Source organism: Heterodontus francisci, chromosome X (genome assembly GCF_036365525.1).
Source record: "Heterodontus francisci isolate sHetFra1 chromosome X, sHetFra1.hap1, whole genome shotgun sequence".
NCBI classification, from domain to species: Eukaryota; Metazoa; Chordata; class Chondrichthyes; order Heterodontiformes; family Heterodontidae; genus Heterodontus; species Heterodontus francisci.
This window is the reverse complement of record NC_090421.1, coordinates 30532019-30676197: the sequence shown is the minus strand read 5'-3', so window position 1 is coordinate 30676197 and position 144179 is coordinate 30532019.

The window sequence follows — 144179 nt, the reverse complement described above, 5'->3', positions numbered from 1 at the left end:
TCACTCTCTGACACACTCTGACAGTCGCTGACACTCTCAGAAGCTCTCAGACACTCTCAGACATTCTCTATCACTCTCTGATACTCACTGACACTCTCAGACACTCTCTGTCACTCTCAGACACTCTCTATCACTCTCTGACACTCTCTGACACTCTCAGACAGTCTCTATCACTCTCTGAAACTCTCTATAAATCTCTGACACTCTCAGACACTCTCTATCACTCTCTGACACTCTCTATCACTCTCTATCATTCTCTGGCACTCTCTAACACTCTCTGGCACTCTTTATCACTCTCTGCCACTCTCTGACACTCTCAGACACTCTCGATCACTCCCTATCACTCTCTGACACTCTCTGACACTCTCAGACACTCTCTATCACTTCCTATCACTCTCTGACACTCTCTGAAATTCTCTGACACACTCACACACTCTCTGACACTCTCTATCACTTTCTGACACTCTCTGACACACTCAGACACTCTCTGACACTCTCGATCACTCTCTGACACTCTCTGAAACTCTCTGACGCTCTCTTACACACTCTGACACACTCTATCGCTCTCTGACACTCTCTGACACTCTCTGACACAATCTGACACTCTCTGACACTCTCAGACACACTCGATCACTCTCTGACACACTCTGACACAATCTGACTATCTCTGACACTCTCTATCACTCTCTGACTCTGACTGACACTCTCAGAAACTCTCTGTCACTCTCAGACCCTCTCAGACACTCTCGATCACTCTCTGACACGTTCTATCACTCTCTGACACTCTCTGACTCACTCTGAAACACTCTGACACTCTCTATCACTCTCTATCACTCTCTGACACAATTCGACACTCTCCATCACTCTCTGACACTCTCAGACAATCTCTATCACTCTATGACTCTCTCTGACATTGTCTATCACTCTCTGACACACTCTGACACTCTCTGACACTCCCAGACACTCTCTATCACTCTCTATCACTCTCTGACACACTCTGACAGACTATGACAATCTCAGACACTCTCTATCACTCTCTGACACTCAATGACACTCTCTGACACTCTCTGCCACTCTCAGACACTCTCTATCACTCTCTGTCACTCTCTATAACTCTCTGACACACTCTGACACTCTCTATCACTCTCACACACTCTGACACTCTCTATCACGCTCTGACACTATCTGACACTCTCTGTCACTCTCTATCACTTTCTATCACTCTCTGACACTCTCTGACACTCTCAGACACTCTCAGACATTCTCTATCACTCTCTGACACCCTCAGACACTCTCTATTACTCTCTGACACTCTCTGACTCTCTCAGACACTCGCTGAAACTCTCTATCACGGTCTATCACTCTCTGACACTCTGTGACACACTGACAGTCTCTGACACTCTCAGACACTGTCTATCACTCTCTTTCACTCCCTGACACTCTCTGACAATCTCTGACACTCTCAGACACTCTCCGACACTCTCTAAACAATCTCTGACACTCACTGACACTCTCAGACACGCTCTGTCACTCTCTGACACTCTCAGACACTCTCTATCACTCTCTGACACTCTCAGACACTCTCCATCTCTCTCTATCACTCTCTGACACTCGCAGAAACTCTCAGACACTCTCTATCACTCTCTGACACTCTCAGACACTCTCTATCACTCTCTGACACTCTCAGACACTCTCTATCACTCTCAGACACTCTCAGACACTCTCAGACACTCTCTGACACTCTCTGACACTCTCTGACACTCTCAGACACTCTCTATCACTCTCTGAATCTCTCTAACACTCTCTGACACTCTCTGACTCACTCTGACACTCTCTATCACTCTCTGACACTCTATATAACTCTCTATCACTCACTGACACACTCTGGCACACTCCGGCAATCTCTGTCACTCTCTGACACTCTATATAACTCTCTATCACTCACTGACACACTCTGGCACACTCTGGCAATCTCTGTCACTCTCAGACACTCTCTATCACTCTCTGACACTCACTGACACTCTCAGACACTCTCTGTCACTTTCAGACACTCTCAGACACTCTCCATAACTCTCTGACTCTCTCTATCACTCTCTGACACACTCTGACACTCTCTGACACTCTCTGACGCTCTCTGACTCTTTCAGACACTCTGTATCACTCCCTATCACTCTCTGACACTCTCAGACAATCTCTGACACTCTCAGACACTCTCTATCACTTCCTATCACTCTCTGACACTCTCTGAAATTCTCTGACACACTCACACTTTCTCCGACACTCTCTATCACTCTCTGACACTCTCTGACACACTCAGACATTCTCTGACACTCTCGATCACTCTCTGACACTCTCTGAAACTCGCTGACGCTCTCTTACACACTCTGACACCCTCTATCGCTCTCTGACACTCTCTGACACAATATGACACTCTCTGACACTCTCAGACACACTCGATCACTCTCTGACACACTCTGACACAATCTGACTATCTCTGACACTCTCTATCACTCTCTGACTCTGACTGACACTCTCAGACACTCTCTGTCACTCTCAGACCCTCTCAGACACTCTCTATCACTCTCTGACACTCTCTATCACTCTCTGACACAATTCGACACTCTCCATCACTCTCTGACACTCTCAGACAATCTCTATCACTCTATGACTCTCTCTGACATTGTCTATCACTCTCTGACACACTCTGACAGTCTCTGACACTCCCAGACACTCTCTTTTACTACCAGTGCCACGTGATAGTCAGAGTAAAAATGAAAGAATAGTCAGGATGAATGCGTGGCTTGAGAGATGGTGCAGGAAGGAGGGGTTCAGATTTCTGGGACATTGGGACCGGTTCTGGGGGAGGTGGGACTATTACAAATTGGACGGTCTACACCTGGGCCGGACTGGAACCAATGTCCTTGGAGGTGCTTTTGCTAACGCTGTTGGGGAGGGTTTAAACTAATGTGGCAGGGGGATGGGAACCAATTGAGGTCAGTTGACAGTGAGGAGGTAGTAACAAAAGCCTGTAAGGAACTAGATAATGAAGTCAGTGTGACTAAGGGGAAGAGCAGGCAAGGAGCAGATGATGAATATAAAGGGACTGGTGGTCTGAGGTGCATTTGTTTTAATGCAAGAAGTGTAGTAGGTAAGGCAGATGAACTTAGGGCTTGGATTAGTACCTGGGAGTATGATGTTACTGCTATTACTGAGACTTGGTTGAGGGAAGGGGATGATTGGCAACTAAATATCCCAGGATATCGATGCTTCAGGCGGGATAGAGAGGGAGGTAAAAGGGGTGGAGGAGTTGCATTACTGGTCAAAGAGGATATCACAGCTGTGCTGAAGGAGGGCACTATGGAGGACTCGAGCAGTGAGGCAATATGGACAGAACTCAGAAATAGGAAGGGTGCGGTAACAATGTTGGGGCTGTACTACAGGCCTCCCAACAGCGAGCGTGAGATAGAGGTACAAATATGTAAACAGATTATGGAAAGATGTAGGAGCAACAGGGTGGTGGTGATAGGAGATTTTAATTTTCCCAACATTGACTGGGATTCGCTTAGTGTTAGAGGTCCAGATGGAGCAGAATTTGTAAGGAGCATCCAGGAGGGTTTTCTAGAGCAGTATGTAAATAGTCCAACTCGGGAAGGGGCCATACTGGACCTGGTGTTGGGGAATGAGCCCGGCCAGGTTGTTGAAGTTTCAGTAGGGGACTACTTTGGGAATAGTGATCACAATTCCGTAAGCTTTAAAATACTCATGGACAAAGACGAGAGTGGTCCAAAAGGGAGAGTGCTAAATTGGGGGAAGGCCAACTACACCAAAATTCGGCAGGAGCTGGGAAATGTAGATTGGGAGCAGCTGTTTGAAGGTAAATCCACATGTGATATGTGGGAGGCTTTTAAAGAGAGGTTGATTAGCGTGCAGGAGAGACATGTTCCTGTGAAAATGAGGGATAGAAATGGCAAGATTAGGGAACCATGGATGACAGGTGAAATTGTGAGACTAGCTAAGAGGAAAAAGGAAGCATACATAAGGTCTAGGCGGCTGATGAAAGACGAAGCTTTGAAAGAATATCGGGAATGTAGGACCAATCTGAAACGAGGAATTAAGAGGGCTAAAAGGGGTCATGAAATATCTTTAGCAAACAGGGTTAAGGAAAATCCCAAAGCCTTTTATTCAAATATAAGGAGAAAGAGGGTAACTAGAGAAAGGATTGGCCCACTAAAGGACAAAGGAGGAATGTTATGCTTGGACTCAGAGAAAATGGGTGAGATTCTAAACGAGTACTTTGCATCGGTATTCACCGAGGAGAGGGACATGACGGATGTTGAGGTTAGGAACAGATGTTTGATTACTCTAGGTCAAGTCGGCATAAGGAGGGAGGAAGTGTTGGGTATTCTAAAGGGCATTAAGGTGGACAAGTCCCCAGGTCCGGATGGGATCTATCCCAGGTTACTGAGGGAAGCGAGAGAGGAAATAGCTGGGGCCTTAACAGATATCTTTGCAGCATCCTTAAACACGGGTGAGGTCCCGGAGGACTGGAGAATTGCTAATGTTGTCCCCTTGTTTAAGAAGGGTAGCAGGGATAATCCAGGTAATTATAGACCGGTGAGCCTGACGTCAGTGGTAGGGAAGCTGCTGGAGAAGATACTGAGGGATAGGATCTATTCCCATTTGGAAGAAAATGGGCTCATCAGTGATAGGCAACATGGTTTTGTGCAGGGAAGGTTATGTCTTACCAACTTAATAGAATTCTTTGAGGAAGTGACAAAGTTGATTGATGAAGGAAGGGCTGTCGATGTCATATACATGGACTTCAGTAAGGCGTTTGATAAGGTTCCCCATGGCAGGCTGATGGAGAAAGTGAAGGCGCTTGGGGTCCAAGGTGTACTAGCTAGATGGATAAAGAACTGGCTGGGCAACAGGAGACAGAGAGTAGCAGTAGAAGGGAGTTTCTCAAAATGGAGACGTGTGACCAGTGGTGTTCCACAGGGATCCGTGCTGGGACCACTGTTGTTTGTGATATACATTAATGATTTGGAGGAAAGTATAGGTGGACTGATTAGCAAATTTGCAGACGACACTAAGATTGGTGGAGTAGCAGATAGTGAAGGGGACTGTCAGAGAATACAGCAGAATATAGATAGATTGGAGAGTTGGGCAGAGAAATGGCAGATGGAGTTCAATCAGGGCAAATGCGAGGTGATGCATTTTGGAAGATCCAATTCAAGAGTGAACTATACAGTAAATGGAAAAGTCCTGGGGAAAATTGATGTCCAGAGAGATTTGGGTGTTCAGGTCCACTGTTCCCTGAAGGTGGCAACGCAGGTAAATAGAGTGGTCAAGAAGGCATACGGCATGCTTTCCTTCATCGGACGGGGCATTGAGTACAAGAGTTGGCAGGTCATGTTACAGTTGTATAGGACTTTGGTTCGGCCACATTTGGAATACTGCGTACAGTTCTGGTCGCCACATTATCAAAAGGATGTGGATGCTTTGGAGAGGGTGCAGAGGAGGTTCACCAGGATGTTGCCTGGTATGGAGGGCGCTAGCTATGAAGAGAGGTTGAGCAGATTAGGATTATTTTCATTAGAAAGACGGAGGTTGAGGGGGGACCTGATTGAGGTGTACAAAATCATGAGAGGTATAGACAGGGTGGATAGCAAGAGGCTTTTTCCCAGAGTGGGGGTTTCAATTACTAGAGGACACGAGTTCAAAGTGAAAGGGGAAAAGTTTAGGGGGGATATGCGTGGAAAGTTCTTTACGCAGAGGGTGGTGGGCACCTGGAACGCATTGCCAGCGGAGGTGGTAGATGCGGGCACGATGGAGTCTTTTAAGATCTATCCAGACAGAAACATGAATGGGCAGGAAGAAAAGAGATACAGAACCTTAGAAAATAGGCGACATGTTTAGAGAGAGGATCTGGATTGGCGCAGGCTTGGAGGGCCGAAGGGCCTGTTCCTGTGCTGTAATTATCTTTGTTCTTTGTTCTTTGTTCTATCACTCTCTGACACACTCTGACAGACTATGACAATCTCAGACACTCTCAGACACTCTCTATCACTCTCTGACACTCAATGACACTCTCAGACACTCTCTGACACTCCCAGACACTCTCTATCACTCTCTGACACACTCTGACAGACTATGACAATCTCAGACACTCTCAGACACTCTCTATCACTCTCTGACACTCAATGACACTCTCAGACACTCTCTGCCACTCTCAGACACTCTCTATAACTCTCTGACACACTCTGACACTCTCTATCACTCTCACACACTCTGACACTCTCTATCACGCTCTGACACTATCTGACACTCTCTGTCACTCTCTATCACTTTCTATCACTCTCTGACACTCTCTGACACTCTCAGACACTCTCAGACATTCTCTATCACTCTCTGACACCCTCAGACACTCTCTATTACTCTCTGACACTCTCTGACTCTCTCAGACACTCGCTGAAACTCTCTATCAGGGTCTATCACTCTCTGACACTCTGTGACACACTGACAGTCTCTGCCACTCTCAGACACTCTCTATCACTCTCTATCACTCTCCATAACTCTCTGACACACTCTGACACTCTCTATCACTCTCACACACTCTGACACTCTCGATCAAGCTCTGACACTATCTGACACTCTCTGTCACTCTCTATCACTTTCTATCACTCTCTGACACTCTCTGGCACTCTAAGACACTCTCAGACATTCTCTATCACTCTCTGACACCCTCAGACACTCTCTATTACTCTCTGACACTCTCTGACTCTCTCAGACACTCGCTGAAACTCTCTATCACGGTCTATCACTCTCTGACACTCTCTGACACACTGACAGTCTCTGACACTCTCAGACACTCTCTATCACTCTCTTTCACTCCCTGACACTCTCTGACAACCTCTGACACTCTCAGACACTCTCAGACACGCTCTGTCACTCTCTATCACTCTCTGACACTCTCTGACACTCTCAGACACTCTCTATCACTCGCTGACACTCGCAGAAACTCTCAGACACTCTCTATCACTCTCTGACACTCTCAGACACTCTCTATCACTCTCTGACACTCTCAGACACTCTCTATCACTCTCTTTCACTCCCTGACACTCTCTAAACCATCTCTGACACTCACTGACACTCTCAGACACGCTCTGTCACTCTCTATCACTCTCTGACACTCTCTGACACTCTCAGACACTCTATATCACTCGCTGACACTCGTAGAAACTCTCAGACACTCTCTATCACTCTCTGACACTCTCAGACACACTCTATCACTCTCTGACACTCTCAGACACTCTCTATCACTCTCTATCACTCTTTGACACTCGCACAATCTCTCAGACACTCTCTATCACTCTCTGACACTCTCAGACACGCTCTATCACTCTTTGGCACTCTCAGACACTCTCAGACACTCTCTGAATCTCTCTGTCACTCTCTGACACTCTCTGACACTCTCAGACACTCTCTATCACTCTCTGAATCTCTCTAACACCCTCTGACACTCTCTGACTCACTCTGACACTCTCTATCACTCTCTGACACTCTCAGACACTCTCTATCACTCTCTGACACTCTCTATCACTCTCTGACACTCTCAGACACTCTCAGACACTCTCTGACACTCTCAGACACTCTCTATCACTCTCTGAATCTCTCTAAAACTCTCTGACACTCTCTGACTCACTCTGACACTCTCTATCACTCTCTGACACTCTCTATAACTCTCTATCACTCACTGACACACTCTGGCACACTCTGGCAATCTCTGACACTCTCAGACACTCTCTATCACTCTCTGAATCTCTCTAACGCTCTCTGACACTCTCTGACTCACTCTGACACTCTCTATCACTCTCTGACACTCTCTATAACTCTCTATCACTCACTGACACACTCTGGCACACTCTGGCAATCTCTGACACTCTCAGACACTCTCTATCACTCTCTGAATCTCTCTAACACTCTCTGACACTCTCTGACTCACTCTGACACTCTCTATCACTCTCTGACACTCTCTATAACTCTCTATCACTCACTGACACACTCTGGCACACTCTGGCAATCTCTGACACTCTCAGACACTCTCTATCACTCTCTGACACTCACTGACACTCTCAGGCACTCTCTGTCACTTTCAGACACTCTCAGACACTCTCCATAACTCTCTGACTCTCTCTATCACTCTCTGACACACTCTGACACTCTCTGACACTCTCTGACGCTCTCTGACTCTTTCAGACACTCTGTATCACTCCCTATCACTCTCTGACACTCTCAGACAATCTCTGACACTCTCAGACACTCTCTATCACTTCCTATCACTCTCTGAAACTCTCTGAAATTCTCTGACACACTCACACTTTCTCTGACACTCTCTATCACTCTCTGACACTCTCTGACACACTCAGACACTCTCTGACACTCTCTGACACACTGACAGTCTCTGACACTCTCAGACACTCTCTATCACTCTCTTTCACTCCCTGACACTCTCTGACAACCTCTGACACTCTCAGACACTCTCAGACACGCTCTGTCACTCTCTATCACTCTCTGACACTCTCTGACACTCTCAGACACTCTCTATCACTCGCTGACACTCGCAGAAACTCTCAGACACTCTCTATCACTCTCTGACACTCTCAGACACTCTCTATCACTCTCTGACACTCTCAGACACTCTCTATCACTCTCTTTCACTCCCTGACACTCTCTAAACCATCTCTGACACTCACTGACACTCTCAGACACGCTCTGTCACTCTCTATCACTCTCTGACACTCTCTGACACTCTCAGACACTCTATATCACTCGCTGACACTCGTAGAAACTCTCAGACACTCTCTATCACTCTCTGACACTCTCAGACACACTCTATCACTCTCTGACACTCTCAGACACTCTCTATCACTCTCTATCACTCTTTGACACTCGCACAATCTCTCAGACACTCTCTATCACTCTCTGACACTCTCAGACACGCTCTATCACTCTTTGGCACTCTCAGACACTCTCAGACACTCTCTGAATCTCTCTGTCACTCTCTGACACTCTCTGACACTCTCAGACACTCTCTATCACTCTCTGAATCTCTCTAACACCCTCTGACACTCTCTGACTCACTCTGACACTCTCTATCACTCTCTGACACTCTCAGACACTCTCTATCACTCTCTGACACTCTCTATCACTCTCTGACACTCTCAGACACTCTCAGACACTCTCTGACACTCTCAGACACTCTCTATCACTCTCTGAATCTCTCTAAAACTCTCTGACACTCTCTGACTCACTCTGACACTCTCTATCACTCTCTGACACTCTCTATAACTCTCTATCACTCACTGACACACTCTGGCACACTCTGGCAATCTCTGACACTCTCAGACACTCTCTATCACTCTCTGAATCTCTCTAACGCTCTCTGACACTCTCTGACTCACTCTGACACTCTCTATCACTCTCTGACACTCTCTATAACTCTCTATCACTCACTGACACACTCTGGCACACTCTGGCAATCTCTGACACTCTCAGACACTCTCTATCACTCTCTGAATCTCTCTAACACTCTCTGACACTCACTGACACTCTCAGGCACTCTCTGTCACTTTCAGACACTCTCAGACACTCTCCATAACTCTCTGACTCTCTCTATCACTCTCTGACACACTCTGACACTCTCTGACACTCTCTGACGCTCTCTGACTCTTTCAGACACTCTGTATCACTCCCTATCACTCTCTGACACTCTCAGACAATCTCTGACACTCTCAGACACTCTCTATCACTTCCTATCACTCTCTGAAACTCTCTGAAATTCTCTGACACACTCACACTTTCTCTGACACTCTCTATCACTCTCTGACACTCTCTGACACACTCAGACACTCTCTGACACTCTTGATCACTCTCTGACACTCTCTGAAACTCTCTGACGCTCTCTTACACACTCTGACACCCTCTATCGCTCTCTGACACAATCTGACACTCTCTGACACTTTCAGACACACTCGATCACTCTCTGACACACTCTGACACAATCTGACTATCTCTGACACTCTCTATCACTCTCTGACTCTGACTGACACTCTCAGACACTCTCTGTCACTCTCAGACCCTCTCAGACACTCTCTATCACTCTCTGACACTCTCTATCACTCTCTGACACAATTCGACACACTCCATCACTCTCTGACACTCTCAGACAATCTCTATCACTCTATGACTCTCTCTGACATTGTCTATCACTCTCTGACACACTCTGACAGTCTCTGACACTCCCAGACACTCTCTATCACTCTCTGACACACTCTGACAGACTATGACAATCTCAGACACTCTCAGACACTCTCTATCACTCTCTGACACTCAATGACACTCTCAGACACTCTCTGACACTCCCAGACACTCTCTATCACTCTCTATCACTCTCTGACACACTCTGACACTCTCTATCACTCTCACACACTCTGACACTCTCTATCACGCTCTGACACTATCTGACACTCTCTGACACTCTCTATCACTTTCTATCACTCTCTGACACTCTCTGGCACTCTCAGACAGTCTCAGACATTCTCTATCACTCTCTGACACCCTCAGACACTCTCTATTACTCTCTGACACTCTCTGACTCTCTCAGACACTCGCTGAAACTCTCTATCACGGTCTATCACTCTCTGACACTCTCTGACACACTGACAGTCTCTGACACTCTCAGACACTCTCTATCACTCTCTTTCACTCCCTGACACTCTCTGACAATCTCTGACACTCTCAGACACTCTCAGACACTCTCTAAACAATCTCTGACACTCACTGACACTCTCAGACACGCTCTGTCACTCTCTATCACTCTCTGACACTCTCTGACACTCTCAGACACTCTCTATCACTCGCTGACACTCGCAGAAACTCTCAGACACTCTCTATCACTCTCTGACACTCTCAGACACTCTCTATCACTCTCTGATACTCTCAGACACTCTCTATCACTCTCTATCACTCTCTGACACTCGCACAATCTCTCAGACACTCTCTATCACTCTCTGACACTCTCAGACACGCTCTGTCACTCTCTGGCACTCTCAGACACTCTCAGACACTCTCTGAATCTCTCTGTCACTCTCTGACACTCTCTGACACTCTCAGACACTCTCTATCACTCTCTGAATCTCTCTAACACTCTCTGACACTCTCTGACTCACTCTGACACTCTCTGTCACTCTCTGACACTCTCGATAACTCTCTATCACTCACTGACACACTCTGGCACACTCTGGCAATCTCTGACACTCTCAGACACTCTCTATCACTCTCTGACACTCACTGACACTCTCAGACACTCCATGTCACTTTCAGAAGCTCTCAGACACTCTCCATAACTCTCTGACTCTCTCTATCACTCTCTGACACTCTCTGACACTCTCTGACGCTCTCTGACTCTTACAGACACTCTGTATCACTCTCTATCACTCTCTGACACTCTCTGACACTCACTATCATTCTCTGTCACTCTCTATCACTCTCTGACACACTGTGACAGTCGCTGACACTCTCAGAAGCTCTCAGACACTCTCAGTCACTATCTATCACTCTCTGACACTCACTGACACTCTCAGACACTCTCTGTCACTCTCAGATACTCTCTATCACTCTCTGACACTCTCAGACAGTCTCTATCACTCTCAGACACTCTATATCACTCCCTATCACTCTCTGACACACTCTGACACTCTCAGACACTCTCTATCACTCTCTGAGACTCACTGAAACGCTCAGACACACTCTGTCACTCTCAGACACTCTCAGACACTCTCTCTCACTCGCTGGCACTCTCTGAAACTCTCTGACACACTCACACTCTCTCTTACACTCTCTAACACTCTCTGACACACTCTGACACACTCTGACACTCTATATCACTCTCTATCACTCTCTGACACTCTCTGACACACTCTGACACACTCTATCGCTCTCTGACACTTTCAGACACAATATGACACTCTCTGACACTCTCAGACACTCTCTATCACTCTCTATCACTCTCTGACACTCGCACAATCTCTAAGACACTCTCTATCACTCTCTGACACTCTCAGACACGCTCTGTCACTCTCTGGCACTCTCAGACACTCTCAGACACTCTCTGAATCTCTCTGTCACTCTCTGACACTCTCTGACACTCTCAGACACTCTCTATCACTCTCTGAATCTCTCTAACACTCTCTGACACTCTCTGACTCACTCTGACACTCTCTGTCACTCTCTGACACTCTCGATAACTCTCTATCACTCACTGACACACTCTGGCACACTCTGGCAATCTCTGACACTCTCAGACACTCTCTATCACTCTCTGACACTCACTGACACTCTCAGACACTCCATGTCACTTTCAGAAGCTCTCAGACACTCTCCATAACTCTCTGACTCTCTCTATCACTCTCTGACACTCTCTGACACTCTCTGACGCTCTCTGACTCTTACAGACACTCTGTATCACTCTCTATCACTCTCTGACACTCTCTGACACTCACTATCATTCTCTGACACTCTCTATCATCGCGGATACTCTCAGACTCTCTATATCAATCTCTGACACTCTCTGAAACTCTCAGGCACTCTCTATCACTCTCTGTCACTCTCTATCACTCTCTGACACACTGTGACAGTCGCTGACACTCTCAGAAGCTCTCAGACACTCTCAGTCACTCTCTATCACTCTCTGCCACTCACTGACACTCTCAGACACTCTCTGTCACTCTCAGATACTCTCTATCACTCTCTGACACTCTCAGACAGTCTCTATCACTCTCAGACACTCTATATCACTCCCCATCACTCTCTGACACACTCTGACACGCTCAGACACTCTCTATCACTCTCTGAGACTCACTGAAACGCTCAGACACACTCTGTCACTCTCAGACACTCTCAGACACTCTCTCTCACTCGCTGGCACTCTCTGAAACTCTCTGACACACTCACACACTCTCTTACACTCTCTAACACTCTCTGACACACTCTGACACACTCTGACACTCTATATCACTCTCTATCACTCTCTGACATTCTCTGACACACTCTGACACACTCTATCGCTCTCTGACACTCTCAGACACAATATGACACTCTCTGACACTCTCAGACACACTCTATCACTCTCTATCTCTCTCTGACACACTCTGACACAATCTGACAATCTCTGACTCTCTCTATCACTCTCTGACACTGACTGACACTCTCAGACACTCTCTGTCACTCTCAGACACTCTCAGACACACTCTATCACTTTCTATCACTCTCTGACACTCTCTGGCACACTCTGAAACTCTCTGACACTCTCTATCACTCTCTATCACTCTCTGAAACAATTTGACACTCTCTATCACTATCTGACATTCTCAGACAATCTCTATCACTCGATGACACTCTCTGACACTTTCTATCACTCTCTGACTAACTCTGACACACTCGGACACCCCCAGACACTCTCCATCACTCTCTATCACTCTCTGACACACTCTGAAAGTCTCTGACACTCTCAGACACTCTCAGACACTCTCTATCACTCTCTGACACTCAATGACACTCTCAGACACTCTCTGTCACTCTCAGACACTCTCTAGCACTCTCTGTCACTCTCTATCACTCTCTGTCACTCTCTGACACACTCTGAAAGTCTCTGACACTCTCAGACACTCTCAGTCACTCTCTATCACTCTCTGACACTCAATGACACTCTCAGACACTCTCTAGCACTCTCTATCACTCTCTATCACTCTCTGTCACTCTCTGACACACCCTGACACACTCTGAAACTCTCTATCACTCTCAGACACTCTCAGTCACTCTTTATCACTCTCTATCACTCTCTGACACACTCTGACACTCTCTATCACTCTCACACACTCTGACACTCTCTATCACTCTCTGACACACTCTGACACACTCTATCACTCTCTATCACTTTCTATCACTCTCTGACTCTCTCTGACACTCTCAGAAACTCTCAGACATTCTCTATCACTCTCTGACACCCTCAGACACTCTCTGACACTCTCATACATTCTCATACACTCTCGATCACTCTCTGACACTCTCTGACACTCTCTGACACTCTCTGTCACTCTCTATCGCTTTCTGACACTCTCAGACACTCTCTATCACTCTCTGACACTCTCTATCACTCTTTGACACTCTCAGAAACTCTCTATCACTCTCTGACACTCTCTCACACTCTCTGACATTCTCTTTCATCCTCTGACACTGTCAGACACTCTCTATCGCCCTCTGACACTCTCTGACAATCTCTGACACTCTCAGACACTCTCTGACACTCGCTATCTCTCTCGATCACTCTCTGATACTCTCTGATACTCTCTGACACTCTCTGACACTCTCTGACCCATTCAGACACTCTCTATCACTCTCTATCACTCTCTGACACTCTCTGACACTCTCTATCACTCTCTGACACTCTCTGAAACAATTTGACACTCTCTGTCACGATCTGACACTCTCAGACAATCTCTATCACTCTATGACACTCTCTGACATTGTCTATCACTCTCTGACTAACTCTGACACTCTCTGACACCCCCAGACACTCTCTATCACTCTCTATATTTCTCTGACACACTCTGAAAGTCTCTGACACTCTCAGCCACTCTCAGACACTCTCTATCACTCTCTGACACTCAATGACACTCTCATACACTCTCTGTCAATCTCAGACACTCTCTGTCACTCTCTATCACTCTCTATCACTGTCTGACACTCTCTATCACTCTCTGACACTCTCTATCACTCTCTATCACTCTCCATCACTCTCTGACACACTCTGAAACTCTCTATTACTCTCTGACACTCTCACACACTCTGACACTCTCTATCACTCTCTGACACTCTCTGACACACTCTATCACTCTCAGACACTCTCTGACACTCTCAGAAACTCTCTCTCACTCTCTGACACTCTCTGACAATCCCTGACACTCTGAGACACTCTCTGACACACGCTATCTTTCTCTATCAATCTCTGATACTCTCTGACACTCTCTGACACTCTCTGACTCTTTCAGACACTCTCTATCACTCTCTATCACTCTCTGACACTCTCTGACACTCTCTATCACTCTCTGACACTCTCTGACACACTCTGACACTCTCTATCACTTGCACACACTCTGACACTCTCTATAACTCTCTGAAACTATTTGACACTCTCAATCACTATCTGACACTCTCAGACAATCTCTATCACTCTATGACACTCTCTGACATTGTGTTTAACTCTCTGACTAACTCTGACACTCTCTGACACCCCCAGACACTCTCTATCAGTCTCTATCACTCTCTGACACACTCTGAAAGGCTCTGACACTCTCAGACACTCTCTTTCACTCTCTATCACTCTCTGACACTCAATGAAACTCTCAGACACTCTCTGTCACTCTCAGACACTCTCTATCACTCTATATCACTCTCTGACACTCTCAGACACTCTCTATCACTCTCTGACACTCTCTATCACTCTCCATCACTCACTGACACACTCTGACACACTCTGAAACTCTCTATCACTCTCTGACACTCTCAGTCACTCTCTATCACTCTCTGACACAATCTGACACTCTCTGTCACTCTCACACACTCTGACACTCTATATCACTCTCTGACACACTCTGACACACTCTATCACTATCCATCACATTCTATCACTCTCTGACACTCTCTGACACTCTCAGACACTCTCAGACATCCTCTATCACTCTCTGACACCCTCAGACACTCTCTGACACTCACAGACACTCTGTATCACTCTCTGACACTCTCTGACACTCTCAGACATTCTCAGAAACTCTCTATCACTCTCTGACACTCTCTGACACTCTCTGTCACTCTCTATCGCTTTCTGAGACTCTCAGACACTCTCTATCGCCCTCTGACACTCTCTGACAATCTCTGACACTCTCAGACACTCTCTGACACTCTCAGAAACTCTCTATCACTTTCTGACACTCTCTCACACTCTCTGACATTCTCTTTCATCCTCTGACACTGTCAGACACTCTCTATCGCCCTCTGACACTCTCTGACAATCTCTGACACTCTCAGACACTCTCTGACACTCACTATCCCTCTCCATCACTCTATGATACTCTCTGACACTCTCTGACACTTTCAGACACTCTCTATCACTCTCTATCACTCTCTGACACTCTCTGACACTCTCTATCACTCTCTGACACTCTCTATCATCTCTGACAATCTCAGACTCTCTCTATCAATCTCTGACACTCTCTGACTCTCTCAGACACTCTCTATCACTCTCTGACACACTCTGAAACTCTCTGACACTGTCAGACACTCTCTTTCACTCTCTATCACTCTCTGACACTCTCTATCACTCTCTATCACTCTCTGATACTCACTGACACTCTCAGACACTCTGTCACTTTCAGACACTCTGAGACACTCCATAACTCTCTGACTCTCTCTATCACTCTCTGACACTCTCAGACTCTCTCTGAATCTCTCTATCACTCTCTGAAACTCTCTGACAATCTCAGACACTCGCTATCACTCTCGGAATCTCTCTATCACTCTCTGACACTCTCTGACTCACTCTGACACTCTCTATCACTCTCTGACACTCTCTATCACTCTCTATCACTCTCTGACACTCACTGACACTCTCAGACACTCTCTGTCACTTTCAGACACTCTCAGACACTCTCTATAACTCTCTGACTCTCTCTATCACTCTCTGACACTCTCTGACACTCTCTGACACTCTCTGACACTCTCTGACAATCTCTGATTCTTTCAGACATCCTCTATCACTCTCTATCACTCTCTGACAATCTCTGACACTCTCTATCACTCTCTGACACTCTCTTTCATCTCTGATACTCTCAGACTCTCTCTATCAATCTCTGACACTCTCTGACACTCACTGACACTCTCAAACACTCTCTGTCACTTTCAGACACTCTCAGACACTCTCTATAACTCTCTGACTCTCTCTATCACTCTCTGACACTCTCTGACGCTCTCTGACACTCTCTGACGCTCTCTGACTCTTTCAGACACTCTCTATCAATCTCTATCACTCTCTGACACTCTCTATCATTCTCTGACACTCTCTATCATCTCTGATACTCTCAGGCTCTCTCTATCAATCTCTGACACTCTCTGAAACTCTCAGACACTCTCTATCACTCTCTGACACTCTCTGACACTCTCAGACACTCTCTGTCACTCTCGATCACTCTCTGACACACTCTGACAGTCGCTGACACTCTCAGACGCTCTCAGACACTCTCAATCACTCTCTATCACTCTCTGACACTCTCTGACACTCTCAGACAGTCTCTATTACTCTCAGACACTCTATATCACTCCCTTTCACTCTCTGACACACTCTGACACTCTCAGACACTCTCTATCACTCTCTGACACTCACTGAAACGCTCAGACACTCTCAGACACTCTCTCTCACTCTCTGGCACTCTCTGAAACTCTCTGACACACTCACACTCTCTCTTACACTCTCTATCACTCTCTGACACTCTCTGACACACTCTGACACTCTATATCACTCTCTATCACTCTCTGACACTCTCTGACACTCTCTGACACACTCTGACACACTCTATCGCTCTCTGACACTCTCTGACTCACTCTGACACTCTCTATCACTCTCTGACACTCTCTATCACTCTCTATCACTCTCTGACACTCACTGGCACTCTCAGACACTCTCTGTCACTTTCAGACACTCTCAGACACTCTCTATAGCTCTCTGACTCTCTCTATCACTCTCTGACACTCTCTGACACTCTCTGACGCTCTCTGATTCTTTCAGACACTCTCTATCACTCTCTATCACTCTCTGACAATCTCTGACACTCTCTATCTCTCTCTGACACTCTCTTTCATCTCTGATACTCTAAGACTCTCTCTATTAATCTCTGACACTCTCTGACACTCTCTGACACTCTCAGACACTCTCTATCACTCTCTGACACTCACTGACACTCTCAGACACTCTTTGTCACTTTCAGACACTCTCAGACACTCTCTATAACTCTCTGACTCTCTCTATCACTCTCTGACACTCTCTGACACTCTCTGACACTCTCTGACATTCTCTTTCATCCTCTGACACTGTCAGACACTCTCTATCGCCCTCTGACACTCTCTGACAATCTCTGACACTCTCAGACACTCTCTGACACTCACTATCCCTCTCCATCACTCTATGATACTCTCTGACACTCTCTGACACTTTCAGACACTCTCTATCACTCTCTATCACTCTCTGACACTCTCTGACACTCTCTATCACTCTCTGACACTCTCTATCATCTCTGACAATCTCAGACTCTCTCTATCAATCTCTGACACTCTCTGACTCTCTCAGACACTCTCTATCACTCTCTGACACACTCTGAAACTCTCTGACACTGTCAGACACTCTCTTTCACTCTCTATCACTCTCTGACACTCTCTATCACTCTCTATCACTCTCTGATACTCACTGACACTCTCAGACACTCTGTCACTTTCAGACACTCTGAGACACTCCATAACTCTCTGACTCTCTCTATCACTCTCTGACACTCTCAGACTCTCTCTGAATCTCTCTATCACTCTCTGAAACTCTCTGACAATCTCAGACACTCGCTATCACTCTCGGAATCTCTCTATCACTCTCTGACACTCTCTGACTCACTCTGACACTCTCTATCACTCTCTGACACTCTCTATCACTCTCTATCACTCTCTGACACTCACTGACACTCTCAGACACTCTCTGTCACTTTCAGACACTCTCAGACACTCTCTATAACTCTCTGACACTCTCTGACACTCTCTGACACTCTCTGACACTCTCTGACAATCTCTGATTCTTTCAGACATCCTCTATCACTCTCTATCACTCTCTGACAATCTCTGACACTCTCTATCACTCTCTGACACTCTCTTTCATCTCTGATACTCTCAGACTCTCTCTATCAATCTCTGACACTCTCTGACACTCACTGACACTCTCAAACACTCTCTGTCACTTTCAGACACTCTCAGACACTCTCTATAACTCTCTGACTCTCTCTATCACTCTCTGACACTCTCTGACGCTCTCTGACACTCTCTGACGCTCTCTGACTCTTTCAGACACTCTCTATCAATCTCTATCACTCTCTGACACTCTCTATCATTCTCTGACACTCTCTATCATCTCTGATACTCTCAGGCTCTCTCTATCAATCTCTGACACTCTCTGAAACTCTCAGACACTCTCTATCACTCTCTGACACTCTCTGACACTCTCAGACACTCTCTGTCACTCTCGATCACTCTCTGACACACTCTGACAGTCGCTGACACTCTCAGACGCTCTCAGACACTCTCAATCACTCTCTATCACTCTCTGACACTCTCTGACACTCTCAGACAGTCTCTATTACTCTCAGACACTCTATATCACTCCCTATCACTCTCTGACACACTCTGACACTCTCAGACACTCTCTATCACTCTCTGACACTCACTGAAACGCTCAGACACTCTCAGACACTCTCTCTCACTCTCTGGCACTCTCTGAAACTCTCTGACACACTCACACTCTCTCTTACACTCTCTATCACTCTCTGACACTCTCTGACACACTCTGACACTCTATATCACTCTCTATCACTCTCTGACACTCTCTGACACTCTCTGACACACTCTGACACACTCTATCGCTCTCTGACACTCTCTGACTCACTCTGACACTCTCTATCACTCTCTGACACTCTCTATCACTCTCTATCACTCTCTGACACTCACTGGCACTCTCAGACACTCTCTGTCACTTTCAGACACTCTCAGACACTCTCTATAGCTCTCTGACTCTCTCTATCACTCTCTGACACTCTCTGACACTCTCTGACGCTCTCTGATTCTTTCAGACACTCTCTATCACTCTCTATCACTCTCTGACAATCTCTGACACTCTCTATCTCTCTCTGACACTCTCTTTCATCTCTGATACTCTAAGACTCTCTCTATTAATCTCTGACACTCTCTGACACTCTCAGACACTCTCTATCACTCTCTGACACTCACTGACACTCTCAGACACTCTTTGTCACTTTCAGACACTCTCAGACACTCTCTATAACTCTCTGACTCTCTCTATCACTCTCTGACACTCTCTGACACTCTCTGACACTCTCTGACACTCTCTGACTCTTTCAGACACTCTCTGTCAATCTCTATCACTCTCTGACACTCTCTAACACTCTCTATCATTCTCTGACACTCTCTATCATCTCTGATACTCTCAGACTCTCTGTATCAATCTCTGAAACTCTCTGAAACTCTCAGACACTCTCTATCACTCTCTGACACTCTCTGACACTCTCGGGCACTCTCTGTCACTCTCTATCACTCTCTGACACACTCTGACAGTCGCTGACACTCTCAGACGCTCTCAGACACTCTCAATCACTCTCTATCACTCTCTGACACTCACTGACACTCTCAGACACTCTCTGTCACTCTCAGACACTCTCTATCACTCTCTGACACTCTCTGACACTCTCAGACAGTCTCTATCACTCTCAGACACTCTATGTCACTCCCTATCACTCTCTGACACACTCTGACATTCTCAGACACTCTCTATCACTCTCTGACACTCACTGAAACGCTCAGATACTCTCTCACACTCTCAGACACTCTCTCTCACTCTCTGGCACTCTCTGAAACTCTCTGACACCCTCACACTCTCTCTTACACGCTCTATCACTTTCTGACACTCTCTGACACACTCTGACACTCTATATCACTCTCTATCACTCTCTGACACTCTCTGACACTCTCTGACACACGCTGACACACTCTATCGCTCTCTGACACTCTCTAACACAATCTGACACTCTCTATCGCTCTCTGAATCTCTCTATCACTCTCTGACACTCTCTGACACTCTCTGACTCACTCTGACACTCTCTATCACTCTCTGACACTCTCTATCACTCTCTATCGCTCTCTGACACTCACTGACACTCTCAGACTCTCTCTGTCACTTTCAGACACTCTCAGACACTCTCTATAACTCTCTGACTCTCACTATCACTCTCTGACTCTCTCTGACACTCTCTGACACTCTCTGATTCTTTCAGACACTCTCTATCACTCTCTGACAATCTATTTCATCTCTGATACTCTCAGACTCTCTCTATCAATCTCTGACACTCTCTGATTCTTTCAGACACTCTCTATCACTGTCTATCACTCTCTGACATTCTCTTTCATCTCTGATACTCTCAGACTCTCTCTATCAATCTCTGACACTCTCTGACACTCTCTGACACACTCTGACACACTCTATCGCTCTCTGACACTCTCTGACACAATCTGACACTCTCTATCACTCTCTGAATCTCTCTCTCACTCTCTGACAATCTCTGACACTCTCTGACTCACTCTGACACTCTCTATCACTCTCTGACTTTCTCTATCACTCTCTATCACTCTCTGACACTCACTGACACTCTCAGACACTCTGTCACTTTCAGACACTCTCAGACAATCTCTATAACTCTCTGACTCTCTCTATCACTCTCTGACACTCTCTGACACTCTCTGACACTCTCTGATTCTTTCAGACACTCTCTATCACTCTCTGACAATCTCTTTCATCCCTGATCCTCTCAGACTCTCTCCATCAATCTCTGACACTCTCTGACACTCTCAGACACTCTCTGTCATTCTCTATCATTCTCTGACACTCTCTAACACTCTCTATCATTCTCTGACACTCTCTATCATCTCTGATACTCTCAGACTCTCTCTATCACTCTCTGACACTCACTGACACTCTCAGACACTCGCTGTCACTTTCAGACACTCTCAGACACTCTCTATAACTCTCTGACTCTCTCTATCACTCTCTGACACACTCTGACAGTCGCTGACACTCTCAGACACTCTCTGTCACTTTCAGACACTCTGAGACACTCTATAACTCTCAGACTCTCTCTGAATCTCTCTATCACTCTCTGAAACTCTCTGACAATCTCAGACACTCTCTATCACTCTCGGAATCTCTCGATCACTCTCTGACACTCTCTGACACTCTCTGACTCACTCTGACACTCTCTATCACTCTCTGACATTCTCTATCACTCTCTGACACTCTCTGACACTCTCTGACAATCTCTGATTCTTTCAGACATCCTCTATCACTCTCTATCACTCTCTGACAATCTCTGACACTCTCTATCACTCTATGACACTCTCTTTCATCTCTGATATTCTCAGACTCTCTCTATCAATCTCTGACACTCTCTGACACTCACTGACACTCTCAGACACTATCTGTCACTTTCAGACACTCTCAGACACTCTCTATAACTCTCTGACTCTCTCTATCACCCTCTGACACTCTCTGACGCTCTCTGACACTCTCTGACGCTCTCTGACTCTTTCAGACACTCTCTATCAATCTCTATCACTCTCTGACACTCTCTATCATTCTCTGACACTCTCTATCATCTCTGATACTCTCATGCTCTCTCTATCAATCTCTGACACTCTCTGAAACTCTCAGACACTCTCTATCACTCTCTGACACTCTCTGACACTCTCAGACACTCTCTGTCACTCTCGATCACTCTCTGACACACTCTGACAGTCGCTGACACTCTCAGACGCTCTCAGACACTCTCAATCACTCTCTATCACTCTCTGACACTCTCTGACACTCTCTGACACTCTCAGACAGTCTCTATTACTCTCAGACACTCTATATCACTCCCTATCACTCTCTGACACACCCTGACACTCTCAGACACTCTCTATCACTCTCTGACACTCACTGAAACGCTCAGACACTCTCAGACACTCTCTCTCACTCTCTGGCACTCTCTGAAACTCTCTGACACACTCACACTCTCTCTTACACTCTCTATCACTCTCTGACACTCTCTGACACACTCTGACACTCTATATCACTCTCTATCACTCTCTGACACTCTCTGACACTCTCTGACACACTCTGACACACTCTATCGCTCTCTGACACTCTCTGACTCACTCTGACACTCTCTATCACTCTCTGACACTCTCTATCACTCTCTATCACTCTCTGACTCTCACTGGCACTCTCAGACACTCTCTGTCACTTTCAGACACTCTCAGACACTCTCTATAGCTCTCTGACTCTCTCTATCACTCTCTGACACTCTCTGACACTCTCTGACACTCTCTGACACTCTCTGATTCTTTCAGACACTCTCTATCACTCTCTATCACTCTCTGACAATCTCTGACACTCTCTATCTCTCTCTGACACTCTCTTTCATCTCTGATACTCTAAGACTCTCTCTATTAATCTCTGACACTCTCTGACACTCTCTGACACTCTCTGACACTCTCTGATTCTTTCAGACACTCTCTATCACTCTCTATCACTCTCTGACAATCTCTGACACTCTCTATCTCTCTCTGACACTCTCTTTCATCTCTGATACTCTAAGACTCTCTCTATTAATCTCTGACACTCTCTGACACTCTCAGACACTCTCTATCACTCTCTGACACTCACTGACACTCTCAGACACTCTTTGTCACTTTCAGACACTCTCAGACACTCTCTATAACTCTCTGACTCTCTCTATCACTCGCTGACACTCTCTGACACTCTCTGACACTCTCTGACTCTTTCAGACACTCTCTGTCAATCTCTATCACTCTCTGACACTCTCTAACACTCTCTATCATTCTCTGACACTCTCTATCATCTCTGATACTCTCAGACTCTCTGTATCAATCTCTGAAACTCTCTGAAACTCTCAGACACTCTCTATCACTCTCTGACACGCTCTGACACTCTCATGCACTCTCTGTCACTCTCTATCACTCTCTGACACACTCTGACAGTCGCTGACACTCTCAGACGCTCTCAGACACTCTCAATCACTCTCTATCACTCTCTGACACTCACTGACACTCTCAGACACTCTCTGTCACTCTCAGACACTCTCTATCACTCTCAGACACTCTCTGTCACTCTCGATCACTCTCTGACACACTCTGACAGTCGCTGACACTCTCAGACGCTCTCAGACACTCTCAATCACTCTCTATCACTCTCTGACACGCTCTGACACTCTCATGCACTCTCTGTCACTCTCTATCACTCTCTGACACACTCTGACAGTCGCTGACACTCTCAGACGCTCTCAGACACTCTCAATCACTCTCCATCACTCTCTGACACTCACTGACACTCTCAGACACTCTCTGTCACTCTCAGACACTCTATGTCACTCCCTATCACTCTCTGACACACTCTGATATTCTCAGACACTCTCTATCACTCTCTGACACTCACTGAAACGCTCAGCAACTCTCTCACACTCTCAGACACTCTCTCTCACTCTCTGGCACTCTCTGAAACTCACTGACACACTCACACTCTCTCTTACACTCTCTATCACTTTCTGCCACTCTCTGACACTCTCTGACACACGCTGACACACTCTATCGCTCTCTGACACTCTCTGACACAATCTGACACTCTCTATCGCTCTCTGAATCTCTCTATCACTCTCTGACACTCTCTGGCACTCTCTGACTCACTCTGACACTCTCTATCACTCTCTGACACTCTCTATCACTCTCTATCACTCTCTGACACTCACTGACACTCTCAGACACTCTCTGTCACTTTCAGACACTCTCAGACACTCTCTATAACTCTCTGACTCTCTCTATCACTCTCTGACTCTCTCTGACACTCTCTGACACTCTCTGATTCTTTCAGACACTCTCTATCACTCTCTATCACTCTCTGACAATCTCTTTCATCTCTGATACTCTCAGACTCTCTCTATCAATCTCTGACATTCTCTGACACTCTTTGATTCTTTCAGACACTCTCTATCACTCTCTATCACTCTCTGACATTCTCTTTCATCTCTGATACTCTCAGACTCTCTCTATCAATCTCTGACACTCTCTGACACTCTCTGACACACTCTGACACACTCTATCGCTCTCTGACACTCTCTGACACAATCTGACACTCTCTATCACTCTCTGAATCTCTCTCTCTCTCTCTGACTATCTCTGACACTCTCTGACTCACTGTGACACTCTCTATCACTCTCTGACACTCTCTATCACTCTCTATCACTCTCTGACACTCACTGACATTCTCAGACACTCTGTCACTTTCAGACACTCTCAGACAATCTCTATAACTCTCTGACACTCTCTATCACTCTCTGACACTCTCTGACACTCTCTGACACTCGCTGATTCTTTCAGACACTCTCTATCACTCTCTGACAATCTCTTTCATCCCTGATACTCTCAGACTCTCTCCATCAATCTCTGACACTCTCTGACACTCTCAGACACTCTCTATCATTCTCTGACACTCTCTAACACTCTCTATCATTCTCTCACACTCTCTATCATCTCTGATACTCTCAGACTCTCTCTATCACTCTCTGACACTCACTGACACTCTCAGACACTCGCTGTCACTTTCAGACACTCTCAGACACTCTCTATAACTCTCTGACTCTCTCTATCACTCTCTGACACACTCTGACAGTCGCTGACACTCGCAGACACTCTCAGACACTCTCAATCACTCTCTATCACTCTCTGACACTCACCGACACTCTCAGACACTCTCTGTCACTCTCAGACACTCTCTATCACTCTCTGACACTCTCTGACACTCTCAGACAGTCTCTATCACTCTCAGACACTCTATATCACTCCCTATCACTCTCTGACACACTCTGACACTCTCAGACACTCTCTATCACTCTCTGACACTCACTGAAACGCTCAGACACTCTCTGACACTCTCAGACACTCTTTCTCACTCTCTGGCACTCTCTGAAACTCTCTGACACACTCACACTCTCTCTTGCACTCTCTATCACTCTCTGACACTCTCTGACACTCTCTGACACACTCTGACACACTCTATCGCTCTCTGACACTCTCTGACCCAATCTGACACTCTCAGACACTCTCTATCACTCTCTATCACTCTCAGACACTCTCTATCACTCTCTGACACTTTCTATCACTCTCTGACGCTCTCTGACACACTCTGAAACTCTCTGACACTCTCTATCACTCTCTATCACTCTCTGAAACAATTTGACACTCTCTATCACTATCTGACACTCTCAGACAATCTCTATCACTCTATGACACTCTCTGACATTGTCTATCACTCTCTGACTAACTCTGACACTCGCTGACACCCCCAGACACTCTCTATCACTCTCTATCTCTCTCTGACACACTCTGAAAGTCTCTGACACTCTCAGACACTCTCAGACACTCTCTATCACTCTCTGACACTCAATGACACTCTCAGACTCTCTCTGTCACTCTCAGACACTCTCTATCACTCTCTATCACTCTCTGACACTCTCAGACACTCTCTATCACTCTCTGACACTCTCTATCACTCTCTATCACTCTCTATCACTCTCTATCACTCTCTGACACACTCTGAAACTCTCTCTCACTCTCTGACACTCTCAGTCACTCTCTATCACTCTCACACACTCTGACACTCTCTATCACTCTCTGACACTCTCTATCACTCTCTATCACTCTCTATCACTCTCTATCACTCTCTGACACACTCTGAAACTCTCTCTCACTCTCTGACACGCTCAGTCACTCTCTATCACTTTCTATCACTCTCTGACACTCTCCGACACTCTCAGACACTCTCAGACATTCTCTATCACTCTCTGACACCCTCAGACATTCTCTGACACTCTCAGACACTCTCTATCACTCTCAGACACTCTCTGACACTCTCTGACACTCTCTGACACTCTCAGACACTCTCTATCACTCTCTGACACTCTCTGACACTCTCTGTCACTCTCTGACACTCTCTGTCACTCTCTATCACTTTCTGAAACTCTCAGACACTCTCTGACACTCTCTGACACTCTCTATCACTCTCTCACACTCTCTCACACTCTCTGACATTCTCTTTCATCCTCTGACACTCGCTACCTCTCTCTAACACTCTCTGATACTCTCTGACACTCTCAGACATTCTCAGACACTCTCTATCACTCTCTGACACACTCTGACACTCTCTGTCACTCTTTATCACTTTCTGAAACTCTCTGACACTCTCTGACACTCTCTGACACTCTCTATCACTCTCTCACACTCTCTCACACTCTCTGACATTCTCTTTCATCCTCTGACACTCGCTATCTCTCTCCATCACTCTCTGATACTCACTGGCACTCTCTGACTCTTTCAGACACTCCCTATCACTCTCGATCACTCTCTGTCACTCTCTGACACTCTCTATCATCTCTGAAACTCTCAGACTCTCTCTATCAATCACTGACACTCTCTGACTCTCTCAGACACTCTCTATCACTCTCTGACACACTCTGAAACTCTCTGACACTGTCAGACACTCTCAGACACACTCTATCACTCTCTGACACTCTCTATCACTCTCGATCACTCTCTGACACTCACTGACACTCTCAGACACTCGCTGTCACTTTCAGACACTCTCAGACACTCTATAACTCTCTGATTCTCTCAATCAATCTCTGACACTCTCAGACTCTCCCTGAATCTCTCTATCACTCTCTGACACTCTCTGACACTCTCAGACACTCTCTATCACTCTCTGAATCTCTCTATCACTCTCTATCACTCTCTGACACTCTCTATCACTCTCTATCACTCTCTGACACTCACTGACACTCTCAGACACTCTCTGTCACTTTCAGACTCTGTCAGACACTCTCTATAACTCTCTGACACTCTCTGACACTCTCTGACACTCCCTGATTCTTTCAGACACTCTCTATCACTCTCTATCGCTCTCTGACAATCTCTGACACTCTCTATCACTCTCTGACACTCTCTTTCATCTCTGATACTCTCAGACTCTCTCTATCAATCTCTGACACTCACTGACACTCTCAGACACTCTCTGTCACTTTCAGACACTCTCAGACACTCTCTATAACTCTCTGACTCTCTCTATCACTCTCTGACACTCTCTGACACTCTCTGACGCTATATGACTCTTTCAGACACTCTCTATTAATCTCTATCACTCTCTCACACTCTCTAACACTCTCTATCATTCTCTGACACTCTCTATCATCTCTGATACTCTCAGACTCACTCTATCAATCTCTGACACTCTCTGAAACTCTCAGACACTCTCTATCACTCTCTGACACTCTCTGACACTCTCAGACACTCACTGTCACTCTCTGACACACTCTGACATTCTCTTTCATCTCTGATACTCTCAGACTCTCTCTATCAATCTCTGACACTCTCTGACACTCTCTGACACACTCTGACACACTCTATCGCTCTCTGACACTCTCTGACACAATCTGACACTCTCTATCACTCTCTGAATCTCTCTCTCACTCTCTGACTATCTCTGACACTCTCTGACTCACTGTGACACTCTCTATCACTCTCTGACACTCTCTATCACTCTCTATCACTCTCTGACACTCACTGACATTCTCAGACACTCTGTCACTTTCAGACACTCTCAGACAATCTCTATAACTCTCTGACACTCTCTATCACTCTCTGACACTCTCTGACACTCTCTGACACTCTCTGACACTCGCTGATTCTTTCAGACACTCTCTATCACTCTCTGACAATCTCTTTCATCCCTGATACTCTCAGACTCTCTCCATCAATCTCTGACACTCTCTGACACTCTCAGACACTCTCTATCATTCTCTATCATTCTCTGACACTCTCTAACACTCTCTATCATTCTCTCACACTCTCTATCATCTCTGATACTCTCAGACTCTCTCTATCACTCTCTGACACTCACTGACACTCTCAGACACTCGCTGTCACTTTCAGACACTCTCAGACACTCTCTATAACTCTCTGACTCTCTCTATCACTCTCTGACACACTCTGACAGTCGCTGACACTCGCAGACACTCTCAGACACTCTCAATCACTCTCTATCACTCTCTGACACTCACCGACACTCTCAGACACTCTCTGTCACTCTCAGAGACTCTCTATCACTCTCTGACACTCTCTGACACTCTCAGACAGTCTCTATCACTCTCAGACACTCTATATCACTCCCTATCACTCTCTGACACACTCTGACACTCTCAGACACTCTCTATCACTCTCTGACACTCACTGAAACGCTCAGACACTCTCTGACACTCTCAGACACTCTTTCTCACTCTCTGGCACTCTCTGAAACTCTCTGACACACTCACACTCTCTCTTGCACTCTCTATCACTCTCTGACACTCTCTGACACTCTCTGACACACTCTGACACACTCTATCGCTCTCTGACACTCTCTGACCCAATCTGACACTCTCAGACACTCTCTATCACTCTCTATCACTCTCAGACACTCTCCATCACTCTCTGACACTTTCTATCACTCTCTGACGCTCTCTGACACACTCTGAAACTCTCTGACACTCTCTATCACTCTCTATCACTCTCTGAAACAATTTGACACTCTCTATCACTATCTGACACTCTCAGACAATCTCTATCACTCTATGACACTCTCTGACATTGTCTATCACTCTCTGACTAACTCTGACACTCGCTGACACCCCCAGACACTCTCTATCACTCTCTATCACTCTCTGACACACTCTGAAAGTCTCTGACACTCTCAGACACTCTCAGACACTCTCTATCACTCTCTGACACTCAATGACACTCTCAGACTCTCTCTGTCACTCTCAGACACTCTCTATCACTCTCTATCACTCTCTGACACTCTCAGACACTCTCTATCACTCTCTGACACTCTCTATCACTCTCTATCACTCTCTATCACTCTCTATCACTCTCTGACACACTCTGAAACTCTCTCTCACTCTCTGACACTCTCAGTCACTCTCTGTCACTCTCTATCACTCTCTGACACACTCTGACACTCTCTATCACTCTCACACACTCTGACACTCTCTATCACTCTCTGACACTCTCTATCACTCTCTATCACTCTCTATCACTCTCTATCACTCTCTATCACTCTCTGACACACTCTGAAACTCTCTCTCACTCTCTGACACGCTCAGTCACTCTCTATCACTTTCTATCACTCTCTGACACTCTCCGACACTCTCCGACACTCTCAGACACTCTCAGACATTCTCTATCACTCTCTGACACCCTCAGACATTCTCTGACACTCTCAGACACTCTCTATCACTCTCAGACACTCTCTGACACTCTCTGACACTCTCTGACACTCTCAGACACTCTCTATCACTCTCTGACACTCTCTGACACTCTCTGTCACTCTCTGACACTCTCTGTCACTCTCTATCACTTTCTGAAACTCTCAGACACTCTCTGACACTCTCTGACACTCTCTATCACTCTCTCACACTCTCTCACACTCTCTCACACTCTCTGACATTCTCTTTCATCCTCTGACACTCGCTACCTCTCTCTAACACTCTCTGATACTCTCTGACACTCTCAGACATTCTCAGACACTCTCTATCACTCTCTGACACACTCTGACACTCTCTGTCACTCTTTATCACTTTCTGAAACTCTCTGACACTCTCTGACACTCTCTGACACTCTCTATCACTCTCTCACACTCTCTCACACTCTCTGACATTCTCTTTCATCCTCTGACACTCGCTATCTCTCTCCATCACTCTCTGATACTCACTGGCACTCTCTGACTCTTTCAGACACTCCCTATCACTCTCGATCACTCTCTGTCACTCTCTGACACTCTCTATCATCTCTGAAACTCTCAGACTCTCTCTATCAATCACTGACACTCTCTGACTCTCTCAGACACTCTCTATCACTCTCTGACACACTCTGAAACTCTCTGACACTGTCAGACACTCTCAGACACACTCTATCACTCTCTGACACTCTCTATCACTCTCGATCACTCTCTGACACTCACTGACACTCTCAGACACTCGCTGTCACTTTCAGACACTCTCAGACACTCTATAACTCTCTGATTCTCTCAATCAATCTCTGACACTCTCAGACTCTCCCTGAATCTCTCTATCACTCTCTGACACTCTCTGACACTCTCAGACACTCTCTATCACTCTCTGAATCTCTCTATCACTCTCTATCACTCTCTGACACTCTCTATCACTCTCTATCACTCTCTGACACTCACTGACACTCTCAGACACTCTCTGTCACTTTCAGAATCTGTCAGACACTCTCTATAACTCTCTGACACTCTCTGACACTCTCTGACACTCCCTGATTCTTTCAGACACTCTCTATCACTCTCTATCGCTCTCTGACAATCTCTGACACCCTCTATCACTCTCTGACACTCTCTTTCATCTCTGATACTCTCAGACTCTCTCTATCAATCTCTGACACTCACTGACACTCTCAGACACTCTCTGTCACTTTCAGACACTCTCAGACACTCTCTATAACTCTCTGACTCTCTCTATCACTCTCTGACACTCTCTGACACTCTCTGACGCTATATGACTCTTTCAGACACTCTCTATTAATCTCTATCACTCTCTCACACTCTCTAACACTCTCTATCATTCTCTGACACTCTCTATCATCTCTGATACTCTCAGACTCACTCTATCAATCTCTGACACTCTCTGAAACTCTCAGACACTCTCTATCACTCTCTGACACTCTCTGACACTCTCAGACACTCACTGTCACTCTCTGACACACTCTGACAGTCGCTGAAACTCTCAGACGCTCTCAGACACTCTCAATCACTCTCTATCACTCTCTGACACTCACTGACACTCTCAGACACTCTCTGTCACTCTCAGACACTCTCCATCACTCTCTGACACTCTCTGACACTCTCAGACAGTCTCTATCACTCTCAGACACTCTATATCACTCCCTATCACTCTCTGACACACTCTGGCACTCTCAGACACTCTCTCTCACTCTCTGACACTCACTGAAACGCTCAGACACTCTCTGACACTCTCAGACACCCTCTCTCTCACTCTCTGACACTCTCTGACACACTCTGACACTCTATATCACTCTCTGTCACTCTCTGACACTCTCTGACACTCTCTGACACTCTCTGACACACTCTGACACACTCTATCGCTCTCTGACACTCTCTGACACAATCTGACACTCTCTATCACTCTCTGAATCTCTCTATCACTCTCTGACATTCTCTGACACTCTCTGACACACTCTGACACTCTCTATCACTCTCTGACGCTCTCTATCACTCTCTGACACTCACTGACACTCTCAGACACTCTCTGTCACTTTCAGACACTCTCAGACACTCTCTATAACTCTCTGACTCTCTCTATCACTCTCTGACACTCTCTGACACTCTCCGACTCACTCTGACACTCTCTATCACGCTCTGACACTCTCTATCACTCTCTATCACTCTCTGACACTCACTGACACTCTCAGACACTCTCTGTCACTTTCAGACACTGTCAGACACTCTCTATAACTCTCTGACACTCTCTGACACTCTCTGACACTCTCTGATTCTTTCAGACACTCTCTATCACTCTCTATCGCTCTCTGACAATCTCTGACACTCTCTATCACTCTCTGACACTCTCTTTCATCTCTGATACTCTCAGACTCTCTCTATCAATCTCTGACACTCACTGACACTCTCAGACACTCTCTGTCACTTTCAGACACTCTCAGACACTCTCTATAACTCTCTGACTCTCTCTATCACTCTCTGACACTCTCTGACACTCTCTGACGCTCTCTGACTCTTTCAGACACTCTCTATCAATCTCTATCACTCTCTGACACTCTCTAACACTCTCTATCATTCTCTGACACTCTCTATCATCTCTGATACTCTCAGACTCACTTATCAATCTCTGACACTCTCTGAAACTCTCAGACACTCTCTATCACTCTCTGACACTCTCTGACACTCTCAGACACTCTCTGTCACTCTCCATCACTCTCTGACACACTCTGACAGTCGCTGACACTCTCAGACGCTCTCAGACACTCTCAATCACTCTCTATCACTCTCTGACAATCACTGACACTCTCAGACACTCTCTGTCACTCTCAGACACTCTCTATCACTCTCTGACACTCTCTGACACTCTCAGACAGTCTCTATCACTCTCAGACACTCTATATCACTCCCTATCACTCTCTGACACACTCTGACACTCTCAGACACTCTCTATCACTCTCTGAAACTCACTGTAACGCTCAGACACTCTCTGACACGCTCAGACACTCTCTCTCACTCTCTGGCACTCTCTGAAACTCTCTGACACACTCACACTCTCTCTTACACTCTCTATCACTCTCTGACACTCTCTGACACACTCTGACACTCTATATCACTCTCTGTCACTCTCTGACACTCTCTGACACACTCTGACACACTCTATCGCTCTCTGACACTCTCTGACACAATCTGACACTCTCTATCACTCTCTGAATCTCTCTATCACTCTCTGACAATCTCTATCACTCTCTGACACTCTCTAACACTCTCTATCATTCTCTGACACTCTCTATCATCTCTGATACTCTCAGACTCAGTCTATCAATCTCTGACACTCTCTGAAACTCTCAGACACTCTCTATCACTCTCTGACACTCTCTGACACTCTCAGACACTCTCTGTCACTCTCCATCACTCTCTGACACACTCTGTCAGTCGCTGACACTCTCAGACGCTCTCAGACACTCTCAATCATTCTCTATCACTCTCTGACAATCACTGACACTCTCAGACACTCTCTGTCACTCTCAGACACTCTCTATCACTCTCTGACACTCTCTGACACTCTCAGACAGTCTCTATCACTCTCAGACACTCTATATCACTCCCTGTCACTCTCTGACACACTCTGGCACTCTCAGACACTCTCTATCACTCTCTGACACTCACTGAAACGCTCAGACACTCTCTGACACTCTCAGACACTCTCTCTCACTCTCTGGCACTCTCTGAAACTCTCTGACACACTCACACTCTCTCTTACACTCTCTATCACTCTCTGACACTCTCTGACACACTCTGACACTCTATATCACTCTCTGTCACTCTCTGACACAATCTGACACTCTCTATCACTCTCTGAATCTCTCTATCACTCTCTGACAATCTCTGACACTCTCTGACTCACTCTGACACTCTCTATCATTCTCTGACACTCTCTATCACTCTCTATCACTCTCTGACACTCACTGACACTCTCAGACACTCTCTGTCACTTTCAGACACTCTCAGACACTCTCTATAACTCTCTGACTCTCTCTATCACTCTCTGACACTCTCTGACACTTTCCGATTGTTTCAGACAATCTCTATCACTCTCTGTCAATCTCTGACAATCTCTGACACTCTCTATCACTCTCTGATACTCTCTTTCATCTCTGATACTCTCAGACTCTCTATCAATCTCTGACACTCTATGACACTCTCAGACACTCTCCATCACTCTCTGACACTCTCTGACACTCTCAGACAGTCTCTATCACTCTCAGACACTCTATATCACTCCCTATCACTCTCTGACACACTCTGGCACTCTCAGACACTCTCTCTCACTCTCTGACACTCACTGAAACGCTCAGACACTCTCTGACACTCTCAGACACCCTCTCTCTCACTCTCTGACACTCTCTGACACACTCTGACACTCTATATCACTCTCTGTCACTCTCTGACACTCTCTGACACTCTCTGACACTCTCTGACACACTCTGACACACTCTATCGCTCTCTGACACTCTCTGACACAATCTGACACTCTCTATCACTCTCTGAATCTCTCTATCACTCTCTGACATTCTCTGACACTCTCTGACACACTCTGACACTCTCTATCACTCTCTGACGCTCTCTATCACTCTCTGACACTCACTGACACTCTCAGACACTCTCTGTCACTTTCAGACACTCTCAGACACTCTCTATAACTCTCTGACTCTCTCTATCACTCTCTGACACTCTCTGACACTCTCCGACTCACTCTGACACTCTCTATCACGCTCTGACACTCTCTATCACTCTCTATCACTCTCTGACACTCACTGACACTCTCAGACACTCTCTGTCACTTTCAGACACTGTCAGACACTCTCTATAACTCTCTGACACTCTCTGACACTCTCTGACACTCTCTGATTCTTTCAGACACTCTCTATCACTCTCTATCGCTCTCTGACAATCTCTGACACTCTCTATCACTCTCTGACACTCTCTTTCATCTCTGATACTCTCAGACTCTCTCTATCAATCTCTGACACTCACTGACACTCTCAGACACTCTCTGTCACTTTCAGACACTCTCAGACACTCTCTATAACTCTCTGACTCTCTCTATCACTCTCTGACACTCTCTGACACTCTCTGACGCTCTCTGACTCTTTCAGACACTCTCTATCAATCTCTATCACTCTCTGACACTCTCTAACACTCTCTATCATTCTCTGACACTCTCTATCATCTCTGATACTCTCAGACTCACTTATCAATCTCTGACACTCTCTGAAACTCTCAGACACTCTCTATCACTCTCTGACACTCTCTGACACTCTCAGACACTCTCTGTCACTCTCCATCACTCTCTGACACACTCTGACAGTCGCTGACACTCTCAGACGCTCTCAGACACTCTCAATCACTCTCTATCACTCTCTGACAATCACTGACACTCTCAGACACTCTCTGTCACTCTCAGACACTCTCTATCACTCTCTGACACTCTCTGACACTCTCAGACAGTCTCTATCACTCTCAGACACTCTATATCACTCCCTATCACTCTCTGACACACTCTGACACTCTCAGACACTCTCTATCACTCTCTGAAACTCACTGTAACGCTCAGACACTCTCTGACACGCTCAGACACTCTCTCTCACTCTCTGGCACTCTCTGAAACTCTCTGACACACTCACACTCTCTCTTACACTCTCTATCACTCTCTGACACTCTCTGACACACTCTGACACTCTATATCACTCTCTGTCACTCTCTGACACTCTCTGACACACTCTGACACACTCTATCGCTCTCTGACACTCTCTGACACAATCTGACACTCTCTATCACTCTCTGAATCTCTCTATCACTCTCTGACAATCTCTATCACTCTCTGACACTCTCTAACACTCTCTATCATTCTCTGACACTCTCTATCATCTCTGATACTCTCAGACTCAGTCTATCAATCTCTGACACTCTCTGAAACTCTCAGACACTCTCTATCACTCTCTGACACTCTCTGACACTCTCAGACACTCTCTGTCACTCTCCATCACTCTCTGACACACTCTGTCAGTCGCTGACACTCTCAGACGCTCTCAGACACTCTCAATCATTCTCTATCACTCTCTGACAATCACTGACACTCTCAGACACTCTCTGTCACTCTCAGACACTCTCTATCACTCTCTGACACTCTCTGACACTCTCAGACAGTCTCTATCACTCTCAGACACTCTATATCACTCCCTGTCACTCTCTGACACACTCTGGCACTCTCAGACACTCTCTATCACTCTCTGACACTCACTGAAACGCTCAGACACTCTCTGACACTCTCAGACACTCTCTCTCACTCTCTGGCACTCTCTGAAACTCTCTGACACACTCACACTCTCTCTTACACTCTCTATCACTCTCTGACACTCTCTGACACACTCTGACACTCTATATCACTCTCTGTCACTCTCTGACACAATCTGACACTCTCTATCACTCTCTGAATCTCTCTATCACTCTCTGACAATCTCTGACACTCTCTGACTCACTCTGACACTCTCTATCATTCTCTGACACTCTCTATCACTCTCTATCACTCTCTGACACTCACTGACACTCTCAGACACTCTCTGTCACTTTCAGACACTCTCAGACACTCTCTATAACTCTCTGACTCTCTCTATCACTCTCTGACACTCTCTGACACTTTCCGATTGTTTCAGACAATCTCTATCACTCTCTGTCAATCTCTGACAATCTCTGACACTCTCTATCACTCTCTGATACTCTCTTTCATCTCTGATACTCTCAGACTCTCTATCAATCTCTGACACTCTATGACACTCTCAGACACTCTCCATCACTCTCTGACACTCACTGACACTCTCAGACACTCTCTGTCACTTTCAGACACTCTCAGACACTCTCGATAACTCTCTGACTCTCTCGATCACTCTCTGACACTGTCTGTCACTCTCTGACACTCTCTGACGCTCGCTGACTCTTTCAGACACTCTCTATCAATCTCGATCACTCTCTGACACTCTCTAACACTCTCTATCATTCTCTGACACTCTCTATCATCTCTGATACTCTCAGACTCTCTCTATCAATCTCTGACACTCTCTGAAACTCTCAGACACTCTCTATCACTCTCTGACACTCTCTGACACTCTCAGACACTCCCTGTCACTCTCTATCACTCTCTGAATCTCTCGATCACTCTCTGACACTCTCTGACACTCTCTGACTCACTCTGACACTCTCTATCACTCTCTGACACTCTCTATCACTCTCTATCACTCTCTGACACTCATTGACACTCTCAGACACTCTCTGTCACTTTCAGACACTGTCAGACACTCTCTATAACTCTCTGACTCTCTCTATCACTCTCTGACACTCTCTGACACTCTCTGACACTCTCTGATTCTTTCAGACACTCTCTATCACTCTCTATCACTCGCTGACAATCTCTGACAATCTCTATCACTCTCTGACACTCTCTTTCATCTCTGATACTCTCAGACTCTCTCTATCAATCTCTGACACTCACTGACACTCTCAGACACTCTCTGACACTCACTGACACTCTCAGACACTCTCTGTCACTTTCAGACACTCTCAGATACTCTCTATAACTCTCTGACTCTCTCTATCACTCTCTGACACTCTCTGACACTCTCTGACACTCTCTGACACTCTCTGATTCTTTCAGACACTCTCCATCACTCTCTGTCACTCTCTGACAATCTCCGACACTCTCTATCACTCTCTGACACTCTCTTGCATCTCTGATACTCTCAGACACTCTCCATCACTCTCTGACACTCACTGACACTCTCAGACACTCTCAGTCACTTTCAGACACTCTCAGACACTCTCGATAACTCTCTGACTCTCTCGATCACTCTCTGACACTCTCTGACACTCTCTGACACTCTTTGACGCTCTCTGACTCTTTCAGACACTCTCTATCAATCTCTATCACTCTCTGACACTCTCTAACACTCTCTATCATTCTCTGACACTCTCTATCATCTCTGATACTCTCAGATTCTCTCTATCAATCTCTGACACTCTCTGAAACACTCAGACACTCTCTATCACTCTCTGATACTCTCTGACACTCTCAGACACTCCCTGTCACTCTCTATCACTCTCTGAATACTCTCGATCAGTCTCTGACACTCTCTGACACTCTCTGACTCACTCTATCACTCTCTATCACTCTCTGACACTCTCTATCACTCTCTATCACTCTCTGACACTCACTGACACTCTCAGACACTCTCTGTCACTTTCAGACACTGTCAGACACTCTCTATAACTCTCTGACTCTCTCTATCACTCTCTGACACTCTCTGACACTCTCTGACACTCTCTGATTCTTTCAGACACTCTCTATCACTCTCTGACACTCTCTGACACTCTCAGACACTCTCTATCACTCTCTATCACTCTCTGACAAACTCTGACACTCTCTATCACTCTCTGACACTCTGTTTCATCTCTGATACTCTCAGACTCTCTCTATCAATCTCTGACACTCACTGACACTCTCAGACACTCTCAGACACTCTCTGACACTCTCTGACACTCTCTGACACTCTCTGATGCTTTCAGACACTCTCTATCACTCTCTGTCACTCTCTGACAATCTCTGACACTCTCTATCACTTTCTGACACTCTCTTTCATCTCTGATACTCTCAGACTCTCTCTATCAATCTCTGACACTCTCTGACACTTTCAGACACTCTCTATCACTCTCTGACACTCTCTGACACTCTCAGACACTCTCTATCACTCTCTATCACTCTCTGACAAACTCTGACACTCTCTATCACTCTCTGACACTCTGTTTCATCTCTGATACTCTCAGACTCTCTCTATCAATCTCTGACACTCACTGACACTCTCAGACACTCTCTGACACTCACTGACACTCTCAGACACTCTCTGTGACTTTCAGACATTCTCAGACACTCTCTGTAACTCTCTGACTCTCTCTATCACTCTCTGACACTCTCTGACACTCTCTGACACTCTCTGACACTCTCTGATGCTTTCAGACACTCTCTATCACTCTCTGTCACTCTCTGACAATCTCTGACACTCTCTATCACTTTCTGACACTCTCTTTCATCTCTGATACTCTCAGACTCTCTCTATCAATCTCTGACACTCTCTGACACTTTCAGACACTCTCCATCACTCTCTGACACTCGCTGACACTCTCAGACACTCTCTGTCACTCTCTATCACTCTCTGAAACTCTCTATCACTCTCTGACACTCTCTGACACTCTCTGACTCACTCTGACACTCTCTATCACTCTCTGAAACTCTCTATCACTCTCTATCACTCTCTGACACTCACTGACACTCTCAGACACTCTCAGACACTCTCTGTCACTTTCAGACACTGTCAGACACTCTCTATAACTCTCTGACTCTCTCTATCACTCTCTGACACTCTCTGACACTCTCTGACACTCTCTGATTCTTTCAGACACTCTCTATCACTCTCTATCACTCTCTGACAATCTCTGACACTCTCTATCACTCTCTGACACCTCTTTCATCTCTGATACTCTCAGACTCTCTCTATCAATCTCTGACACTCACTGACACTCTCAGACACTCTCTGTCACTTTCAGACACTCTCAGACACTCGCTATAACTCTCTGACTCTCGTATCACTCTCTGACACTCTCTGACACTCTCTGACGCTCTCTGACTCTTTCAGACACTCTCTATTAATCTCTAACTCTCTCTGACACTCTCTAACACTCTCTATCATTCTCTGACACTCTCTATCATCTCTGATACTCTCAGACTCACTCTATCAATCTTTGACACTCTCTGAAACTCTCAGACACTCTCTATCACTCTCTGACACTCTCTGACACTCTCAGACACTCTCTGTCACTCTCTATCACTCTCTGACACACTCTGACAGTCGCTGACAGTCTCAGACGCTCTCAGACACTCTCAATCACTCTCTATCACTCTCTATCACTCTCTGACACTCACTGACACTCTCAGACACTCTCTGTCACTTTCAGACACTGTCAGACACTCTCTATAACTCTCTGACTCTCTCTATCACTCTCTGACACTCTCTGACACTCTCTGACACTCTCTGATTCTTTCAGACACTCTCTATCACTCTCTGACACTCTCTGACACTCTCAGACACTCTCTATCACTCTCTATCACTCTCTGACAAACTCTGACACTCTCTATCACTCTCTGACACTCTGTTTCATCTCTGATACTCTCAGACTCTCTCTATCAATCTCTGACACTCACTGACACTCTCAGACACTCTCTGACACTCACTGACACTCTCAGACACTCTCTGTGACTTTCAGACATTCTCAGACACTCTCTGTAACTCTCTGACTCTCTCTATCACTCTCTGACACTCTCTGACACTCTCTGACACTCTCTGACACTCTCTGATGCTTTCAGACACTCTCTATGACTCTCTGTCACTCTCTGACAATCTCTGACACTCTCTATCACTTTCTGACACTCTCTTTCATCTCTGATACTCTCAGACTCTCTCTATCAATCTCTGACACTCTCTGACACTTTCAGACACTCTCCATCACTCTCTGACACTCGCTGACACTCTCAGACACTCTCTGTCACCTTCAGACACTCTCAGACTCTCTCTATAACTCTCTGACTCTCTCTATCACTCTCTGACACTCTCTGACACTCTCTGACACTCTCTAACACTCGCTATCATTCTCTGACACTCTCTATCATCTCTGATACTCTCAGACTCTCTCTATCAATCTCTGACACTCTCTGAAACTCTCAGACACTCTCTATCACTCTCTGACACTCTCTGACACTCTCAGACACTCTCTGTCACTCTCTATCACTCTCTGAATCTCTCTATCACTCTCTGACACTCTCTGACACTCTCTGACTCACTCTGACACTCTCTATCACTCTCTGATACTCTCTATCACTCTCTATCACTCTCTGACACTCACTGACACTCTCAGACACTCTCAGACACTCTCTGTCACTTTCAGACACTGTCAGACACTCTCTATAACTCTCTGACTCTCTCTATCACTCTCTGACACTCTCTGACACTCTCTGACACTCTCTGATTCTTTCAGACACTCTCTATCACTCTCTATCACTCTCTGACAATCTCTGACACTCTCTATCACTCTCTGACACCTCTTTCATCTCTGATACTCTCAGACTCTCTCTATCACTCTCTGACACTCTCTATCACTCTCTATCACTCTCTGACACTCACTGACACTCTCAGACACTCTCTGTCACTTTCAGACACTCTCAGACACTCGCTATAACTCTCTGACTCTCTTATCACTCTCTGACACTCTCTGACACTCTCTGACGCTCTCTGACTCTTTCAGACACTCTCTATTAATCTCTATCACTCTCTGACACTCTCTAACACTCTCTATCATTCTCTGACACTCTCTATCATCTCTGATACTCTCAGACTCACTCTATCAATCTTTGACACTCTCTGAAACTCTCAGACACTCTCTATCACTCTCTGACACTCTCTGACACTCTCAGACACTCTCTGTCACTCTCTATCACTCTCTGACACACTCTGACAGTCGCTGACAGTCTCAGACGCTCTCAGACACTCTCAATCACTCTCTATCACTCTCTGACACTCACTGACACTCACAGACACTCTCTGTCACTCTCTGACGCTCTCTATCACTCTCTGACACTCTCTGACACTCTCAGACAGTCTCTATCACTCTCAGACACTCTATATCACTCTCTGACACTCTCTGACACTCTCAGACAGTCTCTATCACTCTCAGACACACTATATCACTCCCTATCACTCTCTGACACACTCTGACAATCTCAGACACTCTCTATCACTCTCTGACACTCACTGAAACGCTCAGACACTCTCTGACACTCTCCATCACTCTCTGACACTCTCTGACACTCTATATCACTCTCTATCACTCTCTGACACTTTCTGACACTCTCTGACACACTCTGACACACTCTATCGCTCTCTGACACTCTCTGACACAATCTGACACTCTCTATCACTCCCTGAATCTCTCTATCACTCTCTGACACTCTCTGACACACTCTGACTCACTCTGACACTCTCTATCACTCTCTGACACTCTCTATCACTCTCTATCACTCTCTGACACTCACTGACACTCTCAGACACTCTCTGTCACTTTCAGACACTCTCAGACACTCTCAGACACTCTCTGACACTCTCTGACACTCTCTGATTCTTTCAGACACTCTCTATCACTCTCTGTCACTCTCTGACAATCTCTGACACTCTCTATCACTCTCTGACACTCTCTTTCATCTCTGATACGCTCAGACTCTCTCTATCAATCTCTGACACTCTCTGACACTCTCAGACACTCTCTATCACCCTCTGACACTCACTGACACTCTCAGACACTCTCTGTCACTTTCAGACACTCTCAGACACTCTCTATAACTCTCTGACTCTCTCTACCACTCTCTGACACTCTCTGACGCTCTGACGCTCTCTGACTCTTTCAGACACTCTCTATCAATCTCTATCACTCTCTGACACTCTCTAACACTCGCCGACACTCTCAGACACTCTCAGACATTCTCTATCACTCTCTGACACCCTCAGACACTCTCTATCACTCTCAGACACTCTCTGACACTCTCAGACATTCTCAGACACTGTCTATCACTCTCTGACACTCTCTGACACTCTTTGTCACTCTCTATCACTTTCTGAAACTCTCAGACACTCTCTGACACTCTCTATCACTCTCTCACACTCTCTCACACTCTCTGACTTTCTCTTTCATCCTCTGACACTGTCAGACACTCTCTATCGCCCTCTGACACTCTCTGACAATCTCTGACACTCTCAGACACTTGCTATCTCTCTCTATCACTCTCTGATACTCTCTGACACTCTCTGACTCTTTCAGACTCTCTCTATCACTCTCTATCACTCTCTATCACTCTCTGACACTCTCAGACTCTCTCTACCAATCTCTGACACTCTCTGACACTCTCAGACACTCTCAATCACTCACTGACACACTCTGACACTCTCTGACACTCTCAGACACTCTCTTTCACTCTCTATCACTCTCTGACACACTCTGACTGTCGCTGACACTCTCAGACGCTCTCAGACACTCTCAATCACTCCCTGACACTCTCTATCACTCTCTATCACTCTCTGACACTCACTGACACTTTCAGACACTCTCAGACACTCTATAACTCTCTGACTCTCTGTATCACTCTCTGACACTCTCAGACTATCTCTGAATCTCTCTATCACTCTCTGACACTCTCTGACACTCTCAGACACTCTCTATCACTCTCTGACACTCTCTGACTCACTCTGACACTCTCTGGCAATCTGTGACACTCTCAGACACTCTCTATCACTCCCTGACACTCACTGACACTCTCAGACACTCTCTGTCACTTTCAGACAATCTCAGACACTCTCTATAACTCTCTGACTCTCTCTATCACTCTCTGACACTCTCTGACACTCTCTGACACTCTCTGACACTCTCTGATTCTTTCAGAAACTCTCTATCACTCTCTATCACTCTCTGACAATCTCTGACTCTCTCTATCACTCTTTGACACTCTCTATCATCTCTGATACTCTCAGACTCTCTCTATCAATCTCTGACACTCTCTGACACTCTCTGACACTCTCAGACACTCTCAGACACTCTCTGACACTCTCTGACACACTCTGACACTCTCTGACACTCTCAGACACTCTCTGTCACTCTCTATCATTCTCTGACACACTCTGACAGTCGCTGACACTCTCAGACGCTCTCAGACACTCTCAGACACTCTCTATCACTCTCTGACACTCTCTGACACTCTCAGACAGTCTCGATCACTCTCTGACACTCTGTCACTCTCTGACACTCTCAGACACTCTCTATCACTCTCTGACACTCTCTATCACTCTCTGTCACTCTCTGGCTCTCTCTATCACTCTCTGACACTCTCTATCACTCTCTGACACTCTCTTACACTCTCAGACACTCTCTATCACTCTCTATCACTCTCTGACACACTCTGACACAATCTGACAATCTCTGACTCTCTCTATCACTCTGTGACACTGACTGACACTCTCTGACACTCTCTGACACTCGCTGATTCTTTCAAACACTCTCTATCACTCTCTATCACTCTCTGACAATCTCTGACACTCTCTATCACTCTCTGACACTCTCTATCATCTCTGATACTCTCAGACTCTCTCTATCAATCTCTGACACGCTCTGACACTCTCAGACACTCTCAGACACTCTCTAACACTCTCTGACACACTCTGACACTCTCTGACACTCTCAGACACTCTCTGTCACTCTCTATCATTCTCTGACACACTCTGACAGTCGCTGACACTCTCAGACGCTCTCAGACACTCTCAGACACTCTCTATCACTCTCTGTCACTCTCTGACACTCTCAGACAATCTCTATCACTCTCTGACACTCTGTCACTCTCTGACACTCTCAGACACTCTCTATCACTCTCTGTCACTCTCTGGCTCTCTCTATCACTCTCTGACACTCTCTATCACTCACTGACACACTCTGACACTCTCTGACACTCTCAGACACTCTCTTTCACTCTCTATCACTCTCTGACACACTCTGACTGTCGCTGACACTCTCAGACGCTCTCAGACACTCTCAATCACTCCCTGACACTCTCTATCACTCTCTATCACTCTCTGATACTCACTGACACTCTCAGACACTCTCTGTCACTTTCAGACACTCTCAGACACTCTATAACTCTCTGACTCTCTGTATCACTCTCTGACACTCTCAGACTATCTCTGAATCTCTCTATCACTCTCTGACACTCTCTGACACTCTCAGACACTCTCTATCACTCTCTGACAATCTCTGACTCACTCTGACACTCTCTGGCAATCTGTGACACTCTCAGACACTCTCTATCACTCTCTGACACTCACTGACACTCTCAGACACTCTCTGTCACTTTCAGACAATCTCAGACACTCTCTGAGACTCTCTGATTCTTTCAGAAACTCTCTATCACTCTCTATCACTCTCTGTCAATCTCTGACACTCTCTATCACTCTTTGACACTCTCTATCATCTCTGATACTCTCAGACACTCTCTATCAATCTCTGACACTCTCTGACACTCTCTGACACTCTCAGACACTCTCAGACACTCTCTGACACTCTCTGACACACTCTGACACTCTCTGACACTCTCAGACACTCTCTGTCACTCTCTATCATTCTCTGACACACTCTGACAGTCGCTGACACTCTCAGACGCTCTCAGACACTCTCAGACACTCTCTATCACTCTCTGACACTCTCTGACACTCTCAGACAGTCTCGATCACTCTCTGACACTCTGTCACTCTCTGACACTCTCAGACACTCTCTATCACTCTCTGACACTCTCTATCACTCTCTGTCACTCTCTGGCTCTCTCTATCACTCTCTGACACTCTCTATCACTCTCTGACACTCTCTTACACTCTCAGACACTCTCTATCACTCTCTATCACTCTCTGACACACTCTGACACAATCTGACAATCTCTGACTCTCTCTATCACTCTGTGACACTGACTGACACTCTCTGACACTCTCTGACACTCGCTGATTCTTTCAAACACTCTCTATCACTCTCTATCACTCTCTGACAATCTCTGACACTCTCTATCACTCTCTGACACTCTCTATCATCTCTGATACTCTCAGACTCTCTCTATCAATCTCTGACACTCTCTGACACTCTCAGACACTCTCAGACACTCTCTAACACTCTCTGACACACTCTGACACTCTCTGACACTCTCAGACACTCTCTGTCACTCTCTATCATTCTCTGACACACTCTGACAGTCGCTGACACTCTCAGACGCTCTCAGACACTCTCAGACACTCTCTATCACTCTCTGTCACTCTCTGACACTCTCAGACAATCTCTATCACTCTCTGACACTCTGTCACTCTCTGACACTCTCAGACACTCTCTATCACTCTCTGTCACTCTCTGGCTCTCTCTATCACTCTCTGACACTCTCTATCACTCTCTGCCACTCTCTGACACTCTCAGACACTCTCTATCACTCCCTCTCAATCTCTGATACTCTCTATCACTCTCTATCACTCTCTGGCACTCTCTATCACTCTCAGACAGTCTCAAGAACTCTCTGACACTCTCTATCAATCTCTGACACTCTCAGACACTCTCTATCACTCTCTGACACTCTCTGTCACTCTCTGGCACTCTCTATCACTCTCTGACACTCTCTATCACTCTCTGACACACTCTGACACACTCTATCACTCTCTATCACTTTCTATCACTCTCTGACACTCTCTGACACTCGCCGACCACTCTCAGACACTCTCAGACATTCTCTATCACTCTCTGACACGCTCAGACACTCTCTGACACTCTCAGACACTCTATATCACTCTCAGACACTCTCTGACACTCTCAGACATTCTCAGACACTGTCTATCACTCTCTGACACTCTCTGACACTCTTTGTCACTCTCTATCACTTTCTGAAACTCTCAGACACTCTCTGACACTCTCTATCACTCTCTCACACTCTCTCACACTCTCTGACATTCTCTTTCATCCTCTGACACTGTCAGACACTCTCTATCGCCCTCTGACACTCTCTGACAATCTCTGACACTCTCAGACACTCTCTGACACTTGCTATCTCTCTCTATCACTCTCTGATACTCTCTGACACTCTCTGACTCTTTCAGACACTCTCTATCACTCTCTATCACTCTCTGACACTCTCTGACACTCTCTGACACTCTCTATAACTCTCTGACACTCTCTATCATCTCTGACACTCTCAGACTCTCTCTACCAATCTCTGACACTCTCTGACACTCTCAGACACTCTCTATCACTCACTGACACACTCTGACACTCTCTGACACTCTCAGACACTCTCTTTCACTCTCTATCACTCTCTGACACACTCTGACTGTCGCTGACACTCTCAGACGCTCTCAGACACTCTCAATCACTCCCTGACACTCTCTATCACTCTCTATCACTCTCTGACACTCACTGACACTCTCAGACACTCTCTGTCACTTTCAGACACTCTCAGACACTCTATAACTCTCTGACTCTCTGTATCACTCTCTGACACTCTCAGACTATCTCTGAATCTCTCTATCACTCTCTGACACTCTCTGACACTCTCAGACACTCTCTATCACTCTCTGAATCTCTCTATCACTCTCTGACACTCTCTGACACTCTCTGACTCACTCTGACACTCTCTGGCAATCTGTGACACTCTCAGACACGTTCTATCACTCTCTGACACTCACTGACACTCTCAGACACTCTCTGCCACTTTCAGACAATCTCAGACACTCTCTATAACTCTCTGACTCTCTCTATCACTCTCTGACTCTCTCTGACACTCTCTGACACTCTCTGACACTCTCTGATTCTTTCAGAAACTCTCTATCACTCTCTATCACTCTCAGACACTCTCTATCACTCCCAATCACTCTCTGGCACTCTCTATCACTCTCAGAGAGTCTCTATAACTCTCTGGCACTCTCCATCACTCTCTGACACTCTCAGACACTCTCTATCACTCTCTGACACTCTCTATCACTCTCTGGCACTCTCTATCACTCTCGATCACTCTCTGACACAATCAGACAATCTCTGACACTCTCAGACACTCTCTATCACTCCCTATCACTCTCTGAAACTCTCTGACACACTCACACTCTCTCTGACACTCTCAAACACTCTCTGACACTCTCTGACACACTCTGACACTCTCTGACACTCTCTCTCACTCTCTGACACTCTCTGACCCTCTCTATCACTCTCTGACACTCTCTGACACTCTCTGACACTCTCAGACACTCTCTATCTCTCTCTTTCACTCTCTGACACTCTCTATCATTCTCTATCACTCTCTGGCACTCTCTATCACTCTCAGACAGTCTCTATCACTCTCTGACTATCTCTGTCACTCTCTGACACTCTCAGACACGCTCTATTACTCTCTGACCCTCTCTATCACTCTCTAGCACTCTCTATCACTCTCTGACACTCTCTATCACTCTCTGCCACTCTCTGACACTCTCAGACACTCTCTATCACTCCCTAACACTCTCTGACACTCTCCGACACACTCTGACACTCTCTGACACTCTCTATCACTCTCTGACACACTCTGACACTCTCTGACACTCCCAGACACTCTCTATCGCTCTCTATCACTCACTGACACACTCTGAAAGTCTCTAACACTCCCAGACACTCTCAGAAACTCTCTATCACTCTCTGACACTCAATGGCACTCTCAGACACTCTCTATCACTCTCTATCACTCTCTGACACTCTCTGACACTCTCCGGCACTCTCAGACACTCTCTATCTCTCTCTGACACTCTTTATCAATCTCTATCACTCTCTGACACTCTCAGACACTCTCTATCACTCTCTGACACTCTATTTTACTCTCTATCACTCTCGATCACTCTCTGACACACTCTGACACACTCTGAAACTCTCTATCACTCTCTGCCACTCTCAGTCACTCTCTATCACTCTCTATCACTCTCTGACACACTCTGACACTCTCTATCGCTCTCACACACTCTGCCACTCTCTATCACTCTCTGACAATCTCTGACACTCTCTATCACTCTCTGACACTCTCTTTCATCTCTGATACTCTCAGACTCTCTCGATCAATCTCTGACACTCTCTGACACTCTCAGACACTCTCTATCACTCTCTGACACTCACTGACACTCTCAGACACTCTCTGTCACTTTCAGACACTCTCAGACACTCTCTATAACTCTCTGACTCTCTCTATCACTCTCTGACACTCTCTATCACTCTCTGACACTCTCTGACACTCTCTGACGCTCTCTGACTCTTTCAGACACTCTCGATCAATCTCTATCACTCTCTGACACTCTCTAACACTCTCTATCATTCTCTGACACTCTCTATCATCTCTGATACTCTCAGACTCTCTCTATCAATCTCTGACACTCTCTGAAACTCTCAGACACTCTCTATCACTCTCTGACACTCTGTGACACTCTCAAACACTCTCTGTCACTCTCTATCACTCTCTGACACACTCTGACAGTCGCTGACACTCTCTGTCACTCTCAGACACTCTCTATCACTCTCTGACACTCTCTGACACTCTCAGACACTCTCTCTCTCACTCTCTGGCACTCTCTGAAACTCTCTGACACACTCACACTCTCTCTTACACTCTCTATCACTCTCTGACACTCTCTGACACACTCTGACACTCTATATCTTCTCTAATCACTCTCTGACACTCTCTGACACTCTCTGACACTCTCTGACACACTCTGACACACTCTGACACACTCTATCGCTCTCTGACACTCTCTGACACAATCTGACTCTCTCTGACACTCTCAGACACTCTCTATCACTCTCTATCACTCTCTGACTCACTCTGACACAATCTGACAATCTCTGACTCTCTCTCTCACTCTCTGACACTGACTGACACTCTCAGACACTCTCTATCTCTCCCTAACACTCTCTGAAACTGTCTGACACACTCACACTCTCTTTGACACTCTCAACCACTCTCTGACACTCTCTGACACACTCTGACACTCTCTGACACTCTCTATCACTCTCTGACACTCTCTGACCCTCTCTATCACTCTCTGACACTCTCTGACACTCTCAGACACTCTCTATCACTCCCTATCACTCTCTGACACTCTCTATCATTCTCTATCACTCTCTGGCACTCTCTATCACTCTCAGACAGTCTCTATCACTCTCTGACTATCTCTGTCACTCTCTGACACTCTCAGACACGCTCTATCACTCTCTGACCCTCTCTATCACTCTCTGGCACTCTCTATCACTCTCTGACACTCTCTATCACTCTCTGCCACTCTCTGACACTCTCAGACACTCTCTATCACGCCCTATCACTCTCTGAAACACTCAGACAATCTCTGACACTCTCAGACACTCTCTATCACTCCCTATCAATCTCTGAAACTCTCTGAAACTCTCTGACACACGCACACTCTCTCTGACACTCTCAAACACTCTCTGACACTCTCTGACACACTCTGACACTCTCTGACACTCTCTATCACTCTCTGACACACTCTGACACTCTCTGACACTCCCAGACACTCTCTATCACTCTCTATCACTCACTGACACACTCTGAAAGTCTCTAACACTCCCAGACAGTCTCAGAAACTCTCTATCACTCTCTGACACTCAATGGCACTCTCAGACACTCTCTGTCACTCTCAGACACTCTCTATCACTCTCAGACACTCTCTATCACTCTCTATCACTCTCTATCACTCTCTATCTCTCTCTGACACTCTTTATCAATCTCTATCACTCTCTGACACTCTCAGACACTCTATCACTCTCTGACACTCTATTTCACTCTCTAACACTCTCGATCACTCTCTGACACACTCTGACACACTCTGAAACTCTCTATCACTCTCTGACACTCTCAGTCACTCTCTATCACTCTCTATCACTCTCTGACACTCTCTGACACTCTCAGACACTCTCTATCACTCTCTGACACTCACTGACACTCTCAGACACTCTCTGTCACTTTCAGACACTCTCAGACACTCTCTATAACTCTCTGACTCTCTCTATCACTCTCTGACACTCTCTATCACTCTCTGACACTCTCTGACTCTTTCAGCCACTCTCGATCAATCTCTATCACTCTCTGACACTCTCTAACACTCTCTATCATTCTCTGACACTCTCTATCATCTCTGATACTCTCAGAATCTCTCTATCAATCTCTGACACTCTATATCACTCTCTGACACTCCCAGACACTCTCTATCACTCTCTATCACTCACTGACACACTCTGAAAGTCTTTAACACTCCCAGACACTCTCAGAAACTCTCTATCACTCTCTGACACTCAATGGCACTCTCAGACACTCTCTGTCACTCTCAGACACTCTCTATCACTCTCAGACACTCTCTATCACTCTCTATCACTCCCTATCTCTCTCTGACACTCTTTATCAATCTCTATCACTCTCTGACACTCTCAGACACTCTCTATCACTCTCTGACACTCTATTTCACTCTCTATCACTCTCGATCACTCTCTGACACACTCTGACACACTCTGAAACTCTCTATCACTCTCTGACACTCTCAGTCACTCTCTATCACTCTCTATCACTCTCTGACACACTCTGACACTCTCTATCGCTCTCACACACTCTGCCACTCTCTATCACTCTCTGACAATCTCTGACACTCTCTATCACTCTCTGACACTCTCTTTCATCTCTGATACTCTCAGACTCTCTCGATCAATCTCTGACACTCTCTGACACTCTCAGACACTCTCTGGCACTCTCTGTCACTCTCTGACACTCTCTATCACTCTCTGACAGACTCTGACACACTCTATCACTCTATATCACTTTTCATCACTCTCTGACACTCTCTGACACTCTCCGACACTCTCAGACACTCTCAGACATTCTCTATCACTCTCTGACACCCTCAGACACTCTCTGACACTCTCAGACACTCTCTATCACTCTCAGACACTCTCTGACACTCTCAGACATTCTCAGACACTGTCTATCACTCTCTGACACTCTCTGACACTCTTTGTCACTCTCTATCACTTTCTGAAACTCTCAGACACTCTCTGACACTCTCTGACACTCTCTATCACTCTCTCACACTCTCTCACACTCTCTGACATTCTCTTTCATCCTCTGACACTGTCAGACACTCTCTATCGCCCTCTGACACTCTCTGACAATCTCTGACACTCTCAGACAATCTCTGACACTCGCTATCTCTCTCTATCACTCTCTGATACTCTCTGACACTCTCTGACTCTTTCAGACACTCTCTATCACTCTCTATCACTCTCTATCATTCTCTGACACTCTCTGACACTCTCTGACACCCTCTATAACTCTCTGACACTCTCTATCATCTCTGATACTCTCAGACTCTCTCGACCAATCTCTGACACTCTCTGACACTCTCAGAGACTCTCTATCACTCACTGACACACTCTGACACTCTCTGACACTCTCAGACACTCTCTTTCACTCTCTATCACAATCTGACACACTCTGACTGTCGCTGACACTCTCAGACGCTCTCAGACACTCTCTATCACTCTCAGACACTCTCTGACACTCTCAGACATTCTCAGACACACTCTATCACTCTCTGACACTCTCTGACACTCTCAGACAGTCTCTATCACTCTCTGACACTCTGTCACTCTCTGACACTCTCAGACACTCTCTATCACTCTCTGACACTCTCTATCACTCTCTGTCACTCTCTGGCTCTCTCGATCACTCTCTGACACTCTCTATCACTCTCTGCCACTCCCTGACACTCTCAGACACTCTCTATCACTCCCAATCAATCTCTGATACTCTCTATCGCTCTCTATCACTCTCTGACACTCTCTATCACCCTCTGACACTCTCAGACACTCTCTATCACTCTCTGACACTCTCTATCACTCTCTGGCACTCTCTATCACTCTCTGACACTCTCTATCACTCTGACACACTCTATCACTCTCTATCACTTTCTATCACTCTCTGACACTCTCTGACACTCGCCGACACTCTCAGACACTCTCAGACATTCTCTATCACTCTCTGACACCCTCAGACACTCTCTGACACTCTCTGACACTCTCAGACACTCTCTATCACTCTCAGACACTCTCTATCACTCTCAGACACTCTCTGACACTGTCTGACATTCTCAGACACTGTCTATCACTCTCTGACACTCTCTGACACTCTTTGTCACTCTCTATCACTTTCTGAAACTCTCAGACACTCTCTGACACTCTCTGACACTCTCTGACATTCTCTTTCATCCTCTGACACTGTCAGACACTCTCTATCGCCCTCTGACACTCTCTGACAATCTCTGACACTCTCAGACACTCTCTGACACTCGCTATCTCTCTCTATCACTCTCTGATACTCTCTGACACTCTCTGACTCTTTCAGACACTCTCTATCACTCTCTATCACTCTCTATCACTCTCTATCACTCTCTGACACTCTCTGACACTCTCTGACACTCTCTATAACTCTCTGACACTCTCTATCATCTCTGACACTCTCAGACTCTCTCTATCACTCACTGACACACTCTGACACTCTCTGACACTCTCAGACACTCTCTTTCACTCTCTATCACTCTCTGACACACTCTGACTGTCGCTGACACTCTCAGACGCTCTCAGACACTCTCAATCACTCCCTGACACTCTCTATCACTCTCTATCACTCTCTGACACTCACTGACACTCTCAGACACTCTCTGTCACTTTCAGACACTCTCAGACACTCTATAACTCTCTGACTCTCTGTATCACTCTCTGACACTCTCAGACTATCTCTGAATCTCTCTGACACTCTCTGGCAATCTGTGACACTCTCAGACACTCTCTATCACTCTCTGACACTCACTGACACTCTCAGACACTCTCTGTCACTTTCAGACAATCTCAGACACTCTCTATAACTCTCTGACTCTCTCTGACACTCTCTGACACTCTCTGATACTCTCTGACACTCTCTGATTCTTTCAGAAACTCACTATCACTCTCTATCACTCTCTGACCATCTCTGACACTCTCTATCACTCTCTGACACTCTCTATCATCTCTGATACTCTCAGACTCTCTCCATCAATCTCTGACACTCTCTGACACTCTCAGACACTCTCAGACACTCTCTAACACTCTCTGACACACTCTGACACACTCTGACACTCTCAGACACTCTCTGTCACTCTCTATCATTCTCTGACACACTCTGACAGTCGCTGACACTCTCAGACGCTCTCAGACACTCTCAGACACTCTCTATCACTCTCTGACACTCTCTGACACTCTCAGACAGTCTCGATCACTCTCTGACACTCTGTCACTCTCTGACACTCTCAGACACTCTCTATCACTCTCTGACACTCTCTATCACTGTCTGCCACTCTCTGACACTCTCAGACACTCTCTATCACTCCCTATCGCTCTCTGATACTCTCTATCACTCTCGATCACTCTCTGGCACTCTCTATCACTCTCAGACAGTCTCTATAACTCTCTGGCACTCTCTGACACTCTCTATCACTCTCAGACAATCTCTATCACTCTCTATCACTCTCTGACACACTCAGACAATCTCTGACACTCTCAGAAACTCTCTATCACTCCCTATCACTCTCTGAAACTCTCTGACACACTCTCACTCTCTCTGACACTCTCAAACACTCTCTGACACTCTCTGACACACTCTGACACTCTCTGACACTCTCTATCACTCTCTGACACTCTCTGACCCTCTCTATCACTCTCTATCACTCTCTGACACTCTCTGACACTCTCTGACACTCTCAGACACTCTCTATCACTTCCTATCACTCTCTGATACTCTCTATCATTCTCTATCACTCTCTGGCACTCTCTATCACTCTCAGACAGTCTCTATCACTCTCTGACTCTCTCTGTCACTCTCTGACACTCTCAGACACGCTCTATCACTCTCTGACCCTCTCTATCACTCTCTGGCACTCTCTATCACTCTCAGACACTCTCTATCACTCCCTATCACTCTCTGACACACTCAGACAATCTCTGACACTCTCAGACACTCTCTATCACTCCCTATCAATCTCTGAAACTCTCTGAAACTCTGACACACGCACACTCTCTCTGACACTCTCAAACACTCTCTGACACTCTCTGACACACTCTGACACTCTCTGACACTCTCTATCACTCTCGGACACACTCTGACACTCTCTGACACTCCCAGACGCTCTCTATCACTCTCTATCACTCACTGACACACTCTGAAAGTCTCTAACGCTCCCAGACACTCTCAGAAACTCTCTATCACTCTCTGACACTCAATGGCACTCTCAGACACTCTCTGTCACTCTCAGACTCTCTCTATCACTCTCTATCACTCTCTATCACTCTCAGACACTCTCTGACACTCTCCGGCACTCTCAGACACTCTTTATCTCTCTCTGACACTCTTTATCAATCTCTATCACTCTCTGACACCCTCAGACACTCTCTATCACTCTCTGACACTCTCTTTCACTCTCTATCACTCTCGATCACTCTCTGACACACTCTGACACACTCTGAAACTCTCTATCACTCTCTAACACTCTCAGTCACTCTCTATCACTCTCTATCACTCTCTGACACACTCTGACACTCTCTATCGCTCTCACACTCTCTGCCACTCTCTATCACACTCTGACACACTCTGAAACTCTCTATCACTCTCTGACACTCTCAGTGACTCTCTATCACTCTCTATCACTCTCTGACACACTCTGACACACTCTATCGCTCTCACACTCTCTGCCACTCTCTATCACTCTCTGACAATCTCTGACACTCTCTATCACTCTCTGACACTCTCTTTCATCTCTGACACTCTCTGACACTCTCTGACTCACTCTGACACTCTCTGGCAATCTGTGACACTCTCAGACACTCTCTATCACTCTCTGACACTCTCTGACACTCTCTGACACTCTCTGACACTCTCTATCATCTCTGATACTCTCTATCATCTCTGATACTCTCAGACTCTCTCTATCAATCTCTGACACTCTCTGACACTCTCAGACACTCTCAGACACTCTCTAACACTCTCTGACACACTCTGACACTCTCTGACACTCTCAGACACTCTCTGTCACTCTCTATCATTCTCTGACACACTCTGACAGTCGCTGACACTCTCAGACGCTCTCAGACACTCTCAGACACTCTCTATCACTCTCTGACACTCTCTGACACTCTCAGACAGTCTCGATCACTCTCTGACACTCTGTCACTCTCTGACACTCTCAGACACTCTCTATCACTCTCTGACACTCTCTATCACTCTCTGTCACTCTCTGGCTCTCTCTATCACTCTCTGACACTCTCTATCACTCTCTGCCACTCTCTGACACTCTCAGACACTCTCTATCAATCCCTATCACTCTCTGATACTCTCTATCACTCTCTATAACTCTCTGGCACTCTCTATCACTCTCTGACACTCTCTATCACTCTCTGGCACTCTCTATCACTCTCTATCACTCTCTGACACACTCAGACAATCTCTGACACTCTCAGACACTCTCTATCACTCCCTATCACTCTCTGAAACTCTCTGACACACTCACACTCTCTCTGACACTCTCAAAAACTCTCTGACACTCTCTGACACACTCTGACACTCTCTGACACTCTCTATCACTCTCTGACACTCTCTGACCCTCTCTATCACTCTCTGACACTCTCTGACACTCTCTGACACTCTCAGACACTCTCTATCACTCCCTATCACACTCTGATACTCTCTATCATTCTCTATCACTCTCTGGCACTCTCTATCACTCTCAGACAGTCTCTATCACTCTCTGACTCTCTCTGTCACTCTCTGACACTCTCAGACACGCTCGATCACTCTCTGACGCTCTCTATCACTCTCTGGCACTCTCTATCACTCTCTGACACTCTCTATCACTCTCTGCCACTCTCTGACACTCTCAGACACTGTCTATCACTCCCTATCACTCTCTGACACACTCAGACAATCTCTGACACTCTCAGACACTCTCTATCACTCCCTATCAATCTCTGAAACTCTCTGAAACTCTGACACACGCACACTCTCTCTGACACTCTCAAACACTCTCTGACACTCTCTGACACACTCTGACACTCTCTGACACTCTCTATCACTCTCTGACACACTCTGACACTCTCTGACACTCCCAGACACTCTCTATCACTCTCTATCACTCACTGACACACTCTGAAAGTCTCTAACACTCCCAGACACTCTCAGAAACTCTCTATCACTCTCTGACACTCAATGGCACTCTCTGACACTCTCCGGCACTCTCAGACACTCTTTATCTCTCTCTGACACTCTTTATCAATCTCTATCACTCTCTGACACTCTCAGACACTCTCTATCACTCTCTGACACTCTCTTTCACTCTCTATCACTCTCGATCACTCTCTGACACACTCTGACACACTCTGAAACTCTCTATCACTCTCTGACACTCTCAGTCACTCTCTATCACTCTCTATCACTCTCTGACACACTCTGACACTCTCTATCGCTCTCACACACTCTGCCACTCTCTATCACTCTCTGACAATCTCTGACACTCTCTATCACTCTCTGACACTCTCTTTCATCTCTGATAGTCTCAGACTCTCTCTATGAATCTCTGACACTCTCTGACACTCTCAGACACTCTCTATCACTCTCTGACACTCACTGTCACTCTCAGACACTCTCTGTCACTTTCAGACACTCTCAGACACTCTCTATAACTCTCTGACTCTCTCTATCACTCTCTGACACTCTCTATCACTCTCTGACACTCTCTGACACTCTCTGACACTCTCTGACTCTTTCAGACACTCTCGATCAATCTCTATCACTCTCTGACACTCTCTAACACTCTCTATCATTCTCTGACACTCTCTGTCATCTCTGATACTCTCAGACTCTCTCTATCAATCTCTGACACTCTCTGAAACTCTCAGACACTCTCTGTCACTCTCTATCACTCTCTGACACACTCTGACAGTCGCTGACACTCTCAGACGCTCTCAGACACTCTCTATCACTCTCTGACACTCACTGACACTCTCAGACACTCTCTCTCACTCTCTGGCACTCTCTGAAACTCTCTGACACACTCACACTCTCTCTTACACTCTCTATCACTCTCTGACACACTCTGACACTCTATATCTTCTCTAATCACTCTCTGACACACTCTGATACACTCTATCGCTCTCTGACACTCTCTGACACAATCTGACTCTCTCTGACACTCTCAGACACTCTCATACACTCTCTATCACTCTCTATCACTCTCTGACACACTCAGACACAATCTGACAATCTCTGACTCTCTCTATCACTCTGTGACACTGACTGACACTCTCAGACACTCTCTGTCACTCTCAGACACTCACAGACACTCTCTATCACTCTCTGACACTTTCTATCACTCTCTGAAACAATTTGACACTCTCTATCACTAAGTGACACTCAATGACACTCTCAGACACTCTCTGTCACTCTCAGACACTCTATATCACTCTCTATCATTCTCTATCACTCTCTGACACTCTCAGACACTCTCTATCACTCTCTGACACTCTCTATCACTCTCTATCACTCTCTATCACTCTCTGACACACTCTGAAACTCTCTAAAACTCTCTGACACTCTCTATCACTCTCACACACTCTGACACTCTCTATCACTCTCTGACACACTCTGACACACTCTGTCACTCTCCATCACTTTCTCTCACTCTCTGACACTCTCCGACACTCTCTGACACTCTCCGACACTCTCAGACACTCTCAGACATTCTCTATCACTCTCTGACACTCTCAGACACTCTCTGACACTCTCAGACACTCTCTGACACTCTCAGACACTCTCTATCACTCTCTGAGACTCTCTTTCACTCTCTATCACTCTCGATCACTCTCTGACACACTCTGACACACTCTGAAACTCTCTATCACTCTCTGACACTCTCAGTCACTCTCTATCACTCTCTATCACTCTCTGACACACTCTGACACTCTCTATCGCTCTCACACACTCTGCCACTCTCTATCACTCTCTGACAATCTCTGACACTCTCTATCACTCTCTGACACTCTCTTTCATCTCTGATACTCTCAGACACTCTCTATCACTCTCTGACACTCACTGTCACTCTCAGACACTCTCTGTCACTTTCAGACACTCTCAGACACTCTCTATAACTCTCTGACTCTCTCTATCACTCTCTGACACTCTCTATCACTCTCTGACACTCTCTGACACTCTCTGACACTCTCTGACTCTTTCAGACACTCTCGATCAATCTCTATCACTCTCTGACACTCTCTAACACTCTCTATCATTCTCTGACACTCTCTGTCATCTCTGATACTCTCAGACTCTCTCTATCAATCTCTGACACTCTCTGAAACTCTCAGACACTCTCTGTCACTTTCAGACACTCTCAGACACTCTCTATAACTCTCTGACTCTCTCTATCACTCTCTGACACTCTCTATCACTCTCTGACACTCTCTGACACTCTCTGACACTCTCTGACTCTTTCAGACACTCTCGATCAATCTCTATCACTCTCTGACACTCTCTAACACTCTCTATCATTCTCTGACACTCTCTGTCATCTCTGATACTCTCAGACTCTCTCTATCAATCTCTGACACTCTCTGAAACTCTCAGACACTCTCTGTCACTCTCTATCACTCTCTGACACACTCTGACAGTCGCTGACACTCTCAGACGCTCTCAGACACTCTCTATCACTCTCTGACACTCACTGACACTCTCAGACACTCTCTCTCACTCGCTGGCACTCTCTGAAACTCTCTGACACACTCACACTCTCTCTTACACTCTCTATCACTCTCTGACACTTTCTATCACTCTCTGAAACAATTTGACACTCTCTATCACTAAGTGACACTCAATGACACTCTCAGACACTCTCTGTCACTCTCAGACACTCTCTATCACTCTCTATCATTCTCTATCACTCTCTGACACTCTCAGACACTCTCTATCACTCTCTGACACTCTCTATCACTCTCTATCACTCTCTATCACTCTCTGACACACTCTGAAACTCTCTAAAACTCTCTGACACTCTCTATCACTCTCACACACTCTGACACTCTCTATCACTCTCTGACACACTCTGACACACTCTGTCACTCTCCATCACTTTCTCTCACTCTCTGACACTCTCCGACACTCTCTGACACTCTCCGACACTCTCAGACACTCTCAGACATTCTCTATCACTCTCTGACACTCTCAGACACTCTCTGACACTCTCAGACACTCTCTATCACTCTCTGACACTCTCTTTCACTCTCTATCACTCTCGATCACTCTCTGACACACTCTGACACACTCTGAAACTCTCTATCACTCTCTGACACTCTCAGTCACTCTCTATCACTCTCTATCACTCTCTGACACACTCTGACACTCTCTATCGCTCTCACACACTCTGCCACTCTCTATCACTCTCTGACAATCTCTGACACTCTCTATCACTCTCTGACACTCTCTTTCATCTCTGATAGTCTCAGACTCTCTCTATGAATCTCTGACACTCTCTGACACTCTCAGACACTCTCTATCACTCTCTGACACTCACTGTCACTCTCAGACACTCTCTGTCACTTTCAGACACTCTCAGACACTCTCTATAACTCTCTGACTCTCTCTATCACTCTCTGACACTCTCTATCACTCTCTGACACTCTCTGACACTCTCTGACTCTTTCAGACACTCTCGATCAATCTCTATCACTCTCTGACACTCTCTAACACTCTCTATCATTCTCTGACACTCTCTGTCATCTCTGATACTCTCAGACTCTCTCTATCAATCTCTGACACTCTCTGAAACTCTCAGACACTCTCTGTCACTTTCAGACACTCTCAGACACTCTCTATAACTCTCTGACTCTCTCTATCACTCTCTGACACTCTCTATCACTCTCTGACACTCTCTGACTCTTTCAGACACTCTCGATCAATCTCTATCACTCTCTGACACTCTCTAACACTCTCTATCATTCTCTGACACTCTCTGTCATCTCTGATACTCTCAGACTCTCTCTATCAATCTCTGACACTCTCTGAAACTCTCAGACACTCTCTGTCACTCTCTATCACTCTCTGACACACTCTGACAGTCGCTGACACTCTCAGACGCTCTCAGACACTCTCTATCACTCTCTGACACTCACTGACACTCTCAGACACTCTCTCTCACTCTCTGGCACTCTCTGAAACTCTCTGACACACTCACACTCTCTCTTACACTCTCTATCACTCTCTGACACACTCTGACACTCTATATCTTCTCTAATCACTCTCTGACACACTCTGATACACTCTATCGCTCTCTGACACTCTCTGACACAATCTGACTCTCTCTGACACTCTCAGACACTCTCATACACTCTCTATCACTCTCTATCACTCTCTGACACACTCAGACACAATCTGACAATCTCTGACTCTCTCTATCACTCTGTGACACTGACTGACACTCTCAGACACTCTCTGTCACTCTCAGACACTCACAGACACTCTCTATCACTCTCTGACACTTTCTATCACTCTCTGAAACAATTTGACACTCTCTATCACTAAGTGACACTCAATGACACTCTCAGACACTCTCTGTCACTCTCAGACACTCTCTATCACTCTCTATCATTCTCTATCACTCTCTGACACTCTCAGACACTCTCTATCACTCTCTGACACTCTCTATCACTCTCTATCACTCTCTGACACACTCTGAAACTCTCTAAAACTCTCTGACACTCTCTATCACTCTCACACACTCTGACACTCTCTATCACTCTCTGACACACTCTGACACACTCTGTCACTCTCCATCACTTTCTCTCACTCTCTGACACTCTCCGACACTCTCTGACACTCTCCGACACTCTCAGACACTCTCAGACATTCTCTATCACTCTCTGACACTCTCAGACACTCTCTGACACTCTCAGACACTCTCTATCACTCTCTGACACTCTCTTTCACTCTCTATCACTCTCGATCACTCTCTGACACACTCTGACACACTCTGAAACTCTCTATCACTCTCTGACACTCTCAGTCACTCTCTATCACTCTCTATCACTCTCTGACACACTCTGACACTCTCTATCGCTCTCACACACTCTGCCACTCTCTATCACTCTCTGACAATCTCTGACACTCTCTATCACTCTCTGACACTCTCTTTCATCTCTGATAGTCTCAGACTCTCTCTATGAATCTCTGACACTCTCTGACACTCTCAGACACTCTCTATCACTCTCTGACACTCACTGTCACTCTCAGACACTCTCTGTCACTTTCAGACACTCTCAGACACTCTCTATAACTCTCTGACTCTCTCTATCACTCTCTGACACTCTCTATCACTCTCTGACACTCTCTGACACTCTCTGACACTCTCTGACTCTTTCAGACACTCTCGATCAATCTCTATCACTCTCTGACACTCTCTAACACTCTCTATCATTCTCTGACACTCTCTGTCATCTCTGATACTCTCAGACTCTCTCTATCAATCTCTGACACTCTCTGAAACTCTCAGACACTCTCTGTCACTCTCTATCACTCTCTGACACACTCTGACAGTCGCTGACACTCTCAGACGCTCTCAGACACTCTCTATCACTCTCTGACACTCACTGACACTCTCAGACACTCTCTCTCACTCTCTGGCACTCTCTGAAACTCTCTGACACACTCACACTCTCTCTTACACTCTCTATCACTCTCTGACACACTCTGACACTCTATATCTTCTCTAATCACTCTCTGACACACTCTGATACACTCTATCGCTCTCTGACACTCTCTGACACAATCTGACTCTCTCTGACACTCTCAGACACTCTCATACACTCTCTATCACTCTCTATCACTCTCTGACACACTCAGACACAATCTGACAATCTCTGACTCTCTCTATCACTCTGTGACACTGACTGACACTCTCAGACACTCTCTGTCACTCTCAGACACTCACAGACACTCTCTATCACTCTCTGACACTTTCTATCACTCTCTGACGCTCTCTGACACACTCTGAAACTCTCTGACACTCTCTGTCACTGTCTATCACTCTCTGAAACAATTTGACACTCTCTATCACTAAGTGACACTCAATGACACTCTCAGACACTCTCTGTCACTCTCAGACACTCTCTATCACTCTCTATCATTCTCTATCACTCTCTGACACTCTCAGACACTCTCTATCACTCTCTGACACTCTCTATCACTCTCTATCACTCTCTATCACTCTCTGACACACTCTGAAACTCTCTAAAACTCTCTGACACTCTCTATCACTCTCACACACTCTGACACTCTCTATCACTCTCTGACACACTCTGACACACTCTGTCACTCTCCATCACTTTCTCTCACTCTCTGACACTCTCCGACACTCTCAGACACTCTCAGACATTCTCTATCACTCTCTGACACTCTCAGACACTCTCTGACACTCTCAGACACTCTCTGTCACTCTCAGACACTCTCTAACACTCTCAGACACTCTCTGACACTCTCAGACATTCTCAGACACTCTCTATCACTCTCTGACACTCTCTGTCACTCTCTATCTCTTTCTGAAACTCTCAGACTCTCTCTGACACTCTCTGACACTCTCTATCACTCTCTCACACTCTCTGACACTCTCTGACATTCTCTTTCATCCTCTGACACTGTCAGACACTCTCTATCGCCCTCTGACACTCTCACACTCTCTCTTACACTCTCTATCACTCTCTGACACTCTCTGACACACTCTGACACTGTCTATCACGCTCTATCACTCTCTGACACTCTCTGACACTCTCTATAACCCTCTGACACTCTCTATCATCTCTGACACTCTCAGACCCTCTCTACCAATCTCTGACACTCTCTGACACTCTCAGACACTCTCTATCACTCACTGACACACTCTGACACTCTCTGACACTCTCAGACACTCTCTTTCACTCTCTATCACTCACTGACACAATCTGAAAGTCTCTAACACTCCCAGACACTCTCAGAAACTCTCTATCACTCTCTGACACTCAATGGCACTCTCTGACACTCTCTGTCACTCTCAGACTCTCTCTATCACTCTCTGACACTCTCTGACACTCTCTGACACTCTCTGACACTCTCTGACACTCTCCGGCAATCTCAGACACTCTTTATCTCTCTCTGACACTCTTTATCAATCTCTATCACTCTCTGACACTCTCAGACACTCTCTATCACTCTCTGACACTCTCTTTCACTCCCTATCACTCTCGATCACTCTCTGACACACTCTGACACACTCTGAAACTCTCTATCACTCTCTGACACTCTCAGTCACTCTCTATCACTCTCTATCACTCTCTGACACACTCTGACACTCTCTATCGCTCTCACACACTCTGCCACTCTCTATCACTCTCTGACAATCTCTGACACTCTCTATCACTCTCTGACACTCTCTTTCATCTCTGATACTCTCAGACTCTCTCTATGAATCTCTGACACTCTCTGACACTCTCAGACACTCTCTATCACTCTCTGACACTCACTGTCACTCTCAGACACTCTCTGTCACTTTCAGACACTCTCAGACACTCTCTATAACTCTCTGACTCTCTCTATCACTCTCTGACACTCTCTATCACTCTCTGACACTCTCTGACACTCTCTGACACTCTCTGACGTTCTCTGACTCTTTCAGACACTCTCGATCAATCTCTATCACTCTCTGACACTCTCTAACACTCTCTATCATTCTCTGACACTCTCTGTCATCTCTGATACTCTCAGACTCTCTCTATCAATCTCGGACACTCTCTGAAACTCTCAGACACTCTCTGTCACTCTCTATCACTCTCTGACACACTCTGACAGCCGCTGACACTCTCAGACGCTCTCAGACACTCTCTATCACTCTCTGACACTCACTGACACTCTCAGACACTCTCTCTCACTCTCTGGCACTCTCTGAAACTCTCTGACACACTCACACTCTCTCTTACACTCTCTATCACTCTCTGACACACTCTGACACTCTATATCTTCTCTAATCACTCTCTGACACTCTCTGACACACTCTGATACACTCTATCGCTCTCTGACACTCTCTGACACAATCTGACTCTCTCTGACACTCTCAGACACTCTCAGACACTCTCTATCACTCTCTATCACTCTCTGACACACTCTGACACAATCTGACAATCTCTGACTCTCTCTATCACTCTGTGACACTGACTGACACTCTCAGACACTCTCTGTCACTCTCAGACACTCACAGACACTCTCTATCACTCTCTGACACTTTCTATCACTCTCTGACGCTCTCTGACACACTCTGAAACTCTCTGACACTCTCTGTCACTGTCTATCACTCTCTGAAACAATTTGACACTCTCTATCACTAAGTGACACTCAATGACACTCTCAGACACTCTCTGTCACTCTCAGACACTCTCTATCACTCTCTATCATTCTCTATCACTCTCTGACACTCTCAGACACTCTCTATCACTCTCTGACACTCTCTATCACTCTCTATCACTCTCTATCACTCTCTATCACTCTCTGACACACTCTGAAACTCTCTAAAACTCTCTGACACTCTCTGATTCTTTCAGACACTCTCTGTCACTCTCTATCACTCTCTGACACTCTCTATCACTCTCTGACACTCTCTTTCATCTCTGATACTCTCAGACTCTCTCTATCAATCTCTGACACTCTCTGACACTCAGACACTCTCTATCACTCTCTGACATTCACTGACACTCTCTGACACTCTCTGTCACTCTCTATCACTCTCTGACACACTCTGACAGTCGCTGACACTCTCAGACGCTCTCAGACACTCTCAATCACTCTCTATCACTCTCTGACACTCACTGACACTCTCAGACACTCTCTGTCACTCTCAGACACTCTCTATCACTCTCTGACACTCTCTGACACTCTCAGACAGTCTCTATCACTCTCAGACACTCACTGAAGTGCTCAGACACTCTCTGACACTCTCAGACACTCTCTATCACTCTCTGGCACTCTCTGAAACTCTCTGACACACTCACACTCTATCTTACACTCTCTATCACTCTCTGACACTCTCTGACACACTCTGACACTCTATATCACTCTCTAATCACTCTCTGACACTCTCTGACACAATCTAACACTCTCTGACACTCTCTGACACTCTCAGACACTCTCAGACACTCTCAGACACTCTCTATCACTCTCTATCACTCTCTGACACACTCTGACACAATCTGACAATCTCTGACTCTCTCGATCACTCTCTGACACTGACTGACACTCTCAGACACTCTCTGTCACTCTCAGACACTTTCACACGCTCTCTATCACTCTCTGACACTTTCTATCACTCTCTGACGCTCTCTGACACACTCTGAAACTCTCTGACACTCTCTGTCACTCTCTATCACTCTCTGAAACAATTTGACACTCTCTATCACTAACTGACACTCTAAGACAATCTCCATCACTCTATGACACTCTCTGACATTGTCTATCACTCTCTGACTAACTCTGACACTCTCTGACACCACCAGACACTCTCTATCACTCTCTATCACTCTCTGACACACTCTGAAAGTCTCTGACACTCTCAGACACTCTCAGACACTCTCTATCACTCTCTGACACTCAATGACACTCTCAGACACTCTCTATCACTCTCTGACACCCTGAGACACTCTCTGACACTCTCAGACACTCTCTTTCACTCTCAGACACTCTGTATCACTCTCAGACACTCTCTGACACTCTCAGACATTCTCTGACACTCTCTATCACTCTCTGACACTCTCTCACACTCTCTCACACTCTCTGACATTCTCTTTCATCCTCTGACACTGTCAGACACTCTCTATCGCCCTCTGACACTCTCACACTCTCTCTTACACTCTCTATCACTCTCTGACACTCTCTGACACTCTCTGACACTCTCTGTCAATCTCTAACTCTTTCTGAAACTCTCAGACACTCTCTGACACTCTCTGACACTCTCTATCACTCTCTCACACTCTCTCACACTCTCTCACACTCTCTGACATTCTCTTTCATCCTCTGACACTGTCAGACACCCTCTATCGCCCTCTGACACTCTCACACTCTCTCTTACACTCTCTATCACTCTCTGACACTCTCTGACACACTCTGACACTCTCTATCACTCTCTATCACTCTCTGACACTCTCTGACACTCTCTATAACTCTCTGACACTCTCTATCATCTCTGACACTCTCAGACTCTCTCTACCAATCTCTGACACTCTCTGACACTCTCAGACACTCTCTATCACTCACTGACACACTCTGACACTCTCTGACACTCTCAGACACTCTCTTTCACTCTCTATCACTCTCTGACACACTCTGACAGTCGCTGACACTCTCAGACGCTCTCAGGCACTCTCAGACACACTCTATCACTCTCTGACACTCTCTATCACTCTCTGTCACTCTCTGACACTCACTGACACTCTCAGACACACTCTGTCACTTTCAGACACTCTCAGACTCTCTCTGAATCTCTCTATCACACTCTGACACTCTCTGACACTCTCTGACTCACTCCGACACTCTCTATCACTCTCTGACACTCTCTATCACTCTCCATCACTCACTGAAACACTCTGACACGCACTGGCAATCTCTGACACTCTCAGACACACTCCATCACTCTCTGACACTCACTGATACTCTCAGACACTCTCTATAACTCGCTGACTCTCTCTATCACTTTCTGACACTCTCTGACACTCTCTGACACTCTCTGACTCTTTCTGACACTCGCTATCACTCACTATCACTCTCTGACAATCTCTGACAGTCTCTGACACTCCCAGACACTCTCTATCACTCTCTATCACTCTCTGACACACTCTGAAAGTCTCTGACACTCTCAGACACTCTCAGACAGTCTCTATCGCTCTCTGACACTCAATGACACTCTCAGACACTATCTTTCACTCTCAGACACTCTCCATCACTCTCTCTCACTCTCTGACACTCTCTGACACTCTCTGGCACTCTCTGGCCCTCTCAGATACTCTTTATCTGTCTCTGACACTCTGTATCACTCTCTATCACTCTCTGACACTCTCTATCACTCTCTATCACTCTCTGACACACTCTGACACACTCTGAAACTCTCTATCACTCTCTGACACTCTCAGTCACTCTCTATCACTCTCTATCACTCTCTGACACACTCTGACACTCACTATCACTCTCACACACTCTGACACTCTCTGTCACTCTCTGACACACTCTGACACACTCTATTATACTCAATCACTTTCTATCACTCTCTGAAACTCTCTGACACTCTCAGACACTCTCAGACATTCTCTATCACTCTCTGACACCCTCAGACACTCTCTGACACTCTCAGACACTCTCTATCACTCTCTGACACTCTCAGACACTCTCTGACATTCTCAGACATTCTCAGACAGTCTCTATCACTCTCTGACACTCTCAGACACTCCCTATCATTCTCTGACACTGTCTATCACTCTCTATCACTCTCGGGCACTCTCTATAACTCTCTGCCACTCTCTGACACTCTCTGACACTCTCAGACACTCTCTATCACTCCCTATCACTCTCTGACACTCTCTATCACTCTCAGACACTCTCTATCACTCCCTATCACTCTCTGACACACTCTTTCACTCTCTGACACTCACTGACACACTCTGACAGTCTCTGACACCCTCTTACACACTCTGACACACTCTATCGCTCTCTGACACTCTCTGACACAACCTTACATTCTCTGACACTCTCAGACACTCTCTATCACTCTCTGACACACTCTGACACTCTATATCATTCTCTAATCACTCTCTGACAATCTCTGACACACTCTGACACACTCTATCGCTCTCTGACACTCTCTGACACAATCTAACACTCTCTGACACTCTCAGACACTCTCAGACACTCTCTATCACTCTCTATCACTCTCTGACACACTCTGACACAATCTGACAATCTCTGACTCTCTCTATCACTCTCTGACACTGACTGACAGTCTGAGACCGTCTCTGTCACTCTCAGACACTCTCAGACGCTCTCTATCACTCTCTGACACTTTCTATCACTCTCTGACGCTCTCTGACACACTCTGAAACTCTCTGACACTCTCTGTCACTCTCTATCACTCTCTGAAACAATTTGACACTCTCTATCACTAACTGACACTCTCAGAAAATCTATATCACTCTATGACACTCTCTGACATTGTCTATCACTCTCTGACTAACTCTGACACTCTCTGACACCACCAGACACTCTCTATCACTCTCTATCACTCTCTGACACACTCTGAAAGTCTCTGACACTCTCAGACACTCTCAGACACTCTCTATCACTCTCTGACACTCAATGACACTCTCAGACACTCTCTGTCACTCTCAGACATTCTCTATCACTCTCTATCACTCTCTATCACTCTGTGACACTCTCAGACACTCTCTATCACTCTCTGACACCCTCAGACACTCTCTGACACTCTCAGACACTCTCTTTCACTCTCAGACACTCTCTATCCCTCTCAGACACTCTCTGACACTCTCAGACATTCTCTGACACTCTCTATCACTCTCTGACACTCTCTGACACTCTCTGTCAATCTCTAACTCTTTCTGAAACTCTCAGACACTCTCTGACACTCTCTGACACTCTCTGACACTCTCTCACACTCTCTGACATTCTCTTTCATCCTCTGACACTGTCAGACACTCTCTATCGCCCTCTGACACTCTCACACTCTCTCTTACACTCTCTATCACTCTCTGACACTCTCTGACACACTCTGACACTCTCTATCACTCTCTATCACTCTCTGACACTCTCTGACACTCTCTATAACTCTCTGACACTCTCAGTCACTCTCTATCACTCTCTATCACTCTCTGACACACTCTGACACTCACTATCACTCTCACACACTCTGACACTCTCTGTCACTCTCTGACACACTCTGACACACTCTATTATACTCAATCACTTTCTATCACTCTCTGAAACTCTCTGACACTCTCAGACACTCTCAGACATTCTCTATCACTCTCTGACACCCTCAGACACTCTCTGACACTCTCAGACACTCTCTATCACTCTCTGACACTCTCAGACACTCTCTGACATTCTCAGACATTCTCAGACAGTCTCTATCACTCTCTGACACTCTCAGACACACCCTATCATTCTCTGACACTGTCTATCACTCTCTATCACTCTCGGGCACTCTCTATAACTCTCTGCCACTCTCTGACACTCTCTGACACTCTCAGACACTCTCTATCACTCCCTATCACTCTCTGACACTCTCTATCACTCTCAGACACTCTCTATCACTCCCTATCACTCTCTGACACACTCTTTCACTCTCTGACACTCACTGACACACTCTGACAGTCTCTGACACCCTCTTACACACTCTGACACACTCTATCGCTCTCTGACACTCTCTGACACAACCTTACATTCTCTGACACTCTCAGACACTCTCTATCACTCTCTGACACTCTCTGACACACTCTGACACTCTATATCATTCTCTAATCACTCTCTGACAATCTCTGACACACTCTGACACACTCTATCGCTCTCTGACACTCTCTGACACAATCTAACACTCTCTGACACTCTCAGACACTCTCAGACACTCTCTATCACTCTCTATCACTCTCTGACACACTCTGACACAATCTGACAATCTCTGACTCTCTCTATCACTCTCTGACACTGACTGACAGTCTGAGACCGTCTCTGTCACTCTCAGACACTCTCAGACGCTCTCTATCACTCTCTGACACTTTCTATCACTCTCTGACGCTCTCTGACACACTCTGAAACTCTCTGACACTCTCTGTCACTCTCTATCACTCTCTGAAACAATTTGACACTCTCTATCACTAACTGACACTCTCAGAAAATCTATATCACTCTATGACACTCTCTGACATTGTCTATCACTCTCTGACTAACTCTGACACTCTCTGACACCACCAGACACTCTCTATCACTCTCTATCACTCTCTGACACACTCTGAAAGTCTCTGACACTCTCAGACACTCTCAGACACTCTCTATCACTCTCTGACACTCAATGACACTCTCAGACACTCTCTGTCACTCTCAGACATTCTCTATCACTCTCTATCACTCTCTATCACTCTGTGACACTCTCAGACACTCTCTATCACTCTCTGACACCCTCAGACACTCTCTGACACTCTCAGACACTCTCTTTCACTCTCAGACACTCTCTATCCCTCTCAGACACTCTCTGACACTCTCAGACATTCTCTGACACTCTCTATCACTCTCTGACACTCTCTGACACTCTCTGTCAATCTCTAACTCTTTCTGAAACTCTCAGACACTCTCTGACACTCTCTGACACTCTCTCACACTCTCTCACACTCTCTGACATTCTCTTTCATCCTCTGACACTGTCAGACACTCTCTATCGCCCTCTGACACTCTCACACTCTCTCTTACACTCTCTATCACTCTCTGACACTCTCTGACACACTCTGACACTCTCTATCACTCTCTATCACTCTCTGACACTCTCTGACACTCTCTATAACTCTCTGACACTCTCTATCATCTCTGACACTCTCAGACTCTCTCTACCAATCTCTGACACTCTCTGACACTCTCAGACACTCTCTATCACTCACTGACACACTCTGACACTCTCAGACACTCTCTTTCACTCTCTATCACTCTCTGACACACTCTGACAGTCGCTGACACTCTCAGACGCTCTCAGGCACTCTCAGACGCTCTCTATCACTCTCTGACACTCTCTATCACCCTCTGTCACTCTCTGACACCCACTGACACTCTCAGACACACTCTGTCACTTTCAGACACTCTCAGACACTCTATAACTCTCTGACTCCCTCTATCACTCTCTGACACTCTCAGACTCTCTCTGAATCTCTCTATCACACTCTGACACTCTCTGACACTCTCTGACTCACTCCGACACTCTCTATCACTCTCTGACACTCTCTATCACTGTCCATCACTCACTGAAACACTCTGACACGCACTGGCAATCTCTGACACTCTCAGACGCACTCCATCACTCTCTGACACTCACTGATACTCTCAGACACTCTCTATAACTCGCTGACTCTCTCTATCACTTTCTGACACTCTCTGACACTCTCTGACACTCTCTGACACTCTCTGACTCTTTCTGACACTCTCTATCACTCACTATCACTCTCTGACAATCTCTGACAGTCTCTGACACTCTCTGACACTCTCTATCATCTCTGATACTCTCAGACGCTCTCTGTCAATCTCTGACTCTCTCTGACACTCTCAGACACTCTCTATCACTCTCTGACACAATCTAACACTCTCTGACACTCTCTGACACTCTCAGACACTCTCAGACACTCTCAGACACTCTCTATCACTCTCTATCACTCTCTGACACACTCTGACACAATCTGACAATCTCTGACTCTCTCGATCACTCTCTGACACTGACTGACACTCTCAGACACTCTCTGTCACTCTCAGACACTTTCACACGCTCTCTATCACTCTCTGACACTTTCTATCACTCTCTGACGCTCTCTGACACACTCTGAAACTCTCTGACACTCTCTGTCACTCTCTATCACTCTCTGAAACAATTTGACACTCTCTATCACTAACTGACACTCTAAGACAATCTCCATCACTCTATGACACTCTCTGACATTGTCTATCACTCTCTGACTAACTCTGACACTCTCTGACACCACCAGACACTCTCTATCACTCTCTATCACTCTCTGACACACTCTGAAAGTCTCTGACACTCTCAGACACTCTCAGACACTCTCTATCACTCTCTGACACTCAATGACACTCTCAGACACTCTCTATCACTCTCTGACACCCTGAGACACTCTCTGACACTCTCAGACACTCTCTTTCACTCTCAGACACTCTGTATCACTCTCAGACACTCTCTGACACTCTCAGACATTCTCTGACACTCTCTATCACTCTCTGACACTCTCTCACACTCTCTCACACTCTCTGACATTCTCTTTCATCCTCTGACACTGTCAGACACTCTCTATCGCCCTCTGACACTCTCACACTCTCTCTTACACTCTCTATCACTCTCTGACACTCTCTGACACTCTCTGACACTCTCTGTCAATCTCTAACTCTTTCTGAAACTCTCAGACACTCTCTGACACTCTCTGACACTCTCTATCACTCTCTCACACTCTCTCACACTCTCTCACACTCTCTGACATTCTCTTTCATCCTCTGACACTGTCAGACACCCTCTATCGCCCTCTGACACTCTCACACTCTCTCTTACACTCTCTATCACTCTCTGACACTCTCTGACACACTCTGACACTCTCTATCACTCTCTATCACTCTCTGACACTCTCTGACACTCTCTATAACTCTCTGACACTCTCTATCATCTCTGACACTCTCAGACTCTCTCTACCAATCTCTGACACTCTCAGACACTCTCTATCACTCACTGACACACTCTGACACTCTCTGACACTCTCAGACACTCTCTTTCACTCTCTATCACTCTCTGACACACTCTGACAGTCGCTGACACTCTCAGACGCTCTCAGGCACTCTCAGACACACTCTATCACTCTCTGACACTCTCTATCACTCTCTGTCACTCTCTGACACTCACTGACACTCTCAGACACACTCTGTCACTTTCAGACACTCTCAGACTCTCTCTGAATCTCTCTATCACACTCTGACACTCTCTGACACTCTCTGACTCACTCCGACACTCTCTATCACTCTCTGACACTCTCTATCACTCTCCATCACTCACTGAAACACTCTGACACGCACTGGCAATCTCTGACACTCTCAGACACACTCCATCACTCTCTGACACTCACTGATACTCTCAGACACTCTCTATAACTCGCTGACTCTCTCTATCACTTTCTGACACTCTCTGACACTCTCTGACACTCTCTGACTCTTTCTGACACTCGCTATCACTCACTATCACTCTCTGACAATCTCTGACAGTCTCTGACACTCCCAGACACTCTCTATCACTCTCTATCACTCTCTGACACACTCTGAAAGTCTCTGACACTCTCAGACACTCTCAGACAGTCTCTATCGCTCTCTGACACTCAATGACACTCTCAGACACTATCTTTCACTCTCAGACACTCTCCATCACTCTCTCTCACTCTCTGACACTCTCTGACACTCTCTGGCACTCTCTGGCCCTCTCAGATACTCTTTATCTGTCTCTGACACTCTGTATCACTCTCTATCACTCTCTGACACTCTCTATCACTCTCTATCACTCTCTGACACACTCTGACACACTCTGAAACTCTCTATCACTCTCTGACACTCTCAGTCACTCTCTATCACTCTCTATCACTCTCTGACACACTCTGACACTCACTATCACTCTCACACACTCTGACACTCTCTGTCACTCTCTGACACACTCTGACACACTCTATTATACTCAATCACTTTCTATCACTCTCTGAAACTCTCTGACACTCTCAGACACTCTCAGACATTCTCTATCACTCTCTGACACCCTCAGACACTCTCTGACACTCTCAGACACTCTCTATCACTCTCTGACACTCTCAGACACTCTCTGACATTCTCAGACATTCTCAGACAGTCTCTATCACTCTCTGACACTCTCAGACACTCCCTATCATTCTCTGACACTGTCTATCACTCTCTATCACTCTCGGGCACTCTCTATAACTCTCTGCCACTCTCTGACACTCTCTGACACTCTCAGACACTCTCTATCACTCCCTATCACTCTCTGACACTCTCTATCACTCTCAGACACTCTCTATCACTCCCTATCACTCTCTGACACACTCTTTCACTCTCTGACACTCACTGACACACTCTGACAGTCTCTGACACCCTCTTACACACTCTGACACACTCTATCGCTCTCTGACACTCTCTGACACAACCTTACATTCTCTGACACTCTCAGACACTCTCTATCACTCTCTGACACTCTCTGACACACTCTGACACTCTATATCATTCTCTAATCACTCTCTGACAATCTCTGACACACTCTGACACACTCTATCGCTCTCTGACACTCTCTGACACAATCTAACACTCTCTGACACTCTCAGACACTCTCAGACACTCTCTATCACTCTCTATCACTCTCTGACACACTCTGACACAATCTGACAATCTCTGACTCTCTCTATCACTCTCTGACACTGACTGACAGTCTGAGACCGTCTCTGTCACTCTCAGACACTCTCAGACGCTCTCTATCACTCTCTGACACTTTCTATCACTCTCTGACGCTCTCTGACACACTCTGAAACTCTCTGACACTCTCTGTCACTCTCTATCACTCTCTGAAACAATTTGACACTCTCTATCACTAACTGACACTCTCAGAAAATCTATATCACTCTATGACACTCTCTGACATTGTCTATCACTCTCTGACTAACTCTGACACTCTCTGACACCACCAGACACTCTCTATCACTCTCTATCACTCTCTGACACACTCTGAAAGTCTCTGACACTCTCAGACACTCTCAGACACTCTCTATCACTCTCTGACACTCAATGACACTCTCAGACACTCTCTGTCACTCTCAGACATTCTCTATCACTCTCTATCACTCTCTATCACTCTGTGACACTCTCAGACACTCTCTATCACTCTCTGACACCCTCAGACACTCTCTGACACTCTCAGACACTCTCTTTCACTCTCAGACACTCTCTATCCCTCTCAGACACTCTCTGACACTCTCAGACATTCTCTGACACTCTCTATCACTCTCTGACACTCTCTGACACTCTCTGTCAATCTCTAACTCTTTCTGAAACTCTCAGACACTCTCTGACACTCTCTGACACTCTCTGACACTCTCTCACACTCTCTCACACTCTCTGACATTCTCTTTCATCCTCTGACACTGTCAGACACTCTCTATCGCCCTCTGACACTCTCACACTCTCTCTTACACTCTCTATCACTCTCTGACACTCTCTGACACACTCTGACACTCTCTATCACTCTCTATCACTCTCTGACACTCTCTGACACTCTCTATAACTCTCTGACACTCTTTATCATCTCTGACACTCTCAGACTCTCTCTACCAATCTCTGACACTCTCTGACACTCTCAGACACTCTCTATCACTCACTGACACACTCTGACACTCTCAGACACTCTCTTTCACTCTCTATCACTCTCTGACACACTCTGACAGTCGCTGACACTCTCAGACGCTCTCAGGCACTCTCAGACGCTCTCTATCACTCTCTGACACTCTCTATCACCCTCTGTCACTCTCTGACACCCACTGACACTCTCAGACACACTCTGTCACTTTCAGACACTCTCAGACACTCTATAACTCTCTGACTCCCTCTATCACTCTCTGACACTCTCAGACTCTCTCTGAATCTCTCTATCACACTCTGACACTCTCTGACACTCTCTGACTCACTCCGACACTCTCTATCACTCTCTGACACTCTCTATCACTGTCCATCACTCACTGAAACACTCTGACACGCACTGGCAATCTCTGACACTCTCAGACGCACTCCATCACTCTCTGACACTCACTGATACTCTCAGACACTCTCTATAACTCGCTGACTCTCTCTATCACTTTCTGACACTCTCTGACACTCTCTGACACTCTCTGACACTCTCTGACTCTTTCTGACACTCTCTATCACTCACTATCACTCTCTGACAATCTCTGACAGTCTCTGACACTCTCTGACACTCTCTATCATCTCTGATACTCTCAGACGCTCTCTGTCAATCTCTGACTCTCTCTGACACTCTCAGACACTCTCTATCACTCTCTGACACACTCTGACACTCTCAGACTCTCTCTGTCACTCTCTGTCACTCTCTGACACTCTCTGAAAGTCGCTGACACTCTCAGACGCTCTCAGACACTCTCAGACACTCTCTATCACTCTCTGACACTCTCTGACACTCTCAGACAGTCTCTATCACTCTCTGATACTCTCTATCACTCTCTGACACTCTCAGACACTCTCTATCACTCTCTGACACTCTCTATCACTCTCTATCACTCTCTGGCACACTCTGACACTCTCTGACACTCCCAGACACTCTCTATCACTCTCTATCACTCTCTGACACACTCTGAAAGTCTCTGACACTCTCAGACACTCTCAGACAGTCTCTATCACTCTCTGACACTCAATGACACTCTCAGACACTCTCTGTCACTCTCAGACACTCTCCATCACTCTCTCTCACTCTCTGACTCTCTCCGACACTCTCTGGCACTCTCTGGCCCTCTCAGACACTCTTTATCTGTCTCTGACACTCTGTATCACTCTCTATCACTCTCTGACACTCTCAGACACTCTCTATCACTCTCTGACACTCTCTATCACTCTCTATCACTCTCTGACACACTCTGACACACTCTGAAACTCTCTATCACTCTCTGACACTCTCAGTCACTCTCTATCACTCTCTATCACTCTCTGACACACTCTGACACTCACTATCACTCTCACACTCTCTCTTACACTCTCTATCACTCTCGGGCACTCTCTATAACTCTCTGCCACTCTCTGACACCCTCTGACACTCTCAGACACTCTCTATCACTCCCTATCACTCCCTATCACTCTCTGACACTCTCTATCACTCTCAGACACTCTCTATCACTCCCTATCACTCTCTGACACACTCTATCACTCTCTGACACTCACTGACACACTCTGACAGTCTCTGACACCCTCTTACACACTCTGACACACTCTATCGCTCTCTGACACAATCTTACACTCTCTGACACTCTCAGACACTCTCTATCACTCTCTGACACACTCTGACACAATCTGACTATCTCTGACACTCTCTATCACTCTCTGACACTGACTGACACTCTCAGACACTCTCTGTCACTCTCAGACACTCTCAGACACTCTCTAACACTCTCTGACTCTCTCTATCACTCTCTGACACTCTCTATCACTCTCTGACACACTCTGACACAATCTGACTATCTCTGACACTCTCTATCACTCTCTGACTCTGACTGACACTATCAGACACTCTCTGTCACTCTCAGACACTCTCAGACACTCTCTATCACTCTCTGACTCTCTCTATCACTCTCTGACACTCTCAGACACTCTCAATCACTCTCTGAAACTCTCTATCACTCTCTGACACTCTCTGACACTCTCTGACTCACTCTGACACTCTCTTTCACTCTCTGACACTCTCTATCACTCTCTATCACCCACTGACACACTCTGACACACTCTGACACTCTCAGACACTCTCTGTCACTCTCTGACACACTCTGACACTCTCTGACACTCCTAGACACTCTCTGTAACTCTCTATCACTCTCTGGCACACTCTATCATCTCTGACACTCTCAGACTCTCTCTATCACTCTCTGACACTCTCTATCACTCTCTATCACTCACTGACACACTCGGACACACTCTGGCAATCTCTGACACTCCCAGAGACTCTCTATCACTCTCTGACACACTCTGACACTCTGACACTCTCTGTCACTCTCTATCACTCTCTGACACACTCTGACAGTCGCTGACGCTCTCAGACGCTTTCAGACACTCTCAGACACTCTCAGACACTCTCTAACACTCTCTGGCACTCTCTGACACTCTCAGACAGTCTCTATCACTCTCAGACACACTCTATCACTCTCTGACACTCTCAGACACTCTCTATCACTCTCTGACACTCTCTATCACTCTCTATCACTCTCTGGCACTCTCTATCACTCTCTGACACTCTCTATCACTCTCTGCCACTCTTTGACAGTCTCTGACACTCTCAGACACTCTCTATCACTCCCTATCACCCTCTGACACTCTCAGACAATCTCTGACACTCTCAGACACTCTCTATCACTCCCTATCACTCTCTGACACTCTCTGAAACTCTCTGACACACTCTGACACTCCTAGACACTCTCTGTAACTCTCTATCACTCTCTGGCACACTCTATCATCTCTGACACTCTCAGACTCTCTCTATCACTCTCTGACACTCTCTATCACTCTCTATCACTCACTGACACACTCGGACACACTCTGGCAATCTCTGACACTCCCAGAGACTCTCTATCACTCTCTGACACACTCTGACACTCTCTGTCACTCTCTATCACTCTCTGACACACTCTGACAGTCGCTGACGCTCTCAGACGCTTTCAGACACTCTCAGACAATCTCAGACACTCTCTAACACTCTCTGGCACTCTCTGACACTCTCAGACACTCTCTGTCACTCTCTGACACACTCTGACACTGTCTGACACTCCTAGACACTCTCTGTAACTCTCTATCACTCTCTGGCACACTCTATCATCTCTGACACTCTCAGACTCTCTCTATCACTCTCTGACACTCTCTATCACTCTCTATCACTCACTGACACACTCGGACACACTCTGGCAATCTCTGACACTCCCAGAGACTCTCTATCACTCTCTGACACACTCTGACACTCTGACACTCTCTGTCACTCTCTATCACTCTCTGACACACTCTGACAGTCGCTGACGCTCTCAGACGCTTTCAGACACTCTCAGACACTCTCAGACACTCTCTAACACTCTCTGGCACTCTCTGACACTCTCAGACAGTCTCTATCACTCTCAGACACACTCTATCACTCTCTGACACTCTCAGACACTCTCTATCACTCTCTGACACTCTCTATCACTCTCTATCACTCTCTGGCACTCTCTATCACTCTCTGACACTCTCTACCACTCTCTGCCACTCTTTGACACTCTCTGACACTCTCAGACACTCTCTATCACTCCCTATCACGCTCTGACACTCTCAGACACTCTCTGACACTCTCTGAAACTCTCTGACACACTCACACTCTCTCTGACACTCTCCATCACTCCCTGACACTCTTTGACACACTCTGACACACTCTATCGCTCTCTGACACTCTCTGACACAATCTTACACTCTCTGACACTCTCAGACACTCTCTATCCCTCTCTGACACACTCGGACACTCTCTATCACTCTCTGACACTGACTGACACTCTCTGACTCTCTCTCTCACTCTCTGACACTCTCAGACTCTCTCTGAATCTCTCTATCACTCTCGGACACTCTCTATCACTCTCTATCACTCACTGACACACTCTGACACACTCTGGCAATCTCTGTCACTTTCAGACGCTCTCAGACACTCTCTATAACTCTCTGACTCTCTCTATCACTCTCTGACACTCTCTGACACTCTCTGACACTCTCTGGCATTCTCTGACTCTTTCAGACACTCTCTATCACTCTCTATCACTCTCTGACGCTCTCTATCACTCTCTGACACACTCTGACATCTCTGCTACTCTCAGAATCTCTCTATCAATCTCTGACACTGTCTGACACTCTCAGACACTCTCTGTCACTCTCTATCACTCTCTGACACACTCTTACATTCGTTGACACACTCAGACGCTCTCAGACACTCTCAGACACTCTCAGACAGTCTCTATCACTCTCAGACACACTCTATCACTCTCTGACACTCTCAGACACTCTCTATCACTCTCTGACACTCTCTATCACTCTCTATCACTCTCTGGCACTCTCTATCACTCTCTGACACTCTCTACCACTCTCTGCCACTCTTTGACACTCTCTGACACTCTCAGACACTCTCTATCACTCCCTATCACGCTCTGACACTCTCAGACACTCTCTGACACTCTCTGAAACTCTCTGACACACTCACACTCTCTCTGACACTCTCCATCACTCCCTGACACTCTTTGACACACTCTGACACACTCTATCGCTCTCTGACACTCTCTGACACAATCTTACACTCTCTGACACTCTCAGACACTCTCTATCCCTCTCTGACACACTCGGACACTCTCTATCACTCTCTGACACTGACTGACACTCTCTGACTCTCTCTCTCACTCTCTGACACTCTCAGACTCTCTCTGAATCTCTCTATCACTCTCGGACACTCTCTATCACTCTCTATCACTCACTGACACACTCTGACACACTCTGGCAATCTCTGTCACTTTCAGACGCTCTCAGACACTCTCTATAACTCTCTGACTCTCTCTATCACTCTCTGACACTCTCTGACACTCTCTGACACTCTCTGGCATTCTCTGACTCTTTCAGACACTCTCTATCACTCTCTATCACTCTCTGACGCTCTCTATCACTCTCTGACACACTCTGACATCTCTGCTACTCTCAGAATCTCTCTATCAATCTCTGACACTGTCTGACACTCTCAGACACTCTCTGTCACTCTCTATCACTCTCTGACACACTCTTACATTCGTTGACACACTCAGACGCTCTCAGACACTCTCAGACACTCTCAGACAGTCTCTATGTCTCTCTGACACTCTCTATCACTCTCTGACACTCTCAGCCACTATCTATCACATCTGACACTCTCTATCACTCTCTATCACTCTCTGACAATCTCTGACAGTCTCTGACACTCTCTGACACTCTCTATCATCTCTGATACTCTCAGACGCTCTCTGTCAATCTCTGACTCTCTCTGACACTCTCAGACACTCTCTATCACTCTCTGACACACTCTGACACTCTCAGACTCTCTCTGTCACTCTCTGTCACTCTCTGACACTCTCTGAAAGTCGCTGACACTCTCAGACGCTCTCAGACACTCTCAGACACTCTCAGACACTCTCTATCACTCTCTGACACTCTCTGACACTCTCAGACAGTCTCTATCACTCTCTGATACTCTCTATCACTCTCTGACACTCTCAGACACTCTCTATCACTCTCTGACACTCTCTATCACTCTCTATCACTCTCTGGCACACTCTGACACTCTCTGACACTCCCAGACACTCTCTATCACTCTCTATCACTCTCTGACACACGCTGAAAGTCTCTGACACTCTCAGACACTCTCAGACAGTCTCTATCACTCTCTGACACTCAATGACACTCTCAGACACTCTCTGTCACTCTCAGACACTCTCCATCACTCTCTCTCACTCTCTGACTCTCTCTGACACTCTCTGGCACTCTCTGGCCCTCTCAGACACTCTTTATCTGTCTCTGACACTCTGTATCACTCTCTATCACTCTCTGACACTCTCAGACACTCTCTATCACTCTCTGACAATCTCTATCACTCTCTATCACTCTCTGACACACTCTGACACACTCTGAAACTCTCTATCACTCTCTGACACTCTCAGTCACTCTCTATCACTCTCTATCACTCTCTGACACACTCTGACACTCACTATCACTCTCACACTCTCTCTTACACTCTCTATCACTCTCGGGCACTCTCTATAACTCTCTGCCACTCTCTGACACCCTCTGACACTCTCAGACACTCTCTATCACTCCCTATCACTCCCTATCACTCTCTGACACTCTCTATCACTCTCAGACACTCTCTATCACTCCCTATCACTCTCTGACACACTCTATCACTCTCTGACACTCACTGACACACTCTGACAGTCTCTGACACCCTCTTACACACTCTGACACACTCTATCGCTCTCTGACACTCTCTGACACAATCTTACACTCTCTGACACTCTCAGACACTCTCTATCACTCTCTGACACACTCTGACACAATCTGACTATCTCTGACACTCTCTATCACTCTCTGACACTGACTGACACTCTCAGACACTCTCTGTCACTCTCAGACACTCTCAGACACTCTCTAACACTCTCTGACTCTCTCTATCACTCTCTGACACTCTCTATCACTCTCTGACACACTCTGACACAATCTGACTATCTCTGACACTCTCTATCACTCTCTGACTCTGACTGACACTATCAGACACTCTCTGTCACTCTCAGACACTCTCAGACACTCTCTATCACTCTCTGACTCTCTCTATCAATCTCTGACACTCTCAGACACTCTCAATCACTCTCTGAATCTCTCTATCACTCTCTGACACTCTCTGACACTCTCTGACTCACTCTGACACTCTCTATCACTCTCTGACACTCTCTATCACTCTCTATCACCCACTGACACACTCTGACACACTCTGACACTCTCAGACACTCTCTGTCACTCTCTGACACACTCTGACATTCTCTGACACTCCTAGACACTCTCTGTAACTCTCTATCACTCTCTGACACTCTCTATCACTCTCTATCACTCACTGACACACTCGGACACACTCTGGCAATCTCTGACATTCCCAGAGACTCTCTATCAGTCTCTGACACACTCTGACACTCTCAGACACTCTCTGTCACTCTCTATCACTCTCTGACACACTCTGACAGTCGCTGACGCTCTCAGACGCTTTCAGACACTCTCAGACACTCTCAGACACTCTCTAACACTCTCTGGCACTCTCTGACACTCTCAGACAGTCTCTATCACTCTCAGACACACTCTATCACTCTCTGACACTCTCAGACACTCTCTATCACTCTCTGACACTCTCTATCACTCTCTATCACTCTCTGGCACTCTCTATCACTCTCTGACACTCTCGATCACTCTCTGCCACTCTTTGACACTCTCTGACACTCTCAGACAGTCTCTATCACTCCCTATCACGCTCTGACACTCTCAGACAATCTCTGACACTCTCAGACACTCTCTATCACTCCCTATCACTCTCTGACACTCTCTGAAACTCTCTGACACACTCACACTCTCTCTGACACTCTCCATCACTCCCTGACACTCTTTGACACACTCTGACAAACTCTATTGCTCTCTGACACTCTCTGACACAATCTTACACTCTCTGACACTCTCAGACACTCTCTATCCCTCTCTGACACACTCTGACACTCTCTATCTCTCTCTGACACTGACTGACACTCTCTGACTCTCTCTCTCACTCTCTGACACTCTCAGACTCTCTCTGAATCTCTCTATCACTCTCTGACACTCTCTGACTCAATCTGACACTCTCTATCACTCTCGGACACTCTCTATCACTCTCTATCACTCACTGACACACTCTGACACACTCTGGCAATCTCTGTCACTTTCAGACACTCTCAGACACTCTCTATAACTCTCTGACTCTCTCTATCACTCTCTGACACTCTCTGACACTCTCTGACACTCTCTGGCATTCTCTGACTCTTTCAGACACTCTCTATCACTCTCTATCACTCTCTGACGCTCTCTATCACTCTCTGACACACTCTGACATCTCTGCTACTCTCAGAATCTCTCTATCAATCTCTGACACTGTCTGACACTCTCAGACACTCTCTGTCACTCTCTATCACTCTCTGACACACTCTTACATTCGTTGACACTCTCAGACGCTCTCAGACACTCTCAGACACTCTCAGACAGTCTCTATGTCTCTCTGACACTCTCTATCACTCTCTGACACTCTCAGGCACTATCTATCACTCTCTGACACTCTCTATCACTCTCTATCACTCTCTGGCACTCTCTATCACTCTCTGACACTCTCTATCACTCTCTGCCACTCTCTGACACTCTCAGACAATCTCTATCACTGCCTATCACTCTCTGACACTCTCAGACAATCTCTGACACTCTCAGACACTCTCTATCACTCCCTATCACTCTCTGACACTCTCTGAAACTCTCTGACACACTCACACTCACTCTGACACTCTCTATCACTCTCTGACACTCTCTGACACTCTCTGACACTCTCTATCACTCTCTGACACTCTCTGAAACTCTCTGACGCTCTCTTACACACTCTGACACACTCTTTTGCTCTCTGACACTCTCTGACACAATCTGACACTCTCTGACAATCTCAGACACTCTCTATCACTCTCTGACACACTCTGACACAATCTGACTATCTCTGACACTCTCTATCACTCTCTGACACTCTCAGACAATCTCTGTCACTCCCTATCACTCTCTGACACTCTCTGAAACTCTCTGACACACTCACACTCTCTCTGACACTCTCTAACACTCTCTGACACACTCTGACAAACTCTGACACTCTCTGACACCCTCTTACACACTCTGATACACTCTATGGCTCTCTGACACTCTCTGACACAATCTTACACTCTCTGACACTCTCAGACACTCTCAGACACTCTCTGTCACTCTCAGACACTCTCAGACACTCTCTATCACTCTCTGACTCTCTCTATCACTCTCTGACACTCACAGACTCTGTCTGAATCTCTCTATCACTCTCTGACACTCTCTGACACTCTCAGACACTCTCTATCACTCTCTGAATCTCTCTATCACTCTCTGACACTCTCTGACTCACTCTGACATTCTCTATCACTCTCTGACACACTCTATCACTCTCTATCACTCACTGACACACTCTGACACACTCTGGCAATCTCTGACACTCTCAGACACTCTCTATCACTCTCTGACACTCACTGACACTCTCAAATACTCTCTGTCACTTTCAGACACTCTCTATCACTCTCTGAATCTCTCTATCACTCACTGACACTCTCTGACACTCTCTGACTCTTTCAGACACTCTCTATCACTCTCTGACAATCTCTATCATCTCTGACACTCTCAGACTCTCTCTATCAATCTCTGACACTCTCTGGCACTCTCTGACACTCTCAGACACTCTCTATCACTCTCTGACACACTCTGACACTCTCTGACACTCTCAGACACTCTCTGTCACTCTCTGACACACTCTGACACTCTCTGACACTCTCAGACACTCTCTGTAACTCTCTATCACTCTCTGACACACTCTATCATCTCTGACACTCTCAGACTCTCTCTATCAATCTCTGACACTCTCTGACACTCTCAGACACTCTCTATCACTCTCTGACACTCTCTATCATCTCTGACACTCTCAGACTCTCTCTATCAATCTCTGACACTCTCTGACACTCTCTGACACTCTCAGACACTCTCTATCACTCTCTGACACACTCTGACACTCTCTGACACTCTCTGTCACTCTCTGACACACTCTGACACTCTCTGACACTCCTAGACACTCTCTGTAACTCTCTATCACTCTCTGACACACTCTATCATCTCTGACACTCTCAGACTCTCTCTATCACTCTCTGACACTCTCTATCACTCTCTATCACTCACTGACACTCTCAGACACTCTCTGTCACTTTCAGACACTCTCAGACACTCTCTGTAACTCTCTATCACTCTCTGACACACTCTATCATCTCTGACACTCTCAGACTCTCTCTATCACTCTCTGACACTCTCTATCACTCTCTGACACTCACTGACACTCTCAGAAACTCTCTATCACTCTCTGACACACTCTGACACTCTCTGACACTCTCAGACAATCTCAGACACTCTCTATCACTCTCTGACACACTCTATCATCTCTGACACTCTCAGACTCTCTCTATCAATCTCTGACACTCTCTGACACTCTCAGACACTCTCTATCACTCTCTGACACACTCTGACAAACTCTGACACTCTCAGACACTCTCTATCACTCTCTGACACACTCTGACACAATCTGACTATCTCTGACACTCTCTATCACTCTCTGACACTCTCAGACAATCTCTGTCACTCCCTATCACTCTCTGACACTCTCTGAAACTCTCTGACACACTCACACTCTCTCTGACACTCTCTCACACTCTCTGACACACTCTGACAAACTCTGACACCCTCTTACACACTCTGACACACTCTATGGCTCTCTGACACTCTCTGACACAATCTTACACTCTCTGACACTCTCAGACACTCTCAGACACTCTCTGTCACTCTCAGACACTCTCAGACACTCTCTATCACTCTCTGACTCTCTCTCTCACTCTCTGACACTCACAGACTCTGTCTGAATCTCTCTATCACTCTCTGACACTCTCTGACACTCTCAGACACTCTCTATCACTCTCTGAATCTCTCTATCACTCTCTGACACTCTCTGACACTCTCTGACTCACTCTGACATTCTCCATCACTCTCTGACACACTCTATCACTCTCTATCACTCACTGACACACTCTGACACACTCTGGCAATCTCTGACACTCTCAGACACTCTCTATCACTTTCTGAAACTCACTGACACTCTCAGACACTCTCTGTCACTTTCAAACACTCTCTATCACTCTCTGACTCTCTCTATCACTCTCTGACACTCTCTGACACTCTCTGACTCTTTCAGACACTCTCTATCACTCTCTGACACTCTCTATCATCTCTGACACTCTCAGACTCTCTCTATCAATCTCTGACACTCTCTGACTCTCTCAGACACTCTCTATCACTCTCTGACACACTCTGACACTCTCTGACACTCTCAGACACTCTCTGTCACTCTCTGACACACTCTGACACTGTCTGACACTCCTAGACACTCTCTGTAACTCTCTATCACTCTCTGACACACTCTATCATCTCTGACACTCTCAGACTCTCTCTATCACTCTCTGACACTCTCTATCACTCTCTATCACTCACTGACACACTCGGACACACTCTGGCAATCTCTGACACTCCCAGAGACTCTCTATCACTCTCTGACACACTCTGACACTCTCAGACACTCACTGTCACTCTCTATCACTCTCTGACACACTCTGACAGGCGCTGACGCTCTCAGACGCTTTCAGACACTCTCAGACACTCTCAGACACTCTCTAACACTCTCTGGCACTCTCTGACACTCTCAGACAGTCTCTATCACTCTCAGACACACTCTATCACTCTCTGACACTCTCAGACACTCTCTGTAACTCTCTATCACTCTCTGACACACTCTATCATCTCTGACACTCTCAGACTCTCTCTATCAATCTCTGACACTCTCTGACACTCTCAGACACTCTCTATCACTCTCTGACACTCTCTATCATCTCTGACACTCTCAGACTCTCTCTATCAATCTCTGACACTCTCTGACACTCTCTGACACTCTCTGACACTCTCAGACACTCTCTATCACTCTCTGACACACTCTGACACTCTCTGACACTCTCAGACACTCTCTGTCACTCTCTGACACACTCTGACACTCTCTGACACTCCTAGACACTCTCTGTAACTCACTATCACTCGCTGACACACTCTATCATCTCTGACACTCTCAGACTCTCTCTATCACTCTCTGACACTCTCTATCACTCTCTATCACTCACTGACACTCTCAGACACTCTCTGTCACTTTCAGACACTCTCAGACACTCTCTGTAACTCTCTATCACTCTCTGACACACTCTATCATCTCTGACACTCTCAGACTCTCTCTATCACTCTCTGACACTCTCTATCACTCTCTGACACTCACTGACACTCTCAGAAACTCTCTATCACTCTCTGACACACTCTGACACTCTCTGACACTCTCAGACAATCTCAGACACTCTCTATCACTCTCTGACACACTCTATCATCTCTGACACTCTCAGACTCGCTCTATCAATCTCTGACACTCTCTGACACTCTCAGACACTCTCTATCACTCTCTGACACACTCTGACACTCTCTGACACTCTCAGACAATCTCAGACACTCTCGATCACTCTCTGACACACTCTGACAAACTCTGACACTCCCAGACACTCTCTATCACTCTCTGACACACTCTGACACAATCTGACTATCTCTGACACTCTCTATCACTCTCTGACACTCTCAGACAATCTCTGTCACTCCCTATCACTCTCTGACACTCTCTGAAACTCTCTGACACACTCACACTCTCTCTGACACTCTCTCACACTCTCTGACACACTCTGACAAACTCTGACACCCTCTTACTCACTCTGACACACTCTATGGCTCTCTGACACTCTCTGACACAATCTTACACTCTCTGACACTCTCAGACACTCTCAGACACTCTCTGTCACTCTCAGACACTCTCAGACACTCTCTATCACTCTCTGACTCTCTCTCTCACTCTCTGACACTCACAGACTCTGTCTGAATCTCTCTATCACTCTCTGACACTCTCTGACACTCTCAGGCACTCTCTATCACTCTCTGAATCTCTCTGACACTCTCTGACTCACTCTGACATTCTCCATCACTCTCTGACACACTCTATCACTCTCTATCACTCACTGACACACTCTGACACACTCTGGCAATCTCTGACACTCTCAGACACTCTCTATCACTTTCTGAAACTCACTGACACTCTCAGACACTCTCTGTCACTTTCAAACACTCTCTATCACTCTCTGACTCTCTCTATCACTCTCTGACACTCTCTGACTCTTTCAGACACTCTCTATCACTCTCTGACACTCTCTATCATCTCTGACACTCTCAGACTCTCTCTATCAATCTCTGACACTCTCTGACACTCTCAGACACTCTCTATCACTCTCTGACACACTCTGACACTCTCTGACACTCTCAGACACTCTCTGTCACTCTCTGACACACTCTGACACTCTCTGACACTCCTAGACACTCTCTGTAACTCTCTATCACTCTCTGACACACTCTATCATCTCTGACACTCTCAGACTCTCTCTATCACTCTCTGACACTCTCTATCACTCTCTATCACTCACTGACACACTCGGACACACTCTGGCAATCTCTGACACTCCCAGAGACTCTCTATCACTCTCTGACACACTCTGACACTCTCAGACACTCTCTGTCACTCTCTATCACTCTCTGACACACTCTGACAGTCGCTGACGCTCTCAGACGCTTTCAGACACTCTCAAACACTCTCTAACACTCTCTGGCACTCTCTGACACTCTCAGACAGTCTCTATCACTCTCAGACACACTCTATCACTCTCTGACACTCTCAGTCACTCTCTATCACGCTCTGACACTCTCTATCACTCTCTATCACTCTCTGGCACTCTCTATCACTCTCTGACACTCTCTATCACTCTCTGCCACTCTTTGACACTCTCTGACACTCTCAGACACTCTCTATCACTCCCTATCACGCTCTGACACTCTCAGACAATCTCTGACACTCTCAGACACTCTCTATCACTCCCTATCACTCTCTGACACTCTCTGAAACCCTCTGACACACTCACACTATCTCTGACACTCTCCATCACTCTCTGACACTCTTTGACACACTCTGACACACTCTATCGCTCTCTGACACTCTCTGACACAATCTTACACTCTCTGACACTCTCAGACACTCTCTATCCCTCTCTGACACACTCTGACACTCTCTATCACTCTCTGACACTGACTGACACTCTCTGACTCTCTCTCTCACTCTCTGACACTCTCAGAATCTCTCTGAATCACTCTATCACTCTCTGACACTCTCTGACTCACTCTGACACTCTCTATCACTCTCGGACACTCTCTATCACTCTCTATCACTCACTGACACACTCTGACACACTCTGGCAATCTCTGTCACTTTCAGACACTCTCAGACACTCTCTATCACTCTCTGACACTCTCAGACACTCTCTGTTACTCTCTATCACTCTCTGACACACTCTTACATTCGTTGACACTCTCAGACGCTCTCAGACACTCTCAGACACTCTCAGACAGTCTCTATCACTCTCTGACACTCTCTATCACTCTCTGACACTCTCAGGCACTATCTATCACTCTCTGACACTCTCTATCACTCTCTATCACTCTCTGGCACTCTCCATCACTCTCTGACACTCTCTATCACTCTCTGCCACTCTCTGACACTCTCAGACAATCTCTATCACTGCCTATCACTCTCTGACACTCTCAGACAATCTCTTACACTCTCAGACACTCTCTATCACTCCCTATCACTCTCTGACACTCTCTGAAACTCTCTGACACACTCACACTCACTCTGACACTCTCTATCACTCTCTGACACTCTCTGACACTCTCTATCACTCTCTGACACTCTCTGAAACTCTCTGACGCTCTCTTACACACTCTGACACACTCTTTTGCTCTCTGACACAATCTGACACTCTCTGACAATCTCAGACACTCTCTATCACTCTCTGACACACTCTGACACAATCTGACTATCTCTGACACTCTCTATCACTCTCTGACACTTTCAGACAAATACTGTCACTCCCTATCACTCTCTGACACTCTCTGAAACTCTCTGACACACTCACACCCTCTCTGACACTCTCTAACACTCTCTGACACACTCTGACACTCTCTGACACCCTCTTACACACTCTGACACACTCTATGGCTCTCTGACACTCTCTGACACAATCTTACACTCTCTGACACTCTCAGACACTCTCAGACACTCTCTGTCACTCTCAGACACTCTCAGACACTCTCTATCACTCTCTGACTCTCTCTATCACTCTCTGACACTCACAGACTCTGTCTGAATCTCTCTATCACTCTCTGACACTCTCTGACACTCTCAGACACTCTCTATCACTCTCTGAATCTCTCTATCACTCTCTGACACTCTCTGACTCACTCTGACATTCTCTATCACTCTCTGACACACTCTATCACTCTCTATCACTCACTGACACACTCTGACACACTCTGGCAATCTCTGACACTCTCAGACACTCTCTATCACTCTCTGACACTCACTGACACTCTCAAACACTCTCTGTCACTTTCAGACACTCTCTATCACTCTCTGAATCTCTCTATCACTCTCTGACACTCTCTGACACTCTCTGACTCTTTCAGACACTCTCTATCACTCTCTGACACTCTCTATCATCTCTGACACTCTCAGACTCTCTCTATCAATCTCTGACACTCTCTGACACTCTCAGACACTCTCTATCACTCTCTGACACACTCTGACACTCTCTGACACTCTCAGACACTCTCTGTCACTCTCTGACACACTCTGACACTCTCTGACACTCTCAGACACTCTCTGTAACTCTCTATTACTCTCTGACACACTCTATCATCTCTGACACTCTCAGACTCTCTCTATCAATCTCTGACACTCTCTGACACTCTCAGACACTCTCTATCACTCTCTGACACACTCTGACACTCTCTGACACTCTCAGACACTCTCTGTAACTCTCTATCACTCTCTGACACAATCTATCATCTCTGACACTCTCAGACTCTCTCTATCAATCTCTGACACTCTCTGACACTCTCAGACACTCTCTGTCACTCTCTATCACTCTCTGACACACTCTGACAGTCGCTGACACTCTCAGACGCTCTCAGACACTCTCAGACACTCTCCATCACTCTCTGACACACTCTGACACTCTCAGACCGTCTCTATCACTCTCTGACACTCTCTATCACTATCTGACACTCTCAGCCACTCTCTATCACTCTCTGACACTCTCTATCACTCTCTGGCACTCTCTATCACTCTCTGACACTCTCTATCACTCTCTGCCACTCTCTGACACTCTCTGACACTCTCAGACATTCTCTATCACTCCCTATCACTCGCTGACACTCTCAGACAATCTCTGACACTCTCAGACACTCTCTATCCCTCTCTGACACACTCTGACACTCTCTATCACTCTCTATCACTCTCTGACACTGACTGACACTCTCTGACTCTCTCTCTCACTCTCTGACACTCTCAGACTCTCTCTGAATCTCTCTATCACTCTCTGACACTCTCTGACACTCTCTGACTCACTCTGACACTCTCTATCACTCTCGGACACTCTCTATCACTCTCTATCACTCACTGACACTCTCTGGCAATCTCTGTCACTCTCTGACACTCTCTGACACTCTCTGACAATCTCTATCACTCTCTGACACTCTCTATCACTCTCTGGCCCTCTCTATCACTCTCTGACACTCTCAGGCACTATCTATCACTCTCTGACACTCTGTATCACTCTCTGACACTCTCTATCACTCTCTGCCACTCTCTGACACTCTCAGACAATCTCTATCACTGCCTATCGCTCTCTGACACTCTCAGACAATCTCTGACACTCTCAGACACTCTCTATCACTCCCTATCACTCTCTGACACTCTCTATCACTCTCTGACACTCTCTGACACTCTCTATCACTCTCTGACACTCTCTGAAACTCTCTGACGCTCTCTTACACACTCTGACACACTCTTTTGCTCTCTGGCACTCTCTGACACAATCTGACACTCTCTGACAATCTCAGACACTCTCTATCACTCTCTGACACACTCTGACACAATCTGACTATCTCTGACACTCTCTATCACTCTGACACTCTCAGACAATCTCAGTCACTCCCTATCACTCTCTGACACTCTCTGAAACTCTCTGACAAACTCACACTCTCTCTGACACTCTCCAACACTCTCTGACACACTCTGACAAACTCTGACACACTCTGACACCCTCTTACACACTCTGACACACTCTATGGCTCTCTGACACTCTCTGACACAATCTTACACTCTCTGACACTCTCAGACACTCTCAGACACTCTCTATCACTCTCTGACACACTCTGACACAATCTGACTATCTCTGACACTCTCTATCACTCTCTGACACTCTCAGACAATCTCTGTCACTCCCTATCACTCTCTGACACTCTCTGAAACTCTCTGACACACTCACACTCTCTCTGACACTCTCTCACACTCTCTGACACACTCTGACAAACTCTGACACCCTCTTACACACTCTGACACTCTCTATGGCTCTCTGACACTCTCTGACACAATCTTACACTCTCTGACACTCTCAGACACTCTCAGACACTCTCTGTCACTCTCAGACACTCTCAGACACTCTCTATCACTCTCTGACTCTCTCTCTCACTCTCTGACACTCACAGACTCTGTCTGAATCTCTCTATCACTCTCTGACACTCTCTGACACTCTCAGACACTCTCTATCACTCTCTGAATCTCTCTATCACTCTCTGACACTCTCTGACACTCTCTGACTCACTCTGACATTCTCCATCACTCTCTGACACACTCTATCACTCTCTATCACTCACTGACACACTCTGACACACTCTGGCAATCTCTGACACTCTCAGACACTCTCTATCACTTTCTGAAACTCACTGACACTCTCAGACACTCTCTGTCACTTTCAAACACTCTCTATCACTCTCTGACTCTCTCTATCACTCTCTGACACTCTCTGACACTCTCTGACTCTTTCAGACACTCTCTATCACTCTCTGACACTCTCTATCATCTCTGACACTCTCAGACTCTCTCTATCAATCTCTGACACTCTCTGACTCTCTCAGACACTCTCTATCACTCTCTGACACACTCTGACACTCTCTGACACTCTCAGACACTCTCTGTCACTCTCTGACACACTCTGACACTGTCTGACACTCCTAGACACTCTCTGTAACTCTCTATCACTCTCTGACACACTCTATCATCTCTGACACTCTCAGACTCTCTCTATCACTCTCTGACACTCTCTATCACTCTCTATCACTCACTGACACACTCGGACACACTCTGGCAATCTCTGACACTCCCAGAGACTCTCTATCACTCTCTGACACACTCTGACACTCTCAGACACTCACTGTCACTCTCTATCACTCTCTGACACACTCTGACAGGCGCTGACGCTCTCAGACGCTTTCAGACACTCTCAGACACTCTCAGACACTCTCTAACACTCTCTGGCACTCTCTGACACTCTCAGACAGTCTCTATCACTCTCAGACACACTCTATCACTCTCTGACACTCTCAGACACTCTCTGTAACTCTCTATCACTCTCTGACACACTCTATCATCTCTGACACTCTCAGACTCTCTCTATCAATCTCTGACACTCTCTGACACTCTCAGACACTCTCTATCACTCTCTGACACTCTCTATCATCTCTGACACTCTCAGACTCTCTCTATCAATCTCTGACACTCTCTGACACTCTCTGACACTCTCTGACACTCTCAGACACTCTCTATCACTCTCTGACACACTCTGACACTCTCTGACACTCTCAGACACTCTCTGTCACTCTCTGACACACTCTGACACTCTCTGACACTCCTAGACACTCTCTGTAACTCACTATCACTCGCTGACACACTCTATCATCTCTGACACTCTCAGACTCTCTCTATCACTCTCTGACACTCTCTATCACTCTCTATCACTCACTGACACTCTCAGACACTCTCTGTCACTTTCAGACACTCTCAGACACTCTCTGTAACTCTCTATCACTCTCTGACACACTCTATCATCTCTGACACTCTCAGACTCTCTCTATCACTCTCTGACACTCTCTATCACTCTCTGACACTCACTGACACTCTCAGAAACTCTCTATCACTCTCTGACACACTCTGACACTCTCTGACACTCTCAGACAATCTCAGACACTCTCTATCACTCTCTGACACACTCTATCATCTCTGACACTCTCAGACTCGCTCTATCAATCTCTGACACTCTCTGACACTCTCAGACACTCTCTATCACTCTCTGACACACTCTGACACTCTCTGACACTCTCAGACAATCTCAGACACTCTCGATCACTCTCTGACACACTCTGACAAACTCTGACACTCCCAGACACTCTCTATCACTCTCTGACACACTCTGACACAATCTGACTATCTCTGACACTCTCTATCACTCTCTGACACTCTCAGACAATCTCTGTCACTCCCTATCACTCTCTGACACTCTCTGAAACTCTCTGACACACTCACACTCTCTCTGACACTCTCTCACACTCTCTGACACACTCTGACAAACTCTGACACCCTCTTACACACTCTGACACACTCTATGGCTCTCTGACACTCTCTGACACAATCTTACACTCTCTGACACTCTCAGACACTCTCAGACACTCTCTGTCACTCTCAGACACTCTCAGACACTCTCTATCACTCTCTGACTCTCTCTCTCACTCTCTGACACTCACAGACTCTGTCTGAATCTCTCTATCACTCTCTGACACTCTCTGACACTCTCAGGCACTCTCTATCACTCTCTGAATCTCTCTGACACTCTCTGACTCACTCTGACATTCTCCATCACTCTCTGACACACTCTATCACTCTCTATCACTCACTGACACACTCTGACACACTCTGGCAATCTCTGACACTCTCAGACACTCTCTATCACTTTCTGAAACTCACTGACACTCTCAGACACTCTCTGTCACTTTCAAACACTCTCTATCACTCTCTGACTCTCTCTATCACTCTCTGACACTCTCTGACTCTTTCAGACACTCTCTATCACTCTCTGACACTCTCTATCATCTCTGACACTCTCAGACTCTCTCTATCAATCTCTGACACTCTCTGACACTCTCAGACACTCTCTATCACTCTCTGACACACTCTGACACTCTCTGACACTCTCAGACACTCTCTGTCACTCTCTGACACACTCTGACACTCTCTGACACTCCTAGACACTCTCTGTAACTCTCTATCACTCTCTGACACACTCTATCATCTCTGACACTCTCAGACTCTCTCTATCACTCTCTGACACTCTCTATCACTCTCTATCACTCACTGACACACTCGGACACACTCTGGCAATCTCTGACACTCCCAGAGACTCTCTATCACTCTCTGACACACTCTGACACTCTCAGACACTCTCTGTCACTCTCTATCACTCTCTGACACACTCTGACAGTCGCTGACGCTCTCAGACGCTTTCAGACACTCTCAAACACTCTCTAACACTCTCTGGCACTCTCTGACACTCTCAGACAGTCTCTATCACTCTCAGACACACTCTATCACTCTCTGACACTCTCAGTCACTCTCTATCACGCTCTGACACTCTCTATCACTCTCTATCACTCTCTGGCACTCTCTATCACTCTCTGACACTCTCTATCACTCTCTGCCACTCTTTGACACTCTCTGACACTCTCAGACACTCTCTATCACTCCCTATCACGCTCTGACACTCTCAGACAATCTCTGACACTCTCAGACACTCTCTATCACTCCCTATCACTCTCTGACACTCTCTGAAACCCTCTGACACACTCACACTATCTCTGACACTCTCCATCACTCTCTGACACTCTTTGACACACTCTGACACACTCTATCGCTCTCTGACACTCTCTGACACAATCTTACACTCTCTGACACTCTCAGACACTCTCTATCCCTCTCTGACACACTCTGACACTCTCTATCACTCTCTGACACTGACTGACACTCTCTGACTCTCTCTCTCACTCTCTGACACTCTCAGAATCTCTCTGAATCACTCTATCACTCTCTGACACTCTCTGACTCACTCTGACACTCTCTATCACTCTCGGACACTCTCTATCACTCTCTATCACTCACTGACACACTCTGACACACTCTGGCAATCTCTGTCACTTTCAGACACTCTCAGACACTCTCTATCACTCTCTGACACTCTCAGACACTCTCTGTTACTCTCTATCACTCTCTGACACACTCTTACATTCGTTGACACTCTCAGACGCTCTCAGACACTCTCAGACACTCTCAGACAGTCTCTATCACTCTCTGACACTCTCTATCACTCTCTGACACTCTCAGGCACTATCTATCACTCTCTGACACTCTCTATCACTCTCTATCACTCTCTGGCACTCTCCATCACTCTCTGACACTCTCTATCACTCTCTGCCACTCTCTGACACTCTCAGACAATCTCTATCACTGCCTATCACTCTCTGACACTCTCAGACTATCTCTGACACTCTCAGACACTCTCTATCACTCCCTATCACTCTCTGACACTCTCTGAAACTCTCTGACACACTCACACTCACTCTGACACTCTCTATCACTCTCTGACACTCTCTGACACTCTCTATCACTCTCTGACACTCTCTGAAACTCTCTGACGCTCTCTTACACACTCTGACACACTCTTTTGCTCTCTGACACAATCTGACACTCTCTGACAATCTCAGACACTCTCTATCACTCTCTGACACACTCTGACACAATCTGACTATCTCTGACACTCTCTATCACTCTCTGACACTTTCAGACAAATACTGTCACTCCCTATCACTCTCTGACACTCTCTGAAACTCTCTGACACACTCACACCCTCTCTGACACTCTCTAACACTCTCTGACACACTCTGACACTCTCTGACACCCTCTTACACACTCTGACACACTCTATGGCTCTCTGACACTCTCTGACACAATCTTACACTCTCTGACACTCTCAGACACTCTCAGACACTCTCTGTCACTCTCAGACACTCTCAGACACTCTCTATCACTCTCTGACTCTCTCTATCACTCTCTGACACTCACAGACTCTGTCTGAATCTCTCTATCACTCTCTGACACTCTCTGACACTCTCAGACACTCTCTATCACTCTCTGAATCTCTCTATCACTCTCTGACACTCTCTGACTCACTCTGACATTCTCTATCACTCTCTGACACACTCTATCACTCTCTATCACTCACTGACACACTCTGACACACTCTGGCAATCTCTGACACTCTCAGACACTCTCTATCACTCTCTGACACTCACTGACACTCTCAAACACTCTCTGTCACTTTCAGACACTCTCTATCACTCTCTGAATCTCTCTATCACTCTCTGACACTCTCTGACACTCTCTGACTCTTTCAGACACTCTCTATCACTCTCTGACACTCTCTATCATCTCTGACACTCTCAGACTCTCTCTATCAATCTCTGACACTCTCTGACACTCTCAGACACTCTCTATCACTCTCTGACACACTCTGACACTCTCTGACACTCTCAGACACTCTCTGTCACTCTCTGACACACTCTGACACTCTCTGACACTCTCAGACACTCTCTGTAACTCTCTATTACTCTCTGACACACTCTATCATCTCTGACACTCTCAGACTCTCTCTATCAATCTCTGACACTCTCTGACACTCTCAGACACTCTCTATCACTCTCTGACACACTCTGACACTCTCTGACACTCTCAGACACTCTCTGTAACTCTCTATCACTCTCTGACACACTCTATCATCTCTGACACTCTCAGACTCTCTCTATCAATCTCTGACACTCTCTGACACTCTCAGACACTCTCTGTCACTCTCTATCACTCTCTGACACACTCTGACAGTCGCTGACACTCTCAGACGCTCTCAGACACTCTCAGACACTCTCCATCACTCTCTGACACACTCTGACACTCTCAGACCGTCTCTATCACTCTCTGACACTCTCTATCACTATCTGACACTCTCAGCCACTCTCTATCACTCTCTGACACTCTCTATCACTCTCTGGCACTCTCTATCACTCTCTGACACTCTCTATCACTCTCTGCCACTCTCTGACACTCTCTGACACTCTCAGACATTCTCTATCACTCCCTATCACTCGCTGACACTCTCAGACAATCTCTGACACTCTCAGACACTCTCTATCCCTCTCTGACACACTCTGACACTCTCTATCACTCTCTATCACTCTCTGACACTGACTGACACTCTCTGACTCTCTCTCTCACTCTCTGACACTCTCAGACTCTCTCTGAATCTCTCTATCACTCTCTGACACTCTCTGACACTCTCTGACTCACTCTGACACTCTCTATCACTCTCGGACACTCTCTATCACTCTCTATCACTCACTGACACTCTCTGGCAATCTCTGTCACTCTCTGACACTCTCTGACACTCTCTGACAATCTCTATCACTCTCTGACACTCTCTATCACTCTCTGGCCCTCTCTATCACTCTCTGACACTCTCAGGCACTATCTATCACTCTCTGACACTCTGTATCACTCTCTGACACTCTCTATCACTCTCTGCCACTCTCTGACACTCTCAGACAATCTCTATCACTGCCTATCGCTCTCTGACACTCTCAGACAATCTGTGACACTCTCAGACACTCTCTATCACTCCCTATCACTCTCTGACACTCTCTATCACTCTCTGACACTCTCTGACACTCTCTATCACTCTCTGACACTCTCTGAAACTCTCTGACGCTCTCTTACACACTCTGACACACTCTTTTGCTCTCTGGCACTCTCTGACACAATCTGACACTCTCTGACAATCTCAGACACTCTCTATCACTCTCTGACACACTCTGACACAATCTGACTATCTCTGACACTCTCTATCACTCTGAGACTCTCAGACAATCTCAGTCACTCCCTATCACTCTCTGACACTCTCTGAAACTCTCTGACAAACTCACACTCTCTCTGACACTCTCCAACACTCTCTGACACACTCTGACAAACTCTGACACACTCTGACACCCTCTTACACACTCTGACACACTCTATGGCTCTCTGACACTCTCTGACACAATCTTACACTCTCTGACACTCTCAGACACTCTCAGACACTCTCTGTCACTCTCAGACACTCTCAGACACTCTCTATCACTCTCTGACTCTCTCTATCACTCTCTGACACTCACAGACTCTGTCTGAATCTCTCTATCACTCTCTGACACTCTCTGACACTCTCAGACACTCTCTATCACTCTCTGAATCTCTCTATCACTCTCTGACACTCTCTGACACTCTCTGACTCACTCTGACATTCTCTATCACTCTCTGACACTCTCTGACACACTCTATCACTCTCTATCACCCACTGACACACTCTGACACACTCTGGCAATCTCTGACACTCTCAGACACTCTCTATCACTCTCTGACACTCACTGACACTCTCAGAAACTCTCTGTCACTTTCAGACACTCTCTATCACTCTCTGACTCTCTCTATCACTCTCTGACACACTCTGACACTCTCTGACTCTTTCAGACACTCTCTATCACTCTCTGACACTCTCTATCATCTCTGACACTCTCAGACTCTCTCTATCAATCTCTGACACTCTCTGACATTCTCAGACACTCTCTATCACTCTCTGGCACACTCTGACACTCTCTGACACTCTCAGACACTCTCTGTCACTCTCAATCACTCTCTGACACTCTCTATCATCACTGACACTCTCAGACTCTCTCTATCAATCTCTGACACTCTCAGACACTCTCTATCACTCTCTGACACACTCTGACACTCTCTGACACTCTCAGACACTCTCTGTCACTCTCTATCACTCTCTGACACACTCTATCATCTCTGACACTCTCAGACTCTCTCTATCAATCTCTGACACTCTCTGACACTCTCAGACACTCTCTGTCACTCTCTATCACTCTCTGACACACTCTGACAGTCGCTGACACTCTCAGTCGCTCTCAGACACTCTCAGACACTCTCCATCACTCTCTGACACACTCTGACACTCTCAGACAGTCTATATCACTCTCTGACACTCTCTATCACTATCTGACACTCTCAGACACTCTCTATCACTCTCTGACACTCTCTATCACTCTCTGGCACTCTCTATCACTCTCTGACACCCTCTATCACTCTCTGCCACTCTCTGACACTCTCTGACACTCTCAGACATTCTCTATCACTCCCTATCACTCTCTGACACTCTCAGACAATCTCTGACACTCTCAGACACTCTCTATCACTCCCGATCACTCTCTGACACTCTCTGAAACTCTCTGACACATTCACACTCTCTCTGACACTCTCTATCACTCTCTGACACTCTCTGACACACTCTGACACTCTCTGACACCCTCTTACACACTCTGACACACTCTATTGCTCTCTGACACTCTCTGACACAATCTTACACTCTCTGACACTCTCAGACACCCTCTATCACTCTCTGACACACTCTGACACTCCCTATTTATCTCTATCACTCTCTGACACTGACTGAAACTCTCTGACACTCTCTATAACTCTCTGACTATCTCTATCACTCTCTGACACTCTCTGACACTCTCCGACTCTTTCAGACACTCTCTATGACTCTCTATCACTCTCTGACACTCTCTGAAACTCTCTGACACATTCACACTCTCTCTGACACTCTCTATCACTCTCTGACACTCTCTGACACACTCTGACACTCTCTGACACCCTCTTACACACTCTGACACACTCTATTGCTCTCTGACACTCTCTGACACAATCTTACACTCTCTGACACTCTCAGACACCCTCTATCACTCTCTGACACACTCTGACACTCTCTATTTATCTCTATCACTCTCTGACACTGGCTGACACTCTCAGACACTCTCTGTCACTCTCAGACACTCTCAGACACACTCCATCACTCTCTGACTCTCTCTATCACTCTCTGACACTCTCAGACTCTCTCAGACACTCTCTATCACTCTGTGAATCTCTCTATCACTCTCTGACACTCTCTGACACTCTCTGACTCACTCTGACACTCTCTGTCACTCTCTGACACTCTCTATCACTCTCCATCACTCACTGACACACTCTGACACACTCTGGCAAGCTCTGATACTCACAGGCACTCTCTATCACTCTCTGACACTCACTGACACTCTCAGACACTCTCTGTCACTTTCAGACACTCTCAGACACTCTCTATAACTCTCTGACTATCTCTATCACTCTCTGACACTCTCTGACACTCTCTGACACTCTCTGACTCTTTCAGACACTCTCTATCACTCTCTATCACTCTCCATCACTCTCTGACACTCTCTATCACTCTCTGACACTCTCTGTCATCTCTGATAATCTCAGACTCTCTCTATCTATCTCTGACACACTCTGACACTCTCAGACACTCTCTATCACTCTCTGACACACTCTGACACTCTCTGACACTCTCAGACACACTCTGTCACTCTATATCACTCTCTGACACACTCTGACAGTCGTTGACACTCTCAGACACTCTCAGACACTCTCTATCACTCTCTGACACTCTCTGACACTCTCAGACAGTCTCTATCACTCTCTGACACTCTCTATCACTCTCTGACACTCTCAGACAGTCTCTATCACTCACTGACACTCTCAGACACTCTCTGTCACTTTCAGACACTCTCAGACACTCTCTATAACTCTCTGACTATCTCTATCACACTCTGACACTCTCTGACACTCTCTGACTCTTTCAGACACTCTCTATCACTCTCTAATACTCTCTGACACTCTCTGAAACTCTCTGACACATTCACACTCTCTCTGTCACTCTCTATCACTCTCTGACACTCTCTGACACACTCTGACACTCTCTGACACCCTCTTACACACTCTGACACACTCTATTGCTCTCTGACACTCTCTGACACAATCTTACACTCTCTGACACTCTCAGACACCCTCTATCACTCTCTGACACACTCTGACACTCTCTATTTATCTCTATCACTCTCTGACACTGACTGACACTCTCAGACACTCTCTGTCACTCTCAGACACTCTCCATCACTCTCTGACTCTCTCTATCACTCTCTGACACTCTCAGACTCTCTCAGACACTCTCTATCACTCTGTGAATCTCTCTATCACTCTCTGACACTCTCTGACACTCTCTGACTCACTCTGACACTCTCTGTCACTCTCTGACACTCTCTATCACTCTCCATCACTCACTGACACACTCTGACACACTCTGGCAAGCTCTGATACTCACAGACACTCTCTATCACTCTCTGACACTCACTGACACTCTCAGACACTCTCTGTCACTTTCAGACACTCTCAGACACTCTCTATAACTCTCTGACTATCTCTGTCACTCTCTGACACTCTCTGACACTCTCTGACACTCTCTGACACTCTCTGACTCTTTCAGACACTCTCTATCACTCTCCATCACTCTCTGACACTCTCTATCACTCTCTGACACTCTCTATCATCTCTGATAATCTCAGACTCTCTCTATCTATCTCTGACACACTCTGACACTCTCAGACACTCTCTATCACTCTCTGACACACTCTGACACTCTCTGACACTCTCAGACACACTCTGTCACTCTATATCACTCTCTGACACACTCTGACAGTCGTTGACACTCTCAGACACTCTCAGACACTCTCTATCACTCTCTGACACTCTCTGACACTCTCAGACAGTCTGTATAACTCTCTGACACTCTCTATCACTCTCTGACACTCTCAGACACTCTCTATCACTCTCTGACACTCTCTATCACTCTCTGACACTCTCTGACACTCTCAGACAGTCTCTATCACTCTCTGACACTCTCTATCACTCTCTGACACTCTCAGACAGTCTCAGACACTCTCTGAATCTCTCTGACACTCTCTGACACTCTCAGACACTCTCAATCACTCTCTGACGCTCTCTGACACTCTCAATCACTCTCTGACACTCTCAGACACTCCCTATCACTCTCTGACACTCATGACTCTCTCTATCACTCTCTGACAAGCTCTGATGCTCTCTGACACTCTCTGACACTCTCTATCACTCTCTATTACTCTCGGTCACTCTCTGACACACTCTATCTCTCTCTACAACTCTCTGACATTCTCTGACAATCTCGATCACTCTCTGACACTCGCTGACACTCTCTGACACTCTCGGACACTCTCAGACATTCTCAATCACTCTCAATCACTCTCTGACACACTCAATCAGTCTCTGACACTCTCTGATGCTCTCAGGCGCTCTCGATCTCTCTCTGACACTCTCAGACACTCTCAATCACTCTCTGACACTCTCAGACACTCCCTATCACTCTCTGACACTGTCTGACTGGCACTATCACACTCTGACAAGCTCTATCACTCTCTGACACTCTCTGACACTCTTAAACACTCTCAATCACTCTCATGCGCTCTATATCAGTTTCTATCACTCTCTGACACTCTCAGACACTCTCAGACATTCTCAATCACTCTCTGACACTTTCTGATACTCTCAGTCACTCTCTGACAATCTCTGACATACTCAGACACTCTCTATCACTCTCTGACACTCTCTGACACTCTCAATCACTCTCTGACACTCTCTGACACTCTCAGACACTCCCTATCACTCTCTGACACTCTTGACTCTCTCTATCACTCTCTGACATCTCTGACACTCGCGATCACTCTCTGACACTCTCTGGCACTCTCCGACTCTTTCAGACACTCTCCATCACTCTCTGGAACTCTCTGAAAATCTCTGACACTCTCTGACACTCTCAGACACTCTCTGTCACTCTCTATCACTCTCTGACACACCCTGACAGTCGTTGACACTCTCAGACGCTCTCAGACACTCTCAGACACTCTCAGACAGTCTCTATCACTCTCTGACACTCTCTATCACTCTCTGACACTCTCAGGCACTTTCTATCACTCTCTGACACTCTCTATCACTCTCTATCACTCTCTGGCACTCTCTATCACTCTCTGACACTCTCTATCACTCTCTGCCACTCTCTGACACTCTCAGACAATCTCTATCACTGCCGATCACTCTCTGACACTCTCAGACAATCTCTGACACTCTCAGACACTCTCTATCACTCCCTATCACTCTCTGACACTCTCTGAAACTCTCTGACACACTCACACTCTCTCTGACACTCTCTATCACTCTCTGACACTCTCTGACACTCTCTATCACTCTCTGACACTCTCTGAAACTCTTTGACGCTCTCTTACACACTCTGACACACTCTTTTGCTCTCTGACACTCTCTGACACAATCTGACACTCTCTGACAATCTCAGACACTCTCTATCACTCTCTGACACACTCTGACACAATCTGACTATCTCTGACACTCTCTATCACTCTCTGACACTCTCAGACAATCTCTGTCACTCCCTATCACTCTCTGACACACTCTGACACACTCTATGGCTCTCTGACACTCTTTGACACAATCTTACACTCTGACACTCTCAGACACTCTCAGACACTCTCTGTCACTCTCAAACACTCTCAGACACTCTCTATCACTCTCTGACTCTCTCTATCACTCTCTGACACTCTCTGACACTCTCTGACACTCTCTGACTCTTTCAGACACTCTCTATCACTCTCTATCACTCTCTATGACTCTCTGACACTCTCTATCACTCTCTGACACTCTCTATCATCTCTGATAATCTCAGTCTCTCTCTATCTATCTCTGACACACTCTGACACTCTCTGACACTCTCAGACACACTCTGTCACTCTATATCACTCTCTGACACACTCTATCACTCTCTGACTCTCTCTATCACTCTCTGACACTCTCTGACACTCTCTGACACTCTCTGACTCTTTCAGACACTCTCTATCACTCTCTATCACTCTCTATGACTCTCTGACACTCTCTATCACTCTCTGACACTCTCTATCATCTCTGATAATCTCAGTCTCTCTCTATCTATCTCTGACACACTCTGACACTCTCTGACACTCTCAGACACACTCTGTCACTCTATATCACTCTCTGACACACTCTGACAGTCGTTGACACTCTCAGACACTCTCAGACACTCTCTATCACTCTCTGACACTCTCTGACACTCTCAGACAGTCTCTATCACTCTCTGACACTCTCTATCACTCTCTGACACTCTCAGAAAGTCTCTATCACTCACTGACAATCTCAGACACTCTCTGTCACTCTATATCACTCTCTGACACACTCTGACAGTCGTTAACACTCTCAGACACTCTCAGACACTCTCTATCACTCTCTGACACTCTCTGACACTCTCAGACACACTCTGTCACTCTATATCACTCTCTGACACACTCTGACAGTCGTTGACACTCTCAGACACTCTCAGACACTCTCTATCACTCTCTGACACTCTCTGACACTCTCAGACAGTCTCTATCACTCTCTGACACTCGCTGACACTCTCTGACACTCTCGGACACTCTCAGACATTCTCAATCACTCTCAATCACTCTCTGACACACTCAATCAGTCTCTGACACTCTCTGATGCTCTCAGGCGCTCTCGATCTCTCTCTGACACTCTCAGACACTCTCAATCACTCTCTGACACTCTCAGACACTCCCTATCACTCTCTGACACTGTCTGACTGGCACTATCACACTCTGACAAGCTCTATCACTCTCTGACACTCTCTGACACTCTTAAACACTCTCAATCACTCTCAGACGCTCTATATCAGTTTATATCATTCTCTGACACTCTCAGACACTCTCAGACATTCTCAATCACTCTCTGACACTTTCTGACACTCTCAGTCACTCTCTGACAATCTCTGACATACTCAGACACTCTCTATCACTCTCTGACACTCTCTGACACTCTCTATCGCTCTCGATCACTCCCTGACACTCTCTGACACTCTCTGACATTCTCTATCTCTCTCTGACACACTTTATCACTCTCAGACACTCTCTATCACTCTCTGACACTCTCTGACACTCTCTGACAATCTCTATCGCGCTCTGACACACTTTATCACTCTCAGACACTCTGTCTCACTCTCTGACACTCTCAGAGACACTCTATCTCTCGCTGACACTCTCTGACACTCTCAGACACTCTCTATCACTCTCTGACACTCTCTGACACTCTCTGACAATCTCAGACGCTCTCAGACACTCTCTATCACTCTCTGACACTCTCTGACACTCTCCAACACTCTCTATCACTCTCTGACACTCTCTGACACTCCCTGACACTCTCTGACACTCTGTGACACTCTCTGACACTCTCAGACACTCTCAGACATTCTCAATCACTCTCAATCACTCTCTGACACTCTCTGACACTCTCAATCACTCTCTGACACTCTCTGACACTTTCAGACACTCCCTATCACTCTCTGACACTCTTGACTCTCTCTTTCACTCTCTGACAAGCTCTGACGCTCACTGACAATCTCTGACACACTCTATCTCTCTCTACCACTCTCTGACACTCTCTGACACTCTCAATCACTCTCTGACACTCTCTGACACTCTCTGACTCACTCTGACACACTCTGGCAATCTCTGACACTCTCAGACACTCTCTATCACTCTCTGACACGCACTGACACTCTCAGTCACTCTCTGACAATCTCTGACATTCTCTGACATTCTCTGACACTCTCTATCGCTCTCGATCACTCTCTGACACTCTCTGACACTCTCTGACATTCTCTATCTCTCTCTGACACACTTTATCACTCTCAGACACTCTCTATCACTCTCTGACACGCTCTGACACTCTCTGACAATCTCTATCTCTCTCTGACACACTTTATCACTCTCAGACACTCTGTATCACTCTCTGACACTCTCAGAGACACTCTGTCTCTCGCTGACACTCTCTGACACTCTCTGACACTCTCAGACACTCTCTATCACTCTCTGACACTCTCTGACACTCTCTGACAATCTCAGACGCTCTCAGACACTCTCTATCACTCTCTGACACTCTCAGACACTCTCTAACACTCTCTATCACTCTCTGACACTCTCTGACACTCTCAGACATTCTCAATCACTCTCTGACACTTTCTGACACTCTCAGTCACTCTCTGACAATCTCTGACATTCTCTGACATTCTCTGACACTCTCTATCGCTCTCGATCACTCTCTGACACTCTCTGACACTCTCTGACATTCTCTATCTCTCTCTGACACACTTTATCACTCTCAGACACTCTCTATCACTCTCTGACACGCTCTGACACTCTCTGACAATCTCTATCTCTCTCTGACACACTTTATCACTCTCAGACACTCTGTATCACTCTCTGACACTCTCAGAGACACTCTGTCTCTCGCTGACACTCTCTGACACTCTCTGACACTCTCAGACACTCTCTATCACTCTCTGACACTCTCTGACACTCTCTGACAATCTCAGACGCTCTCAGACACTCTCTATCACTCTCTGACACTCTCAGACACTCTCTAACACTCTCTATCACTCTCTGACACTCTCTGACACTCTCAGACACTCCCTATCACTCTCTCACACTCTTGACTCTGTCTATCACTCTCTGACAAGCTCTGACGCTCTCTGACACTCTCTGACACACTCTATCTCTCTCTACCACTCTCTGACATTCTCTGACACTCGCGATCACTCTCTGACACTCTCTGACACTCTCAGACGCTCTCAGACACTCTCTATCACTCTCTGACACTCTCTGACACTCTCTGACACTCTCTGTCACTCTCTATCACTCTCTGACACTCCCTGACACTCTGTATCACTTTCTGACACTCTCAGACACCCTCTATCACTCTCTACCACTCTCTGACATTCTCTGACAATCTCTATCGCTCTCAGAAACTCGCTGACACTCTCAGATACTCTCAGACACTCTCTATCACTCTCTGACACTCTCTATCAATCTCTGACATTCTCTCACACTCTCTATCACCCTCCGACAATCTCAGACACTCTCAGACAATCTCTCTCACTCTCTGAAATACTCTGGCACTCTCAGACAATCTCTGACACTCTCTGAAACTCTCTGGCACTCTCAGCCACTCTCTGACACTCTCTGACACTCTCAGACACTCTCTGACACCCTTTGACACTCTCTATCACTCACTGACACTCACTGACACTCTCTGGCAATCCCTGACACTCTCAGACACTATCAGACACTCTCTGTCACTCTCTGACACTCTCTGACACTCTCTATCACTCTCAGACACTCTCAATCACTCTCTGCCACTCTCTGACACTCTCAGACACTCTCAGACATTCTCAATCACTCTCAATCACTCTCTGACACTCTCTGACACTCTCAATCACTCTCTGACTCTCTCTGACACTCTCAGACACTCCCTATCACTCTCTGACACTCTTGACTCTCTCTATTACTCTCTGACAAGCTCTGACGCTCTCTGACACTCTCTGACACTCTCTATCACTCGCCGTCACTTTCTGACACACTCTGTCTCTCTCTACGACTCTCTGACATTCTCTGAAAATCTCTAACACTCTCTGACACTCTCTGACACTCTCAGACACTCTCAGACATTCTCAATCACTCTCAATCACACTCTGACACTCTCAATAGCTCTCTGACAGTCTTTGACACTCTCAGAAGCTCTCGATCACTCTCTGACACTCTCAGACACTCTCAATCACTCTCTGACACTCTCAGACACTCCCTATCACTCTCTGACACTCCCTGGCATTCTCAGACACTCTCTATCACTCTCTGACACTCTCTGACACTCTTAGACACTCTCAATCACTCTCAGACACTCTCAGACATTCTCAATCACTTTCTGACTCTCTCAGTCACTCTCTGACAATCTCTGACATTGTCAGACACTCTCTATCACTCTCTGACGCTCTCTGACACTCTCTATCGCTCTCTATCACTCTCTGACACTCTCTGACTCTCTCTGACAATCTCAGACGCTCTCAGACACTCTCTATCACTCTCTGACACTCTCAGACGCTCTCAGACACTCTCTATCACTCTCTATCACTCTCTGACACTCCCTGACACTCTCTGACACACTGTGACAATCTCTGACATTCTCTGACACTCTCTTGCACTGTCTGACAATCTCTGACACTCTGTATCACTTTCTGATACTCTCAGACACTTTCTATCTCTCTCTGACTCTCTCTGACACTCTCAGATACTCTCTGACACTCTCAGACACTCTCTATCAGTCTCTGACACTCTCTATCAATCTGTGACACTCTCAGACACTCTCTATCACTCTCTACCACTCTCTGACATTCTCTGACAATCTCTATCGCTCTCAGAAACTCGCTGACACTCTCAGATACTCTCAGACACTCTCTATCACTCTCTGACACTCTCAGACACTCTCTATCACTCTCTGACATTCTCTCACACTCTCTATCACCCTCCGACACTCTCAGACACTCTCAGACAATCTCTCTCACTCTCTGAAAATCTCTGGCACTCTCAGCCACTCTCTGACACTCTCTGACCCTCTTAGCCACTCTCTGACACCCTTTGACACTCTCTATCACTCACTGACACTCACTGACACTCTCTGACACTCTCAGATACTCTCAGACACTCTCTATCACTCTCTGACACTCTCTGACACTCTGTATCACTCTCAGACACTCGCAATGAATCTCTGACACTCTCTGACACTCTCAGACACTCTCAGACATTCTCAATCACTCTCTGACACTCTCTGACACTCTCTATCACTCTCTGACACTCTCGGACACTCTCTGACACTCCCTGACACTCTCAGACACTCCCTGACACTCTCAGACACTCTCAGACACTCTCTGACACTCTCTATCACTCTCAGACACTCTCTCAATCACTTTCTGACATTCTCTGACACTCTCAGACACTCTCAGACACTCTCAATCTCTCTCAATCACTCTCTGACACTCTCAGACACTCCCTATCACTCTCTGACACTCTTGACTCTATCTATCACTCTCTGACAAGCTCTGACGCTCTCTGACACTCTCTGACACTCTCTATCACTCTCGGTCACTCTCTGACACACTCTATCTCTCTCTGACACTCTCAGACACTCTCAGACATTCTCAATCACTCTCAATCACTCTCTGACACTCTCAATAACTCTCTGACACTCCCTGACACACTCAGACGCTCTCGATCACTCTCTGACACTGTCAGACACTTTCAATCATTCTCTGACACTCTCAGACACTCCCTATCACTCTCTGACACTCTCTGACATTCTCAGACACTCTCCACACTCTCTGACACTCTCTGACACTCGATATCACTTTCTATCACACTCTGACACTTTCAGACACTCTCAATCACTCTCTGACACTCTCAGACATTCTCAATCACTCTCTGACACTCTCAGTCACTCTCTGACACTCTCTGACATTCTCTATCACTCTCTGACACTCTCTGACATTCTCTATCTCTCTCTGACAACTTTATCACTCTCAGACATTCTCTATCACTCTCTGACACTCTCTGACACTCTGTGACACTCACTATCTCTCTCAGACACACTTTATCAATCTCAGACACTCTGTATCACTCTCTGACACTCTCAGAAACTCTCTATCTCTCTCTGACAATCTCTGACACTCTCAGACACTCTCTATCACTCTCTGACACTCTCTGACACTCTCTGACTATCTCAGACCCTCTCAGACACTCTCTATCACTCTCTGACACTCCCTGACACTCTCTATCACTCTCTGACACTCTCTGACACTCTCAGACGCTTTCAGACACTTTCTATCACTCTCTGACACTCTCTGACACTCTCTGTCACTCTCTCTCACTCTCTCTCACTCTCTGACACTCTCTGACACACAGTGACAATCTCTGACATTCTCTGACACTCTCTATCACTCTCTGACACTCTCTGACACTCTCAGACTCTCTGTATCACTCTCTGACACTCTCTGACACACTCAGACTCTTTCTATCACTCTCTGACAATCTATATCACTCTCTGACACTCTGTACCACTCTCTGACACTCTCAGACATTCTCTATCTCTCTCTGACACTCGCTGACACTCTCTGACACTCTCAGATACACTCTCACACTCTCAGACACTCTCTATCAGTCTCTGACACTCTCTATCAATTTCTGACATTCTCAGACACTGTCTATCATTCTCTACTACTCTCTGACATTCTCTGACAATCTCTATCGCTCTCTGAAACTCGCTGACACTCTCAGATACACTCAGACACACTCTCTCACTCTCAGATCCTCGCTGACACTCTCTATCACACTCAGACAGTCTCAATCACTCTCTGACACTCTCAATCACTCTCTGACACTCTCAGACACTCCCTGACACTCTCAGACACTCTCAGACACTCTCTGACACTCTCTGACACTCTCAGACACTCGTTATCACTCTCTGACATTCTCTGACACTCTCTATCAACCTCTGACACTCTCAGACAGTCTCAATCACTCTTTGACATTCTCTGACTCTCTCAGACACTCTCAGACATTCTCAATCACTCTCAATCACTCTCTGAAACTCTCTGACACTCTCTGACACTCTCTGACAAGCTCTGACACTCTCTGACACTCTCTATCGCTCTTGGTCACCCTCTGACACTCTCTGACACTCTTAGACACTCTTAGACACTCTCAATTACCTTCAGACACTCTATATCACTCTCTATCACTCTCTTTCACTCTCTGACACTCCCTGACACTCTTAATCACTCTCAGACACTCTCAGACATTCTCAATCACTCTCAATCACTCTCTGACACTCTCAATCACTCTCTGACACTCTCTGACACTCTCTGACACTCTCAGACACTCTCTTCCACTCTCTGACACTCTCAGACACACTCAATCACTCTCTGACACTCTCAAACACTCCCTATCACTGTCTGACACTCTCTGACTCTCTCAATCACTCTCAATCACTCTCTGACTCTCTCCATCACCCTCTGACACTCTCTGACACTCGCTGACACTCTCTAACACTCTCTGACACTCTTATACACTCTCAATCACTCTCAGACACTCTATGTCACTCTCTGTCACTCTCTGACACTCCCTGACTCTCTTAATCACTCTATGACTCTATCTGACACACTCTGTCACTCTCTGACACTCGCTGACACCCTCAGACACTCTCTATCACTCTCTGACACTCTCTGACACTCTCTGACATTCTCTGACACTCTATAGCACTCTGTGACACTCTCAGACACTCCTTATCACTCTCTGAGACTCTCTGACAGTCACTATCACACTCTGACAATCTCTGACACTCTCTGACATTCCCAGACACTCTCTATAACTCTCTGACAATCTCTGACACTCTTAAACACTCTCAATCAGTCTCAGACGCTCTATATCACTTTCTATCACACTCTGACACTCTCAGACACTCTCAATCACCCTCTGACACTCTCAGACACTCTCAGACATTCTCAATCACTCTCTGACACTCTCTGTCACACTCAGTCACTCTCTGACACTCTCTGACATTCTCAGACACTCTCTGTCACTCTCTGACACTCTCTGTCACACTCAGTCACTCTCTGACACTCTCTGACATTCTCAGACACTCTCTGTCACTCTCTGACACTCTCTATCACTCTCTATCACTCTCTGACACTCTCTGACATTCTCTATCTCTCTCTGACAACTTTATCACTCTCAGACACTCTCTGTCACTCTCTGACACTCTCTGACACTCTCTATCACGCTCTGTCACTCTCTGACACTCTCTGACATTCTCTATCTCTCTCTGACACACTTTATCACTCTCAGACTCTCTGTATCACTCTCTGACACTCTTAGACACTCTCTCTCTCTCTCTGACACTCCCTGACACTCTCAGACACTCTCTATCAATCTCCGACACTCTCTGACACTCTCTGACACTCTCAGACCCTCTCAGACACTCTCTGACACTCTCTATCACTCTCTGACATTCTCAGACGCTTTCAGACTCTTTCTATCACTCTCTGACACTCTCTGACACTCTCTGACACTCTCTGTCACTCTCTATCACTCTCTGACACTCTCTGACACTCTGTGACAATCTCTGACATTCTCTGACACTTTCAGACACTCTCTGACACTCTCTGACACTCTCTATCACTCTCTGACACTCTCTAACACTCTCTGACACTCTGTATCACTTTCTGACACCTTCTCAGACAATCTCTATCTCTCTCTGACACTCTCTGACACTCTCAGACTCTCTCTATCACTGTCTGACACTCTCTGACACACTCAGACTCTCTCGATCACTCTCTGACAATCTATATCACTCTCTGACACACTGTATCACTCTCTGACACTCTCAGACATTCTCTATCCCTCTCTCTGACACTCGCTGACACTCTCTGACACTCTCAGATACTCTCTGACACTCACAGACACTCTCTATCAGTCTCTGACACTCTCTATCAATCTCTGACACTCTCAGACACTGTCTATCACTCTCTACCACACTCTGACATTCTCTGACAATCTCTATCGCTCTCAGAAACTCGCTGACACTCTCAGATACTCTCAGACACTCTCCATCACTCTCTGATACTCTCTGACACTCCCAATCACTCTCTGACACTCTCTGACACTCTCTATCACTCTCTAGCACACTCAGTCACTCTCAATCACTCTCTGACACTCTCAGACACTCCCTGTCACTATCTGACTCTCTCTATCACTCTAGACAAGCTCTGACACTCTGTGACTCTCTCTATCACTCTCTGACAAGCTCTGACACTCTCTGACACTCTCTAACACTCTCTGACACTCTGTATCACTTTCTGACACCTTCTCAGACACTCTCTATCTCTCTCTGACACTCTCTGACACTCTCAGACTCTCTCTATCACTCTCTGACACTCTCTGACACACTCAGACTCTCTCGATCACTCTCTGACAATCTATATCACTCTCTGACACTCTGTTTCACTCTCTGACACTCTCAGACATTCTCTATCTGTCTCATACTCTCGCTGACATTCTCTGACACTCTCAGACACTTTCTGATACTCTCAGATACTCTCTATCACTCTCAGACCCTCGCTGACACTCTCTATCACACTCCGACTGTCTCAGACACTCTCAGACACTCTCAATCACTCTCTGAAACTCTCAATCACTCTCTGACACTCTCAATCACTCTCTGACACTCTCAATCACTCTCTGACACTCTCAGACACTCCCTGACACACTCAGACACTCTAAGACACTCTCGATCACTCTCTGACACTCTGAGACACTCGTTATCACTCTCTGACATTCTCTGAAACTCTCTATCACTCTCTGACACTCTCTGACACTCTCAGACAGTCTCAGACATTCTCAATCATTCTCAATCATTCTCTGAAACTCTCTGACACTCTCTGACACTCTCTGACAAGCTCTGACACTCTCTATCGCTCTCGGTCACCCTCTGACACTCTCTGACACTCACTTGCACTCTCTATCACTCTCTGACACGCTTAGACACTCTCAATCACTCTCAGACACTCTATATCACTCTCAGACACTCTCAGACACTCCCTGAATCTCTTAATCACTCTCTGAAACTCTCTGACACTCTCTGACACTCTCAATCACTCTCTGACACTCTCTGACACTCTCAGTCACTCTCTACCACTCACTGACACTCTCTGACACTCTCAGACACACTCAATCACTCTCTGACACTCTCAAACACACCCTATCACTCTCTGACACTCTCTGACTCTCTCTATCACTCTCTGACAAGCTCTGACACACTCTGACACTCTCTATCGCTCTCGGTCACCCTCTGACACTCTCTGACACTCGCTGACACTCTCCATCACTCTCTGACATACTTATACACTCTCAATCAGTCTCAGACACGCTATATCACTCTCTATCACTCTCTGACACTCCCTGACTCTCTTAATCACTCTCTGACACTCTCAATCACTCTCTGACACTCTCAGACACTCTCAGAAATTCTCAATCACTCTCAATCACTCTCTGTCACTCTCTGACACTCTCTGACACTCTCTGACACTCTCAGACATTCTCAATCACTCTCTGACAATCTCTGACACTCCCTGACTCTCTTAATCACTCTCTGACACTCCCTGACTCTCTTAATCACTCTCTGACACTCTCTGACACTCTCAATCACTCTCTGACACTATCTGACACTCTCAGACAGTCTCAGACATTCTCAATCATTCTCAATCATTCTCTGAAACTCTCTGACATTCTCTGACACTCTCTGACAAGCTCTGACACTCTCTATCGCTCTCGGTCACCCTCTGACACTCTCTGACACTCACTTGCACTCTCTATCACTCTCTGACATGCTTAGACACTCTCAATCACTCTCAGACACTCTATATCACTCTCAGACACTCTCAGACACTCCCTGAATCTCTTAATCACTCTCTGAAACTCTCTGACACTCTCTGACACTCTCAATCACTCTCTGACACTCTCTGACACTCTCAGTCACTCTCTACCACTCACTGACACTCTCTGACACTCTCAGACACACTCAATCACTCTCTGACACTCTCAAACACTCCCTATCACTCTCTGACACTCTCTGACTCTCTCTATCACTCTCTGACAAGCTCTGACACACTCTGACACTCTCTATCGCTCTCGGTCACCCTCTGACACTCTCTGACACTCGCTGACACTCTCCATCACTCTCTGACATACTTATACACTCTCAATCACTCTCAGACACGCTATATCACTCTATATCACTCTCTGACACTCCCTGACTCTCTTAATCACTCTCTGACACTCTCAATCACTCTCTGACAATCTCAGACACTCTCAGAAATTCTCAATCACTCTCAATCACTCTCTATCACTCTCTGACACTCTCTGACACTCTCAGACACTCTCAATCACTCTCTGACAATCTCTGACACTCCCTGACTCTCTTAATCACTCTCTGACACTCCCTGACTCTCTTAATCACTCTCTGACACTCTCTGACACTCTCAATCACTCTCTGACACTCTCAGACACTCTCAGACATTCTCAATCACTCTCAATCACTCTCAATCACTCTCTGACACTCTCAGTCACTCTCTGACACTCTCAGACACTCTCAGACATTCTCAATCACTCTCAATCACTCTCTATCACTCTCTGACACTCTCTGACACTCTCAGACACCATCAATCACTCTCTGACACTCTCTGACACTCCCCGACTCTCTTAATCACTCTCTGACACTCTCTGACACTCTCAGACACTCTCAGACACTCTCAATCACTCTCTGACACTCTCAGACACTCTCTATCGCTCTCGGTCACCCTCTGACACTCTCTGACACTCGCTGACACTCTCTATCACTCTCTGACATACTTATACACTCTCAATCACTCTCAGACACTCTGTATCACTCTCTGACACTCTCAGACGCACTCTATCTCTCTTTGACACCCTCTGACAATCTCAGACGCTCTCAGACACTCTCTATCACTCTCTGACACTCTCAGACGCTCTCAGACACTCTCTATCACTCTCTATCACTCTCTGACACTCTCTGACACTCCCTGACACTCTCTGACACACTGTGACAATCTCTGACATTCTCTGACACTCTCTTTCACTCTCTGACACTCTCTGACACTCTCTTTCACTCTCTGACACTCTCTGACACTCTCTATCACTCTCTGACACTCTCAGACACTCTCTATCACTCTCTGACACTCTCAGACGCTCTCAGACACTCTCAATCATTCTCTATCACTCTCTGACACTCTCTGACACTCCCTGACACTCTCTGACACACAGTGACAATCTCTGACATTCTCTGACACTCTCTATCACTCTCTGACACTCTCTGACACACTCTATCAATCTCTGACACTCTGTATCACTTTCTGATACTCTCAGACACTCTCTATCACTCTCTGACACTCTCTGACAATCTCAGACGCTCTCAGACACTCTCTATCACTCTCTGACACTCTCAGACGCTCTCAGACACTCTCTATCACTCTCTATCACTCTCTGACACTCTCTGACACTCCCTGACACTCTCTGACACACAGTGACAATCTCTGACATTCTCTGACACTCTCTTGCACTGTCTGACAATCTCTGACACTCTGTATCACTTTCTGATACTCTCAGACACTCTCTATCTCTCTCTGACTCTCTCTGACACTCTCAGATACTCTCTGACACTCTCAGACACTCTCTATCAGTCTCTGACACTCTCTATCAATCTGTGACACTCTCAGACACTCTCTATCACTCTCTACCACTCTCTGACATTCTCTGACAATCTCTATCGCTCTCAGAAACTCGCTGACACTCTCAGATACTCTCAGACACTCTCTATCACTCTCTGACACTCTCAGACACTCTCTATCACTCTCTGACATTCTCTCACACTCTCTATCACCCTCCGACACTCTCAGATACTCTCAGACACTCTCTATCACTCTCTGACACTCTCTGACACTCTGTATCACTCTCAGACACTCGCAATGAATCTCTGACACTCTCTGACACTCTCAGACACTCTCAGACATTCTCAATCACTCTCTGACACTCTCTGACACTCTCTATCACTCTCTGACACTCTCGGACACTCTCTGACACTCCCTGACACTCTCAGACACTCCCTGACACTCTCAGACACTCTCAGACACTCTCAGACACTCTCAGACACTCTCTGACACTCTCTATCACTCTCAGACACTCTCAATCACTTTCTGACATTCTCTGACACTCTCAGACACTCTCAGACACTCTCAGACATTCTCAATCTCTCTCAATCACTCTCTGGCACTCTCAGACACTCCCTATCACTCTCTGACACTCTTGACTCTCTCTATCACTCTCTGACAAGCACTGACGCTCTCTGACACCCTCTGACACTCTCTATCACTCTCGGTCACTCTCTGACACACTCTATCTCTCTCTGACACTCGCAGACACTCTCAGACATTCTCAATCACTCTCAATCACTCTCTGACACTCTCAATAACTCTCTGACACTCCCTGACACACTCAGACGCTCTCGATCACTCTCTGACACTGTCAGACACTTTCAATCACTCTCTGACACTCTCAGACACTCCCTATCACTCTCTGACACTCTCTGACATTCTCAGACACTCTCTACACTCTCTGACACTCTCTGACACTCTTAAACACTCTCAATCACTCTCAGACGCTCGATATCACTTTCTATCACACTCTGACACTTTCAGACACTCTCAATCACTCTCTGACACTCTCAGACATTCTCAATCACTCTCTGACACTCTCAGGACACTCTCAGTCACTCTCTGACACTCTCTGACATTCTCTATCACTCTCTGACACTCTCTGACATTCTCTATCTCTCTCTGACAACTTTATCACTCTCAGACATTCTCTATCACTCTCTGACACTCTCTGACACTCTCTGACACTCACTATCTCTCTCTGACACACTTTATCACTCTCAGACACTCTGTATCACTCTCAGACACTCTCGATCTCTCTCTGACAATCTCTGACACTCTCAGACACTCTCTATCACTCTCTGACACTCTCTGACACTCTCTGACAATCTCAGACCCTCTCAGACACTCTCTATCACTCTCTGACATTCTCTGACACTCTCTGTCACTCTCTGTCACTCTCTCTCACTCTCTGACACTCTCTGACACACAGTGACAATCTCTGACATTCTCTGACACTCTCTATCACTCTCTGACACTCTCTGACACACTCTATCAATCTCTGACACTCTCTAACACTCTCTGACACTCTGTATCACTTTCTGACACCTTCTCAGACACTCTCTATCTCTCTCTGACACTCTCTGACACTCTCAGACTCTCTCTATCACTCTCTGACACTCTCTGACACACTCAGACTCTCTCTATCACTCTCTGACAATCTATATCACTCGCTGACACTCTCTATCACTCTCTGACATACTTATACACACTCAATCACTCTCAGACACTCTGTATCACTCTCTGACACTCTCAGACACACTCTATCTCTCGCTGACACTCTCTGACAATCTCAGACGCTCTCAGACACTCTCTATCACTCTCTGACACTCTCAGACGCTCTCAGACACTCTCTATCACTCTCTATCACTCTCTGACACTCTCTGACACTCCCTGACACTCTCTGACACACTGTGACAATCTCTGACATTCTCTGACACTCTCTTTCACTCTCTGACACTCTCTGACACTCTCTTTCACTCTCTGACACTCTCTGACACTCTCTATCACTCTCTGACACTCTGTATCACTTTCTGATACTCTCAGACACTCTCTATCACTCTCTGACACTCTCTGACAATCTCAGACGCTCTCAGACACTCTCTATCACTCTCTGACACTCTCAGACGCTCTCAGACACTCTCTATCACTCTCTATCACTCTCTGACACTCTCTGACACTCCCTGACACTCTCTGACACACTGTGACAATCTCTGACATTCTCTGACACTCTCTTGCACTGTCTGACAATCTCTGACACTCTGTATCACTTTCTGATACTCTCAGACACTCTCTATCTCTCTCTGACTCTCTCTGACAATCTCAGATACTCTCTGACACTCTCAGACACTCTCTATCAGTCTCTGACACTCTCTATCAATCTGTGACACTCTCAGACACTCTCTATCACTCTCTACCACTCTCTGACATTCTCTGACAATCTCTATCGCTCTCAGAAACTCGCTGACACTCTCAGATACTCTCAGACACTCTCTATCACTCTCTGACACTCTCAGACACTCTCTATCACTCTCTGACATTCTCTCACACTCTCTATCACCCTCCGACACTCTCAGACACTCTCAGACAATCTCTCTCACTCTCTGAAAATCTCTGGCACTCTCAGCCACTCTCTGACACTCTCTGACCCTCTTAGCCACTCTCTGACACCCTTTGACACTCTCTATCACTCACTGACACTCACTAACACTCTCAGACACTCTCAGATACTCTCAGACACTCTCTATCACTCTCTGACACTCTCTGACACTCTGTATCACTCTCAGACACTCGCAATGAATCTCTGACACTCTCTGACACTCTCAGACACTCTCAGACATTCTCAATCACTCTCTGACACTCTCTGACACTCTCTATCACTCTCTGACACTCTCGGACACTCTCTGACACTCCCTGACACTCTCAGACACTCCCTGACACTCTCAGACACTCTCAGACACTCTCAGACACTCTCAGACACTCTCTGACACTCTCTATCACTCTCAGACACTCTCAATCACTTTCTGACATTCTCTGACACTCTCAGACACTCTCAGACACTCTCAGACATTCTCAATCTCTCTCAATCACTCTCTGACACTCTCAGACACTCCCTATCACTCTCTGACACTCTTGACTCTCTCTATCACTCTCTGACAAGCTCTGACGCTCTCTGACACCCTCTGACACTCTCTATCACTCTCGGTCACTCTCTGACACACTCTATCTCTCTCTGACACTCGCAGACACTCTCAGACATTCTCAATCACTCTCAATGACTCTCTGACACTCTCAATAACTCTCTGACACTCCCTGACACACTCAGACGCTCTCGATCACTCTCTGACACTGTCAGACACTTTCAATCACTCTCTGACACTCTCAGACACTCCCTATCACTCTCTGACACTCTCTGACATTCTCAGACACTCTCTACACTCTCTGACACTCTCTGACACTCTTAAACACTCTCAATCACTCTCAGACGCTCGATATCACTTTCTATCACACTCTGACACTTTCAGACACTCTCAATCACTCTCTGACACTCTCAGACATTCTCAATCACTCTCTGACACTCTCAGGACACTCTCAGTCACTCTCTGACACTCTCTGACATTCTCTATCACTCTCTGACACTCTCTGACATTCTCTATCTCTCTCTGACAACTTTATCACTCTCAGACATTCTCTATCACTCTCTGACACTCTCTGACACTCTCTGACACTCACTATCTCTCTCTGACACACTTGATCACTCTCAGACACTCTGTATCACTCTCAGACACTCTCTATCTCTCTCTGACAATCTCTGACACTCTCAGACACTCTCTATCACTCTCTGACACTCTCTGACACTCTCTGACAATCTCAGACCCTCTCAGACACTCTCTATCACTCTCTGACACTCTCTGACACTCTCTATCACTCTCTGACACTCTCTGACACTCTCAGACGCTTTCAGACACTTTCTATCACTCTCTGACACTCTCTGACACTCTCTGACACTCTCTGTCACTCTCTGTCACTCTCTCTCACTCTCTGACACTCTCTGACACACAGTGACAATCTCTGACATTCTCTGACACTCTCTATCACTCTCTGACACTCTCTGACACACTCTATCAATCTCTGACACTCTCTAACACTCTCTGACACTCTGTATCACTTTCTGACACCTTCTCAGACACTCTCTATCTCTCTCTGACACTCTCTGACACTCTCAGACTCTCTCTATCACTCTCTGACACTCTCTGACACACTCAGACTCTCTCTATCACTCTCTGACAATCTATATCACTCTCTGACACTCTGTACCACTCTCTGACACTCTCAGACATTCTCTATCTCTCTCTGACACTCGCTGACACTCTCTGACACTCTCAGATACTCTCTGACACTCTCAGACACTCTCTATCAGTCTCTGACACTCTCTATCAATTTCTGACATTCTCAGACACTGTCTATCATTCTCTACTACTCTCTGACATTCTCTGACAATCTCTATCGCTCTCTGAAACTCGCTGACACTCTCAGATACACTCAGACACACTCTCTCACTCTCAGATCCTCGCTGACACTCTCTATCACACTCAGACAGTCTCAATCACTCTCTGACACTCTCAATCACTCTCTGACACTCTCAGACACTCCCTGACACTCTCAGACACTCTCAGACACTCTCGATCACTCTCTGACACTCTCAGACACTCGTTATCACTCTCTGACATTCTCTGACACTCTCTATCAACCTCTGACACTCTCAGACAGTCTCAATCACTCTTTGACATTCTCTGACTCTCTCAGAAACTCTCAGACATTCTCAATCACTCTCAATCACTCTTTGAAACTCTCTGACACTCTCTGACACTCTCTGACAAGCTCTGACACTCTCTGACACTCTCTATCGCTCTTGGTCACTCTCTACCACTCTCTGACACTCCCTGACACTCTTAATCACTCTCAGACACTCTCAGACATTCTCAATCACTCTCAATCACTCTCTGACACTCTCAATCACTCTCTGACACTCTCTGACACTCTCTGACAAGCTCTGACACTCTCTGACACTCTCTATCGCTCTTGGTCACTCTCTACCACTCTCTGACACTCCCTGACACTCTTAATCACTCTCAGACACTCTCAGACATTCTCAATCACTCTCAATCACTCTCAGACACACTCAATCACTCTCTGACACTCTCAAACACTCCCTATCACTGTCTGACACTCTCTGACTCTCTCAAACACTCCCGATCACTCTCTGACACTCTCTGACTCTCTCTATCACCCTCTGACACTCTCTGACACTCGCTGACACTCTCTAACACTCTCTGATACTCTTATACATTCTCAATCACTCTCAGACACTCTATGTCACTCTCTGTCACTCTCTGACACTCCCTGACTCTCTTAATCACTCTATGACACTATCTGACACACTCTGTCACTCTCTGACACTCGCTGACACCCTCAGACACTCTCTATCACTCTCTGACACTCTCTGACACTCTCTGACATTCTCTGACACTCTATAGCACTCTGTGACACTCTCAGACACTCCCTATCACTCTCTGAGACTCTCTGACTGTCACTATCACACTCTGACAATCTCTGACACTCTCTGACATTCCCAGACACTCTCTATAACTCTCTGACACTCTCTGACACTCTTAAACACTCTCAATCAGTCTCAGACGCTCTATATCACTTTCTATCACACTCTGACACTCTCAGACACTCTCAATCACCCTCTGACACTCTCAGACACTCTCAGACATTCTCAATCACTCTCTGACACTCTCTGTCACACTCAGTCACTCTCTGACACTCTCTGACACTCTTAGACACTCTCAGACCCTCTCTATCAATCTCCGACACTCTCTGACACTCTCTGACACTCTCAGACCCTCTCAGACACTCTCTGTCACTCTCTGACACTCTCTGACACTCTCTATCACTCTCTGACATTCTCAGACGCTTTCAGACTCTTTCTATCACTCTCTGACACTCTCTGACACTCTCTGACACTCTCTGTCACTCTCTATCACTCTCTGACACTCTCTGACACTCTGTGACAATCTCTGACATTCTCTGACACTTTCAGAGACTCTCTGACACTCTCTGACACTCTCTATCACTCTCTGACACTCTCTAACACTCTCTGGCACTCTGTATCACTTTCTGACACCTTCTCAGTCAATCTCTATCTCTCTCTGACACTCTCTGACACTCTCAGACTCTCTCTATCACTCTCTGACACTCTCTGACACACTCAGACTCTCTCGATCACTCTCTGACAATCTATATCACTCTCAGACACTCTGTATCACTCTCTGACACTCTCAGACATTCTCTATCTCTCTCTGACACTCACTGACACTCTCTGACACTCTCAGATACTCTCTGACACTCACAGACACTCTCTATCAGTCTCTGACACTCTCTATCAATCTCTGACACTCTCAGACACTGTCTATCACTCTCTACCACTCTCTGACATTCTCTGACAATCTCTATCGCTCTCAGAAACTCGCTGACACTCTCTATCACACTCCGACTGTCTCAGACACACTCAGACACTCTCAATCACTCTCTGAAACTCTCAATCACTCTCTGACACTCTCAATCACTCTCTGACACTCTCAGACACTCCCTGACACACTCAGACACTCTCAGACACTCTCGATCACTCTCTGACACTCTGAGACACTCGTTATCACTCTCTGACATTCTCTGAAACTCTCTATCACTCTCTGACACTCTCTGACACTCTCAGACAGTCTCAGACATTCTCAATCATTCTCAATCATTCTCTGAAACTCTCTGACACTCTCTGAAACTCTCTGACAAGCTCTAACACTCTCTATCGCTCTCGGTCACCCTCTGACACTCTCTGACACTCACTTGCACTCTCTATCACTCTCTGACACGCTTAGACACTCTCAATCACTCTCAGACACTCTATATCACTCTCAGACACTCTCAGACACTCCCTGAAGCTCTTAATCACTCTCTGAAACTCTCTGACACTCTCAATCACTCTCTGACACTCTCTGACACTCTCAGTCACTCTCTACCACTCACTGACACTCTCTGACACTCTCAGACACACTCAATCACTCTCTGACATTCTCAAACACTCTCTATCACTCTCTGACAAGCTCTGACACACTCTGACACTCTCTATCGCTCTCGGTCACCCTCTGACACTCTCTGACACTCGCTGACACTCTCCATCACTCTCTGACATACTTATACACTCTCAATCTCTCTCAGACACGCTATATCACTCTCTATCACTCTCTGACACTCCCTGACTCTCTTAATCACTCTCTGACACTCTCTGACACTCTCAATCACTCTCTGACACTCTCAGACACTCTCAGAAATTCTCAATCACTCTCAATCACTCTCTGACACTCTCTGACACTCTCTGACACTCTCAGACACTCTCAATCACTCTCTGACACTCTCTGACACTCCCTGACTCTCTTAATCACTCTCTGACACTCCCTGACTCTCTTAATCACTCTCTGACACTCTCTGACACTCTCAATCACTCTCTGACACACTCAGACACTCTCAGACATTCTCAATCACTCTCAATCACTCTCTATCACTCTCTGACACTCTCAATCACTCTCTGACACTCTCAGACACTCTCAGACATTCTCAATCACTCTCAAGCACTCTCTATCACTCTATGACACTCTCTGACACTCTCAGACACTCTCAATCACTCTCTGACACTCTCAGACACTCTCTATCGCACTCGGTCACCCTCTGACACTCTCTGACACTCGCTGACACTCTCTATCACTCTCTGACATACTTATACACTCTCAATCACTCTCAGACACGCTATATCACTCCCTATCACTCTCTGACACTCCCTGACTCTCTTAATCACTCTCTGACACTCTCTGACACTCTCAATCACTCTCTGACACTCTCAGACACTCTCAGAAATTCTCAATCACTCTCAATCACTCTCTATCACTCTCTGACACTCTCTGACACTCTCAGACACTCTCAATCACTCTCTGACACTCTCTGACACTCCCTGACTCTCTTAATCACTCTCTGACACTCTCTGACACTCTCAATCACTCTCAGACACTCTCAATCACTCTCTGACACTCTCTGACACTCCCTGACTCTCTTAATCACTCTCTGACACTCTCTGACACTCTCAATCACTCTCAGACACTCTCAATCACTCTCTGACACTCTCTGACACTCCCTGACTCTCTTAATCACTCTCTGACACTCTCTGACACTCTCAATCACTCTCTGACACTCTCAGACACTCTCAGACACTCTCAGACACTCTCAATCACTCTCAATCACTCGCTGACACTCTCTGACACTCTCAGACATTCTCAATCACTCTCAATCACTCTCAATCACTCTCTGACACTCTCAATCACTCTCTGACACTCTCAGACACTCTCAGATATTCTCAATCACTCTCAATCACTCTATATCACTCTCTGACACTCTCTGACACTCTCAGACACTATCAATCACTCTCTGACACTATCAATCACTCCCTGACTCTCTTAATAACTCTCTGACTCTCTCTGACACTCTCAGACACTCTCAGACATTCTCAATCACTCTCAATCACTCTCTATCACTCTCTGACACTCTCAATCACTCTCTGACACTCTCAATCACTCTCTGACACTCTCAGACACTCCCTGACACACTCAGACACTCTCAGACACTCTCGAACACTCTCTGACACTCTCAGACACTCGCTATCACTCTCTGACATTCTCTGAAACTCTCTATCACTCTCTGACACTCTCTGACACTCTCAGACAGTCTCAGACATTCTCAATCATTCTCAATCATTCTCTGAAACTCTCTAACACTCTCTGACAAGCTCTGACACTCTCTATCACTCTCGGTCACCCTCTGACACTCTCTGACACTCACTTGCACTCTCTATCACTCTCTGACACGCTTAGACACTCTCAATCACTCTCAGACACTCTATATCACTCTCTATCACTCTCTGACACTCCCTGAATCTCTTAATCACTCTCTGAAACTCTCTGACACTCTCTGACACTCTCAATCACTCTCTGACACTCTCTGACACTCTCAGTCACTCTCTACCACACACTGACACTCTCTGACACTCTCAGACACACTCAATCACTCTCTGACACTCTCAAACACTCCCGATCACTCTCTGACACTCTCTGACTCTCTCTATCACTCTCTGACAAGCTCTGACACACTCTGACACTCTCTATCGCTCTCGGTCACCCTCTGACACTCTCTGACACTCGCTGACACTCTCTATCACTCTCTGACATACTTATACACTCTCAATCACTCTCAGACACGCTATATCACTCTCTATCACTCTCTGACACTCCCTGACTCTCTTAATCACTCACTGACACTCTCTGACACTCTCAATCACTCTCTGACACTCTCTGACACTCTCAGACACTCTCAATCACTCTCTGACACTCTCTGACACTCCCTGACTCTCTTAATCACTCTCTGACACTCCCTGACTCTCTTAATCACTCTCTGACACTCTCTGACACTCTCAATCACTCTCTGACACTCTCAGACACTCTCAGACATTCTCAATCACTCTCAATCACTCTCTATCACTCTCTGACACTCTCAATCACTCTCTGACACTCTCAGACACTCAGACATTCTCAATCACTCTCAAGCACTCTCTATCACTCTCTGACACTCTCTGACACTCTCAGACACTATCTGACACTCTCTGACACTCTCAGTCACTCTCTACCACACACTGACACTCTCTGACACTCTCAGACACACTCAGACACACTCAATCACTCTCTGACACTCTCAAACACTCCCTATCACTCTCTGACACTTTCTGACTCTCTCTATCACTCTCTGACAAGCTCTGACACACTCTGACACTCTCTATCGCTCTCGGTCACCCTCTGACACTCTCTGACACTCGCTGTCACTCTCTATCACTCTCTGACATACTTATACACTCTCAATCACTCTCAGACACGCTATATCACTCTCTATCACTCTCTGACACTCCCTGACTCTCTTAATCACTCACTGACACTCTCTGACACTCTCAATCACTCTCTGACACTCTCTGACACTCTCAGACACTCTCAATCACTCTCTGACACTCTCTGACACTCCCTGACTCTCTTAATCACTCTCTGACACTCCCTGACTCTCTTAATCACTCTCTGACACTCTCTGACACTCTCAATCACTCTCTGACACTCTCAGACACTCTCAGACATTCTCAATCACTCTCAATCACTCTCTATCACTCTCTGACACTCTCAATCACTCTCTGACACTCTCAGACACTCTCAGACATTCTCAATCACTCTCAAGCACTCTCTATCACTCTCTGACACTCTCTGACACTCTCAGACACTCTCTGACACTCTCTGACACTCTCAGTCACTCTCTACCACACACTGACACTCTCTGACACTCTCAGACACACTCAATCACTCTCTGACACTCTCAAACACTCCCTATCACTCTCTGACACTTTCTGACTCTCTCTATCACTCTCTGACAAGCTCTGACACACTCTGACACTCTCTATCGCTCTCGGTCACCCTCTGACACTCTCTGACACTCGCTGACACTCTCTATCACTCTCTGACATACTTATACACTCTCAATCACTCTCAGACACGCTATATCACTCTCTATCACTCTCTGACACTCCCTGACTCTCTTAATCACTCACTGACACTCTCTGACACTCTCAATCACTCTCTGACACTCTCTGACACTCTCAGACACTCTCAATCACTCTCTGACACTCTCTGACACTCCCTGACTCTCTTAATCACTCTCTGACACTCCCTGACTCTCTTAATCACTCTCTGACACTCTCTGACACTCTCAATCACTCTCTGACACTCTCAGACACTCTCAGACATTCTCAATCACTCTGAATCACTCTCTATCACCTTCTGACACTCTCAATCACTCTCTGTCACTCTCAGACACTCTCAGACATTCTCAATCACTCTCAAGCACTCTCTATCACTCTCTGACACTCTCTGACACTCTCAGACACTCTCAATCACTCTCTGACACTCTCAGACACTCTCTATCGCACTCGGTCACCCTCTGACACTCTCTGACACTCGCTGACACTCTCTATCACTCTCTGACATACTTATACACTCTCAATCACTCTCAGACACGCTATATCACTCCCTATCACTCTCTTACACTCCCTGACTCTCTTAATCACTCTCTGACACTCTCTGACACTCTCAATCACTCTCTGACACTCTCAGACACTCTCAGAAATTCTCAATCACTCTCAAGCACTCTCTATCACTCTCTGACACTCTCTGACACTCTCAGACACTCTCAATCACTCTCTGACACTCTCTGACACTCCCTGACTCTCTTAATCACTCTCTGACACTCTCAATCACTCTCTGACACTCTCAGACACTCTCAGACACTCTCAATCACTCTCAATCACTCTCTATCACTCTCTGACACTCTCTGACACTCTCTGACACTCTCAGACATTCTCAATCACTCTCAATCACTCTCAATCACTCTCAATCACTCTCTGACACTCTCAATCACTCTCTGACACTCTCAGACACTCTCAGATATTCTCAATCACTCTCAATCACTCTCTATCACTCTCTGACACTCTCTGACACTCTCAGACACTATCAATCACTCTCTGACACTATCAATCACTCCCTGACTCTCTTAATAACTCTCTGACTCTCTCTGACACTCTCAGACACTCTCAGACATTCTCAATCACTCTCAATCACTCTCTATCACTCTCTGACACTCTCAATCACTCTCTGACACTCTCAATCACTCTCTGACACTCTCAGACACTCCCTGACACACTCAGACACTCTCGATCACTCTCTGACACTCTGAGACACTCGCTATCACTCTCTGACATTCTCTGAAACTCTCTATCACTATCTGACACTCTCTGACACTCTCAGACAGTCTCAGACATTCTCAATCATTCTCAATCATTCTCTGAAACTCTCTGACACTCTCTGACAAGCTCTGACACTCTCTATCGCTCTCGGTCACCCTCTGACAATCTCTGACACTCACTTGCACTCTCTATCACTCTCTGACACGCTTAGACACTCTCAATCACTCTCAGACACTCTATATCACTCTCTATCACTCTCTGACACTCCCTGAATCTCTTAATCACTCTCTGAAACTCTCTGACACTCTCTGACACTCTCAACCACTCTCTGACACTCTCTGACACTCTCAGTCACTCTCTACCACACACTGACACTCTCTGACACTCTCAGACACACTCAATCACTCTCTGACATTCTCAAACACTCCCTTTCACTCTCTGACACTCTCTGACTCTCTCTATCACTCTCTGACAAGCTCTGACACACTCTGACACTCTCTATCGCTCTCGGTCACCCTCTGACACTCTCTGACACTCGCTGACACTCTCTATCACTCTCTGACATACTTATACACTCTCAATCACTCTCAGACACGCTATATCACTCTCTATCACTCTCTGACACTCCCTGACTCTCTTAATCACTCACTGACAGTCTCTGACACTCTCAATCACTCTCTGACACTCTCAGACACTCTCAGAAATTCTCAATCACTCTCAATCACTCTCTATCACTCTCTGACACTCTCTGACACTCTCAGACACACTCAATCACTCTCTGACACAACTGACACTCCCTGACTCTCTTAATCACTCTCTGACACTCCCTGACTCTCTTAATCACTCTCTGACACTCTCTGACACTCTCAATCACTCTCTGATACTCTCAGACACTCTCAGACATTCTCAATCACTCTCAATCACTCTCTATCACTCTCTGACACTCTCAATCACTCTCTGACACTCTCAATCACTCTCTGACACTCTCAATCAGTCTCAATCACTCTCTATCACTCTCTGACACTCTCTGACACTCTCAGACACTATCAATCACTCTCTGACACTCTCTGACACTCCCTGACTCTCTTAATCACTCTCTGACACTCTCTGACACTCTCAGACACTCTCAATCACTCTCTGACACTCTCAGACACTCTCTATCGCTCTCGGTCACCCTCTGACACTCTCTGACACTCACTGACACTCTCTATCACTCTCTGACATACTTATACACTCTCAATCACTCTCAGACACGCTATATCACTCCCTATCACTCTCTGACACTCCCTGACTCTCTCAATCACTCTCTGACACTCTCTGACACTCTCAATCACTCTCTGACACTCTCAGACACTCTCAGAAATTCTCAATCACTCTCAATCACTCTCTATCACTCTCAGACACTCTCAATCACTCTCTGACACTCTCTGACACTCCCTGACTCTCTTAATCACTCTCTGACACTCTCTGACACTCTCAGACACTCTCAATCACTCTCTGACACTCTCTGACACTCCCTGACTCTCTTAATCACTCTCTGACACTCTCTGACACTCTCAATCACTCTCTGACACTCTCAATCACTCTCTGACACTCTCAGACACTCTCAGACATTCTCAATCACTCTCAATCACTCTCTATCACTCTCTGACACTCTCTGACACTCTCAGACATTCTCAAACACTCTCAATCACTCTCTTACACTCTCAGACACTCTCAGATATTCTCAATCACTCTCAATCACTCTCTATCACTCTCTGACACTCTCTGACACTCTCAGACACTATCAATCACTCTCTGACACTCTCTGACACTCCCTGTCTCTCTTAATCACTCTCTGACACTCCCTGACTCTCTTAATCACTCTCTGACACTCTCAGACACTCTCAGACATTCTCAATCAGTCTCAATCAGTCTCTATCACTCTCTGACACTCTCTGACACTCTCAGACACTCTCAATCACTCTCTGACACTCTCAGACACTCTCTCGCGCTCTCGGTCACCCTCTGACACTCTCTGACACTCGCTGACACTCTCTATCACTCTCTGACATACTTATACACTCTCAATCACTCTCAGACACTCTCAGACATTCTCAATCACTCTCAATCACTCTCTATCACTCTCTGACACTCTCTGACACTCTCAGACACTATCAATCACTCTCTGACACTCTCTGACACTCCCTGACTCTCTTAATCACTCTCTGACACTCTCTGACACTCTCAGACACTCTCAATCACTCTCTGACACTCTCAGACACTCTCTATCGCTCTCGGTCACCCTCTGACACTCTCTGACACTCACTGACACTCTCTATCACTCTCTGACATACTTATACACTCTCAATCACTCTCAGACACGCTATATCACTCCCTATCACTCTCTGACACTCCCTGACTCTCTCAATCACTCTCTGACACTCTCTGACACTCTCAATCACTCTCTGACACTCTCAGACACTCTCAGAAATTCTCAATCACTCTCAATCACTCTCTATCACTCTCAGACACTCTCAATCACTCTCTGACACTCTCTGACACTCCCTGACTCTCTTAATCACTCTCTGACACTCTCTGACACTCTCAGACACTCTCAATCACTCTCTGACACTCTCTGACACTCCCTGACTCTCTTAATCACTCTCTGACACTCTCTGACACTCTCAATCACTCTCTGACACTCTCAATCACTCTCTGACACTCTCAGACACTCTCAGACATTCTCAATCACTCTCAATCACTCTCTATCACTCTCTGACACTCTCTGACACTCTCAGACATTCTCAAACACTCTCAATCACTCTCTATCACTCTCTGACACTCTCTGACACTCTCAGACACTATCAATCACTCTCTGACACTCTCTGACACTCCCTGTCTCTCTTAATCACTCTCTGACACTCCCTGACTCTCTTAATCACTCTCTGACACTCTCAGACACTCTCAGACATTCTCAATCAGTCTCAATCAGTCTCTATCACTCTCTGACACTCTCTGACACTCTCAGACACTCTCAATCACTCTCTGACACTCTCAGACACTCTCTCGCGCTCTCGGTCACCCTCTGACACTCTCTGACACTCGCTGACACTCTCTATCACTCTCTGACATACTTATACACTCTCAATCACTCTCAGACACTCTCAGACATTCTCAATCACTCTCAATCACTCTCTATCACTCTCTGACACTCTCTGACACTCTCAGACACTATCAATCACTCTCTGACACTCTCTGACACTCCCTGACTCTCTTAATCACTCTCTGACACTCTCTGACACTCTCAGACACTCTCAGACATTCTCAATCACTCTCAATCACTCTCTATCACTCTCTGACACTCTCTGACACTCTCAGACACTCTCAATCACTCTCTGACACTCTCAGACACTCTCTATCGCTCTCGGTCACCCTCTGACACTCTCTGACACTCACTGACACTCTCTATCACTCTCTGACATACTTATACACTCTCAATCACTCTCAGACACGCTATATCACTCCCTATCACTCTCTGACACTCCCTGACTCTCTTAATCACTCTCTGACACTCTCTGACACTCTCAATCACTCTCTGACACTCTCAGAAATTCTCAATCACTCTCAATAACTCTCTATCACTCTCTGAAACTCTCTGACACTCTCAGACACTCTCAATCACTCTCTGACACTCTCTGACACTCCCTGACTCTCTTAATCACTCTCAGACACTCTCAATCACTCTCTGACACTCTCTGACACTCCCTGACTCTCTTAATCACTCTCTGACACTCTCTGACACTCTGAATCACTCTCTGACACTCTCAGACATTCTCAATCACTCTCAATCACTCTCTATCACTCTCTGACACTCTCTGACACTCTCAGACATTCTCAATCACTCTCAATAACTCTCAATCACTCTCTGACACTCGCTGACACTCTCAGACACTATCAATCACTCTCTGACACTCTCTGACACTCCCTGACTCTCTTAATCACTCTCTGACACTCTCAGACACTCTCAGACATTCTCAATCACTCTCAATCACTGTCTATCACTCTCTGACACTCTCTGACACTCTCAATCACTCTCTGACACTCTCAGACACTCTCTCGCGCTCTCGGTCACCCTCTGACACTCTCTGACACTCGCTGACACTCTCTATCACTCTCTGACATACTTATACACTCTCAATCACTCTCAGACACTCTCAGACATTCTCAATCACTCTCAATCACTCTCTATCACTCTCTGACACTCTCTGACACTCTCAGACACTATCAATCACTCTCTGACACTCTCTGACACTCCCTGACTCTCTTAATCACTCTCTGACACTCTCAGACACTCTCAGACATTCTCAATCACTCTCAAGCACTCTCTATCACTCTCTGACACTCTCTGACACTCTCAGACACTCTCTGACACTCTCTGACACTCTCAGTCACTCTCTACCACACACTGACACTCTCTGACACTCTCAGACACACTCAATCACTCTCTGACACTCTCAAACACTCCCTATCACTCTCTGACACTTTCTGACTCTCTCTATCACTCTCTGACAAGCTCTGACACACTCTGACACTCTCTATCGCTCTCGGTCACCCTCTGACACTCTCTGACACTCGCTGACACTCTCTATCACTCTCTGACATACTTATACACTCTCAATCACTCTCAGACACGCTATATCACTCTCTATCACTCTCTGACACTCCCTGACTCTCTTAATCACTCACTGACACTCTCTGACACTCTCAATCACTCTCTGACACTCTCTGACACTCTCAGACACTCTCAATCACTCTCTGACACTCTCTGACACTCCCTGACTCTCTTAATCACTCTCTGACACTCCCTGACTCTCTTAATCACTCTCTGACACTCTCTGACACTCTCAATCACTCTCTGACACTCTCAGACACTCTCAGACATTCTCAATCACTCTCAATCACTCTCTATCACCTTCTGACACTCTCAATCACTCTCTGTCACTCTCAGACACTCTCAGACATTCTCAATCACTCTCAAGCACTCTCTATCACTCTCTGACACTCTCTGACACTCTCAGACACTCTCAATCACTCTCTGACACTCTCAGACACTCTCTATCGCACTCGGTCACCCTCTGACACTCTCTGACACTCGCTGACACTCTCTATCACTCTCTGACATACTTATACACTCTCAATCACTCTCAGACACGCTATATCACTCCCTATCACTCTCTGACACTCCCTGACTCTCTTAATCACTCTCTGACACTCTCTGACACTCTCAATCACTCTCTGACACTCTCAGACACTCTCAGAAATTCTCAATCACTCTCAAGCACTCTCTATCACTCTCTGACACTCTCTGACACTCTCAGACACTCTCAATCACTCTCTGACACTCTCTGACACTCCCTGACTCTCTTAATCACTCTCTGACACTCTCAATCACTCTCTGACACTCTCAGACACTCTCAGACACTCTCAATCACTCTCAATCACTCTCTATCACTCTCTGACACTCTCTGACACTCTCTGACACTCTCAGACATTCTCAATCACTCTCAATCACTCTCAATCACTCTCTGACACTCTCAATCACTCTCTGACACTCTCAGACACTCTCAGATATTCTCAATCACTCTCAATCACTCTCTATCACTCTCTGACACTCTCTGACACTCTCAGACACTATCAATCACTCTCTGACACTATCAATCACTCCCTGACTCTCTTAATAACTCTCTGACTCTCTCTGACACTCTCAGACACTCTCAGACATTCTCAATCACTCTCAATCACTCTCTATCACTCTCTGACACTCTCAATCACTCTCTGACACTCTCTGACACAACTGACACTCCCTGACTCTCTTAATCACTCTCTGACACTCCCTGACTCTCTTAATCACTCTCTGACACTCTCTGACACTCTCAATCACTCTCTGATACTCTCAGACACTCTCAGACATTCTCAATCACTCTCAATCACTCTCTATCACTCTCTGACACTCTCAATCACTCTCTGACACTCTCAATCACTCTCTGACACTCTCAATCAGTCTCAATCACTCTCTATCACTCTCTGACACTCTCTGACACTCTCAGACACTATCAATCACTCTCTGACACTCTCTGACACTCCCTGACTCTCTTAATCACTCTCTGACACTCTCTGACACTCTCAGACACTCTCAATCACTCTCTGACACTCTCAGACACTCTCTATCGCTCTCGGTCACCCTCTGACACTCTCTGACACTCACTGACACTCTCTATCACTCTCTGACATACTTATACACTCTCAATCACTCTCAGACACGCTATATCACTCCCTATCACTCTCTGACACTCCCTGACTCTCTCAATCACTCTCTGACACTCTCTGACACTCTCAATCACTCTCTGACACTCTCAGACACTCTCAGAAATTCTCAATCACTCTCAATCACTCTCTATCACTCTCTGACACTCTCTGACACTCTCAGACACTCTCAATCACTCTCTGACACTCTCTGACATTCCCTGACTCTCTTAATCACTCTCTGACACTCTCTGACACTCTCAATCACTCTCTGACACTCTCAATCACTCTCTGACACTCTCAGACACTCTCAGACATTCTCAATCACTCTCAATCACTCTCTATCACTCTCTGACACTCTCTGACACTCTCAGACATTCTCAAACACTCTCAATCACTCTCTGACACTCTCAGACACTCTCAGATATTCTCAATCACTCTCAATCACTCTCTATCACTCTCTGACACTCTCTGACACTCTCAGACACTATCAATCACTCTCTGACACTCTCTGACACTCCCTGTCTCTCTTAATCACTCTCTGACACTCCCTGACTCTCTTAATCACTCTCTGACACTCTCAGACACTCTCAGACATTCTCAATCAGTCTCAATCAGTCTCTATCACTCTCTGACACTCTCTGACACTCTCAGACACTCTCAATCACTCTCTGACACTCTCAGACACTCTCTCGCGCTCTCGGTCACCCTCTGACACTCTCTGACACTCGCTGACACTCTCTATCACTCTCTGACATACTTATACACTCTCAATCACTCTCAGACACTCTCAGACATTCTCAATCACTCTCAATCACTCTCTATCACTCTCTGACACTCTCTGACACTCTCAGACACTATCAATCACTCTCTGACACTCTCTGACACTCCCTGACTCTCTTAATCACTCTCTGACACTCTCTGACACTCTCAGACACTCTCAGACATTCTCAATCACTCTCAATCACTCTCTATCACTCTCTGACACTCTCTGACACTCTCAGACACTCTCAATCACTCTCTGACACTCTCAGACACTCTCTATCGCTCTCGGTCACCCTCTGACACTCTCTGACACTCACTGACACTCTCTATCACTCTCTGACATACTTATACACTCTCAATCACTCTCAGACACGCTATATCACTCCCTATCACTCTCTGACACTCCCTGACTCTCTTAATCACTCTCTGACACTCTCTGACACTCTCAATCACTCTCTGACACTCTCAGAAATTCTCAATCACTCTCAATAACTCTCTATCACTCTCTGAAACTCTCTGACACTCTCAGACACTCTCAATCACTCTCTGACACTCTCTGACACTCCCTGACTCTCTTAATCACTCTCAGACACTCTCAATCACTCTCTGACACTCTCTGACACTCCCTGACTCTCTTAATCACTCTCTGACACTCTCTGACACTCTGAATCACTCTCTGACACTCTCAGACATTCTCAATCACTCTCAATCACTCTCTATCACTCTCTGACACTCTCTGACACTCTCAGACATTCTCAATCACTCTCAATAACTCTCAATCACTCTCTGACACTCGCTGACACTCTCAGACACTATCAATCACTCTCTGACACTCTCTGACACTCCCTGACTCTCTTAATCACTCTCTGACACTCTCAGACACACTCAGACATTCTCAATCACTCTCAATCACTGTCTATCACTCTCTGACACTCTCTGACACTCTCAATCACTCTCTGACACTCTCAGACACTCTCTCGCGCTCTCGGTCACCCTCTGACACTCTCTGACACTCGCTGACACTCTCTATCACTCTCTGACATACTTATACACTCTCAATCACTCTCAGACACTCTCAGACATTCTCAATCACTCTCAATCACTCTCTATCACTCTCTGACACTCTCTGACACTCTCAGACACTCTCTGACACTCTCTGACACTCTCAGACACTCTCAGACATTCTCAATCACTCTCTATCACTCTCTGACACTCTCAGACACTCTCAGACATTCTCAATCACTCTCAATCATTCTCTATCACTCTCTGACACTCTCTGACACTCTCAGACACTCTCAATCACTCTCTGACACTCTCAGACACTCTCTATCGCTCTCGGTCACCCTCTGACACTCTCTGACACTCGCTGACACTCTCTATCACTCTCTGACATACTTATACACTCTCAATCACTCTCAGACACTCTCAGACATTCTCAATCACTCTCAATCACTCTCTATCACTCTCTGACACTCTCTGACACTCTCAGACACTCTCAGACATTCTCAATCACTCTCAATCACTCTCTATCACTCTCTGACACTCTCAGACACTCTCAATCGCTCTCTATCACTCTCTGACACTCTCAGACACTCTCAATCACTCTCTGACACTCTCAGACACTCTCAGACATTCTCAATCATTCTCAATCACTCTCTATCACTCTCTGACACTCTCAGACACTCTCAGACATTCTCAATCACTCTCAATCATTCTCTATCACTCTCTGACACTCTCAGACACACTCAATCACTCTCTGACACTCTCAGAAACTCTCAGACATTCTCAATCACTCTCTATCACTCTCTGAAACTCTATGACACTCTCAGTCACTCTCTGACAATCTCTGACACTCTCTTTCACTCTCTATCTCAGACACTCTCTATCAAACTCTGACACTCTCTGACATGCTCTGACAATCTCTGACACTCTCCATCACTCTCTGACACTCTCTGACACTCTCTGACACTCTGTGACACTCTCTGACATTCTCTGACACTTTGTATCACTGTCTGACACTCTAAGACACGCTCTAACTCTCTCTGACACTCTCTGACACTCCCTGACACTCTCTATCACTCTCTGACACTCTCTGGCACTCTCAGCAACTCTCTGTCACTCTCTACAACTCTCTGACATTCTCTGACAATCTCTGACACTCTCAGACACTCTCTATCACTCTCTATCACTCTCTGACACTCTCTGACACTCTCGATCAATCTCTGACACTCTCAGACTATCTCTATTACTATCAAACACTCACTGACATTCTCTGACGATCTCTATCACTCTCAGACACACGCTGACACTCTCTGACACTCTCAGACCCTCTCTGACACTCTCAAACACTCTCTATCACTCTCAGACACTCTCAGACACTCTCAAACACTCCCTGACACACTCAGACACTCTCAGACACTCCCTATCACTTTCTGACACTCTCACACACTCGCTACCACTCTCTGACACTCTCAGACAATCTCTCTCACTCTCTGAAACACTCTGACAATCTCAGACAACCTCTGACACTCTCTGACAACCTCAGACACGCTCTATCACTCTCTGACACTCTCAGACAATCTCTATCACTCTCAAACACTCTCTGACATTCACTGACAATCTCCATCACTCTCAGACACTCGCTGACACTCCCTGACACTCTCAGACCCTCTCTGACACTCTCAGACACTCTCTATCACTTTCAGACACTCTCAGACACTCTCAGACACTCTCAGACACTCCCTGACACACTCAGACACTCTCAGACACACTCAGACACTCTCTATCACTCTCTGACACTCTCTGACACTCTCAGACACTCTCTATTACTCTCAGACACTCTCAGACACTCCCTGACACACTCAGACTCTCTAAGACACTCGATATCACTCTCTGACACTCTCTGACACTCTTAGACACTCTCAATCACTCTCAGTTCCTCCATATCACTCTCTATCACTCTCTGACACTCTCAGACACTCTCAATCACTCTCAGAATCTCTCTGAAACTCTTTGACATTCTCAATCACTCTCTGACACTCTCTGACACTCTCAGACACTCTCTATCAAACACTGACACTCTCTGACAATCTTTGACACTCTCTATCACTCTCTATCACTCTCTGACACTCTCTGACACTCTGTGACAATCTTTGACATTCTCTGACACTCTCTGACACTCTCTATCGCTCTCTGACACTCTGTATCACTGTCTGACACTCTCAGACACTCTCTATCTCTCTCTGACACTTTCTGACACTCTCAGACACTCTCTATCGCTCTCTGACACTCTGTATCACTGTCTGACACTCTCTGACACTCTCTATCACACTCTGACACTCTCTGACACTCTATGTCTCTCCCAGACACGCTCAGACACTCTCTATCACTCCCTGACACTCTCTGACACTCTCAGCTACTCTCTGTCACTCTCTACCACTCTCTGACATTCTCTGACAATCTCTATTACTCTCAGACACTCGCTGACAATCTCTGACACTCTCAGACACTCTCTGACACTCTCAGACTCTCTCAATCACTCTCTGACACTCTCGGACAAACTGTATCACTCTCTGACACTCTCAGACACTGTCTGTCTCTCTCTGACACTCTGCACTCTCTGACACTCTCAGATAATCTCTGACACTCTCAGACAATCTCTGTCAGTCTCTGACTCTCTCTATCAATCTCTGACACTCTCAGACACTCTCTATCACTCGCTACCACTCTCTGACATTCTCTGACAATCTCTATCGCTCTCAGAAACTCGCTGACACTCTCAGATACTCTCAGACACTCTCTCTCACTCTCTGACACTCTCAGACACAATCTGTCACTCTCTGACATTCTCTCACATTCTCTATCACCCTCCAACACTCTCAGACACTCTCAGACAATCTCTGACACTTTCTGAAACTCTCTGGCACTCTCAGCCTCTCTGTGACACTCTCTGACACTCTCAGACACTCTCTGACACCCTTTGACACTCTCTATCACTCCCTCACTCTCACTGACACTCTCAGACACTCTCAGACACTCTCAATCACTCTCTGACACTCTCTGACACCCTCAGACACTCTCAGACACTCTCAATCACTCTCTGACACTCTCTGACACTCCCTGACTCTCTTAATCACTCTCAGACACTCTCAATCACTCTCTGACACTCTCTGACACTCCCTGACTCTCTTAATCACTCTCTGACACTCTCTGACACTCTGAATCACTCTCTGACACTCTCAGACATTCTCAATCACTCTCAATCACTCTCTATCACTCTCTGACACTCTCTGACACTCTCAGACATTCTCAATCACTCTCAATAACTCTCAATCACTCTCTGACACTCGCTGACACTCTCAGACACTATCAATCACTCTCTGACACTCTCTGACACTCCCTGACTCTCTTAATCACTCTCTGACACTCTCAGACACTCTCAGACATTCTCAATCACTCTCAATCACTGTCTATCACTCTCTGACACTCTCAATCACTCTCTGACACTCTCAGACACTCTCTCGCGCTCTCGGTCACCCTCTGACACTCTCTGACACTCGCTGACACTCTCTATCACTCTTTGACATACTTATACACTCTCAATCACTCTCAGACACTCTCAGACATTCTCAATCACTCTCAATCACTCTCTATCACTCTCTGACACTCTCTGACACTCTCAGACACTATCAATCACTCTCTGACACTCTCTGACACTCCCTGACTCTCTTAATCACTCTCTGACACTCTCTGACACTCTCAGACACTCTCAGACATTCTCAATCACTCTCAATCACTCTCTATCACTCTCTGACACTCTCTGACACTCTCTGACACTCTCAGACACTCTCAATCAATCTCTGACACTCTCAGACACTCTCTATCGCTCTCGGTCACCCTCTGACACGCTCTGACACTCGCTGACACTCTCTATCACTCTCTGACATACTTATACACTCTCAATCACTCTCAGACACTCTCAGACATTCTCAATCACTCTCAATCACTCTCTATCACTCTCTGACACTCTCTGACACTCTCAGACACTATCAATCACTCTCTGACACTCTCTGACACTCCCTGACTCTCTTAATCACTCTCTGACACTCTCTGACACTCTCAGACACTCTCAGACATTCTCAATCACTCTCAATCACTCTCTATCACTCTCTGACACTCTCTGACACTCTCTGACACTCTCTGACACTCTCAATCACTCTCTGACACTCTCAGACACTCTCTATCGCTCTCGGTCACCCTCTGACACTCTCTGACACTCGCTGACACTCTCTATCACTCTCTGACATACTTATACACTCTCAATCACTCTCAGACACTCTCAGACATTCTCAATCACTCTCAATCACTCTCTATCACTCTCAGACACTATCAATCACTCTCTGACACTCTCAGACACTCTCAGACATTCTCAATCACTCTCAATCACTCTCTATCACTCTCTGACACTCTCTGACACTCTCAGACACTCTCAATCACTCTCTGACACTCTCAGACACTCTCAGACATTCTCAATCACTCTCTATCACTCTCTGACACTCTCTGACATTCTCAGACACTCTCAATCACTCTCTGACACTCTCAGACACTCTCAGACATTCTCAATCATTCTCAATCACTCTCTATCACTCTCTGACACTCTCAGACACTCTCAGACATTCTCAATCACTCTCAATCACTCTCTATCACTCTCTGACACTCTCAGACACTCTCAATCACTCTCTATCACTCTCTGACACTCTCAGACACTCTCAATCACTCTCTGACACTCTCAGACACTCTCAGACATTCTCAATCATTCTCAATCACTCTCTATCACTCTCTGACACTCTCAGACACTCTCAGACATTCTCAATCACTCTCAATCATTCTCTATCACTCTCTGACACTCTCAGACACACTCAATCACTCTCTGACACTCTCAGAAACTCTCAGACATTCTCAATCACTCTCTATCACTCTCTGAAACTCTATGACACTCTCAGTCACTCTCTGACAATCTCTGACACTCTCTTTCACTCTCTATCTCAGACACTCTCTATCAAACTCTGACACTCTCTGACATGCTCTGACAATCTCTGACACTCTCCATCACTCTCTGACACTCTCTGACACTCTCTGACACTCTGTGACACTCTCTGACATTCTCTGACACTTTGTATCACTGTCTGACACTCTAAGACACGCTCTAACTCTCTCTGACACTCTCTGACACTCCCTGACACTCTCTATCACTCTCTGACACTCTCTGGCACTCTCAGCAACTCTCTGTCACTCTCTACAACTCTCTGACATTCTCTGACAATCTCTGACACTCTCAGACACTCTCTATCACTCTCTATCACTCTCTGACACTCTCGATCAATCTCTGACACTCTCAGACTATCTCTATTACTATCAAACACTCACTGACATTCTCTGACGATCTCTATCACTCTCAGACACACGCTGACACTCTCTGACACTCTCAGACCCTCTCTGACACTCTCAAACACTCTCTATCACTCTCAGACACTCTCAGACACTCTCAAACACTCCCTGACACACTCAGACACTCTCAGACACTCCCTATCACTTTCTGACACTCTCACACACTCGCTACCACTCTCTGACACTCTCAGACAATCTCTCTCACTC